This window comes from Notamacropus eugenii, chromosome 1 (genome assembly GCF_028372415.1).
Source record: "Notamacropus eugenii isolate mMacEug1 chromosome 1, mMacEug1.pri_v2, whole genome shotgun sequence".
Taxonomy (NCBI): domain Eukaryota; kingdom Metazoa; phylum Chordata; class Mammalia; order Diprotodontia; family Macropodidae; genus Notamacropus; species Notamacropus eugenii.
In genome coordinates this window covers 133,786,569-133,930,747 of record NC_092872.1, presented here as the reverse complement: position 1 = coordinate 133,930,747, position 144,179 = coordinate 133,786,569, and the positions used below count along the sequence as shown (strand labels likewise).

At 41.5% G+C, this 144,179-nt stretch overlaps 1 protein-coding gene across 7 annotated transcripts; it reads left to right on the top strand.

Moving 5' to 3' along the window:
- Positions 1-79,082: 79,082 nt before the first annotated feature.
- On the top strand, positions 79,083-138,691 carry TLE3 (TLE family member 3, transcriptional corepressor). Of its 7 annotated transcripts, none has more exons than XM_072615411.1 (20): positions 79,083-80,315; positions 80,961-81,061; positions 81,640-81,703; positions 83,064-83,108; positions 102,415-102,477; positions 104,749-104,823; positions 114,471-114,672; positions 117,981-117,997; positions 122,085-122,204; positions 123,853-123,903; positions 124,787-124,939; positions 125,166-125,298; positions 126,360-126,538; positions 128,030-128,106; positions 129,435-129,684; positions 130,310-130,557; positions 132,161-132,308; positions 133,995-134,145; positions 135,538-135,614; positions 136,740-138,691. In XM_072615411.1, exons 1-20 carry the CDS (start codon positions 80,292-80,294, stop codon positions 136,845-136,847), a joined length of 2,286 nt encoding a protein of 761 aa, XP_072471512.1. In that variant the 5' UTR covers positions 79,083-80,291; the 3' UTR covers positions 136,848-138,691. The 7 variants fall into 7 exon arrangements, with proteins under 7 accessions (XP_072471512.1, XP_072471501.1, XP_072471509.1 ...); XM_072615400.1 differs by having other exon boundaries at positions 126,360-126,553; XM_072615408.1 differs by having other exon boundaries at positions 114,468-114,672.
- Positions 138,692-144,179: the final 5,488 nt, after the last annotated feature.

Genomic DNA, 144,179 nt, shown 5'->3' with positions numbered 1-144,179 from the left:
TAACCCTCTAAAAGATGAAGTAGTATACAATGGAGTCAGTCCCTGGGGGATTCTCAAACCTTAGTGGTACTTTTGCTTCCAAGATGATAAAGTTGAGCCCATGGACAAGCTCCCATGTTTGGAAAATTGGTGACCTAAGGTGAAATCATCATGTTTCCCCATTAGGAAATAATCTAGAACTTCCGTAGGAAGTGAACATCATTGAAGAAATATGGAAAGAAATTATTTTGAAAATAACAGTAGTGAGATGGCATATAGGATAGAGTGCTGATGGCATGGGGCAGATAAGTGGTACAGTGGAGAGAGTGCCAGGCCTGGAGTCAGTGAGGCCTGAATTCAAATCTAGCCTCAGACACTTACCAGCTGTGTGACCCCTGGGCAAGTCACTTAAGCCTCTTTGCCTCAGTTTCCTCATCTGTAAAATGAGCTGGAGAAGGAAATGGCAAACCACTCCAGTATCTCTGCCAAGAAAACCCTAAATGGGAACTTGCCTCAGGCCATTCCCCTGGTAGCTTATGGTAGATCTTGGAATAAGATTCAACTGTTAACAATCATAGTAGAAGGAGGATATTCAACAAAATATGCTGACGAAAACTCCTCTCTCAGTTGATTCAGCTGAGTTAAAATCCCCTGCCCTTGAAACTTCTATGGTCGTCTGACAAAACTTTGTCCCTAGACAACTAAGAAGGGATCTTGTGAGCCAATGAAGTCTTGAAAAGAGTTTCAATACTGTTGTTGTTGTTTTAAAGAAAAATCAATCTAACTTGCATGGGTGTGAGGGTTAGGATACTGCTTTGGAGACAGGAGACACCCAGGTTCAAATTCTACCTCTGACACTTAGTTGTGTGCTGATAATTATCAATCGATCAATCAATAAATATTTAATAAATGCTTATTATGTTCCAGGCACCGTGCTAAGTGCTGAAATTACAAAAAGAGGTAAAAGACAATTCTTGCCCTCAAGGAGCTCACAATTTAAGGAGGTAGTAACATACAGATGCATATTCCAAGTGAGTAATATACAGAATAGGAAACAATTAACAAAGGGGAGTCACTGGAATTAAAAGGGGTTAGGGAGGCTTTGCAGAGAAGCAAACTATTTAAACTTTCTGTACTTCAGTGTCTTCATTTGTCAAAAGAGGCTAAGAATACCTCCAGGAATAATGATAGCAGAGAGGTATACAGCAACTTACAGTGTGAAAAGCACTTTAAAGGTATTATCCTCTATCATCCTTGCAACAAGTATGTGGAGCAGGTAATGCAGGCAATTATTCTCATTTTAGGGATGAGAAAATTGAGACTGAGAGAAGTCAAAGACTTCCTCATTATGACTCAATTGGTGACATGTCATAAGCTGTATCTGAACACACTCTTCCTCACCTCAGTCCTGGACTGTCTGTACCTCAAAGGGCTGTTGCGAGGAACAAATAAGAAAAGGTATAGAAAGCATTTTGCAAACCTGAAAGTACTACGTAATTTCAGTTATTATTAGGTCTGAGAACTATAGTGTAATGGAAAGTGCTCTGGGCTAAGAGTCAAGAAATCTGGGTCCTATAAGGGCAGCTAAGTGACACAGTGGTTAGAGTACCAGTCCTGCAGTTAGGAGGATCTGAGTTCAAATCTGGACTCAGACATTTATTGGATTTGTGATCCTGGGCAAGTCATTTAACTCTGATTGCCAAGGAAAGATAGATGGATGGAAGGAAGGAAGAAATATGGGTCCTGGTCATAACTCAGCTGCTGATGGTGTGACCTACTTTGGAATCAGAGTTTGTGTTCAAATCTAACCCCTGCCACTTACTGCTGGTGTAGTCGTAGACAAGTTTCTTGACCACCCTGAATTTCAGTTTCCTTATCTGTGATGTGAGGGGATTGGACTAGCTCACCTCTGAAGTCTCTTCCAGATCTATCTCTATGACTCAACGACCCCTCTTTGGGCTTCCGTTTCTTTGTTTGTCCAATGAAGGGCTTACCCTGGATGATCACTGAGGTTCATTGAAGCTCTAAAACTACGCATTCTGAGAAAATGAAGGCCAAGCCCCTTATCCAGTCTAGTTGAAGAGATAAATTCATACTCAGGAAGTTTTACAAATCGATTCAATTAAAATCAAGGCATTTATTTAGCATTTAATATATGCTGAGCATTGTGATAAGCACTGGGGATATAAAGACCCAAAATCTAACAAAAGGAAAAAAAGCCTATCCCTTTCCTCAAGGACCTTACACTCTACATGGGGAAGGGGAAGAAGCTATGCATGGATAAATGAATACAAAGTAGATATAACACATAACAATGTCTCTAAGATGCAATGCCTAGAACTAAATTCTTAATGGGAGAGGGAGTTGATTCATTATGGCTTTTTGGAGGTGAGCTTTGTGGATTCTAAAGAAGGCACAAAATAATGGAATACTAAGAGGGGAGGAGAGAAGAAAGGCAAGGGTTAATGGGGAAGGCTTTTTGGAGGAATCACCAGTTATAAAGAGAGAGGGAGAGAGAGAGAGAGAGAGAGAGAGAGAAAGAGAGAGAGAATTAGGCCTGTATTAAAGCCTCCTAGTTTCTCTGAACCATACTCTCAGCTGACTTCCAGCTTGTGGGTCAGGAGGTGAATTGGCCTGTCAGGTTCTGCCTAGAACAACCCGCCAGTGACAAGAGAACCTTGCTGAGAGCTTGGCTCGGGAGCTCAGTGGGCCAGCCAGGATGCCATTCACACTACCCAGAGCTGATGTGTCATCTGGCTCCAGCAGCAGGTTCACAGAGCCCTTCAAGGTCAGGGACAACCTTCTGCCCATGCTGTGCTCAGCTCAACTCAGCTAAGCAGCAAAGGACCTGACTTGAAGGCCCCAGGTGGTGGGGGTCAGCCAGAGTGGGGGTAGGGGAAGAAATAGCCTCCCCTTAGGAATACCCCATATTCAGAACACTAGGATAAAAAAAACTCCCAACTCTCTACAAAACTCTTTCAGCTCTGCTTGGATAGACTGGTGATGTGAAAGCTAGTTTCCTAGCTCTAGTTACATCAGCCCGATATGACTCATGCCATTTTGGAACCGGATGGAAGCTAAGACTTCCCCTAGCCCATTCCTCATCTTTAAGGTATGAAAATTAAGGCTGAAAAGACTGAAATGACTTTCCCAAAGTCATGTAAGTCAACTAGTGGTTGATCCAAAACTGGAACCCATGTCTCCTGACTTTCAGTCTGGAGCTCTTAACTGCTAGATAGCATTCCTATTTCCCTTCTGAGCTTTATAAGATCTTAGATAAGAGAATCATAGATTTAGAGCTTAAAGGGACCTCAGAAGCCTTCTAATTTAACCCCTCTCATTTTCCAAATGAGGAAATTGGGTCCTAGGAAAACTGAGTGAATTGCCATAGATCACAGAAAAGTTAAGTGTATCATAGATGGGATTTGAACCCAAGACCTTTGATCCTAGAACCAGTATAATTCCAGATATATAAACTATTTCTCTATTCCCATTCTAGACTGACTTAAAATAAAACAAAAACAGCATACTGTTCCACTCTCTAATCATCTCTAAATTAGATAGGTACTTTAAAAGCCTCACTTGGAGCAAAAATTATAAAGTCAGGAAAGTTCCCCACTGTCATCCCCTGTTTCTCCCATTTCTCCCATCCTTTTTTTTTTTTAACTTTTCAGAAGCTCCTATTTACCCAGATCCCTAATCTTCCATAAGCATCAATTCTCCAACTCCTTGGATCTACAGATCCATTCATACTTAGTTGTTAGGAACATACTATATTCCTTTCTCAGGAAAATTTATAAGGAATTCATAAGAGACGGGGCTTTAAAGGTAGAATTCCAGCTAGGACTAGGTTTTCATTCTGGGTTATTTTGCATGCTACTGCTTGGGCATAATTGGAAAGAATAATGACTAGATACTTCTTGATTGTGTGAGGGGTGGAAGTGGTGTAATAGCTTTGGAGAAGGTCTAGAAGGTCTCTAGACAGAGACACGTATCGCTCCAGATTATCTACTGATTCCAAAGAGCAAGAAGAGATAGAGTCTCTTGTAGACAAATAGGGGAAGTCAGTTCCTCAACATGTCTCTGATTTCCAGCTTACCTCCCTAGATATGTCAAGGAATTTCCTCTTGAGTGAGAACAGAGCATCTCTCTTGGTTGAGAAAGATTTCAGTTCACTCTCATCTAAAGAGTTTGTCCATTCTTTTGTATTCTTGTCTCTTAAACTTTTCAAATTTCTGCTTGCTAGCTGCTTGGATAAACAGATGCAATTGCTATTCACTATTTGTAATTGTCTTTTGTGTAACTACCATTTGGTGGGAAGGCAGCAAGCCTGTGGGTCTAAGTTTAGATTATCCTTTCCACTTTAAGTGACAGTGATCGAGGAAGATAATGGCTTTGTCACTTTAAACTTTCAAATGATTATGGTCCTAGACCATCAATATTTGGTCTATAGGTAGACAGATATAATATTAATCAAGTGTCCCCTCTCAGAGGAGACCAGAGGAGCCAGTCTTGTGGTCACTTTTCCTGCTCTCCTCCAAGTAAGAACTAAAATTTCTCTTGAAGAGAGCTGGACAAAATTCCCAAGGTGCTGATTTATCACAAGAGTGATATTTAAACATCCAAGTGGATATATATATCTTACATGGACAGCACACACTCTTACACAGAAAATCCAGGAAAAGATACTTGGGAGCAGGAGGTCTTTTCAGCAAAACTTGTTCTAAATTGTCATTTGTGACTCAGTCAGTATATCAGCAACTCTTTAATGCACCTACTATATGCAGAGCTCTATGCTAGGTGTTGGGAAGGATACAAGGAATTCTGAAGCATAGATTTTGCCCTTTAAGAACAGAGAGTAGTAGATGAAGTTCTGGATTTGAAGGCAGAAGTGGCTTGGGTTGGTATCCTACTTTGGGCATTCACTACTTTGTGATCAAATCAAGTCAACAAGTATTTATTAAGCAACTGATATGTGCCAGGCACTCTGCTCTCAGCATTGGTAATACAAATGGAAAGAGAGAAAGAAAGAAAGAAAGAAAGAAAGAAAGAAAGAAAGAAAGAAAGAAAGAAAGAAAGAAAGAAAGAAAGAAAGAAAGAAAGAAGAAGAAGAAAGAAGGAAGGAAGGAAGGAAGGAAGGAAGGAAGGAAGGAAGGAAGGAAGGAAGGAAGGAAGGAAGGGAGGAAGGAAAGAAGGAAGGAAGGAAGGAAAGAGGGAAGGAAGGCAGCTGCTACCTTCAAGGAGGTTACATCCTAATGGAGAAAGATAATACACAAAAGGAAGCCAAAAAGGTGGAGTGGAAAAAATGCCTGGAGTATGGTGAGAAAAGAAGTCTGGAAAGTCAGAGAGGAACCTGGAGAGGAATGAAGAAGAGGACATAGGTGTCCTGGGCATTTTCTTGTAATGGAGATACCAGGAAGAACTGACCAGTCAGAAGAAGGGGCTGCAGGGTTGGTGACATCTTCCAGAGTGGGAAGGTTGATGAGGAATGGTGAAGAAAAAAGTCTAGAAACTTAGGATGAGAACTTAGAGTAAAATGAAGGAATGGGAAGTCACTTAACCTCTTTGTAATTCAGTTTCAGACTCAATTTAATCACTAAGTAGTCAATGCTGGAAGCAGGATTCAAACCCAAGTCACTTCTGCCTTCAAATCCATAACTTTATCCACTGGTCTCCATTCTTGGAGGGCAAAATCTATGCTTCATAATTCCTTGTATCCTTCCCAACACCTAGCAAAGAGCCCTGCATGTAGTAGGTACATGAAATAATTGTCAATCTACCGACTGAGTCACAAATGACAATTCTATAAAATGGGGATAACATTGAAGCGTTGTCACATGAAAGAGGGATTCAATTTAACCTATTTGGTTCCAGGGAGCAGACTAGGAACAGAGAGGAAGCTGCTGACGGACAAATCCAGACCTGACAAAAGGAAAATCTTCCTAACAACTAGAACTAAAATGCAATTGGCTGACTTGGCAGCTAGTGGACTCCATGATTTGGAGTCTGAAAATTAAGACTAGATGACCAATTGTCAGATCAGCTGTACAAGAGATTCTTTTTTGGGAATGGATTAGGCTAAATGATTGGGTCTCTTGAAACTCTGAAATTCAGTGATTGTACGATTCAGGAATCTCAATTCTGCTGCTAACTATCTTTGGCACCTTGAGCAAATTCTCTTAATTTCTCTGGGTCCTTCTTTCCTTCTCTGTAAAATAAGGGGGTTGGATTGGATGGCCTCTAATGTCCCTTCCAATTCCAAATCTGTAAGTCCCTATATTATTTACCTCAATGTGTAGTTACAAGCCTCAAACAAGATAATGTATATAAAAAGCTTTGAAAACCTTAAGGCTCTCTATATATTTGGCAGCTGTGATTACTGCAATCTACTCAAGAAGACAAGACACATTCATGAAAACACAGCTAACAATTCAAGGCAGGATATGATGTCAGGTATGCCAGACACAGCATTTCCAACAACAGCCAGAAGAGCAGAAGGAAGCCTCTCTTCAAACTGGAGTGGTTGGTTAGTGAGGGTGGAGATTTGAACTGGGACTGGAAATGAAGATGACTGACTAATGTAAGGTAGAGGTGAAGACAGCATGACAAAGACAGTGTGGAAAATGACTGCACATTAGATGAACCAATCTGGGCAGAGGCGGTGGGGGAAGGGATGGTAGAACTAGGAAATCAGATTGGGGCCAGTAGATTGCAAACACCAGCTGAGAAGTTTGGGCCTTCTATATGTTAGTGTGTAGTTTAACAATAACAAACTGAGGAATTTGGGCTCTCTGTCATCAATCAGGAAACACTAAAGATTCCAGAACAGGCAAATGATGTAAGCAAAATGATATTTTCGTCAGAAAACCAGGGTAATATCGTGCAGGATAGAGAGGAGGAGGGAGGCACAGGAGGCAGGTAGATTGGTTAAGAGGTTATTGACTATGGTGTAAATGAGACATAACAGGGGACTGAAGCAGGGTAGAAGCAGTTGAACTGAGATGGTCCTCTATTCAAAGGATACGAGTCTCAGAATTCCACTTTTGACACTCTCTGTGTTTCCTTGGACAAGCTGCATCACCTCCTCGTACCTCAGTTTTCTCATCTGTAAAATGAGGGGGTTGGATTAAATGGCCTCTGAGATGTAGGATCTTATGATATGAGACACTGGGAAATATAAATGGGTAGCACTTGGGGAACTATAGGTTTTAGGGGGGTAAAGGAAAGGGGGTAAAGATATACATACATATATACATACACTCACATGCACACACAGACACAAATAAATAAATGAGTGAATGAATAGATAGATAAATTAATGAATGAACAAAACATCTGCCTTAAGTAAAATCAAGAGCAGACAGAGGCCAGACAATCATGGCGCACTATGTCTAGCAGGGTTCCTGGAAAATCGAGTCTGGGACATAAAACATAAAACATTGAAGCAACACCAATAGCTTCTTTTCTACTGAGCCCTTTGAACTCCCACCATCTAGATTCCTAATTAAGTCCAGCATTTTATGAGCAGCAAGAAATAAAAACAAGGGAGGGAAAGAGAGAGCCAGAGGTAGCAGAGTTTCCTATGTCTAAAGGAACAGCACCGTGCCTAAGTTAGAGTGAAGGATTTTCTCTTCCTAAGCCATTAACATGCTGCAGCCTTTTAGTGGTCTAATAAAATGGTTGTAGGAGTGGGTTCGGCCGGATGTCAGAAAACCAATCTGATAAATTTATTGGTCTGACAACCAGTCTTCTCTGATGTATCATCAGGGACTGATCTGTCACAGCAGCTGGGGGTGTTAGTAATAATGGAGTTGGACGAGCCATCAGACCGCCTCATTGTCAGCTGTGCCCCTCCTGGTGAAGAAATCAAGTCTGGCTCGGTGCTGATGGAGAATCTCACATGTGGCAGCCTGAGATCTCATCCAAAGCTGAGGCAAAGAGGTGAAGTCCCATGGGTTATGGACTAAGGAACACTAGTTGTAATATGTAATAATAATATTTGTAGAGCACTTTAAGGTTTACAAAGTGTTTTTTTTAACATATATCATCTCATTCATATATATGTGCATGCATATATATGAATATAAATCATAGAGCATAGAACCATAGCACATAGGCTCTGGAGCTTAATCTCCCAAATATCACCAATGGTTTAGGTCTCCAAAGCTTGGTAATTTCTTTCCTTAGGGCTCTAGGGATAACCCTGAGGGTTCAGGGTTGTTTTTGCCACACTGTTATTTCCAGTTCTCAAACTCAGTGTTTTCCACATATCCCCTGCCTTCACTGGTCAGCTCATTCTCTTTCCCCCTTACAAATTGAAAGGGGTCTAGAAATTACCTAGTCCTCACCCCAGTTGTGTCGCAAAGTGAATAAGGCACTGGGCTTGGAATCAGAATGACTCCTCTTCATGAGTTCAAGTACAGCCTCAAACACTCAGCTGTGTGACCCTGCACAAGTCACCTAACCCTGTTTCCTTCATCTGTAAAGTGAGCCACAGAAGGAAATGGCTACTCTTGTATCTTTGCCAAGAAGACAACAACACAGTTTTACAGTGGAGGGAGCCTGCTGCCCAAAGTCATTCAGTAAGTATTAGTGTCAGAATTGCAAACCAAGTATTCTGACTACAAATCCTGCAGTCTTGCCACCACAAAATGAATACCTAAATTCTAGTCCTGACTCTGAGTTTCCCATTTATTTGTCCCTGACAAGTCACTTCTCCCATACTGGACTCAGTATCATTATCTTTACCATGAGAAGCAATATTATACAATGAAATGAGCCAATCTGATCTGGAGTCAGAAGACCTGCTTCTTACTAACGGTATGACCTTGGGCCGAACCCAAAGCCTCACTTAGCCTCTCTGAGCCTCAGTTTCCTTCCTTATCATAAAATAAGGGACTTGGACTCGATGGCCTATGAGGCCCCCTCTGGCTCAAAATTTATGTGATTTGGGGGCACCTCCCATCACCTCTGTGATCCTCAGTCTCTTCTTCTATAAGATGAGGAGATTGGATTAAATGCTCTCTCTGATCCCACCTAATTCTAAAATCTTAGGTACCAATGTCTCTGAATGGGTTCTGCCCTGCCTTTGTCCTAAGGTGGGCTGTGCTGCTTTAATGAGCTTTCTTACTTAGAATCCTCTAACAGATCTGAAGTGTCAAATGCAAGGCAGGATTCTCATCTCTTGACTCCTCCCCTTTCTGTATCTGGCCTTGGTGATCTAGGGAATGCTCAGCAATTCTTCTGACCCTGAGCCTCAGAAAGGGGGAGAAAATGCTGCTTCAGCAAAGGCCCTGTCCTTCCTCCCTGTCTTGCTGGTGTCTTCTGAAAGGTGGAAGTTATTTATCCCCAGGATGCTGATGACCTTTCCCCAGACAACATGGAGGGTTTGCAGGATGCTGGGGCTGCATCGTTCTCTTTTAAAACAAGAAATAGAAGCATTAATCATCTAGACCAGCCATTTATCATGGTCTGGGGACATTAATTTGACAGGATGTCATTTTCTATTTGGTCTGTGTGTGGTGGAGGTTACTCTGGAAACACCTTCAATTAAATGTAACTAATAACATGGAACTATTTTGAGGAGGGATGGGCTCTTAGCAAATCAGAAGCAGTGGGGTGGCGGGGGCCATCCACCAACCTGCATTTAAGGTTTGGGCTGGATGATGTGATTGTTTTCCAGACATCTGTTTCCTGGGCTCACCAAGGGTGAATTGCCTGTGGGTAGCAGGATGGTATAAGGGCTTCTTCTTTTTCTGAAGGAAAAGATCTAGCAAAGTCATTCACTTTTGTAGAGAAAAGAAGCCTAAATTTATCTGGCACATATTCTTTTTGTGCACATTGTCTCCCCCATTAGACTGAGCTCCTTGACAACAAGGATTGTCTTTCGTCTCTCTTTGTATCCCTAATGCCTGGCACAGTGCATCACACAGAGTGTGTATTGGATAAATGCTTATTGATTTGGCTGGGCTTGAATTTTCGGTTAATAGATCTGCATCCAAATCCCCACTCCGCAGTTCACTAGCTTCATGACCTTGCTCATTTCATTCCCCTTTCCTGTACCTAAGTTTCTTCATGAACAAAATGAAAGTGTTGAACCAGACAGTCTCTAAGGTCGTCCCATTTTTTAGTCCTACAATCTTCTATATTTTGGATTGTCCTCTGCAACATTTTGCTACCACCTTTTTGGAAATTATGATGATGACTTTATGGGGATTTCCTATAAGAAATTCCCAATCAATGAGTCAATCAACAAACATTTATTATGAGTATAAAATGTACTAGGCACCAAAGCTAAATGCCCATAATTGACTTTTCTATCTCTGATCCCTCCTCATTCTAATCCACCATGCATTCCACAGCCAAATTAACCTTCCTGCCTCTGACAAACTACATAGGCACCTTGGGTAAGTTACTTTAATTTCTCTGGGCCTCAGTTTCCTTAACAATAAAAAAATGTGAAGGAGAAAGGGGGGTTGACCCAGGTGGCCCTTGAGATCCCTTACAGCTCTAGATCTATGGTCTTATGTGTGACCTTGAACAAGTCACCTATTGTGAGTCTCTGGACTAGATGAATCTCTAAATCTGAGGTTCTAAAGCACCTTGTTCCTGAGGCACCAATCCACTAGAGTCATTCTATTGCTCAAAATCCCCAATGGTTTCCTGCTTCCTTACAGGGCAGGATCACCAAACTTGGGGAAGGGAAAGACCTTAGAGTTCTCACTACATCATTTGTTAGATGACGAAACTGAGGCCCAGAGAGATAAAGCCCAAACTCCTTGGTCTTGTTTTCAAAACCCCCTTTAGCCTGGACCTCTCCTCTCTAGACCCCCTTGTTCCAGCCAGGCCAACCAGGCCTCTTGCTGTCCTCTTCAACTGCTCCCATCCTGCAAACAGACACACACACACACACACACACACACACACACACACATACACACACACACACACACACACACACACACACACATACACACACACTTTGTGCTTTCCTGCCTCTATAATTTTGCTCAAGCTGTTCCCTCCATGTAGAATATCCACTCCGCACTCTACTTGCCCATCTTTCAAGACCCTGAACAAATCCTACCTCCATCCAACTTTGTTGAATACTCTAGTTCACAGTGCTCTACCCTTCCCCTAATCTCCTTTAGTTTATTTTGTTCACTAAATATGATGGAAAGAGCAATGTTTGGAGGCATCATCATCACCACCATCATCATCGTCACAGTAGTTTAACATTGGCAAAGCACTCTATGCATGTATAATCTCATTTGATCTTCATATCAAGTCCTATAAGGCTATTATATATAATATGCACATATCATATGTAATATATAATGCACATATGATCTCATGTGATCTTCACACCAAGTCCTATAAGGCTTTCATATATGCATATTATATGTAATATATAAAACATATGTATATATATATAATTTCATTTTATCTTCATTAAGCCCTACACTGCTATTATTATCCTCGTTTTACAGATGAGGAAACAAAAGCTGCAAGCTTAAATGACTTACCTGAGGTCTCCTGGTTACTATAAGTGTCTGAGGCATCACTTGATCTCAGCTCTACCTGATTCCAGGTCTGGTACTTACTCCACTGCAATTTCTAGGTCCCTCCAAATACCCGGGTTCTAGTCTAGTCTAGTTGTTGTGTCTTTGGATAGATTATTTCACCTCTGTGAAACTGTTTCCTTATTCGTCAAGTGGAAATGACAACAAATCTCTTCTGCAATAGGAATGAGATAGTCAATGCAGCAAAAATATATATGAAAATGCCTTGAAAAGTAAAAAATACTAAATAGATGCAAGGGATTATTATTTTGATTATGATAAAAGAAAATTGTGATCTCTGGGCTTCAGTGGGGTCATCTGTGAAATGAGTGAGTTGGATCAGGAGCTTTTAACCTAGAGTCTGTGAAGTTGTTTGTTTTGATTGTTTTTTAAATATCTGGAAAACTCTCTTTCGATATAATTGGTTTCCTTTGTAATCCTATGTATTTTATTTCATGCACTTAAAAACATTATTCTCAGATGGCTTCCACAGGCTTTACCAGACTATTAAAGGGGTGCAGGACACACACAAAAAGTTAAGAAACCCTGGGATAGACAAGTCTTATGAATGTTATTTTCTTTACTCTGCTTTCCCAAAATTGATTGACTTATAGACTGGTTTCCAGCTGATCTGCAAAAGTTGACAAAGACATTCATTTGTGCTGAGATAAATTAGCCACGTATGAGAATTGCTTGTCTAGGAGAAAGGAAGAAAAATAATGCTGGGGAGAATGAAGAGAATGTTTTTCATTCATTTTCCTCTCAGTTTTAGTAGAAGTAAGACTTAGGGAAGGGCAGTTAATTTTTCTTTCCTTTTTTTTTTTAAAGGGATTTAAATACTTTGGGGTTTTCTTTATTCCCAATTATAGGTAAAAACAATTTTAGACATTCATTTTTAAAATTTTTGAGCTCCAAATTCTCTTTTTCTCTCTCTTCCTACCCCCTCCCTGAGATTGTAAGCAATTAGGTATAGGTTATATATCTGTAATCATGCAAAATCATATTTCCATGTCAGTCATGTGAAAGAAAACACAAACCAAGGGGGAAAAATGAAAAAAAAATTAAAGTAAAAAACAGTCTGCTTCAATCTGCATTCAGACTCCATCAGTTCTTTCTCTAGTGGTAAACAGCACTTTGCATCATGAGTCTTTCCGAATTGTCTTAGATCATTGCATAGCTGAAAACAGCTAAGTCATTCACAGTTCTTCATTGAACAAGGTTGCTGTTAACTGTGTGCAGTGTTCTCCTGGTTCTGTTCTCTTCACATCAATTCATGTAAGTCTTTCCAGGTTTTTCTTAAATCATCCTGATTGTTATTTCTTATAACACAATCATATTCCATCACAATCACATACCACAACTTATTCAGCCATTCCTCAATTGGTTGACATCCCTGTGATTTCCAGTTCTTTAAAGTAGTTCCTATTTGTGCTCATCTGAAGGATAATAGAGGTTGATACTAGAAATTATGATACTGGACCCCTCTAACTACGAGCAGGATTCTCATGGCTACACCTCAGCTCCACACAGACAGACATCAAAAGGCTGATGTTAGCTCAGTGAATTAAGTTTTTCATCTGATGCTTAATGACAAAATACCATAGATTGGTGGGGCTGGAAGAGTCCTTGAGAGAGAGTCCAACGCCTTCATTTCACAGATCAGGATACTAAGACCCCGGAAGCTAAAGCAATCTGTCCAGGATTACACAGGAAGCTTGGGTCGCAAAACCCACTCAATCTTAGAATCTACTTTGATTAGATGTCTTCTCATGCCCAACCCAGCATACTTCTCATTGCATTATCCTGTAGACTAGATGCAATAAGCTCATGGCTTTGTCTCTTGTTTCCTCAACTAGACTGAAAACTCTTTCATTCTTTTACCTCTTTGTATCTCCATACAGTGTGTCAGCTTCCATGTGCAATCAGACAAACATTTGGTAGCAGGATAAGTAAGACAAAGTCTATGGTAGCCATAGAAGGTATGGTTCCTGCTTTCAAGGAAGTACAACCCAGGAAGGATATTAAAACAAGTAACAGTGATGAGGTAGAATGTGGTAAGTTTTGGGTTTTTTTTTTCTTTAAGAGGTTTTAAAAATCTGAGAGATTTGAGGAGAAAGAATATTTGTAGTAGGGTTTCCTAGAAGAGGGGCACCAAAGCTGAGCTTTAAAGAAAAAAAAAACCAGAATGTGATAGAGTAAAATCAGAGGGCCTGGGTTCATATGCCACCTCTCATGCTTACTCCCTGTGTGACCTTGAGCAAGTAACAACCACCCTTGGCCTCAGTTTTCTCATCTGTAAATTGAAAGAATTGAACCCCATGGCTTCTGAGGTGATACAGAAAAACTGTCAGAAAGAGAGTAAGGTATAGACCTGTGCCTTGGGAATATTATATTGCTAGCTGTGTGAAAGATGGATAGATAGAAGTGAGGAGAAACTAGAAGGAGGGAAAGCAGTTAGGATATCAGGATATACTAGGCTAAAGATATTAGGATCCTGCTGGCAATGGGAGCAGGAAGGAAAAATTAGATAGTATATAGAGAGGATATTTGGAGTTGAATTTTACTTTTATTTTTTGCAAAATGTTGACCCAACATGACCAACATATGACCCAAATACATTATTTATGAAATCACTGGTACTTCAAATGGGACATACTCATAATTATTGCATGACTTAATATGTGTAAACACCAAGCTAGGAGTCTATACTACAAAGTTGCCCAAAGGTAACACTAACCCAGCTAACTGGACATCTAGCCCACTGATGAATCCTATCAGTGTCTTCTTTTGTTCCAGAGATCTTTTGGATGTTTCCACCTCCTCTGCTATTATGTTTTTATTCAATCATTTTCAGTCTGTCTGACTCTTCGTGATCCCATTTGGGGTTTTCTGGTAAAGACGCTGGAGTGGTTTGCCATTTCCTTCTCCAGCTTGTTTTACAGATGAGGAAACTGAGGCAAATGGGGTCACCCAGCTAGTAAGTGTCTGAGGCCGGATTTGAACTTATAAAGATGATTGTTGCTGTCTCCAAGCTTGGTGCTCTATACACTGTGCTACCTATCTACCCCAGGGACTGCTATTATGTAACAGTCTATATCTCCACTAGGAGATGAGCACAGAGGTACGATTCTAGGCACCATAGTGAAAGACTAATGAAAGAGAAAGTCCAAGTCCCTGCCCTCTGAGATGAAGGAAGAAGGGAAAAGAGAGAGTACAAAAATGTGGCCTTCTATGATCTGATCCTCTGAAACTTAAGGGGCAGTGTGGTGCAGTGGAAACGACTTGGGAGCCAGGAAGACCTAGGTTCAAATCCCAGACCTGTGAACTTGGGCAAGTCACTTAAGTAATCTGAGCCTCTGTTTCCCTATCTATACAATGAGGGGTTTGGATTAGATGACCTCTAACATCCTTTCCAGCTCCAAATCTATGATTCTATTACTTTAATAGGATTCCTTTCCATTGTGGTTTAGTGAAAAGAGAATTGGTGTTTTTTATTATTACCATATTTGAATTTATTTTAAACTTAAATAAAAAATAAGAAAAAAAATATCGCCATGTCCACAGCAGAACATAAAGCAATTTCAATATAAAGCAATAAATTTCCATTTCAAGTCAAGATACATAATAGATACTGTACATTATTTTCAAAGCTGTCTCTATTTTCTTTGCTTCCTTGTATAAACATGCTTTTGTATGCTTTTGTCCTCTGCTGTGTATTTTTTACTTTATTTTCCCTTCCCCCCAAGATGGTTACAATTAAAAACAGATATAAAAATGTATGTATGTATGTATATGAATATGTATAGATGTGTACACACACACATATACATGCACACATGTGTATATACACGTAGATATCCACAACACACATACATATACTCACACGCATGTGTGTAAGACTGTATTATGCCTATTTTTCTTGTCGTCTGTTTCTTTGTAGATGGATAACATCTTCCTTTATAACTCCTGATCTTCCCATATTTTTCTAAATCTATCAGCTCATCATTTCCTACATCACAGCCATATTCTGACCCAATCACATTCTGTCTGGGATTGTTTATGAGAGATGCCCTCCCCCCTGCAATTTTCTGCATTCTCTTTATTCTTGGCTATATAGGTTTTATTTACACAAGGAAATTTTAATTTAAAATAATCAAAATTATCCATTTTACATTTCAACACTGCTCTCCCCTTATAATATGGTTTAAAGTCTGATGCTACTGAGTCTAATTCCGTCACATCTTTTCCTCCTAATTTCCTTGAAATCCCTGATCCTTTGCTCTTCCAGATGAACTGTTATAATTTTTTCTGACTCAGTAAGATTCTTTTTAAGAAATTTAATTCAGATAGTATTACATAAATAGATTAGGTAAAATTGTCCTTTTTTTTGGTTATATTAACTTCACCTACCCATGCATAACAAATATGACTTGTATAAAAGGTGTTTTGTTTTTATATTTCTATAGCCCCGTGTCTGTTTTGGTAAGTATACTCTCATTTTTTTTATACTGTCTAATTATTTTATATGGTCTAAAATGAAAGAACATTGGTCTTGAAGTCAAAGGTCCTGAGTCCCAGATGTGAGGCCACAGACAACTCTCTCCCCCTCTCTAACAACCTTCACTTTTCTCTTTTGTAAGACAGGAATGGCAGTAATACACTACCTACCTCACAGGTTGTTGTGAGGAAAGTGCTCTGTAAACTTAAAAGTGTTATATTGTACTTATTGTCTCCCACTGCATCCCAGTGTAAATAAACCCTCCACTCCAGCCAGGTCAGTTTTCTCACTCTCCTGTGAAAATCCTATGTTAAAACCTCTTACCTCAAAACCCCATCCTTTAGCTCCTATCATTCCTCTGGCCTGAAGTAGCCACCCCCTCTCCCAGAATCACATGTTCCAGGTGGGAGAGACTCTAAAGGCTACCCAGTTGGCTCCCCTACTTGAGAAAGGATCTCCTCTGCAAGATGCCCCCTGTCTTCAAATCACAATTGTACTCTCCCTTTAAGGCTCAAGTCTGCCTCTTCTCCAAGAAGACTTTTCTGATCTTTCTGACTGAAAATGACTTACATGCCTCAACATCCCCTAATTTAACCCTTGATTAGGTCTTTCTTTCTTTCTTTCTTTCTTTCTTTCTTTCTTTCTTTCTTGCTTGCTTGCTTGCTTTCTTTCTTTCTTTCTCTCTTTCTTCTTTACTTCCTTCCTTTCCTTCTCTCTTTGTGAACATTACTATTCTCTTTGACTAGATAATCCAGCCTCAGACACCTAGTAGCTAGCTGTGTGACCCTAGGCAAGTCACTTCTGTAAAATAGGAATAAATAACTAAATAAAATAAAATTTAAAAACCTTCATCTGTAAAATAGGGATAACGTCATCACTGCCCTCCCAAGGTGCTGCAAAGATCACATGAAATAACTGTAAAGTGCTTAGCACAGAACCTGGCACATAAGCGCTATAAAAATGTCTGCTGTTATTGTTAATTATCTTCCCAAAATCAGCAACCATGACCCATAGGACCCAGCAGGACCTGTGACATATGCTTAATAATTTGAATCCGTTATACAAAAATGTTCATCACCTTCCTATTTGTAATGACAAGAATTTGAAAACTAAGCACTTGTCCAATGATTGGAGGATGACTGAACATAGTGTGGTATATGGATAAGTGGAATGACAAATATGAAGAATTTATAGAAGCATGGAAAATGTGTAGGAAGTAAGGAAATCAGAGCCAAAAAACCCCCAGCATACATGACTGAGAAAATATAAGTAATGATAACACCGAGAGCCAACAAAACTTCAGTCAAATACCGTGAACTGTATCATTACTAAGTTTTTAAAGTTAAAAAAGTACATCCATCTTTTACGTTCACAACAATCTGTTATGGTAGCAGAAAGTAACTTGTGTCTGGGTCAGACATCATGCTATAAGATGGCTTTGTGCAACTGTTTTTGTAATATCAGCTTTGTAAGCGAATTTTGGTTGTTTGTTGGATGGTGTTTGCTTCATCAGAACAAAAATGTGACCAAATAATCTTTTAAACTTTAAGCTAAATAAAATTCCATTGGTTTATTTATTGATTTGTGTCAAAGTGAACAGAACCTGGAGTCAGAAAGACCTGAGTTCAAATCCAGCCTCAGATTTTATTAGAGGTGTGACTCTGAGCAATTCTTTAGCTGTTTTCTGCCTTGGTTTCTTCATCTGTAAAATGGGAGTGATAATAGCACTTAGCTCTTAAGGTTGTTGTAATGACAAAATGAAATAACAATTACAAAGCACTCAGCACAGTGACCGGCACATAGTAGGCACTATATGAATGTTAGCTATTTATTATTATAATTGTCAACATCACCCAAGAAAAGTCTTCACCAAGGAACTATTACTATAGAGCTCTGGGCTGAGTACTCTGCAGAAAGAATTGCATAGACCCAGGCTACTGGGAACTGGTAGTCAAGGCCAGCACTGGCATAAATCAGCATAAGGGAGGCATTCCCTTTACCCAAATAAAAGTAAGAAGAGAGGACCATCACTAGTTAATATGGCAGCATCCTATGCACAGTGGGGTAGAATTTCTAAATGAAGCCAAGACTGTGAGGATTTGGGGAATGGAAGTGGATGTTGGTGAAAGCCATACCCAGAGTATCACAGATTGGGTGATAGTCTCATCCTTCCCCACTTCCACATCCCTTCTCCCTGCTCTACACTGCCAGTGGCTGGACAGTGATTGAGAAAGACAAGGAGTGGGGTGAATCAGCTTAGTGAGATGATAGCAATCAGAAAAAGAAAACAAAAACAGTATGACCTAAAATTTATATCCATAAAGTAATTATGACTGCTGTGTATATCACACTTTGCAAAATACTTTCCTCAGCACTGTATGTGGAAATAATATTAAGCCCATTTTACAGATGATGAAACCAAGGCTCCTAGAGGTAAAGAGACTTACCTCTTTGAGAATGGAGCTAAATTTTGGAGTCAGGATTCATCAGAACTAAATAGGTCTCCTAGGTCCAGGTCCAGCATTCTCTTGTCCCTCAGTCAAACTATAACTTCAGGACATCATGTCACAACAAAGCAAAGTGAGCAGGATCATCTCTCTGTTTTCACACATCCTCTTCAGGCCAAAGGTTGCCTTTTAGTGACTTCTTCTGGCCTGTCCCTCATGCTCATTTTAACCCAATTTCATTTGTACCCAAATATTGAGAGGGAGCAGGGTATAGTGGAAAAATTCTGGATTTGGAGCCAGAAGACATAGGTGGGCCCAGAGGCCCAGTGGCTCTGCCACTTCCTACCTATGTGATCTTGAGCAAGTCACTTAAATTCTTAGCATCTCAGTTTCCTCATCTGTAAAATGAAAATTCTGACTTAGATGATTTCTAAGGTCCCTTCATGTGAAAAATCTGTGATTCCTCAAGTCCCAGCCTGGGGGATGGCTCTGAACAGAGAATGCCCCCAAGTACAGCCCTGCATGCGGAGGTCCAGAGAAGCTGAACCAGAAGTTTTAAGCACACTGGTTTCCAAAAGAACCAATGGACCTATAAGTGAAATGAACCCTATGCAACACCCATTACAGCTCTATTTCTATAAAGTCTCTTTTAATATATCAAAGATAATCAGATCCCTATTTCCCATCCAGGAATAGCCAACAAAAATCTGTTAAAACCTTCCCTTTATCCAAGTAAGCCATATTATGGGAGGCAGCATGATTTAGCAGGAAAAAACAAAACCAAACCAAACACTGGACTTGAAGTTTTGCCACCAACTGCCTGTGTGACCCTAGGCAAGTCTTATAACTGCTTCAGGTCTCAGTATCCTCAACTGTCAAATGGGAGTAGGGAGTTAGATTAATGCTGTCCCTTTTAGCTCTAAGTCTATGATCTTGCAATTCAGGGGCATAAGCTTCTGTGTTGGTTTTTTCAGGCTTCCTATCTGTTTCTCTACACCTGAGTCCAAACTGGACTGCCTTGGGAGTTTCGGAGAAGGCCTGCCACACCTTCCCCAGTCTGTAGAAGCTGGACCTCATCAACAGGAGTGTAGATGGGCTTTTCAGAAAATGCTGAATAAAAATGATCCTGGGAGTTTTCTGCCTCTCCCCCTATCCCCATCCCCCATCCCCCATCCCTTAAAATCTAACTAAATAGCTGACAAGAGGAAATGTAGTTTACTAACGAGAGAGATTGAGAAAACTTGCACACCCTGTGTATTAATGGCATTTATGAGTCACGGCTATCATAAGAAAGTGTTTTTAGTTGACTTCATTCACCACTTCCTTTCTTCATATTAATTTCTCCCAACAGCCCACTTATCTTCCCTCTTGGAGACCTGCCCACCATTACTTTCCCTGATATGGCAGTATCTATAACAGGCTGATGTGCTCAACTGCTAGGACGGCAATGCAGCCCTGTTCCCTCACCCGTCTTACTCCAGCACTCACAAGGTACTGTCTGTGGCTAATCAAATGTCAAAACAACCTCCCCCTGTGACGTGGAGGGGCCAGAAGCAGACAGATCTTGGAGGCTAACAGAGCAGAGTAGGCCCTGCTTGTTTGGGTGAGAGGAGGCAATGAGATTCTCCCAGCCGTGGTAATATCAGTTACAATTGGCAAGGGTATTTACTGAGAAACAATTGGTCTCTGGTATCTTTTTCTTTGTTGTGTGTGTGTGTGTGTGTGTGTGTGTGTGTGTGTGTGTGTGCGTGTGTGTGTGCTTCCTTTCTGAAAGGAAGGTGCTGCCCGATGGTGGTCACATTGCTGGTTTCCTAACTCTTTTTAACTAAACTTCTCTCCATGTGTGGTACAGAAAGGGCACTAAATTTGGTGCCACAGATCTGAGTTCTCATCTGGAGTGGGGCACTTACTGGCTTAGTGACTCCCATACAAATGTGAATTATTATTTTTACTAATGCTCCAAGACTTTGAGTGTATTCAAAAGTTGAAATGGCAGATGCCATTTAAAAAAAAATTAACCCTTTTTTTCTCCAAACAGAAACATTTTCCATACCAGGAAATTATGTTTGACTGAAGTCCCAGTGATGAATTAACTTGGGAAATTAGGCCCCATAGGTTTTTTTCTTCTCAAATTGAATATTAAGTATTTTTGGAAATAGCACAAAGTGGTGGAGTTCGAGCAGCAGTGTCTCCAGGGACCCTACTATCTTCCCCTCACTCAGTTGTTTTGGTAACCATAGCCTCCAGTACAGTCATCTCAGATATGATGACTAAGGCGTTCAGTCACATGAATGCAAGCAAGTCATTCACACCAGAGAAGGTGAAAAAGAGTGAGAAGATCAGGCTATTCTATTTAGTGGTGCAAGCCCTTAGGGGCAGAACTGACCTGGCTGAAGATTGGCGGGTGAATACCTCAAAAGTTGTGGATAAAATGTGTGTTAAATGTCACACAGTGAGAACCAGCTAGGAGATCTGGGTTTGAAAATCAGTCAGGTCTCAAGATTCTACCAACTCCTGACTTGGACTGTTAGTTCTGCTACCATCCTCATACCCCAGTCCCTCAACTTTCCATCTCTGGCTCAAGGATTGTCAAATCAATACAACGGCAAAGGGTCTGACAATCTACTACCATCCAATGACTCCATTCAGAAGCTCCATGACCGTTAGTTGTAGGTTAGTCTACACCAAAATTCTCTGCCCAGACCACTACTCATATAGCTAGGATTTCTACAGTGCCTTCATTTGTAAAGAATGTTATATATGTTATCTCATTTGATCTTTATAACAACAAGTGCTACTATTATCCTTATTTTATAGGTGAGGAAACTGAGGCTAAGAGATGTTAGTTACTTGCCCAACATTACAGCACTACAAAGTAATGGAGGCAGGATTTAAACTCTGATCATTCTGACACTAAACCCAACATTCTATCCAATGGGCCACCCAGCTGCCTCCTGGTTTAATATTCTTCCTTCTATGTCCCTGTCCTTTGCTACCCTGTCATTACAATGTACCTTCTGGAAACCTGTTCCATTTGTAACAAATTGTCCTTCATAGTAGACCTGTACCTTCCTCCCAGAAATTACTTTGTATATATTTTATTTTTCATTTTTTCCATATGTGTTACTTTCTCCACCCTTCTAAGTGTCCTCTGGAGCCCTGGTTCTATTGTTAACAAATTATCCTTGATATTAGACCTGTGCTCTTCTTCCAGAAACTCATTCATTCATATGTAAATGATAATAAGTAATAAATAATTGTATATAATTATATATCTGTAGAAATTTTCTATGTACATGATATTGCTTTTCCCATTCTATAAAATGAGCCATATGCTTTTATTAACTTCCTCAAAAGGTGCTGCACTTTGGGAACTTTGAAGTGCCGTGTAAATAGGAAGCATTACTATTTTTATGGTTAAAAGTTCTGGTGGGATGTTTTTTAGTCCCCTGAGCCAAGCACAGGCTACTATGTGTGTGACATGCAGTAGATACTTAGTAAATGCTTAGGAGTTTAATTGAATCATATTGGAGTAAAGAATTGCTGCAGGTCATTCCATGCTGAGCAGCCTATGTACACCACCTTTGTCAGGATGCTGCCAGCCAGGATCTGCTGCTGCGTCTCCTATGACACCCCCTATGGACAAAAGACAGCACAGAAGAGGACCAAGCGCTCATCTTCTGGAGTCATAGAATGTGTGCCCAGCTTCTGGTACCTGTTACCTACTGACTTGAAGAACTCTTGCCCTTCTTTCCCCAAAGAGTTCAGAGCCTGGCTCTGAGCTTGGTCAGACATCAAAGATGCCAAGGTCATCCAATGCATCCTGGGCCATGGCCAGTCATCCTGACTTGTGTCTTGCCACTGGATTTCAATGGCTTTGGAAGAGAGAGTGAAGCTGAGAATTTTGTGCAACTCTGCCTCACTTAAATCTAATTCACACGTGAGTCAAGATATCGCGGCATGATGTCATTGATTCTCTGAAAATGAAGACCAAACAACAACCCATTATGTTACTGCTGCGCCGCTTGTCACGGTTAGAGCTCTTCAGTTTATTGAATGGGCTGTAAGCGAGTGAGTTTCAGTGGAAGTGCTCAAGCATGGGACTTCAAGGATGGGGGAGAGGAAGGGGGCAAAATGATGAATGCACCAACAACTCTCTTCCTTTCCCCATCTACTCAGTCCCTCTACCTATGTTGCCAATTTTTATTCAGGCAGTACTTTTCTTGTTGTTTGTTTAGTTCTGTGTATAAATGGAAAATTACGGAAATGATTCCTCTCCCTATCCCCTCCCTCTAGGTATGCATGTAGAATAGGATCAGTAAAAGGAAATGTTTTCTTTTTTCTTTAAATGGAGGGAAAAAAAATAAGAAAAATATCTTGCCAAACTGAGTGGGTATGTGTATAGGAGTGGTGGTGATGGTGAAATATGTCTTCAAAATGTAAACATCCTTTTTGTGTAGTTGTGTCCATTTGGGGGGTTTTCTTGGCAGAGATATTGGAGTTTTTTGCCCTTTTGTTCTCCAGCTCATTTTATGAGGCAAACAGGGTTAAGTGACTTGCCCAGGTCACACTGCTAATAAGTGTCTGAGGCTACATTTGAACTCATGAAGATGAGTCTTCCTGATTTTAAGTCCAACGTTCTATCCACTGTACCACCTAGTTGCTAAATCCCTTAGTTCTGCCACCATTCTCATACCCCAGTCCCCAACTTTGCATCTCTTGCTCAGGAATTATCAAATCAATGTCAACAATACAACAATGAAGGGTGTGACAATCTATCATCATCCAATGGGTCCTAGTTGGTTTTGGACCACACCCTAGCTGCATTTGATTGCACATAATGTCTAATATACCTTTCTGACTGTATCTCATACTGCTCCCATACATGAAATCTCTAGTTTACTCACTCTGATTTCTTCAGTGTCCCTGAAAACACTTTTTCATTCCCCTTTTGGGAGCTCTGCATATACCTTCCTCCCTTAAGGGTTCTCCTCATCTCTGTGATCAATATTAGTCACATTCACTCTTTCACCAGGGTGCCAGTTCAATGACCTCCTCCATGAAACCTTGCCTGATCATACCAACTCAGCCCAGTCTACTTTCTCAGGATACTTGCAGCACTCTTTGTATGAACCTTCCATTTGGGACTTACTAGATGTTATCTTGTATTAGCTATGTTTTCATGTGTCCATCATACCTATCACATGCTCTGAGGGCATATTGCCTTCTATTGTCCTTCTTTGTAGTCTCCAGAAAGAGTTATAGAATTTGGTAGTCCTTCCTGGAATAGTTATCCATTGAGTGATTGCATTAAGATAGGAATGCACAAATTATATAGTTAATGCTTGATTATCTGTATGAAATCAAAAGGGTATGTGGGGTGTTCAGGGAGGACTAGCATTTCTGGTGTAAGGGCTTGCTGAGTTCTTTTCAGGGCTGTTCATCCCACTCCGTATCTAGCTGTTGCTCAACTTTCACCTGTGGCTCCAAGAAGCTATGGCATGCACACTGGTTAAACCATCTCAGCAGATGGGCTAAACCAAGTTGAGGGTAACCTACAGGCCTCAAACTTGTTGGTAAGTTAAAGGAATGTCTGCCCAAAGCATGTGAAGTCTCTCCCTGGTAGAACGGGTGGATGAGGACAATTTGTTCCAACAGTCATGAAGGTGGCTGCGCCATGGGAGACTTTGAGCCTGGTCAGACATCAAAGATGCCAAGGTCCTCCACTACATCCCGGGCCATCACCAACAGACTTGACTTTTGTCTTGTCACTGGACTTCAATAGCACTGGGAGGAAAAGTGAGGCTGATGACTTGTGCAACTCTGCCTCACTAAAATCCATTTCACTAGAAAGTCAGAGCATGACCCAGTGATATCATTGGTCCTCTTGGAAAACAAAAGATGAATAACAACAACCAAATGAAGTTATTGACGCCATTCAAATATCAAAGAGAAAACCATCCAAAAGCAATTTCTTTAGGATTTTGGAAAGCATTTTTATTTTTGGAGTAGACAAATATTTTGTATGATGTTTGGCTCAAGTCAAAGGACTCGGTGATATGACCAAGAACTTCCACCCTGTTCTCCCTCTTCCCTAAAGTATCTACTTTCACCCTCATCACAACTCTGTGAGGAAGATACTACAAATATTATACCCATTTTAAAGATGAACAAACAGATTCCGGTTATGTGCCTCACCTGTAGTCATAAAGCTTATAATGTCAGTATTAGAATTTGAACTCTGAGATTCCTGCCTCTGACACTGGTATTTTGTTCACTACCCTCAGAGCTGCCTATGACCACAGTAATTGATAAGTAAAAGAATCAGGATTCAAACCCAGGTCTCCCTTGCAAGATCAGCAGCTCTTTCTACTATGTCACTATGGCCTCTAGTACAAAAGCAGCCAAATCAATGAAATCATCCTTTTGTGTTGCTGATTTGTCTTCCTAATTCACCCTATTCCTGTTCCTCCAAGAAGACAACTCAGCATGTGTAGAAAAGAGACTGCCAGATCCCTAGGGAGACTGTAGAAGGCAGTTCATAAGGAAGTCACAATACTCCCAATAGGAATTTATGACAAGATGCTGGCAGTTAGGCCTAAAATCCATTCCTAATTCCTCCTAGGTTGGGAAAACCCCCTTGTCAGGTCACTCCAGACTCTCTGAAGTTGTTTGCCTTTCTCTTGTTTATACAGTGAGGCTCTGTCTAGAAGCTGAGACTGGCCTCCCACTTCTAAGTGCAAATAGTCTGCTGTGTACATTGGGCCCCTCTGAAGGGTTGTTTTTGGTGAAATACTAGGTTTTGAAATACTTTACTCCATGTTTATGTTGGGAATCCTATAGATTCTCTTCCATACACTCCTTTCCATAGCTAGGGATTAATATGTGATCATAGACAGCCCAGCCCTCACTCTGTTCTTGATCTATAGTAGACACATTGAATAGTAGTCCAGACCTGGGCTAGAATCAGTCAGAAAACCAGTACCAGGCCCCTAGGGGCTTAGAGTCTACTTGGGGAGAACAGGCTACATACATAAAAAAACTGTTAGCAAATACAAAGCAATGTAGGTTGAATGCCAAAGGAATGGTCCCATAGCAAACAATGCCAGAGAGTGTATGTTGAATGGATGAAGGATGAGGAAATGGATTGGGGGGAAGGGAATAGAAAAAAAAACTATAAAAATTAGATCTCAGAATGACATCAGTCAGGGAACATTTAGAGGAGGGGCAAATAGCTCCTATTTATCTCAGCAAGCCCTGAATGCATGTTGTATTAGTAAATGGGACAAAAATTGATCTTCAGCAATGATCCTGAGTCTTTGGTGGCACATAGTAAGCAAACTCTTAATAAATGCTTTTCCTTCATCAAGAAAAGACAAATGCATATGAGGTATATTCTGTTTAAAAAAGCAGAAATTGTAGAATACATTAGAGGAAAATTTCCAACAACAAAATGAGATTATAATCTTTTTTTTTTTTTTTAGTCTTGGCACTTGAAGGAATAAGCTATGATCACAGAGAAAACTCACTTAAATAAAACACTTATTCCTGGATGGCTTGCGGACAAATGACTCTTTGCTTTATTCTAAATGAAGTCAGAGTCTTTGTTCTCGTTTAAATAGACAAGGTAAGAATCGGGTGGCGAGGGGTGGGAAGCAAGTGATCTGAGTATGAAATGCCCCTTCCTCTTCCTTCCCCTGCCCATTAGTCAGCTGACTTCTAGGTTAAAGTTGAGGCCTCGGGTGAGGGCCAAAAGTCGCTGTTAGTATATTTTGCTTGGAGTCAAGGCCACCCAAATGCTACAAGTCCATCCATCCCAGCTCTGTCTCATTTTATCAGATCCTGTTCAGCCCTTTTGTATATAAAACACAGGCAAATCCATCTCATGTGGTGGCAAATAACAGGATACCTGACAGGGCTAAGATAGTCCTGCACATCTTGAATATCACCCAGCTTCAAGTGAGCATATTAAACATGATTTATTTCGTGAAGGAACAAAATAAAGGATTTGTCATCATTTTAAAAGATTAGACTGTTTCACTTGGGGTGAAAGGGAAAAAACCAAAAGGCACTTTGGAGATCTAGATTTCCTTTGTTACAAGTTCCCTCTATTGTGTAAAATCCAGAATCTTAGTATTTCTCAATATTTTTCCATTGCAAAAAAGAAAGAAATAGAATAGGAGAAGCATAAAGATGAATTTCAGAATTTGCTCCTCAAGCTTTCAGTCAGATTCTCAGAATATACATGCAAGAATAATACTGAGCACAAGTTCTATCTGAAATCCCCCAGCAGATGAGCAGCTAGATGGTAACAATATGCAAATAAGCCTTGGCATGGCTCAGTAAGAATTCTAGAACACAAGAGACCAAGGAATAGTCATCAGGGCAGACCCTTGGTCCATCCAGCCCAGGAATAGGGTGCCAATAGCAGCTCCAAGAGATCATTTCCTTTATGACATCATATGTAACTCAAAGGCCATCCCTTACAAAATTGTGAAGTCACTGAGAAAAGTGTCTTTGGTGCTTTTAGCACTCTTTTCCTGTTTTTTGGCTGACTACTTAAGTCATTTAACCACTTAAAGCCTCAATTTCCTTACCTATAAAATGGAGTTAATAATACCTACCCATTTTACTTATTTCTCAAGATGGTTAGGATAAGTTTGGGGAAGGGGGGGGCAAAGGACAGGACTTGTGATTTTTTTGATACAGGGCAGTGATGCTCAAAGTGTGCACCAGAGACTCCTAGAATTTCCCAAGATCTTTGGGAAAAGTCCATGAAATTAAAACTGCTTTCATAATAATATTGACATTTTAATTTCTGATATAAAATATTAGAATTTTATTAGAATATTAATTAGAATATTAGAAATATTAATATTAGAATATTAATAGCATAACCCACATCAACAAAAGTTTTTTGGGGGGAATCTTTAATATTTTTTTAAAAGTATAAAGGGATCCTGAGATCAAAGTTTGTGAACCTCTGCTATACAAAACACCCAGGTGAGAAAACTTACTCTATTAATATTGGTAGGTACCCTCTCTGCAATTTATAATACTGCCTAGAGCACTGAGAGGTTAAGTATGTATCAAAGGCAGAACAAAATTGTTGTTAGCAATCTGTGTCACATGAAGAATAACAATCTGACTCCTCCCTCTTCTCTCTTGTCATTATTTGCCCTTTGTTTCAGAAGAGGACATCACTCTACAGGAACTCCTCCCTCTATAGATACAGAATACCGCCCCATCATGCCTTAGGATACATCTTCCTGGGTCCAGTGGGGACAAGGAAAATCATTGCCCTGTGACTAGCCTTCTCAGTGCTCTCCTAGGAGAGAAGGATCTGACAGGGTTATTTCAAAGGGGCAAGTCTCAAAGGATCATGAGTTATTGCTAATATGGCTCCTGACTCATACTACCTCTGAAAGGTTTCAAACATCTCAGACAAGCCTTTCTCTCAACGAGGCAGCCAGTGAAGAGCATGCTACATGGGGAGTCAGGAGACCTGGAGCCAACCATCTCTGCAACAAAGTTGATGTTTGGTTAGGGATTGGACTTAAGATATTTCATTACTATATGGAATTTCCAAGTGAGAAAACTCCCTCTATCAATACTTATCAGCACTTCCTCTTAGAAAGTTGTCTAGAAAATTGTGTTTTCGACTTACCCCAGCTTACACAGATAGTACACATCAGAGGCAGTACTCAAACTAATTTTATCACCTTAAGAAAATCATTTAAGGAGCAGTTAGGTGGTACAGTGGATAGAGGGCTAGCCCTAGAGTCAAGAGGATTTGAGTTCAAAGCCAGCCTTAGACACTTAGCATCTGTGTGATCCTGGGCAAGGCACTTAACCCTGACTGCATCCAAAAAGAAAAAGAAAAAAAAAGTAAAATCATTTAACCCATCTGGGTGTCAGTTTCTTCATATGTCAAAGGAGGGGATTGTACTAGGGACTTTGAGTTCCCCTTCTAGCTCTAAGAGTTTAGTTGGGGAAACAATACATGAACCTACAAAAACTTATACAAAAGTAAACCAGGGAAGATGGAAATCATCACTGATGAGTCTAATAGAAGTCCCAGAGAACATCCAGATTGATTGCCAGATGAGTTTTACGGATAGTACTAGACTTTTAGAATTTAGACCCTTTAAGTGTAATTGAAAGGAAAGGTATAGAAGAGGGAGAGGAGAGGAAAGGAGATAAGACAGGATTCTCCCCTTTCCCTCTCTCACTTTGCTCTCAATCTGACTCCTTTCCAATGAGTCTCCTCTGCCTGCTCTGCTTCTGACTCTCTGGACTTGGTTACCCTCTGCCCCTGGTCCACCCCCTCCATTGGTGAGTTCCTCTTGGAGTCTCCATTTTGAGGAAGTGTTCTGGCAAGCCAACCTTCACTCCTCTCCAGCTCTGCTCTTGACTCTGGATTTCATCACTGCACTTGCCCAAATGGGTACCCTGCACCTCCTCCACTTTTCAGCTCCCTTTCATGTGTTACCCCTGGAGCCCGCATTAGAAACTCCTTAAGGGCATGGACTATCTTTCTATTTGCTTGTATTTATATTATTAACCTTAGGACAGTCCCTGGTAAACAGTCGGCATTTAATAAACGTTTTCTATTAACTTGATAATGCGATGGGAATGGCTGAGAACAGCCTATTGTTATTATTATTATTATTAACTCACTTCTAAATGAGCTTTATACTTGGTTTGTAATCATCCTGTGAAGTAGGTAATAAAAGTATCATTATGATCATTTTATAGACAAGAAAACTTAGTCTCAGAAAGATTAGTTGACTTACCCTTAGTCATACAGTCTTTTCAGTAAATATACCTTTGTTAAAGCTTTAAAAAAAATCATAGTAATTACTTGGTCCAGGATTCTAACACAGGTCAAAAGTTCAAGATTCTAATACCCTGGGCAATTTTTATATTAAACAAGAAAAATGCCATTAAATTTAGAGAAAGAAATTCAAAGATCAGTCACCCACTGCTTAAGGTGAAGTCATCGAGTTCTAGTGGGAGGGGACCTCAGATGTAATGTAGTCCAACCTTTGCATATGACAGAAAAGGAAATGAAAGGCTATGGATACTAGTCCAGGGGTGGTCAACCTTAAGGCCAATGTGGCCCTAAGGCCTCACGTTCCTCACTCCTAGACTTGTCCATTATCACAGTAAGTGGTATCTAGGATTCAAATCTAGATCCTCTGTCAACAAGTCTAGAATCCTTTTGGGAGAACCTATGTGTATGTGTGTATGCCCACAGACTCCAGCACTACCCTTAAATCTTGTCCCAAGTGTTGCTGCCTATTAGCTGATTTAGGGTAAATATTCAATCTTTTAGAGGGCTTTGAAGAGCTACCATGGCACCTCTTCCATTCCCAAAGCCTCCTGAAGACTAGACTTTAAACCTCTGGACCTTTCAGGTTTTCCAGTTATGTCTCCTTTATTTGGATAATCGCAGGGGAAGACAAGAAGGTTACCTACCCAAAGACATTAAAGACCATTTAAAGATCCTGTCTTCTTGCTTCCCAGGAAATCCCAGATCACTGAACTTGCTTTTCCTCATCAACATCCCCCTCTCACATTGATAGAGAAGAGAACACTCACCTGTACAATCAGGTGAATGATGGTAGCCAGTGTTCTATAGGACAGGGATTCTTAACTCTATTTGTGTCATGGACCACTTTGACAAACTGGTAAAGATTATAGACCTGCTCTCAGAAAAATGTTTTTAAATAATTGAAGGAAATGCTAAATCTCTATTAGGAGAGAATGCAAATAAAGATGTAATTCCCCCTCCCCCCCCATTAAATTGAATCCCCTGGAAACCATCTCCAGGTTAAGAACAGTGGCCATAAAGGCTTAAGGTTTAAAGGGGCTTTACATAGTGTCCCATTTGCCCTTCACAACAACCCTAGGAAATAAGTGTTACTATCTCCATTTTACAGGCTAGAAAATGGACAGGAAGAAGGAATAAACTAGGCCTTTGTCTAATTTATTTTGTATGCTTAGTTTATTTGTCTAGTTTATTTACTTTGTCTAGTGTCAGGGGTTCCATCTGAAACTGAAGTCCTGTGCTCCAAGTCCAGTATGCTTTCAATTCCAGCTAGGTTGACTCTGGTTAGAGTGCTGGGCCTGGAAGTCAGAAAGAACTGAGTCCAGATCCAGCCTTAAATACTTACTAGCTGTGTGATTTGGGTGAACCACTTCACCTCTACCTGCCTCAGTTTCCTTAACTGTAAAATGTGGACAATAATAGCACCTACATCCCAAGGTTGTTGTGATGATCCATTGAGATGATATTTGTAAAGCACATAGGATAATGCCTAGCATATAGTGGGCACTTAATAAATCTTGGCCCTTTTCCTACCTTCATGCTACCTTCCTCAAAGAATGCTACCTGACAGATTTGAAAATGTCATGGACTATGAATCATTACAAAGCTTTTGTCGTTGGGTTTTTTCCCCCAATGAAAAAATAGGGGAAGGTGAGAAGTAAAGAAAAATCAATTTTTGTTAATTAAAAAAAATTAAATCATAAAATAAAAAATAAATGGGAAAGGTCAAGAATGTGCTATCCTCATAGGTCCTAGAAGACAGAACGATAAATTGAAAGAACTAAAAGAAACTTTAACAACCATCGAATCTGATCTCCTCATTTGATCAATTCATATCATTCACTCTTAGATCTCAAAAGGCCTTTAGAAATCATTTATTCCCAAGTCTCATTTTGCAGATGAGGGAACTGAGGATCAGAGAGGGAAAGTGCTTTGCCCAGTATCTTAAAATTTAGTGGTAGAGCCATGACTAGGACCCTCGTTGTCTGACTTCCAATATGATCCCCTCTCCAGTGAACCACACTGCATTTCTCTCAGTAAGGAAACTGAAGTCCAATGGAGGTGAAGGGTTAATATTTTTTCTTCTAAGGAAAATGAAAAAAAAGTCAAATGGATAGACTCCCTGCTTAAGCCACTAAACTAATTAATTGCTTATTTTTCAGTGGTTTTATTGGGTGATATAATGCATTATTTTTAGCAAATTCCAGTTTTAAGAAAATAATTACCTAACTCCTATTTTTCTCCCAAAGTTGAATAATTCCTTCTTCGGTCTTCAGAGACATTAAGCATTTTCATGAGGGCTGCTGCATCTCTGTAATATGCAAATAAAGTCACTATGTAATTACTAATAAAATGCTTACTGAAGTGACAAATTTTTACTCCCCAGCAAGCTAAAAAAAAAATAACCTCATTTCTTTTTTAAGGATCCTTTAACCTTGCTTAGTTGATGTTCATTGCTGGTTGTTTCATAGTCATTTAAGAAGACAACTCAGCCAATATGCATGCCCTGTTGGGGGATCAGGCCTCCTGGGAATCTGTCTTCTCCTCCTTGCCTACCTCATTCAATGGATTCTCCATCCCAACCCCCACCTCCATATCCTTGGCCTTCTATATAGCTTTATAGTATCAGCCTCCCCAAGGTCCCAGGGAATTGAGAGCACATGGACAGAATCACTCGTGAGATCTCAGGGTAAGAGTCTGCAAATTTGTTTAGTTTGGAGCTGAGTCCAGAAGCTATCTTTCATGACTAATATATACTCTAGCTATGAAGGCCACAAGAGAATGGAGGAAACCTATAGGCACTAACTCAGGTACTAGAGAGGCTAATAATGAGCCTTCAGTTTTGCAAACATAAGTACCTAGCATTGGCCTTCCTCAAGCCTTCATGAGGGTATCCTGTGTGTAAGGTACTGTGCTATATGCTTAGGATGCAAAGGTAAAAAATGATTCACCTCCTACCAGTCACTGAGGAATTAGTGACTTAGTTCAAAATATTGGTTTGAAAGAGGAGATAATGGAGAATTGGAAATGTTGTCTGCTTTCTGCTGTCTACCTGAAGTTGTCCACTCCCAGAAGATCAGGATAGGTTAATTAATTAATTAATCCAATAAACATTTATTAAGTATTTGCTATGTATATAGTAAACCCTGGGCTGGGTGTTATAGAGATTCAAAGATGAATAGACTTAGTACTTGCATTCAAGAAGCTCACAAAAATCTTCCAATTATATTATATAAAGATAATTCACTATATTCATTCAGTGAGTGTTTATTAAATGCTCTCTATTTCATTTTCCATTCATTCAACAAGTTGCATAGTCATCTTGTCTCCTTCCCACAGCTATTTCTTCAAACCAGTCCCCAACCCCTGAGGCAATCCCTAGGTCTAGGCACAAGTTTTATGGAATTCTGACATCCTGGAGGCTCCTCCAAGGAGCTCTAGCTACCTTACTTCAGCCATCATTGATACAGACAGCAGTCAGGATTACTACTACAGACAGAGTCAGAGCTGGGCAGCATACAAGGGAAGCATCTCCTCCTAATTCTTAAAAGCTATGCCTTGAATGTTTCTTCATCCCGGACCAGAGAGGTCAATGCTTTTTTGATGTTCTATTCTAGTATTGTTCTCTGTCTTCCTGTAAACTTCCACAAAGAAGGCATTGATTGTGATGAGAGTTAAGTTCTGAGCCCCAACTAGGTGCTTAAAATACTCTGCCATTACTTGAAAGAGAGGGAAGTTATTCCCAATCAACAATGAAAGTCCTTTACTCTATCTGGATATACCAAAACCATGGTGTACACCTTCTTACTGATACCTACAACTTACCTCAAAAACTCTAAATTTCACTAGGATATAATTCAAATGGGGATAATCCTATGCACTTCATCCACAGAAGCTTTAGGCACTGCACAGACTCTACAGGTATATGCTGAAAGTTTCTTTTATAAAATGAGTGGTATATAATAATCACTTGGGATCTTTTGTGGAGAACAAAAGAACATCTTTCATAATTGTCATTGTCAGAGTTGGGGTCTTAATAGCTCAAATAAAAATAATCAGGAAAGTTGGGGGGTTAGGGATCAGTTTCTTCAGGGCTTGAAGCAGTCCCCATCCCTGACTTTATCCCCATTTTCTGATGTTTGTTCAGTGAAATTTGGTTTCTGGAAAACAGCAGCTGAATTTTCCTCTCAAGTGCACCAGCATGGATATGTTCATCCTGTCCTCAATTAGAGCAAACTCTAGAACAGACTTATTTGCTGTGCTCTGTTGGTTCTATTTCTGAAGCAGACCATCTCTAACCCCAAATCTCTTAGTTTCTCCAGGAACAACCCTGCTCATGGAGCAATCTTCCAGGTAGATTGGCCCAATCTTCTTTAATGGGTATTTATTGACGGAAGCTGGCTTCACGTTTGGTCTAAATGGCCTATACATGAGGACACTTGTTAGAATCATGGCCTCTTGTCTACATTTTCTATCCATTTCAACCATCTCTCTTGTCTCTTCCTATTTACACATCATGGCCAGGAAATGGCATGGCAGCCAGGAAGAAAGGAAGAGAGGAAAAAGCACATCTATCATGGTCCCATCTCCTTCCCACCCCTCCCCACCCCAACTTTGGACTTTACTCTTGGAAAGCTGTTCCCCAAAAGACCTCCACATTTCCTGCTGACCATCTGGCCACCGTGCCATCTACACTCTGGCCATCATCCTTTCTACAATCCAACAACACTGGCCTTCTTGCTCTTCCTTGAACACAACTCACTAGCTTGTAATTCCATTCTTTTTAACTTGCTCTCCCCTATGCTTGGAATGTTCTCCCTTTTTATCTTCACATCCTGGATTCCTTGACTTCCTTTAACACTCAGATCAAATGATTTTCTTAAGGTGATAAAATCAGTTTGAGTACTTCCTCTGATGTGTACTATCTGTGTAAGCTTATATAAGTCAAAAACTCACAATTATCTAGACAACTCTCTAAAAGGAGGTGCTGATTGGTATTGGTAGAGGGAGTTTCGTCACTTGGAAATTCCATATAGGAATGAAATATCTTAACTCCAATCCCTAACCAAACATCAGCTTTGTTGCAGGGATGGTTGGCTCCAGATCTCCTGACTCCTCATGTAGCATGCTCTTCACTGGCTTCCTCGTTGAGAGGAAGGGCAATGTTTGAGATGTTTGGAACCTTCCAGAGGTAGTATGAGTCAGGGGCCATATTAGTAATAACTCATGATCCTTTGAGACTTGCCCCTTTGGAATAACCCTGTCAGGTCTTCCTCTCCTGGATGAGCACTGAGAAGGCTGGTCACAGGGCAAGGATTTTCCTTGTCCCCACTGGACTCAGGAAGATGTATCCTAAGGCATGATGGGGTGGTATTCTGTATCTATAGAGGGAGGAGTTCCTGTAGAGTAATGTCATTGGTCCCTTCAAGGATGTCACACTCAAATGCGGGGCACAACATGAAAAGAGCTATACAATAAAAATGAATGGTAACCTCAGAGGTAAGATACTAGTAAAGCAGGGAGCAGGGAGAAGAGGGAGGATGAGGTACTGCAGAAGACCTTGAAGGGTAAGTAACTTGTTTTGCCTTCTTTTGTAGCCAAAGCCCTTAGCAAAGTGCCTGGCATTTAGAAAGTGATTAATAAATGTTTATTGACGTTGACCCTGGATTCATCAAGTCCTGCTTTATCCTAGTCTCTCATCCAATAATTTGTAATGCATCCATGCCTGATGGTCATCCAACTTTGGTTCTAACAGTTGCAATGGTAAGGAACTCACTACCTACCAAGGCAATCTGTTCTGTTCTAGGATTATTGTAATGTTATCATTCATCTCATTTTCATCTTTCTCAATGGAGTTCAGATAGAAATGATCCTTGAACAAGTAGTGAACATGCTAATAGTCAGTTACACTTGATATTCCATAAACTTTTGTACAGCTGGATATGGCACAATTTATAATTGAATAAAAGTGTTGGGAAGAAGAGTGTTTCTCTTCTCTAGGTTCACTGAAGGCATCTCTGGGGCACCCCCACCAGAAGACAGGATTAGGGGGATGATATGAATCTCATACTGTTCCTACATGGTTTTGATTTTTTGCACTAGGTCTCTATATTTTTAAAGTTTTACATATTCTAATTAGTTTGGAGATTATGGGCATTTGGTATGGTGACATCTATTAAAAAACAGTGCTCTTAGATTTTTATGGATTAATGTAATGTCTAGGCAATTACAAGCCAGTTTCATCTGTGATAATGCTCCAGTTCCAGTACAATTTATGTGATGACTTCTAAAGGGTACATGAGTATTATTACAAACAATTTTTTGAAAACGAGGATCCCAAAAGGATTTTGGGGACACCCAGAGGTATATGGACCACTTTAAGAACTACTGAATTAGACTAAGATTTGCTCCAATACATTACTGATAAGCTCCAGTAATTATAAAATTTTCTTTATATTTACTTGAAATCTGCCTCTGTAATTTCGACCCTCTTTTTGCCCTCTGTAGGGACACCATTGTTTGAACCCAATTTCCACAGAGTTCCTTTCCAGGACCAAGAATAGTAATTCCATAAAAGTTTGTTGAATTGTAGGCAACTCTCTAAGACTCTAAATTGCTGATCAACTGTGCCAATCTGCCACAGAAGAAAGAGTTGGCTCACTGGGAGTCCCCCCACTGATGAAATCACAGACCTGGTACATAAACTAAATGTCAAAAGCACATTCCAGAGATCGTTGCAGGCTGCTGGTGATCAGGGAAGGCTTCCTGGAGGCCATCGAAATTAAGCTGGTGAAGTAGGATTGGGGGGATTTTGATAGGCAGACATGGAGCAGGATGGTTATTCTATTTGGAAAGAAAAACACGAGCAAAGGCTTAGAAGTGGAAAATTACAATTTACAATTGCAAATTACAATTCAGGAAACCATTTTACAGGTGAGGAAACTAAGGCAAAGAGAAAGATAAGAAGACTTGTCCAAGGTCACACTGATAGTGACTGTGGGAAATAAAACTGGGAAGACAGGGAAAGGATCTTGAACCAGGGAAGTGAGGTGTGCTCTAAGGCAGGGGATAGAAGTCATGGAATATAATAGGAGCATTGAATGTATAATCGGGGCTGGAATCCCAGCTCTACTCCTTACTAGTTTACTTCCTCTCTCCAGACCTCAGTTTCTCCAGTTGTAAAATGAGAGGATTGGACTAAATCAGAGATTCTTAACCGTGTGTCACGATTCCCTTTGGCAGTCTATGTACCATATGAATCCCTTCTTAGAGTAAGTTAAAGTACACGGGATTTTAAAGGAAACAAATCAGATTGAAATAAAGATGTATTTTTCCCCTTGCAAATCCATGGGCCTCTTAAAAAATCTATCCAAAGACCCTCTAGGCTAAGAACTCCCAGACTAGATGCCCTCTAAGTTTCCTTCCATTTCTCATGAAATCTGTTAGTGGAAGAGCCTAAAACCTGGGTCTTCTCACTCCATACCACCACAAAAATCAACATGAATACTTTGCTTTTTATTTTCTTTCTGTTTGCCAATGGCTCCATTTTGTGTGATCACATTTTTTCCCTGGGATAAGTCTTTTTCTTATTTTCATTGGTAGCTGCTCCAAGAACCAATGATGCCTTGGAGGTAGTCCAGCATCTTCCTCATACACTGGCCTAATTGTTTGCTGCAAACACCTCCCATTTAAACCCTGACTCTCCTGGGAAAAGGAGTTTTCATGAGAATAATACCACTTTCTCCAAGGGTCTCATAATATGGAAGTTTGGCACTGGACTTCTATGGCTTTGAGGAAAGTCAAATGGACCAGTGATTGTTGTCCACTGAGCGTATCCAAGAAATGGTTGTGTGAGTATTTTTTAAATAAACTTTTTGAAGTCCAAGAACTAGAGCATGTAAGCTTGTCACATTTCAGGAACATGGGGGAAACCAGTCATTCTGAATAGCAATGGAGATTATGACAGGTGGGAGGAAAGGGGTTGGATTATCAGGTTTTTCCCTTAAAACTCTTGGCATTTGGTTTGGAGTGCCTCCTTCAGTTTAATTACTTTTTCCACTGGACCAGCTAATAAAATGGAAAATAATAATAGTAATCCCTATTTGCAGAGGAAGAAAATGAAGGTGGGAAGATTAGTGGCTTGCCCTTTATAATTACAATCTATGTGAACGTGTACAATTTACTTAACCTCCGAGAGCACCAATCAGTCACTCAGTCAACAAGCACCTACTATATGCCAAGCACTGTGCTAAGTACTAAAGATACAAAGGAAGGCAAAAACAGTCTCTGCTCTCAAGAAGCTCAGTTTTCTCATTGATGATATCAGAGTATTCGAATAGATGAGCTCTAAAGTCTATTCTAGTTCTAAAATCCTAAAGTTTTACTTGTACTTATCATAGTTTAGCAATTTTTCAATCCTGTCTGACTCTCCATGACCCCTTTTGGAGTTTTCTTGGCAAAGATAATGGAATGGTTTGCCACTTCCTTCTTCAGTTCATTTTACAAATGAGGAAACTAAGGCTAACAACAGGGAGTGACTTGCCCAGGGTCACATGGCTAGTAAGTGTCTGAGGCCAAATGTGAACTCAGGTCTTCCTGACTTCAGACCCCAGAGTTGTATCCAGTGTGCCACCTACCTGCCCATTTGTACTACCCCCTACCTAAAATTACTGTGAGTGAACTTAAGCTAGGAGGGACTTGTTTTGTATTTTTCTTAATAGAAGAGAGAGACCAGAGGGGTATTCCTATCCAGGATTGTGCCTATACCTTTTCTTTAGGACACAGATGTAACTGAGTGATGAAGCAATATATAGGTATTTTGGCAACGGGCAGCTCCCCCAAACCAAGAAACTGCAAAGCCCTTCAAACCTGCTCTCTAGGGCTGAAGTGTTACTCCTTATGGCAGAGGACAACACAGGTCCCTGAGGAACTTCGCCTCTCTAAGGTTATAGATATTGCTAAAAGGCAATAAACTCAGCGATCTTTCTCCAGTCAGCTTCCTATAGCTACAGTACTCTCCTCCAGTCAAACAGCTCCTTGCATCAGCTGCAGAGCCTATCAGCTGGGTTCAACTCCTGTTGGCTTCTGTGTTCTATATTTCACATGCTCCCACGTTTTCCTCTCAAACTTCGGATCTTCTTGTCTCTTGTTTCTTCTAATACTTCAAATCAAGCCCTTCTTATCAGTAGTGAACCTAAAGGCCACAGTTCTATCATGGATAATACAAATAAATATGCAACTTTCTCTTATTTCTCAAAAGCCTGAAAAGTCATATGTAAATGAGCTGGTCGATCTCTAGGCGTCTGCTCAGTACATTTGTTGGCTGGGCAGTTTTCTCTCCAATTCTCAGAAGTGTCTTAAGTTGCTTTTCTCTCAGCCTTCCCAAGAAAGGACTGTTTGGTTGGGTTTTTTTTTACTTTTCTTTGTATCCCCAGCTCTTAGCACAAGGCCTGATGAGTAAAAAGTACTTAATAAATATTTATTAACCACCACACTGAAATGTTTTTTTTCCCCTTTTCCCCTTTCAGAAACCAAAATGTGGATAAAACAAGGGCTGAGTATCTTACATATGAATATACTGTAACTCTCCCTCCCACACATCCTCCCTTAAGAGGTAAACTCCTGAAAGGCAGAATATATTTTGCTTTTGTGTTTTTTGTTTTGTTTTTGAGTTGGTTTTTTTTTCGTCTTTGCATTTCCATCTTCACAGGAAACTTTGAAGTGTGGAAACTCCCTTCAACAATGCAAATCAGCAATTTATAGTTTCAGGGAGTTGTCAGAAGCACCGAGAGTACTTGAATACTACATTCAATGACTTACCTATTGTCTACAAGCTAATACGTGTGAGAGGCAAGGCTCCAACTTGATATTCCAGACTCCTAGGCCAGTACTATCTCCACTACATTTGGCTGCTTTGCACAGAGAAGAAGCTTAAAGTTAGATTAATTGAATAATAATAACTCACATTGACATAGTACTTAAGGTTTGCAAAGTTCTTTACATGCATTGTCCCATTTGATCCTAACAAGAATCCTATGAATAGATGCTGATGTAGCTCCTATTATAGGAGCTCCCTGACTCCACATCTATTCTCCTCTCCAATCCATCTTTCATATGGTAGTCAAAATAATTTTTCCGCCGCATAGATCTGACGATATCACTCCCCCACTCAAAACTTTCAGTGGCTCCCTGTAGCTTCTAGTTATAGAATATAAGGGCTAGTCTTGACCTTTAAAGCTGTCTACAATCTGGCATCCGCCCACCTTTCTAGACTTGGTTCACAAACAACTCTTGTCCTACTCTGCTTCCAAACAGTTGGCCTACTAGTTTTCTCCAGAACTCAGATTCTTTTGTTTTTGTCTCTGAGTTCCCACAGTATCTGGTATAAGGGACCAGCTTAAACAAATGTTTGGTGGATCCAGTTGAATTTCTGTCCCTCTATAATATTCTCCAGACCTAGAATTCATCCCCTTACCTCTGCCTCTCTGAATCCCTAACTTCCTCCTTGGTTTAAATCAGATGCCACCCACCTGGAGAAGAAGGACCCTGGGATCCTCCCAGTTTGAGATGCAAGTAGCCTCCTCAGTCTTCTCTTCATATTTAAGTGGGGTATTGGAGTATTCCCCTCTTCCCTACACACCCACAAAGGAATCTCCTCCAATACAGGTATATTCTTTAGCTCTGGACCTGCACTCGTAATAGTTGTTATTCAGTCATGTCCAACCCTTCTTGACCCCATTTGGGGTTTTCTTGGCAAAGACACTAAAGTGGCTTGCCATTTCCTTCTCCAAGGACTCATAATAAGCTTTTAATAAATGGGAATTGAGTTAAAAGAGAGGCAAAAACAAAGCCATTTATGAGGCAGAATGGAATTTGATTTCAAGGCAAAGAGAATTCCACAATCAGATAATTGTTCTTAGTTTGTCTTCAGCTCCCCTATTACAATGCAAATACCCCCCAAGAAGGGCAAATCTTTTAGCAAGTCTATGAATCTGTTTTCTTGAATGTAGGTTTTTATAATGGGAAGTGGGGGGGGGAGGGAAGCTCTGGGTATCCGAGAGGACCACATTTGACCAACAACCAGAAAAAGAGAAGGGGGAAATGGGCCCTGAATGGAAAGTCCCTGGAGACAAGAAGATAAATTTAAAGGACATTTTCCCTAAGGGGAATCCTAATTTCTAGGGAGCTCCTTCTTTACAAATGAATGTATGGGAGGAGGGGTTAACTCTTTATTCTTAGCTCCAGGAAAGTTAAAGCTTTAGTTGTTTTTAATGCCTGGTATCCAGACCATTCTGTCTCTGTTTCACTGTGTCTCAGCCTCTGTCTCCCAACTTATGTCTGCTGAGAGAATCACTAGAGAAAAACCTTTTGAAGTCATGAATATACACATATATGCATGTGATCCTTTCATATCATAGATATCATATCATATATAGCATAGTAAAGATAGCATATATAAAATACATGTCACATAGACTATCAAATATAAAAAAGAATGACTGCTATAAGAAAGGGAGAATTCCAAACAAATCAGTCCCCAGTCATTATCTCCCAAAGGAAGAAATTAATCAAATGAGAAGAAGGACCCTGTCAACAAACACTGATGTATATCAATTGGTCCTTATTCTCTCTGGGGTAAGAAGATCTGGGTTCTAGTCCTGACTCAGTTTCTTATCATCTTTGTGACCTCAAGCAGATCACTTCTGGTTTCATTAATGTCTTCATGCATAGAATGAAGAGGTTAGAATAAATAATCTTTAAGATCCTTTCCTGTTCTGAAACGAAGGTTCCTTTTCTTTCCCCTTCTGATTCTCTTTGCCAGTGGTAGTAACCTGTTTCTTCCTGGCTCATAAGCTCTGGAAGTTATTTTTAGGTAGAACTCTCACAGCAGAAGGAAAGTTGATGAGCCAGCTCAGGCCTCTGAGGAAGAACGGAGCATGCTCCCCCTCACCTCTAGGGCAAACATTTCCTAATGACTGGAGCCCTAGGGCAAGAGAGCCTTTCATTCCTATTCACTGAATAAATATTGACTGATCACCTGAAATTTGCTTAACACTAACTTAGGTTGGTTTCTTGCCCATCTGGAGTTCACAACCTAGTGGGAGAGAGAGGATATATGCATTTGAAATATTTAAGTAACAATACAAAGGTTAAATAATAATACTAGAATAGTTGCTTGGTTTAATGGTTTGAAGGCCTTCCTTTTAGCTGGGAAGACTTAGGTTCAAAGTTCTGTCTCCCACAGGTTTATCTTTGTATCTTTAAGGCCTAACCCCGAAAGCATTTAATAAGTGTGTGCTTGATTGATGTTTATGTAAGTTGGGAGAAGCAGGTTTCTTCTAAGTCTCTTCACATTGTGTATTTCAATACTAATTGCCACTGAATCAGCTATAATTGTGTTGTTATTGGTCATGCTATTCTACTGATAAATATAATTATTACTGCATTATAGTACAATGCAACTAAGATACATTTGCAATGTAGGGTCCTTGACTATTCAACAATAAAACTAGGGTCTTAAAAAGGAGCTTGTTTTACTTTTGAGGAGGGACAGGGTAAAAGGAAAGAGAGAGTAGAATAAGGGGGGGCAGGATAGGATGGAGGGAAATATAGTTAGTCTTTCACAACATGACTGCTATGGAAGTGTTTTGCATGACTACACATGTATAATCTATATTGAACTGCTTGATTTCTCAATGGGGGTGGATGGGGAGGGAGGAAGGGAGAGAACTTAGACCTCAAAGGTTTTAAAATGAATGTTAAAATTGTTTTTGAATGTAACTGGGGAAAAATACTAAATATTTTTAAAAGGAGTCTTTTTTCAACTTAAAATACTATAAAATATGGTTCATTATTATTATTATTTTACCAACACACGAGACCTTATACTAACAATTGAACATTATTATCTTCAAAATAGTCACCCTGGGAAGCCCTACATTTATTCCAATAAGAGACTGTTCTTTTTTGGAATTCCTTCAAAATCAGTTTGTAAGTCATATACACACATGAAAAAATAATGGATCTCAGTACCATACAGTAATACATCAGTACATGATAAGCAATGTAGGTATTCAAAGGAGGGTGAAATGGAGGAAGGCAGGCCAATATGGGTGGAAATGGTCCAGGAAGAAAGGCTTCATGGAAGATATAACACCTGAGTCCAAGACTGAAAAATGGTGAAGAGGGGGAGGGTGGCACTTGGGGGAGGTGGGAAAATGTTCCAGATGTAGGAAATGTCAGGAAGAAAGTCACAATAATTTTTAAAAAATGATATTTTGGAGGTATATTGAGGACATGAAACAGTACTGCTAGAAAAGATTCATGAAGGGACTAATGGAAAATAAAGTTGGAATGATAGCTTGGAGACATGTTGTAGAGTTTTCCATAAAGGGAACATGAAAGTAGAGTCATGGAATTCAATGAAATTAGTACATAGCCCTGAAACTGATGCTTAACTAATTAAACCAAGTGGACAAATCATTTCATTTCTCTGAGGCTGTTTCCTCCTCAGTAAAATGAGGATAACACCATTATCACTAACTTCCTCATAAAATAAGAACAAAATACTTGCAAACATGATCTCTTATTCTCACATGCTAGGCTACAGAATTTGGCCATTTTCAGGCATGCCATAGGAGATGAACAGGTCAATGAACATATGAATGAACAAATTTAAAGACAGCACAGTGATACATGTCCTGGATTTGGGGTTAAAAAAATATGTGTTCAAATCATAGCTTTGGCACCTGGGTGAAAAAACCTCACCTCTGGTCCTCAATCTCTCTCTAAAATGAAAGGATTAGACTAGATGGTTTCTAAGGTCTATTCAAACTCTAAATCTATGATCTCATAAATGTGAAGAGGTAGCATGGCCTATTGGATAGTGAACCAACCTTGGAGCCAGGAAGACCTGGATCCAAGTTCTAAGTCTGATGCATACAACTTGTGTGGTTCTAGATAACTCATTTAGCCTCTCAGTGCTATGGGCAGCTGGATGAAGAAATCAACTTACGCTGGTAGAAAGAATTTCCTCACTGGGAATTCCCTATCACAACTTGGGTTTATTCTCTCTTTATGAATGTTGGAGGACCTTGTCAGTCAGCCAACTGCATTGATTAAGCATCTACTATGTGTCTGGACCTCCTCTTCTTCCTCTACACTACTTTAATTCATGACATCATTATCTTCCATAGATTCAGTTATTGACCTTATGCTGATGATTATCCAGCCCTAATCTCCTTGCTGGCTTGTAGTCTCATATCTTCAACTGCCTATTATACATCTTGAATTAGATGACCCATGGATATCTGAGAATGCAAAGAAAGGCAAAAAGTCCCTGCCCTTAAGGAACTTGCAATATAATGAGAGAGTCAACATACAAGCAACTACATGGAAAACAATAAAGGATAAATCTGACATAATAAATCAAGGGAAGGTATTAGACTTTGGGTAGATCGGGCAAGGCTACCTATAGAAGGTGGGATTTTAGCTGGGACTTGAAGGAAACCAGGGAAGCCAGGAGGCAGAGATGAGGAGGGAGAACATTCAAGACATGATGGGCAGCCAGTAAAAGATGCCTGGAGCCTAGAAATGGAATACCTTGCTCAAGAAACAATGAGGAAGCCAACGTCACTGAATGATAGCACGTAGGGGTATAGTGTGTAAGGTGTTAGAAGGTTGAAAAGGTAAATTGAGGGCAGATTATGAAGTGCTTTCAATGCCAGATAATTTTATATTTGATTCTGAATGTGATAAGGAGCCACTAGAGTCCAGGAGTGACATGGAGATCACTTTGACAGCTTAATGGAGAATAGACTGAGTAAGGAGAACACTGTGTCAGGCTATCACAATAGTCCAGGCATGAGGTGACATGGGCCTACACCAGGGTTGTGGCAGTGTCAGAGAGAAGGAGGCATACGTGAGTGAAGTTATGTTGGTGAAGTCAACAGACCTTGCCAACAGATTGGATATAGATGGGGATGAGTATGATAGAAAGGAAGGCATCAAGGATGACAACTAAGTTGTAAGCCTGGGTAACTGGGAGGATGGTGGTACCATCAATAGTAATAGGAAGTTAGGAAGAAGGGAGGGAGAAGAACGAGTTCAGCTTTGGACATGTTGAATTGAACATGTCCATGAGACATTCAGTTCAAGATGTGTGACTGAAAGTTAGCAGAGAGGTTAGGGCTGGATAAGTCGATTTGAAAATCATCAGAATAAAGAAAATTGAGTCTATGGAAAGTGACGATGTCATTAAGTAAAACAGTACAGAGAAAAAAGAGAAGAAGGTCCAGGACTGAGTCCTGAGGAATACCCACAGTCAGCAGTCATGACCTGTAAGAAGGTCCAGCAAGGGAGAATAAGAAGAAATGTTCAGAGAGGTAGAATAAGAACCAGTAGGGAGTACTGTTGGGGAAACGTAGAGAGAAGAGAGAATTGAGGAGAAGAGAGTGATTGGCAAAGGCTGCAGAGATGTCCATAAAGATGAAGATTGAGAAAACGCCACTAGTTTTGGCAAATAAGAGATCATTGGTAACTGAGCAGGAGAGCAATATATAGAAAACTCTAGTCTACTCTAGTCACGCAGAATCAAGAGTGAAGGGCTCCCCCGAGTTTCCAAGATCAGAACAGCCAGGAAATCTAGTAAGAGAAGAACCAGTGGGAATGGTATATGAGAGTTATGTCTACATTTGTTTCTTTCTCCCATTTTTTTCCTTCTCAGTCATATTTCTCCACATCCTTCCTACAGACCAGAGTCATCAATAATTAGGATCAAGTGTAGAAAAATGTCCTATATTGGTTATAACACATCTCACAGGGTTTGCAATTCAAAGAGAGATTCTCTAATTCCAGTGACCTAATTTTACAGATGAAGAAATTGAGACCCACCCAGGTGGTCATTTACCCAAATTCACACAGTCAGTAAGAACTCTGGGATTTGAACCCAGATTCTTAGAATATTAGAGTTCAAAGGGACCTTACTGATCAACTATCCCTTGTCTTATTTTACAGATGAGGAAATAGAGGTTCAGAGAGGAAAGTGAGTTGCCCAAGACTGAACAAAGAGAGTTCTAGGATTAGAACCCAGGCTTCTTAATTATCAGTGTTCCCACTAAGTTATATTGGAGACCTATCGTAGCATAATGTTTTGACTTTCCCTAGTCATGATAGAAGGTGATTGGGCAGGTAGCCTAAGGGAAGCTAGATGCAGTGATTTCTACAGACTGAGTCAGGATTGCTTACTTGAACTGTCTGCTTCAAGGTAAGCCTTAAGACCAGTTACTTAACTTCCAAGCCTAGATTTCACCCGCTGTAAAACATGCCTCGCTCTTCTCTCCCCCCCCCCCCCCTAATATTTACCTTCTTCACATGGGTGTTAGAGAATTAATTAACAGTTTTCTGAGTGCTTTGAAGATGAAAAGCAGCATTCAAGTGGCAGGCTATTATCTATAGAATTAACACATAAAAACAACAGTACAGATTCCAAATGAAGAATGAAAAACACTTATCAAGGTGATAAAGAGAAACAGCCTAGGTGATTTGGCTTTTCCCTTTGGGGCTTTGCCTACTTAAGTTTCCCTAACAAATTCAATCCCAATCTTTAAGTAAATCTAAATTGATCTCCACACCAACAACTGCCTCTATTTACAACCTGTCACCCCCCTCACCCTTTCTCCCTCAAAAAAAAAAAAAAGTTAGCAAGAGGCATGGATTCATATTCATAGACTCTGAGAATTAAAAAGAATCTCAGGAATCATCCAGTCCAACCTGTACATGCCTGAAAAGTGCTCCTGTAGGCTCTGCTTAAGGACTTTCTACTGATGGCGGAGCACCTCTCCCCAGTCCATTCCACTTTTACATAGTTCCAATCAATCAGAATTTATTAAATGCCTACTATATGCTAGGAATTGTACTAGTACAGGGACTGCAGAGACAAAAGAAAAAAAGGCTCTCACATTCCTTTGGAAGGTGCTCGTGTGTGTGTGTGTGTGTGTGTGTGTGTGTGTGTGTGTATGTATACATATATAAGATGGTTAGTTGTTGTCCTTCATTCTTGAAAGGGAACAAAATGACATAACTATGTTGGAGTCAAGGTACAGTGTGTCCAACTGTGGCTGATCAGACCAATACAATCTTGGGAGGTTCTACCACAGGCTGGGTACAAATAGTCCACATGAATGTTTGGAGTGGAGATGTCTCTAAATTTGCGCATTTCACATTTCTTTCGAGCTACTACAATTCTGCAGTGCTTGTGGTACACAGTGCCTTCTTTGATGCAGGCTCACCATGCCGGGCAGTTCTGTGCCAGAGTCTCCTATGTGATGCAATTCATTCCAAAGTTCTTCAGAAAGACCTTGTAGAGTGTCCTTATATTACTTCTTCTCACCAACATGTGAGCACTTGCCTTGTGTGAGTTTTCCATAAAAGTCTTTTAGGTAAATGAACATTTGACATTCAAACAATTCAGCCAGTTCATTGGAGTTGCCCTCTCTTCAGTCAGGTTTGAATGTTTAGCAGTTCAGCTCATGAAAGGACAACCATGTTTAGTAACTTATCTCACCAGGTGAGCTTCAGAATCTTCCTAAGACAATTCAGATGGAAGCAATGCAGTTTCCTGGCATGGTATTAGTATCCTATCCAGGTTTCACAGGCATACAACAATGAGGTCAGCACAAAGATCTTCAGTTTGGTAATCAGTGTAATATCTCTTCTCCCCCACATTTTCCTTTGGAACCTACTAAACACTGAGCTAAGTCTGGCAATGCATGTGCCAACCTCATCATCCATGTATGCATCCTTGGAAAGTGTACTGCCAAGTTAAGTACATTTATCCATGGCATTCAGTATTTCTCCATCACTATAAGTGATGGTTCCATTTATGGATGGTATGGTGCTGGCTAGTGGAGAACCCATGTTTTCTTGGTATTGATTGTTAGGCAAAAATTAGCACAAGCAGCTGAGCCCTTTTCAAGGCTGCTTTCCACCTTTAGGATCCACCTGATTCATTCAACTCTGGCTTGTGGCTCCAAAAAGGTACGCCATGATAACAGTTTCAGCAGACTTGCTAAACCAGGTTAAGGGCCTCAAACCTTTCTGTGAGTTGAAGGAGTATCTACCCCAAGCATGCAATGACTTCCCCTGAAGAATGAGTGGATGAGAACAGTTTGTTCCACTGGCCATAAAAGCAGCTAAATAAGGCATTGTAGAGTGCTTAGGGCTTGGTCAGACATCAAAGACACCAAGGTCATCTACTGCATCCCAGGCCATCACCAGTTATCTTACACTGTCTAGTCATCGGACTTCGGAAGAGAGCATGAGACCAACAACTTAGTATAACTCTGCCTCACTTAAATTCAATTTTTGTGCAAATCAAAAGATATAGTCCTGGGGTGCCAGGCAAGGGACAAAGCAGCAGATATGGATACACTGGGAGCTGTTGTCACAAGCTTGCACATGGGCAGCCCAGGTCATAGTGCCATCTTTTCACTGGACTGAAGCAACAATGGGATTTGGCAGTCTCTGGGTGTCTGAGCAGAACTTTTTTAAGGACAATACCTATCACTTCCTGGAGTGAGGAAGGGGCTAGTAAAGGTGCTCTAAAAATTGTCTGCTTCACCCAACCCTGACCTGCTTACTACAGTAGATGAGGATCCTATCCTGTGGCTGAAACACAAAAAATGTACAAAAACTTTACAAAGACGATTTTACTCATCATTGGTACATGGAATCTGCATAAGCTTATGGACAACACAAAATCCAGTAGACTTGAAAAACAAGCAACTCCTGTTGTGAGAGAACTCAGCATGTTTCATATCCAAATAGCAGTCCTGAGTGAAACAAGGCTGGCCAATGAAGGCCAGCTTACCAAAGTGGGATCTGAATACACATTTTTCAGGAGTGGCCACAACGAAGGGGAGCACTGTGAAGCTGGCATAGATTTTACAATCCAAACCAATCTAGCCAATAAGCTTGTAAGACTACGAAAAGGAGTGAAGAACAGGTTCATGACAACGAGATGGCTATTTGCAGGAAAGTGCCCCACCATCATCATCAGTGCATATACTCTCACCAAGATGAACCCTGATGAGGTCAAAGAAAACTTTTATGAAGACCTGGAGACCCTCATCATCATTATGCCAAAGGAGGACAAGCTTATAATTCTGGGTGATTTTATTGCAAGAATAGGCATAGACATGGTAGGGTATCCTTGGAAGGAATGAAGTAAAAAAAAGCAAGAGCAAAAGTTACTTGCTACTGAAGATTTGTGTACCTCATGACCTCCTCATCAACATGGTCTTCCATTTATCTAAATGAAATAAAATTTCATGGATATATTCTCACAGCATTTAATAAACTATGTCATTGTAATGAGAAGAGACAGACAGGATGTGAGAGTGACAAAGGCTACTTACTACTACCTTCTGAATCTTTGGAAAATTCCTTCTCCTCTCTGGGCCTCAGTTTCTTCATCTGTAAAATTAAAAGGCCACGATTAGATCACTGGCCTCATGCTCAAATGTAAAGTGATCTTTGTAGATTGCATATTGATTTAGAAAGCTATGAATTAATATTTTCTATTTTTATTTATTTTGTTAAACATTTTCCAATTGCATTTTAATCAAGTTCAGCTGGAGTTTTGACTGCTCATGGCCAGTTGGCTGGACACCTCTGGATTAGATGATCTTTCCTTTTCTAGTTCTAACTTCTATGACTCTAAGATTAACCCACAAGGAGCCATTAGATAATTTTCAGGTGCTAAACTATGTGGCATTGATTCTGAGTGGACTAAGTATTAAGAGGAGGCTGGGGTGGCCAAGAAAAGTCCTCATCAAAGAGGCAGATATTTAATAAGTTCAGCCTCAAGGGACAGCCTTTCCACCAACTAGACCTTGGGCTGGTCACTTAAAGTCTCTTGACTTCCATGTGCAAGTTTATGATAGCATGTAGATAAGTGGGAAAAGGAAGGACGATATCTTGAATGAATTGCACGTTTCCATTAGGACAAATTTCTTTCAGTTTGAAATTTTAAATATCTGTATTTAAGAGTAGGAAGAGTATTGCTCTGAGTTATGATTATTTAAGTTCTCTAATTCAGTTGATTAAATTCTGAGTGTCAGAATTTAAATAGAAATTTGGGTATGAAATGGTCAAAGGATCTAGTAGGGTATTGACAGAAATGATGGACTTGTCTTAGTTCCTTTTCTATCCTTAGTCATTTATGTGGGCAAAGGGAAAGACTGAGTTTAAAAATGGAAGAACTGGCCCTGTCAAATCAGGTGAGATCCAGTTATAGAATAATTCAACTTGCGAGGATTTGTTTACAGCTCTTACAGAATACATCAAAGTTGAGAAGTAGATTTTTCTCTTCCTCTAACCCCATTTGGCAATAGCATGGAAACATATGACTGTAGGATACATGTAGTTGCATGCAACCTGATACGGGAATCAAGACAAGGTTTCCTGAATCTCAGCCTTCCCTGGAGAGATGCTTGGAAAATAGAGCTTCACATCTGGAACAAGGGATACAAGTGACCAGAAATGGTGAGGCTGGTTCTAGGGTAAGAATTTTTTGCAAGAACTTGGCCATGGATTTCACCTGAGTCAGAAGCATCTAGCAGGGAACATTCAGAATCCTTCATAATCTAGTTCCTGCCTACCTTTCAGGCCTTCTTACACCTTACTTGAAACATGTTCCCTTCAATCCAGTGGATCTTCTTATTATACTACATTTTTCTAAACTAATTGTGTCTTCTGCATGATTGTTGAAAGGACACCACATTGATGGGGACTTGTGAACCACAGTTTTACAAGTGTGGACTCAAAGTACCTTGAACTTGTGGTAGTCAATTTCTAGGAACCACAACCTGCAAATGTGTTAGGGAGAAGGATAACCCAGAGGGATGCTATATTTTAAAAAAATAGATAATGCCTTTCACTTGAAACCTGTACAGTTTTAATGGCTGCAAAAAATCAGCCAACATGTCTGGTGAGAAAATCTCTGGTGGCTACCTTCTCTCCCAGTTCTAAAATCCTTGGGTTCTTTGCTTCTGCCCTTGGTTTTTCCCTCTTTCATTGTACAAGAAAAACTGCTTTCAAACAAGAACACCATCAATGGCTGGGTAACAGATTGGAAGAAGGACTGCAAAGATTCTTTATGATTTATTCATTCTGCCAATGTATACCAGATAGCTCTAGAGGTATAGCAGGAAAAGGAGCCCACTTTTTGCTTTTCCCAAAAGAAACCTAGACAGAAATAGGTGAAATCTACATTCCATATAGGCCTTTATGGGTCAAAGATATTTTTATAGATTACTCCAGTAGGTCAAATGTACCTCTAGCCTGAACTATTGCAATACATTCCCAACTCGTCTTTCTGTCTCCAGACTCTTCCTTCTCTAATCCATCTTCCTCATTGTTGTGAAAGTAATTTTCCTAAAGCACAGACCTGACCATGTTACTTTCTCTACTCAGTAAACTCCAAAGGCCCCCATTACCTCTAGGGTTAACTACTTTGTCATTTAAGACCATTCATCACGTCTCCAATTTATCTTTCCAGCTTTGTTGTCGTTGTCTATTATTCTCTTTTACAAGCTCTATAATCCATCCAAATTAGCCTTCTCAATGCCACTCTCACATAATATGACATCTCCATGTGGGAGATATCTCACAGGCCTGGAATGTTCCCTCACCTCAACTCTACTTCTTTGATTCCCTGGGTTCTTCTAAAGCTCAGTCTCCTTCTACAGTCATACATTCAGTCCAAAAGCCTTTTTATTAAGTGTAAAGAAATGGGAAAACAAAAATTAAAAAAAGAAAGATAATCACTACCCTCAGGGAGCTTTTATTTTAATGGGGGAAGCCAACACATAAAAGGAAGCTGAAAAGTAGGGGGTGAGGGAGGAGAGTGGTACCCAGTGGGTTCAGGAGGGGATGATGGAAAAGTTAGATTATCAGTCAAGTCAGAAACGAAAACATGGTTGACCTGGACCTCCTCCTTAAATGTAAAATCTTTGAGAAGCCATGTGATCAGAGAGTAGGGTTGAAGGGGCAGAAGGTACTTCTGAGGTGTTAAATTTTGGTGATCTTTCAGATTAAAGCCATTGATTTCTGGGTCCTGATGGGGAATTCCAGAGTGTGTCTGGTGATAAATGAAGAACTTTACTACTTCATTCCACTGCCTTGCTCTCACTGATCTTGTTCTTACGTATTTATTTTGTGCATAATTACATATGTACATGTTATCTCTTAAAAAAAAAAAGTAAGCACTTTGAGAGTAAGAACTGTTCATTTTTTGTCTTTGTATTTCCATTAACATCAGAGTGCCTGGCACTAATAGGCATTTAATAAATACTTGCTGATATAGCTGTTCATCCTAGGGTTGTGTCCAGCTCTGATACCTACCAGCTCTGTGAACCTGGGACAAGTTGCTTAATATAAACTGCTTCAGCTGAAGATAGCCTGGTGGAGGCAGAGAAAACCAGATAAGGAGTTAGAAGACCTAGGTTTAAAACCCAGCTCTTCTACTTCCTGTCACGGGCAAATCACTTCATCTACTCTAATGAAAAAAAAAAATAGAAATTGAGTCTTTCTCTTACCAAAAATAAAAAGTCAAGCATAGTAATTTTTGTTGCTGTTACATCATAACATTGTTGTTACATGGGTAATTTTCTATTTACTCCTTGAAAAGGAAAACTATCATTAACATCCACATTTTCTTGCTATCCTAACCTTTTGTTTCTAGTATAGAGCATAATTTGGGACTCCCTTGAGAGGGGATCTCTTCCAGCTTTAGTATTCTATGATTCTCAAGTCCTGTGGGATGAATGAATACATCTGAAAGTCTGTGAAAATAGACACCTAAGTAAACAATGTTTCAGGGCATGAAAATAGCAATAATTTTGTCACACCTATTAAACAAACATTTATTTCTGAGCAAGACCCTATGCTAGGTGCTGAGGAAGCTACAGCACAAAATGACCCAGTGCTTGACTATGATAAATTTACAAAATAGTGGGAAAGATAAGATTTTTACACTTTTGTAAACAGAACAAGAACAATATATACAATGACTACATTAACATCAACGAAAATAAGTCTGAAAAGCAACTCTACGCTGATAAATTGCAATGACCAACTTCAGGTCAAGAAAGATGAAGAAACACACCTCTTTCTAAAGGGATGGGAGACTACAGGTACAAAATGTTGCATATGATACCTGAAAAAAAATATATTATCAGTTGCTTTCTCTTTTAAAAGAGGGTTCTATGATGTCAATGGTGAGAAAACATCAGGAAATAAGTGTTATAAAAGCAGAAAGTATCAATAAACCTTTTAAAGATAATTTTTAAAAAAGATATGCAATTCTTTAGTATTTCAATACTTCAAAAGAACTGTTGGTTCCTAGAAGGATCCATGGAACAGGCAGCATTCAAAAGGGTCTTTAAAGGATGGGCAATCAGGGAATGGCAGGAGCTAAGGTGAATTGGACTAAACAATGAGAACACAGATCATGCCACAGGTCTGGTGAAGTCCAATACTCTTTACAGGTCAACTTGACCCCTGTACCTCCTACCCTCTTTCACTAATCTTGGGTAAATCATTTTTCCTCTCTGGACTTCAGTTTTCTTCTCTATAAAAGTTGTTTGAATTCAATGATCCCTGAGGTCCCTCCCAGTTCCAACATTTTATGTTCTGTGATTTTCATTTAGGTTTGATTTTATGGTGTGTTATTTGGTTAGTTCGTTTTATTGATGGCTTTTGTTTTTATATAACAGTCATTTCTGGATATAGTCCTTTTTCCTTCCCCTCTACCCGCCCCTCTGTCTTCCACAATGAACCTTCACTTATAACAAAGCAAACCAGTTAATGAGAAAAAAAAAACCCACTTGAGTAATTATGTTTGCCAACCTGTGTGACACATCCTATCTTTTCTAAGGAGGGAGAAAAAGTTCATCATCTCTTCTCCAAGACCAAAACTGGTCATCACAATCACCATACACTATTTTATTGTGATGGTGTTTTTTTTTTCTTTTATATAACTGTGATTGTTGTACATGTTTATTTCCTGATCCTGCTTCCTTCATGCTGCATCTGTTCATGTATAAAGAGAGGCCTTTCCCTTCTTGGGTCTCTGTACAGTTTGATGAATCTCTTGATCAGTCCAAGAGATTGGGGCAGAGAGCTTTGTTTAGAGAGATCAATGACAGGAGTGGGGAACCTGCAGCCTCAAGACCACATGTGGCCCTCTGGATCCTCAAGTGTGACCCTTTGACTGAAAGACTTAAAGGGACACATGTGGTTTTGAGGCTGGACTCCCCAGTTCTGCCTTAGGATCAGTAACAATCCATATAATCCCAGAATCTTGGTGTTGCCTAGGTTATGGGTAACCTTACATAAATTTTCCCACATTTCTCTGAATTTCTTGGTCATTGTTCCTTATGGCATGGTAATAAGCAAATACCATTCAAATATAGATTATTAAGCTGTCAAAATCAATGATCCCTCACTTTGTTTCCAGTTCTTTTTTTTATAGAAAAATTGCTGCTGTGAATATTTTTGCATATGTGAGACCTTTCCCCCTCTTTGGCCTCCTTGGAATATGTGTTCTGAAGTAGTCAGTAACTTTCCTTGAATAATACCAAATTCATAGCTGGGGAAGCCAAGGCTTTGAGGCCACATGTGACATTCTAGGTCCTTGAGTGCAGCCTTTTGACTAAGTCCATGTTTTACAGAACAAATCCTTTTATTAAGGGGATTTGTTCTGTGAAGTTTGAATTCAGTCAAAGGGCCACACTTGAGGACCTAGAGGGCCACATGTGGCCTTGAGGTTGCAGGTTCCCCACCTTTGAAAATTGTGTTCCAAAATGGTTGTACCAATCTCCAGTTTCAACAACATTAGTGTGCATAGTGTATTAATGTATATTAGTATGTGTAGTGTGTTGTTTAAAAGAAAGATCTTTCACCTTTACTCAGACCTCCAGACCCCCCCATCACTTTTGAAGACTTCCTCTTTTTCTCTTCCACAAACCATTTTCATCTCCCCTGACGAAACATGACCCTCTCCATAACTTCCCTATTTTCTCTTAATGGCACCACTATCCACCCAGTCACCCACGTCCAAAACCTAGATGTCACCTTTGACTATTTCCTCTTCCTCACTTCCCACATCCAGATAGTTAGTAATTTCGGTGCTTTCTACCTCTGAAGTATCTCATGAATCCTGTCCAGAGATGAATCTAGAACACTGCCTTGGAGTGTCAGTATGCAGCAAGGGAAAGGAGTACTTGCAAATGGTACCGTAATCTTCTCACTATGAGGTGAAACTGCTTAAAGACCACCACCAAAGGGTTTTAAGAGTGTGATAACCTTCTCCATCACTTCTTCTCAACTCTTTTGGAAAAAAGGCTAAGACTGCCCTCTCCAACGGGATTGGTCCCATATTTGTAATGTCCCATTTACATTACCTAGCTGTCTTTGCTATTAAGTGTTTGAAGTAGGATTCAAACTCAGGTCTTCCTGACTCCAAGTTATTTCCTTTTCATTTTTCAGCAGGCTATATACCTTCAGACTTTTTCATCATAGCCCCAAAATCTGTCAGCCTGGGAACTCTCACCTCAAAGTACTTTCTGCCCTTGGGGCCCCTCCCTCTGATTGACTGCTCTTCCCAGAATCTCTATTTAAATTTCATTTCCTGCTAGGCTGTACTTTTCTGAACTTTTTCATCATGCCCCCTCACCAGGCACCTTTTCCTTACCCTCTTCTCCTTTCAGCTGCTTTTTATACGTCCTCTTTAAGTTCCTTGAGGGCCTACATTTTTATTTGTTTGCATTTGCATCCTCAGTACTTAGCACATGGCCTGGCAACTAGGAAGAACTTAATAAATGCTTATTGACTGACTGACTGACTGAGGTCAGACCCAACACTCTAACAATATATCAGGATGTTTCTCTCATACCTTATGTGACTGCTGTGAGCGCTAGAACTTTGTAAACTGTAAAGGCATATTATTTTATTATGGTCCTTATTACTATCTTTATTTCAGAGAGAAGGAAAGTCAGAGTTAGAGAGATGATGTTACTCACCCATGACTACACAGCAAGTTGAGAAAGTCTTGCCTAGAACGGAGATGTTGACTGGGTTCTCTCTCCAGGGCCCACATTTCAGCTTAGGCCAGCAGCCCTCTCTTCCTCCCCCTCAGAATCTGAGAGCTTCAATCATAGCAGAGCAGTCTGTGAATTCAGAGAGGCACTTGGATTATGCACACCCCAGAAACCCCGTCCCTGGTAGCTCCTGTAGTCAGGGAGGGTTGCATGTGTAGCCTTTCCCAGTGACCCAGCTCCCCCAAGCTGAGATCCCTGCCCTGTTTCTTTTCACAGGTCTCCAAATGCCCTATCGTTAGCTTTTTTGAAAGCTTTCAAGGATCTCTGATTCAGAAGGATTTGAACAAATAAGTTTTATATCTTCTTGGCCAGCCAGAAAGATATTAGACCAGATTATCTGATCTCACACCCTCTCATTCACCCCACACCCTCCAGAATTCCCCTTCAGGAACCAGCATTGCTTCCAGGGTGATTTGTTTAATCCATGACTTTATGTATCCCTACTTCCACCTGTTCTAACAGTCCTTCTCCCACACCCTCAGTCATGCTATTGACTCAGGGGAAGCAGCTGGTAGGATCCAATTCATTCATTAATTCATTCAAAAACCACTTGTTCATTGTCTACCATCTTTTGCTACATTTTTGGCTGAGGAAGATCCTAAGATAAATAAGACAGCTCAATTCAACAGTCATTTACTAAGTCCCTACACTGGGCAAGCCTCTGTGCTAGGCACTGTGAGCAATACCAAGATAGATAGGGCTGGGCTCCTCTTCTCCAGAAGTTTACAGTTTAATAGAGAGATGGATAAGACAAGTATGCAAATTACTGTAATAAGATATGTGATGTAGGTAATGCCCAAGAGAGGTACAAACTACTGAGTGTGGGGAAAGTGGAGGAAGGGAGAGATCAAATCTACCAGAGGATAAGAGAGGTCTTCATGAAGAAAAGTGCTCTTGAAGGAGGTTATAGAGTTTGGACAGGTAGAAATGGGAAGAAGAGGGAACCTCTCTCTACTTCCAGCTGATGTTGAAAGGGTTCAAGATGACTAGGCAGAAAGAGACACATTTTTGGACATAGTCAATATGCTTATTTATTGTAAGAATGTAGTTTTTATTCTTTTTTCCCTTCTTTTTTTTTTCTTTTTTCTTTGGCAGAGGCAAGGGAAAGAAAACAAATACTTGATGACAGAAAAAGATTTCTGAAGGAGCATAAAGATAATGAAGAAATCATATTGGAATGCCCCTCAAAATAGTCTGGATACCTAACATGTAATATCCTAGGAAGGAAAAAAAATATGCAGCTATAAAAAATTACACAAAATGATCTTATTAAAAATATTTGCTATTAAATGGTTTTTAAAAAACACCTTGGATCCAAGGAAAGTCATTCATTTTTGTCATTGCTTCTTTTCATCTTTATCTCTTTCATTTTCAGTCTCTTAATAAGAACACAATTATGATCCAAATGGTGTTTTTACATGTAAAATTTGATTTTAAAAATCTCCATTCATATATGGACCAATATGATATAATCAACCTGTAATAGACTCTCCCTGCTCTCAGCCATGATCACCAAGGTTAGGAGGCAGAAGTGTCATTCTCCATTTTTACATCTTCCTTAGGCTGCCCTTTTCTGACCTCTGTTTCCATTCAGAACTGTCCATTTTAACCTGATTTCACCTGTCTACAGGGTGTCTGAAAAGTCTTAGAGACTCAATATGCCTAAAGCTATACCAAGACTTTTGGGACAGACTAAATTAAAAAAAGGAGAGGAGTATTGGCCCTGGAGTCAGGAAATCTGATTCTGGCACATACCAGTTTTATGAGCAGGGACAAGCTCCTTAACCTCTCAGTGCCCCAGCCGGATCTAAGTTAGATTTTGAGTTACAGACAATTGCTGAGTTTCTACACTGGGGAGCTTAGAGTTCCCTATATCCATAAAATCATAACTCCAGGAGAAAGAAAAAATGGTGGCAACCTAGTAAATATAGAGGGGACACAGAGTAATTCTGTACCAGGGATGCTGCAAGAGACAGACTTGTCAGTGACCCATTGGAAGTAGTGGATGTCAGGACTCTTTGCCGGCTACTGTACCACCCTTCTGGTATTTTCTTCAGAACCTGAAAGAGTGTCCCTTTTCCCAGAAGGCTGAGCTCACAGTTCCACTTTATGTTACCGTTAATGGCATAATCAAATTTGCTTCCTATTACACTCACTCATTCACCAGAAACTGACCTCCCTGTTACCCTGTAGCATTCCAGTTAAAGAGGAAGAGAAGCTACTTGCAGAACTATTTACCTAAGCAACCCTAAGACTCTTGACCCAAAGAGATCAATTCAGAATTTTTAGAAGGGGAAAAAGGACAGGGGTCTGACTCTGTCAAGCTTTCTGAGAATTATCAGAGACCCCTGAAGATCCATATACTCCTCCATTTTACCCACAAATCTCACCCCAGCCAAACCTCCCAACTCAAAGAAGGTTGCCCACTTGCAGAAGATCAGTTGCTCAGCTGTTGCTGGGTAATGTCTTTTGTGGTTCAGTTTGGTTTGGGGAAAAAGCAGAAACCAATAGAAGAGTAAGTTAAAGTCAGAACCAATGAGATCAAGCCAGCTTCAGAGGCAAAGGGTCTAAGAAAGCTAACAGCAGCTTGTGTTCACATGCCATACCCCTCCTTCCTAGTCAAATGTAAAACCCTGGAGGGTAAGGGACTTATAATTTTTTTCTGATTTTTGTATCTCCAGTATATACTAGAGTACTTTGCACGTAGCAGGCATTTAATGAGTGTGGAATTGAGTAGAAAGTCAGAGAAAGGAAGTCAGAGACAAAGCACCTGAATCAGAATCAATCTGAAAAACTAGAGCTGGGACCACAGGGACCCAAAGGGAGAATTAGTCAGAAAACCTAAGCCACAGCAATCCAATTAGAGCTATAGAGAGGCTGGCAGAGTTAAAAAGAATAAGCCAGAATCAGAGTTAGGGAAATGACCCATTTCCAGTCTAACTTCTACCAAAGCTACATGCTCAACGTTAAAGAGCTGATCTTCCCAGGCCAAACCTAAACCTTTCATTTTACATAAAACTGAGGCTCAGGAAAAATATATACATGCAGCGATCATCAGAGGCAGGAGTTGAACCCAGATCCTTTGACTCCAAATCTGGTACTCTTTCTTCTATACCAAAGCTCTTTGCTTGGAAAAATGAAAAGAAAAAAGAAAAGAAAAAAAATGTTTACTCGAGGAGAGTCAAAATCTCCGGTGATGCTGTTTCTATTTCTAGTTGTTGCCACAGCACAAAACAATTAAACAGAGAAGCCAGAGTTAAGCGCAACATGGCAGATTTAAATATTCTTACTGACAAAGGATCATAGATTGAGAGCTGGGAGGGAACTTAGAAGTCATCAAGGTCAATGCCTTTGTATGTTTTTGACTCTTGTATGACTCTTTGTGACCCCATTTGGAGTTTTCTTGACAAAGATACCAGAGTGGTTTGCCATTTCTTTCTCCAGCTCAATTTCCAGATGAGGAAACTGAGGCAATCCGGGCTAAATAACTTGCCCAGGGTCACATGGCTAGGAAATGTCTGAGTCTGTATTTGAACTTGTACCTTGAGCTCTATTCACTGCACTACACAGCTACCCAAGGAAACTGAGGTATGCAGAGATTAGTGGATCTGCCTAGGATTACAGAGTGAGGAAATGTCTCCAGGAGGATTTAAGTCCAGGCACTCCTGAGTCTAAGTCCTGGCCATGTACTGCCGCTAGCTTTACGTCTGCCCTACATTAGGTAAGTTGATTAGAAAACCAGGGGTGGAGCATTCTATTTCTGGGCTACAGCCTCCTTCATTGGGCCATGTTTTGAAGGCTATTAATATCATGCAATTGGAGATCTAGAACTAGAAAAGCAAAGAGAAGTTAATGGTTTATTCAAAGTCACATAAATGGAAGATTTGAATCAAATCCAAGATCTGAACCAAGTAGATTACAGTCAGCTCACTTTCCACTCTGCCACATTGTATAGACTGTACCCTCTTCCACTGATCCTGAATGTCACCACCCAAACTCCCTAGAGCACCTCTTTCATCATGTCATCCCCACTGACTATAGGATAAAGCTCACGCTTGTCAGCCTGGGGTTCAGAATTCTCTTCAATCTAACTTTGATGAATCTTTCTAAGTTTATCTCTCAAAAGGAAGGTAGGAAATAAGAATTTATTAAGTGCCTACTATGTGCCAGAAACTGTCAGTCAATCAATATACAAGGGTATTCAAAGTGCTTCATGACCTAGCCCCGCCCCACACTTCCAATCTTCTTAAGCCTTACTGTCCTGCCCCTTATCTTCACTCCAATGCCACAGGCCTCTTGGCTCTTTGACAAACAGGACACTCTATCTGTCGGCTTAGGGCATTTTCTCTGAGCATCTCCCATACCAGGAGTGCTCTCTCTTCTCATCTCCTTTACTTCCTTCCCTGGCTTTCTTTAAGTCCCAACTAAAATCCTATCTTTCACAGGAAAACCTACCCAATACCTTTTAATACTAGTGCCTGCTCTCTGTTGTCTCCTTTATATCATCTATGTGTGTGTGTGTGTGTGTGTGTAGTTTGTACAACTTCATTTGCTTGTGGTTGTTGTCTCCCCAGTTATATTGAAAGCTGTTTTTTGCCTCTTCTGCTACGTAGCACAGTATCTGGTACATAGTAGAGACATAATAAATGTGTATTGATTGACTGTGCTCATTTCTTTTTTATTATCTCATTTGATCCTCACAACAACCCTTGGGACGAACGTGTTATTATCCCCATTTTACAGTTGAGGAAACTGAAGCAGATAGAAGTTAAGTGACTTACCCAGGGACACACAACTACTAAGTTTCTGAGAACACATTAGAACAGAAGAAGATGTGTCTTCCTGACGTCATGCTTGGCTGAGACTGGATTTGAACTCAGCTGTTTTTGACTCCAAGGCCCAGTGGTGTATTAATCAACCAATAACTAAGCATTTATTAAGCACCTACAACATGCCAGGCATTGTGCTAAGTGCTAGGAATACAAAAAGGGGCAAAAGAGAGCCCCTGCCCCCAAGGAACTCACCATCTGATGGGGGAGACAACATGTAAACAAATAAGCACTAACCAAATATAGAAGATAAAAGGAAATGGTTAACAGAGGGAAGGCACTAGAATAGGAGTGAGGAACATGGGGCCCTCTCGGTCCTCAGGTGTGGCCAAATTTCACAGAATGAATCCCCTTAATAAAAGGATTTGTTCTGTAAAACTTAGACTCAATCAAAAGGCCACACCCAAGGATCTAGAAGGCCATATGTGGCCTTGAGGCTGCAGGTTCCTCACCCCTGCACTGGAATTAAGAGGAATTGGAAAAGGCTTCCTGTAGAAGGTGGGATTTCAGTTGGAACTTAAAGGAAACCTGGGAGGGGAGTAGGCAGAGTTGAAGAGGGACAATATTCTTGGCATGAGGGACCACTAGAGAAAATGCCTGCAGCTGAGAGATGGAGTGTCCTGTTTGGGAAACAGCTAAGAGGAAGCCAGTGTCACTGGATTGAAGAGTGTAAGTCCGAGAGTAAGGTTTAATAAGGCTGGAAAGGTAGAAGGGGGCTAAGTTACAGAAGGCTTTGAATGCCAAGCAGCATTTTGTATTGGATTTGAATTTGATTCGAATGGCATGATGAAAGGGGTGCTTTAGGGAGTTAGGGTGGTGACATTCGATGGAATTTATTAAGTAGGGGAGTGACACGATCAGACTTATCATTTAAGAAAATTACTTTGGTGGTGGAATGGAGGGTAGATTGGAGTAGGGAAAGACTGGAGGCAGGCAGGCCCACCAACAGGCTCTTGCAATAATGAAGACCTACACTAGAGTGGTAGCAGTGTCAGAGGAGAGAAGAGGGCATATTGGAGAGATATTGCAGAGGTAAAATCAATAGACCTTAGTAACAGATTAGATATGAGTGAGAGATAGGGAGGAGTCCAGGATGACTCCCAGGTTTTGAGAATGAAGGACTAGGAAGATGGTATTGCCCTCTACAGCAATAGGGAAGGTGAGAGACAGTTTAGAGAAAAAGGTAATGGATTTTGTTTTGGACATGTTTGGTTTAAATTGTTTACTGGACATTCAGTTTGAGCTATCTGAAAAGTAATTAGAGATGCAAGATTGGAGATCAGCAGAGAGCCTGGTGCAGAATAGGAAGATTTGAGAATTATTAGCATAGGGATGGCAATTAAATCTATGGGTACTAATGAGATCACCAAGTGAAGTTATGTAGAGAGAAGAGAAGAAAGTCCAGGACAGAAATCCTCAGGAACATCTGGAGATAACGGGCATGCTCTTGATGAGGGTACAGCAAAGAACTCTGAGAAAGTGGTCAGATAGGGAGGAGGAGAACCAGGACAGAGCTGTATCCTGAAAACCTAGCAAGAAAAGAGTATCAAGGAGGAAAGGATAATCAGCACCATCAAAGGCTTGGAGAGGTCCAGGAGAAGGAGAATTGAGAAAAGACCAGTTTCAGTGGAATGATCAGTTTGGAAGCTGGATGTGAGAAAAGAATGAGAAGAGAGAAAGTGGATGCGTCTATTGTAAATGAACTTTTTAAGGAATTTAGCTACAAAGGGCAGAAGAGATACAGGACAACAGCAGAGAGGGCTTTTTCAGAATGGAGGAGACAGGAGCATATTTGCAGGCAGTAGGAAATGAATTAGGAGACAGGGAGAGATTGAATATAAATGAAAGAGTGGGTATGGCAGAGGGAGTAATCTGTTAGAGATGGCATAGAATAGGATCACTTGAACAAGGAGAGGGGTTTAGCCTTGGTAAGGAATAAGGACACTTCATCATGTGAGACAGCAGTGAAGGAGGAGGTAGTGACAGAAGGTGTCTGAGTGATAGGAGATGAGGAAGAGGGGAGAAGAGAAAGCTCACAGTAACTGGTCCCATTTTTTTTTCTGTAAAATATAAAGCAATGATCCTAGCCGAAGGTGGGGAGGAGGGGAGCCACAGGAAATTTGAGAAAGGATGAATAGGTTAGGAAGAGCTTGTATGGAGAATGGGATAGTGAGTTGACAAAAGAGGTATAGCAGAATTTCCAAGAACCAACAAGGACCCAGTTAAGGCTATATAATGCAAATTTACAGTGGACCAAGTCACAATACTTGCATGATTTCTCTATTTTCATTCTGTAGTATGGGTATAGGAGCGAGGGCGGTAAAGAGTGGGAGTTATCCAAGGCTGAGGCTTGGCAGGACATAATCAGTGATATGATAAGGGGGCTAATAATTTGAGAGAGGAAGACAGTGTAGAGTTGAATTGGTTTACCCTGGAGTCAAGATGAGGAAAAGAGGAGAGAGTGTCTAGCGCAAGGTAGATAGCCAGGGAGTGAAATTAAGAGTCAAAGGGATTGGAGGTAACAATGCAGATGAATAAGAAGGTATATTCACTGTCCAACTAGCTGCTGGACCACTCTGTAAGCTTTATAGAATGCGTTTTCTCTATCATTCATTTTCTCATAAAATCACATTCTAATTTGGATTGTTTCTCAACTGCTCAGGTAAGTTTTGTTCCTCCAAATAGATGGTAAGCTCTCAGAGGGTAGAAATGGGGTCATAAATCTCTTCTCTATTTCCCCTAACTTGTAGCATAGTGTTTTATGCACATAGTAAGCACTCAATATCACACTTTTGAATATGTGAATGAGGAAACATTGGATTCTTTTTAAAAAAATATATACAAGCTCTCTAGCTTTTCTGAAAACAAATGACACTTCTCTATATGATATGGCAGCCAAAAAAACTAATGCAATCTTGGGCTGCATTAAGAGAGGAATTGTGGCCAGGATTAAGCAAGTAACAGTCTTACTGTTTTGCTATCCTGGCTAGATCATATCTGGGAAATTCTGTTCAGTTCTGAGGATCGCATTCTAGAAAGGACATTGGTTAAGTTAGTGAGTATCATTGGCAGGGCAACCAGGGTGGGAAAAGGCCTGGAGATTTTGTCACACGAAGACGAATTGAAAGAAAAAGATGTTGACACTGAAGGAGAGTAGATGGAGGACAGACATCATAGCAGGCTTTGAATTTTTGAGAGACCGTCACTTGGAAGAGGGATCTGACTTTATCTTCCTGGCTCCTGAAGGAAGACCTAAGAGCAATACGTACAAGTTATAAAGAAGTACATGTCAGCTCATTGTAAGGGAAAACTTCCTAGGAGAGCTATCTCCAGGCTGCCCTGAGACGTAGTGGTCTCCCCCTCACTAAGCTGCCTTAGGACTAGGTGACCACTTGGTGGGCATGTTGTGGTGGAGTTCCTTGTTCACATACCATTGGATTTGATGACCCCTGATATCTCTTCCAATTCAAGATATTCTCCTTGAGCTCAGAGTTCTCTCTTCCCATAGCTGAACTTCCAACCAATGCATGTTATAGAGTAAAGAGATGCATATTATTAGAAAAGATAGAAATACTGATGGCTAGAAACCAATCTTAACCCAAATGTTTGTTTTGAAACAGAATAAAAATCTCAACATCTCAGACAAAGACACTAAATACTAAACATGTTCCCTGTCTGTTAGGTATATCACAGCAGATGTTAAAGACAAATGTGAGAAACCCCCAAAGTAAGGGAAACAAGAAAATGAATGATGTTGGAATGGAAATTGAAATCAAGGTAATGGTAATCATCATGGTAACTGACATGTCTATAAGATGGCTTATCCAAATGTAGCTGTTGCTGGGGTATTTTCCTCTACTACAGTTTCCTCATTTGTCAGACAGTCAACAGACATTTATTATAATGCACTTATGTTCCAGACACCATACTGAGTACAGAGATGCAAAGTGGCGAAAGCCCCCAAGAAGCTTCATAATAGAGGTGACAACATGTCATAGGCAGAGACAAGAAACTTAGAGAATAGATGGAAGGTGATGTTAGCAGAGAAGTCTTTAGCTCGAGTAATGGAAAATGCAATATGTAGAGGGTGACATTTGAGCCAGATCTTGAAGAAAGCCAGGTATATGTGAGTAAGGAGAGTACTCTAGGCATAATGGAAGAAAGTGCAAAATGGCGAGAAGAAAGAGAGGGGAAAAAACCCCAACCAGTTCCCCTTCCCTCCTCTACCCCTGCCCCTTGGGAAGATATCCCCTGGTTAAATCAAAATGCCTGGGGAGGAGACCTCTGCCAGAGTGGTTCTCATATCCAGGACTGCAAGTAGTTCTGGGGGGTGATATCCATCTCTGTGACTAATGTTTATTCATTTAGAGTGTCTCTGTTTTTCTTTCTTTAACTAAACTTTATACTGGAGTATCATGAAATATCCATTTGCTAGAAGGAAGTCAGTCTTAATATACTGGGGTTGGGAATACCATGCCATATGTCCTTTCATGTGTCCTAGGTAGGGCTATAAGTCAATGGCTTGGGGGAAATTGCCCAAAGTCTATAGGCACTTCCCATCACAAGAACAAAATTTACAAAAGGATACGAAAGCTTCTCTTGAGCATTAGCTGAGAGTCCCAGCAGTCTACTAAGAGGAAATAAAGTCCTACGGCTAGGAGAATAGAGCACTGTGAATTATCAATGGATAGTATATGATGTTGGCATATTAAGGTCATATAAATAGAACTGGAAGGGACCTCAGAGACCAGGAATGCTATCATGTTACAGATGAAGAAACTGAAGCATTAGAAGATTAAGTGAGTTGCCCAAGATGTCAGAGGTAGTAATTATCAGAGGCTAGATTCAAACCCAAGTCCTCTGACTCCAGGGCAATGTACTTTTCTCTGTATTACCCTGCTTCCCTCCTAAGGAGATATTCTGGCTTTGCAAACTGGGTCATTCGATGGGTCAGTCAAAAAGCATTTCTTGAGTATCTTCTATGTGTTAGGCACTGTGCTGAGTACACAAAGAAAGGCAAAAGAAAGTCTCTGTCCTTCAGGAGTTCACAATCTAATGCAGGTGGGGAAACAATATGCAAACAACTACATTCCAGCAAGCTATATACAGGATAAATGGAATACAATCAACAGAAGGAAAACATTAGAATAAGAGGGCCTGGAAAAAGCTTCTTATACAAGCTGGGGTTTTAGTTGGAACTTCCAAAGCAGTTATTGTCCTTCATTCTCAAGGAGGACCAAAATGATATCACCATGATAAAGTCAAGTTTCACTGTGTCTGACTGTGGCTGATCAGACCAATATGAGCTCGGAATGCTCTACCACAAATTGGGCATAGATAGTCCATGTGAACCTTTCAGGTGGATACTCCATATTTGCGCATCCTACATTTCCTTTGTGCTGTTTCAATTCTGCTTTGCTCGTAGAAAACAGTACCCTTTCCGATATGGGCACACCATGCAGAGAGGTTCTGTGTCAGTGTCTGCCATGTTGCACAGTCAAATCCAAAGTTCTTGAGAAAGAGCTTGAGAGTATCCTTGTATTGCTTCTTCTGACCACCATGCGAGCGCCTGCCCCATGTGAGTTCCCTACAAAATAATCTTTTTGGCAAGAGTACATTTTGCATTCAAACAAAGTGGCCAGCCCATTGGAGTTGCACTCTCTGAAGAATGCTTGGCAGTTTAGTTTGAGTAAGGGCCTCAGTGCCTGGTACCTTATCCTGACAGGTGATCTTCAGAATCTTCCTAAAACAGCTCAAATGGAAGTCATTCAGTTTTCTGGCATGGCAATGGCATGTTTCCCAGGCATACAATAATGAGGTCAGGACAACAGCTCTGTAGATCTTCAGTTTGGTAGTCAATCTAATACCTCTTTTCTCCCAAATTTTCCTTTGGAGCCTCCCAAACACTGAACTAGCTCTGGCAACACATGCATCAACCTCATTGTCAATGTGTACATCCCTGGAAAGTACACTACCAAGGTTAGTGAACTTATCGACAGCATTCAGAACTTCTCCATTTGTTCTAACCAATGGTTCCACGTATGGATGGTGTGCTGGTGGCTGATGGAGCACCTGTGTTTCCTTAGTGTTAATTATTAGGTCAAAATTAGCACAGGCAGCAGAGAATTGATCGATACTTTGTAGCATCTCAGCTTCAGAGGTTGCAATGAGTGCACAAACATCTGCAAACAGAAAATCATGCACCAACACTCCCTCCACTTTGGTCTTGGCTTGTAAACTTTTCAAATTGAAGAATTTACCATTAGTACAGTAGCTGATGTTGATGCCCTGTTTATTCTCATTGAAAGCTTTTGCTCATCTAGGTCAGAACGCTCACAGACACCAACACTGGTTTGATGAAAATGATGGGGAAATTCAGAAGCTGCTAAACAAAAAACGAGAACTCCACAGGATTTACCAGCAGAATAGTTCATCCATTTCTAAGAAGGCAGCATTTAATTCCATCAAAAGTAAAGTACAAACAAAGCTTAGAGAGATGCAGGATTCCTGGCTCAGTAAGAAGGCAGATGAAATTCAGTTTTATGCTGATAATAACAATTCAAAGAGCTTTTATGATCCCTGAAATCTATTTATGGACCAAAAACCTATGGTGCATTACAGCTACTTAGTGCTGATGGAGTCACATTGATTAGCAATAAGGACATGATCCTAGAGAGATGGGCTGAACACTTCCCTTGTGTTCTCAACAGACCATCATCAATCAATGATGAGGTCCTTGACTGTTTATCTCAGGCTGAAGTCAATCCCTCCTTAGCTGAATTTCCAAGTGAAGAAGAGGTTTTGAGGACCATTAGGCTCCTTTCATGTGGCAAAGCAACTGGTGCTGATTCTATTCCAGCTGAGATTTACAATGTAGGGGGACCACTGCTCAAACAAAAGCTGACTGAAATTTTCCAGGTTCTCCCCCAGGAGTTCAAGGATGCCTCCATTGTCCATCTCTATAAAGGTAAAGGAAACAGAATATCCTGTGACAATCATAGGGTTGGGGGGTGGGGGGGAGAGGGTAGGTAGGGGGTGTCTCTCTCTTAGTCATTGCTGACAAGATTCTTGCTAGAGTCCTCCTTAATAGGCTGATCCTTCACCTGGAAAATGGTCATCTACCTGAGAGCCAGTGTGGCTTCAGAACGGGCCAAGGAACAGTTGATATGGTGTTTGCTGCCTGACAACTAGAGGAGAAATGAGAGGAGCAGAACAGAGGTCTGTACACAACATTTGCAGTATTGACCAAGGTCTTTGACACTGTTAGTCACGAGGGTTTATGGAAAATTATGTCAAAATTTGGTTGCCCAGAGAAGTTCATCAGCATTGTACATCAATTTCATGATGGCATGTTTGCCCAGGTTCTGGATAGTGGACAAAGCTCTCATGTTTTCCCAGTTACCAATGGAGTGAAACAGGGCTGTGTGCTTGCTCCCATGCTTTTTAGCATGATGTTTTCAGTCATGTTGACAAATGCTTTCAATGAGGATGAACAAGGCATCAAGGTCAGTTGGGACTTAAAGGAAGCCAGAAAAGCCAGGAGGCAGAGCAAATGAGAAAGAAGAATATTCTAGGCATGGGGTACAGCCAGAGAAAATGCCTGGTAGATGGAGAGGGAGTTTCCTATTTGAGGAACAGCAAGCTCAGTGTAACTGGATTAAAGATTACTTGTGATTTAGTCCAATTTTTCTTCTCAGTCTCCTCTTCTACCTCACTGAATACCTATGTTGTCTACCAAATTATCCATGTTGCTCATTCATTTTTCAGTTGTGTTTGACTCTTCATAACCCCATTTGGGGTTTTCTTGGCAAAGATACTGGAGTGGTTTGCCATTTCTTTCTCCAGCTCATTTTATGGATGGGGAAACTGAGGCAAACCAGGGTGAGGTGATTTGCCCAAAGTCACACAGTTAGTCAGTATCTGAAGCCAAATTTGAACTCAGTAAGATGAGTCTTCCTGATTCCAAGCCGTGCTCTAGTCACTGCACCACCTAACTGCCTTAAATGAATCATATGATCATGAATTTAGATCTGGAAGATATTTAGGATTACTTAATCTAATCCACCCTTTTAACCTGGGAGGAAACAAAGGGGCAGTGAAGTCATAACCTGGCCAAGGTCATATAGGTGATATGTGGCCATTAGGATTTGAACTCATGTTTTTTGATTCCAAATTCATGGCTCTTTCTGAATATGAGGGCTTGTTTACTTAATACATACTATAGGTGCTTAATGCGTGCTTGTTGATTTGCACTGATCATTCCTTAAGCGGTAGAATGTGCATATTTTAACAATGGAGAATTAGAGACAATGACTGAATTCTAAAGGGTGGAATTTGTGGCTAAGGGGACGACTAGGATATTTTTCCCTAGGAGAACTATTCCACCAAACTTGCAATTCTCATGGAGCTAGATTTATTTGTGTTGTAATACAATCCCATTAGATTCAATGAATATTCTTAAAATACCTACTACATACAAAACATGGTGTTAGGTATTAGGGGTACAGAGACAAAAATGAAAAAGTTCCTCCCTTCAAGTTAAGTTCAAGTTAAGTTCAAGCTTATCATTGTACATCATTCTAAAAAACTAGGTTTCTATCATACTGCCTCCATGGATTTCTGATTTCTGGGAATCCTTTGGCAGTATAGACTAGTCCACACTTTTCTACCCTGACCCTAATAGAATAGAGAGTTTATATCAACCTAGGATTGTCTGCCTGCTGAAGAGTTCTCAGAAGCAGCTAGCGTTAGCAAACGTTTACAGGATTTAGGAGTCAGGTGATTTAGGATTTAGCCCTGGATTCATTTCTCCAGGCCTCAGTTTCTTTATCTGCAAATGAGGGAACTGACCTAGAAAATGTCCAAAGTCCCTTCTAGTTCTAAAATATTATGATTCTCTTCCTGTTAACATACCAAGGGTCATATGCCACAGATTTAGTGCCAGACAGAACAGTAGTGCTCATCTAGTCTACATGCTTTCTTTTATAAATGAGAGTAAACCCATTTCACAAGACTTCTCTAGCCCTTCTTTGTAGCAGGAATAAATCTTAGCCTGATACCACTGAAGGTTATCTTATTTTTCATGATGAAGCAAAAGAGCTTGGGCCTATGAGTTAGAACACATGGGTTCCAGACCTACTTTCACCACTAAATCATTACAACCTTAATTTCTTCTTTCAAAAGACAGAAAGGATCTTTGTGCAATCTACTTTAGAGGGGTATGTGAGCACGGGGTGATATTGAGAGGCGGTATAGCTTTTAACATATTTAAAAGCACTCTGTCCACATATAAGGTAACATATTAAAGTCAAGTTAGTGTTTTTATTTTTTTTAAATTATGAACTTAACAAACGTACATTTTAATATACAAAAACATTATAAAAAGACAAAATATAATAGACAAAAAAGTTATTGAAAGAATCATGTATGAAACTATGTACAGTCTGATCATTTAAAAAATATTCTATTTAATTTTATTTAAATATTTTAAATTTTAAATCATTATTTTTTTAAAGTGTACATAAAATTTAAGATGGTAGTAACAAAACTCCCCTGCTTGTTTGAGTGGGTTTTCCAAAGTGACTCTTCTTCAATAGTCTCTCTACTTGTGACCTGGCAATCACATTCCCAGTAACTTCCTGCCTTCTCCCTTTAACCCTTACCTCTAAAACCTTCCATCCTTTTTCACTTTTCCCCCTTTCTCAAGGGTTACTAACATACTCAGAGATTCTCCCTCTCTCCTTCAGACAATGAACTAGTAGGAAAAGGATGAACCATATACCTCCATTTCTTTAGGCCTTTGAAACCTTATTTGAATGAGGCATATCTAAATATCTTTCCTTCTTTGGGCCAGGAATATGTTTACTTCTCATTTAGATTGTAAACTCAGGGTAAGCTAACATGTTCTGATATTCTCCACAGAATCAAGTACTGGGGACAACGAAACAACCATTTTCAGTGTAACAATTAAAACTCCCTGATTGGTCCCCACCCCATTCCCCCCCCAAAACCAAACCTGACAGAGTACATTGGCATTCTCACCCAGGTTGTCCTGGATCAAGTTGAGTTGTTCCCTTGAATTCCTTGAAGAACACCACCTCCATATAAAACTGAGGTCAAATTCATAAACAAGGAAATACCTCTTAATCTCTTAAGGCTTCACTTTAAATTTTTAAAAAGGAAAGAAACCTCACAAATCTCTTAATTAGGAAACCCAATCACTATTTTAAGTGTTGGCCCCACTACATAAATCAAAGATGGGAAAATTAGAAAATTGTCCATAAAGGTCAGCAACAAATGCCTTCTGACACTTCCAGCTTCCTTTAATAGTGAGTCAGCTTTCCTATTTTTTTTCCTCTTTGTGGAAAATGAACAAACTAATGGACCTTCCTCCCAACTTTTATACACTACCTCCTCTCTGGCTGAAACCTTGAGGAATTATCAAAGGGTTACCAGGAGTCATGGAAGTAGGGAGAGCTAGCTAGTCCAGTAGGATGTTTCTTAGGGTTTAGGAGACATATTTCAACAAGCTTATTCTTACCTCCAACTACATTTGCAGGTAAACCTTTGACTCCAGTCAAATCAATTTTTCCTCCTTTAATTTTGTTACCTTTCCCCCATCTGCCCTATCCAAATCCTATCCCATCCTCCATGGTTTTACTTAACTCTCATCTCCACCTGAACCTTTCCTGAGCTCCCAAATTATTCACCTCTCTCTCTCTCTCTCTCTCTCTCTCTCTCTCTCTCTCTCTCTCTCTCTCTCTCTCTCTCTCTCTCTCTCTCTCTCTCTTTCTCCCTCCCCTTCTCTGTCTCTCACTAGCTCTGTCAGTCTGTCTCCTATGAACAATGATTGCACTTATTGTCTATACCTCTCATTTGCACTTATATGATATAATAGATTTAGTGCAAGAAAGGTACCTTGGAAGATTCCTAACTAGAGTACATGAACTGTTTTTTTTAATTGATATTTGAGGACATGTCTATTTCAGTATGTTTCCCTTTGCATCCCCTTCCCCCCTTTTTAATATATGCATTTAAAATAGCACTTTGTTGAGAGGTCTACGGTGGTTAATGGTTGTTGTCCTTTGTTCTCCAAGAGGGCTAAAATGACATCACCATGCTAGTGTCCAACTGTAGCTGATCAGACTAATACAAGCTCAGAAGGCTCTACCACAGATCAGGCACAAATGCTCTACCTGAACATTTGGGGTGGATACTCTAAATTTACACAGCTCACATTTCATCTGAGTTACTTCAATTCTGCTTTGCTCAGAGAGCACAGCACCTTCTCTGATGAGGGTATGCCATGCTGATGAGGGCATATCATGAGGGCATGCCATGCCTGTGCCAGTGTCTCCCATGTAACACAATCAATTCCAGAGTTCTTAAAAGAAACCTTGAGAGTGTCCTTGGATTGCTTCTTCTGACCACCAAGTGAGCACTTGCTGTGTGTGAGTTCTCCATAAAATAGTCTTTTTGGTAAGCCCATGTTTTACATTCGAACAATGTGGCCAGCCCACTCTGAAGATGGATAGCATCTTCTTTTGGAGGTCCTGTATAATTGATTTGCATATTGATATTATTCAGAGTAACTTGGTCGTTCACAATTATTTTTTGAACAATAGTGCTGCTACTGTATACAATGGTCCCTTGGTTCTGCTTACTTCACTTTCCATTATTTCATGCAAGTTATTTTGTTTTCCAAAATCAACCAGCTCATCATTTCTTTTTTTTTTAATTTTTTTTTATTTTTTAATGTTTAACAATCACTGCCATACAATTGCGATTTTATCCCCCCCACCTGCCCCCCACTACCCCCCTCCCTCCCCACGACTGCATACAATTCTGTATAGATTCTACATATACTTTCCCATTGAGTATATTTTCACTATAGTCATGCTATGTAGTCAGACTAAGATAAATGAAAGAAATCGTATAACAAATCAGAACATGATACACAAACACATACACATACACAAACATGATCTGCTACATTATGTGAGTGACTTCCATATTTCTCTCTCTGAGTGTGGAAGGCATTTTGCCTTGAGATCCTCCATTGGGATTTTTTTTTTTTGTAAGAAGTTCTTGTGTTATTACAAAAATCTAAGTCTACCAGAAAAAACTCTCATACACTGTGGTCGTTGCTGTGCATAAAGTTCTCCTGGTTCTGCTCCTTTCACTCAGCATCAGGTCATATAAGTCCTTCCAGGCCTCTCTGAAGTCTTCTTGTTCATCATTTCTTATGGCACAATAGTACTCCATTACATTCATATACCATAATTTATTCAGCCATTCCCCAATTGATGGACATCCCCTTGACTTCCAGTTTTTGGCAACTACATAGAGTGCTGCTATAAATATTTTTGTACATGTGGGACCCTTTCCCATTTTTATGATTTCTTGGGGATATAGTCCTAGTAGCGATATTGCTGGGTCAAAGGGTATGCACATTTTTGTAGCCCTTTGGGCATAGTTCCAAATTGCTCTCCAGAATGGTTGGATGTGCTCGCAGATCCACCAACAATGAATTAGTGTTCCAACTCTCCCACATCCTCTCCAGCATTTATCATTTTCTTGTTCTGTCATGTTTGCCAATCTTATAGGTGTGATGTGGTACCTCAGAGTTGTTTTGATTTGCATCTCTCTAACCAACAGTGATTTAGAGCATTTTTTCATATGATTATAGATAGCTTTAATTTCTTCCTCTGAAAATTGCCTGTTCATATCCTTTGACCATTTATCAATTGGGGAATGACTTGTATGATTATACATTTGGGTCAGTTCTCTATATATTCTAGAAATGAGGCCTTTATCCCCGCAGCTCATCATTTCTTACAGCACAGTTAGCATTCCATCACAAACATATACCACAACTTATTTAGTTATTCCCAATTGATGGATATCCTCTCAATTTCTATACATAGCTCTTTAAGTATATATTCTTTACCCACCTAAACTTGAGGTCCTTGAGGGCAAGAACATCACCTTATTTCTTTGTATCATCTGAAGCACCCAAAATTTGGTAGGTACTCAACAAATACTCCTTGAATTATTAAGTTGGATTGCTATTTCCATACATATTCTCCTCTCCTACAAATATCAGTTGTCAATACCAAGGATACTCAGCTTCCTCCTATGAATTAAAAAAAAGTTCTGGTATATTAATTTTTAAATTTTATGTTTCATCAGCTTTATAATAAGAAATGAAACATACATAGATACACTGTAGCTTCTTGATAACAAACATACCTTCTGATTCTAGAATGCTTTTTTCCTAACTGCCTTTGATTTGTATTGAGGGCTTCTAGCTCTACTTTTCTCACTTCATCTTGTTTTTGTATAGGCTGCTTCACATTTCCCCACATTTATGTTTACGTCATTCTTGATAGAAAGCACTTTTTCATAGCACTGATTCACCTTTGTATGGCACTGAAAGCCCCCAATCTGACACTGACCTACTTTTCCAGCCACTGTCAAGTTACTTTCCTCCATATACTGTACCCTCTAGCCAAACTAGGCCATTCAATTTGTGCCCCTTTCCCATTACTTGCTGAATTACTCATCCTTTAAAGGTCAAAATAAAGGCCACCTCTTCCAGTGTTCTATAGGATCTTCCCTCTGGGATCTCATAGGTCACTTTGTTTTTCACCTGTCTGATTCATGCATAATGCAATATTGTACATTATAGTTATCTCTGTTAGTGTTTTATTACCCTAATACACTACAGCTTCGGTGAGGGCACAGATCAGTTTACCTAAACTCTGTAAACACATCGTAATTTTTTTGTTGAATAAATGAATGAGTGAGTGAATGAGTCTCCCAACATTCTTCCAACCTTTGGCCATCCTGGTCCTGTTATTTATTTTCTGGACCTTGGATATCACCGTCCCTTCCTTAACCTTGGTTTTCTTCATGTGTCAAATAAAAGCGTTGGATTAAATCAAGGGGGTCCTTGAACTAGTTTAAATTTTTTTCATAATTATATTTCAGTATAACTGATTTCCTTTGTAATCTTACATATTTAATTATCTGCACTTAAAAACATTCTGAAGAGGCTGTGACACACACAAAGGTGAAGAATTCTGGATGAGATGATATTTATGGTTGTTTCCAGCTGTAAATCCTCTGGTACATTTAAATTCTTTCTGATATCACAAACAGGAAAGCTATAGATCTCCATATGGTTTTTCAAGAAAAGAGATGAACAAAGCAAATGATTTTAGAAAGCAAAAGTAGTGGAAAGTGGGTAAAGAGCCTCTGGAGCATCTTGGAAGGAGGTTTAGGCATCTCTTTTGCTGTCAAAAAAAGATGAAAAATCCTCAATCCTAGGTCACAGCCAGTAAGGTCCTTCAAATACACTAAAAATTAAGGTTGGGCTAGGGTGGTGGGTGGGTTGGAATCCCGATGCTTGCTTGTTCTGCATTATTCCCAGGGTAAATTGTTCCTTCCTCTGGATCTATTTTTGGGGTGTTAGTGTGTACTAAGAGGCTGATGGTGGTGATGAAAATGATAACAATCATAACAAGGGAAACTCTTTATTATTAATAACAATAACGAGACCAAGGGAGAGATTTCCTGGCATTTTTTTTTTCTAAAAGGAGATAATCTCTCCTCCTTGGGACATCTGAGCAGTGCTCTTTGAAAAATCAAAGTAACCAAGCAGTCTACAACCCCTGAACCTGCCAAGCCAGACAGCTCTATTTCGGGAAGGGACAGAAGGGAGAGGTTTAAAAAAAAAGAAAAAAAGAAAAGAAAACTCAAAATAAAAATGGATGTTGTGATCAGCTCTGAAAATAAAAGGCCAGAGCCTTATAGATCTGTTGACGCCAGTCACGAAAATCAGTAGCAGCAGGAGTTCAAGTCTGGGGCAAGCCCCCACCCACCCCCATGGAAGAAAAAAAAAAAAAAACCTTTTGCCTCTCCTTTAATCCAGGCCTGGATTTCCTTCTTGCCCTGGTGACTCCCGTGTGAGCCAGGAATTCCTCTCCCACGTGGGGTGGACTCCAAGGTACTCAATTAGGCAGCCAATGAAAAGTCAGTTCTCCAGTAGCAAATGACCCTGACACTTCTTGTAACATAAACAGTTGAAACGTTTCCAATTAGAACTGGAGACAGAGACGTTTGAACTTTTTTTTTTTTAAATAATTGTCAAGCGCCTTGGATTGTGTGTGTGTTTTCTTTTTCCTTTCTCAAACACCAAGGTTAAAAATGTATTTTTTTTTTTTGCTCAACTTGCCTTGTGGTATGGGGTAGAAGTGGGTTTGTGAAGTTTAAAAAGAGATCCTGACCTCTTCTCTCTGTACCCTTAGTTTTTCCCCAATCCCCTTTATGCATAGAAGATGACTTGTCCCTAAAGACAGGAATCCCAGGTTTGAAAGAGTTGTTTAGGGCAACGGATTGAGGTAGTAATCTGAAGTCAGAGCTTTGGAAACCTCCCTATCTAACACTTTTGACCCTTCTCAGGTGGTTTTACCCAACAATAACAAGATGAAGCTGGTTTCAGAAAAATGAGGGATAGCCCTGCATGGGCCTCATCAAGAACCAGGGACTAGAGCGCAAAGCCGGTTTTTCTTTAGGCCAGAATTCTCCTCCACCTACCTGTGCAGCCTAGACCAGCCCCAGCGCTGTTCCATGGTATTCCTTCAACACCAGTCTTTCTCCCCACCCCCATCCAGGGGAGGGCAAAAGTCAACCAGGGGACGCTGCATCTTGAAGGCATTATATTTAATAAACGTGAGACTTGCATTACTTCTTCCCGCTTCCCTTACACTCCCTGTCCCCCTTCTTTTCGTCCCAAATAGAAATCCAACGTGGGTTCCCCCCTTTTTTCAAGACCTTTAACTACTCACTTTGATAACCATCTTCAAAGGGTACCTTTTAATTTAACCCCTTTCCCAATGCTGTCTTTTTTGCCCTAGCTCCACTGTGAGCACACCAACTCATCCTACTCAAACCAACCCCTCCTTTTCCAGACTCAACGACAACAAAAACGAGAGTCAGGTTCTTTTTTCATGGGTTGAAGCAACTACCTGCTTCATGTGTGTTGAGATGAGGACAGCTGAGGTTTTTTTTTTTTGTATGTGTGTATTTTTTTTTTTACCTTTTATTATTTAAATTGATACGTTTCATTACTAGGGAGAAAAATAAAATATTCCTTTGATACACAAAATCAAATTGATATTTAGCCTCTGCTTACTTTTTTATGCATGGCTCCTTTATACCACATGGTAGTGACAGATTGTTTGAGCTGGAAGGAAAAGCCATTCAAAGCTAATTAAGCAGCCATTCCAAGCACTATTTGCAAGCGGGAGGCTCAGAAGCCCAGGCATTTGTCAGCGCTCCCCGCCCCGCGTGGTTTTGACTGACAAGCCCTGCTGGAGAAAGACAGTCCCCACCGACTGCACCAATTGGCGACTAGCAGCTACCTCACCTTTTCGTGATTGGTTATTGGAGCCTTGACGGGGGGCGGAGTCGGCGAATCCCACGTGGGGCACCTGGCGAGGGAAGGGAGGGGTGAAAAGGGGAGGGTGAGCCCACCCGTGACGTAAGGGGGAGGGAAGAAAGGGGGGGAGGAGAAGAAGATAGAGAGAGGAGCCATTTTGTGTCTAATAGATGCTGTAGCCAGATGTTTGCATCTGCCGAACCGGGTTCTCCCCTTCACTCTTTCAGCTCCATACACTATTTTCATATTGGTGTAAATAAATAAATAGATTTTAAAATGTGGTGTTGGCAGGGCCTTGTTGTAATCGAGAGACAAGTGTTAACTCTTTAAGAAACTGAGGCACTCACGTGTAACTCCTTTTTCACCCTCCCTCCCTGGACTCGCAGCGTTGGAAAAGAGATCGCATCCTCCTCATTAAAATGCAAGCGCCAATCTCCGCTCTTAATGAGAGGAAAATATAGATCCAGGCCGAGGAAATAACCTCGCGACTGCGCTCGCGCGTGTCCTCTCCGGTTCTTCTTTCTCTCCAATTGTACCACCTCGCCAACATGTTGGGGAAGATCCTTTTTGCTAGCTTGCCCGCCTGCCCGCCAGCTCTTTCCTCCACTAGCCCGGAGCTGACATGGTTTATTGATGATTTACAGAAATGATAAAAGAAGAGGTGGTACGGGTGGAGAGGAGAGGATTGGGGAAAAGACTGAGAGAATAGTTATTGGCTTTCACCTGGCCATAATTGGTTGCTCAACCCTGATGGTTCTATGTTTGAGAATCCAGGTTTTTGTTCCTTTGTACAAGGAGGAAGAAGAAGGGTTTGTGTGTGGGGGGAGGGAAGTGTGTGTGTGTGTGTGTGTGTGTGTGTGTGTGTGTGTGTGTGTGTGTGTGCGCGCGCGCGCGGGGGGGGGGAGGGTGAGGTGGGTGGGGGTAAGACAGTGTCTTTTCTTTTTTTTTTCTTTTTAATTACACACACACACTAAAGGCCTTCTCTTTTTCCTCTCCAGATCCGGCCTGGAGTAACCCCGAGATATAGTGATAAAAGACTATCGGTGATGGGTTTACTGTTTCCCGTTCCACCTCTCTCTCTCTCTCCCCTCACCCGCCCCGACTTATGGCAGCAACCAGCTAGCCCGGGAGATCGGTTGGTCTTTCCAACAACTCAGAATCCTCCTACTCTTAGGGTGTACCCAGAAAGCGCTCTAGGTTAGTTTAGCGGGAGCCTGTACTAGGAGGTGCATTATCAGACCCTCAATCTTGTTTTTGCCTCAGAGCATTCTAATCCTATGGTGTGGAGTAAATTTAGTCCTCCTCTCTAATAGGCTTAATAAAATGCTGTGAGAGTGGATAGCTTTTCTAACTGGGGGGAAAACCCTCTGCTACTATCCCAGAGAGGCTACTGTGAGCATTACTTTGTAGTGAGAATGCAGGGATATTCAAATGATGTTTGGCGAGTGTGTAACTTGAATGATGGTTACCCAAGTACTTGACCAAGACTGCTCAGACTGGAAAGGAGACCAGAGTTCAGGGATATGTGAGTGAAACAGGTAGTCCGGGTGGAACCGGGTTGTTTCCATTTTTTGTTAGCAGCCAACCAAGAGTTCTTCAGACCTTCTCACTACCCATCTCACATCAAAGCGGGTGTTTATTTTGCGAAAAGACTGGAGCATGAAAGAGAAAATGGGGCGGAGGTGGGGGTTAGTAGGTTGAGGAAAAGAAAGGGCCGCCTGGCTATTCTGAACACATCTTTAAATTGGGGGTGGAGGGAGAAGCAACTTTGGGAACAACCATTTTATCCGCACTAAATCTTGTGAACTGAAAACATAAAAGTGACAAAGCGATTCTGTTTGTTTTATAGTATCTAATTGGACTGCTTTGCAGACCTAATGAGATTAGAGGGAGGAATCGTTCGCCGCCGCTGCAGAATAAACTGATACATTATTACAAGCCACAGGTTTTTTTAGAATTGTAGAGAGGATGTCTTTTTTTCTTTTGTTATTTCTCTTCCTTCTCCCTCCCGCCAGATAATTATTTGCTAGTGGATCGTGGGAAAAAAAAGAGGAGGGAAAAAAACACCCTAGCAGCCCAGGACCATAATATATATCTATTTATTATATGTCTTTCGGTTAATTCTTGATCTGAGGAGCGCTGTTTTTCACTCCCATGCGAAAGTCACCAGCGGGTAGGGGCTGATTGCTACTTTTCATGCATAGTTTTAGACACAAGAGGGCATTGTGACGTCGCCCCTGCAAGCACCCATTCGCAGGCCGAGTTCGGCCGCCCCACGTGGGGGTTCGGCGCTCCCATTGGCCAGCGCCGGGCAAAGCTGCCACATTATTTTGTTACTTTTCAGTCCCTATTTGGAACTGCTCTCGCGGCAGTTCAGACCTCGTGCTTGTCCCTCTAGCCTCTGTCTGTGTGTGGTATCCGCAAGGTCCGGGGCACTTTTTTTTTTTTTGGTGTGAGTGTATGTACGTGTGTGTGAGTGTGTGTTTTGGGGGTTAGTAGAGGAAAGAGGAAAGGAGAGGGGCCGAGTGGAAAGCCACAGAGCTCTCTTGTCTTGCTGGGTCTTTCCTCTCGAGCGTCTCCCCTTTGCCCGTCCGCCGAGGCAGCAGCAAGAGGGCTTTCTTGTCTTCGGGATTTGCCATTCTCTGGCTTTGAGGAGAGCCAATTTCTCCCTGGAGTGGACCCTGGCTAGTTCCTTCCTGCGCCTGGTGGAGTTAGGATGCCAAGCAGTTGAATCGAATCTACTTAGAAGCGGCTTTTCTCCAGCTCCGGGAAGGGAATTGAAGCCACAGCCACCGCGGAGGAGCAGCTGGGTTCTCCGAGGGGGGTGGGGGGAGGGTGGTCAAACGGCCTGAGCTGAGCTCCTGTCCTCACTCCTCGGCACTCTCACCGCCTCAGCTCGCCACCTTGGTCCTTCCTAATTCATCCTTTCTCCTCCGGGAGGGCTTTCTTCGGAGCCAGCGCGGAGCCCGGCTACGTAGGGGAGCTTGTGAGCGCTCGGGTTGGTGGAGCTGTCTGGTCGTGGCCCCCTCCCAGCCCGGCGGCGGTGATTCGAAGGAGGGGGTAGAGGAGGTCAGTAGTAGCTGCATCCACTGGTCTCGGGACTCCAACGCCGGACACCGCACCCTCCCCCGGTGAATCCGCGGGGAGGACAAGGATGTCTACGAACCCCCCGAGTCTGACTCCCTCTTCGCACTCGAGGGAAACCGGCCGGCTGCTGGCGGCGGAGCCCTAGCTAGACAAAGACAAGGAGACCCCCCCATTCCCCACCCCCAGCAAGCTTGGCCCCGGCCTCCCCATTCGCTTTCTGGAAGGACTTTTTTTCCCCTTAATTTTTCCTTGGCTCTTTGTTTCTACTTGTGTCTGGTTCCTGAGCCTGGGATATTGTTCCGAGAGTGGGGTGGGGGGGCGCGGGGGAAACCGCTCAATTTCCCTGCCGCCCCCTGGTCCGGCTTTCCCCGCTCCCCCTCTCCCTCACCTCCGCGGGTTCAGGTCTCTGTGCTTCCACCTACTCTCGCAGAATCACGACCCCTCCCTGCGATGTATCCGCAAGGCAGACATCCGGTGAGTAATTGTAACTAGATTTATTTAATCATCTATCATTGGAGGGTAAATGAAGCTGTTTATCTTGCACCTCCATTTTGCTTGTTACCTTTATGGTGTGTGTGCGTGCGTGCGTGTGTGTTTGTGTGTGTTTGTGTGTGTGAGTGTGTGCGTGTGTGCGCACTCTAACACAAAGAGGGAGGAAAGGGGGGGGCGGGGGCGGGCTGGCGGACCGAGATGTTTAAAGCCTTCTGGTGCGCTTTGGTGCGGCTGGTGTAGGAAGATGAAGTGCTTTCACACATACACTCCTTCAGTCCCCCCACTCACCCCCACCTCTGCGTCTAAACAAACAGTGCTTTCCCCCTCCCATTCCTTCCATGGGATGCCGCTGGGATGGAAACCCTGTAATGGAGGGAAGTGCTTTGGGGTGCCTCTTCTCACGGTAGCTAAGAAACTTGGGTCTGAGGGGAGGATCTGGTTTGGAGGGTTGAATAGACTGGAGCAGCCGCGCGGATTGGAGGGGGGCGGGGGGGGGGGTGCTGCTCCAAGGCTAAGTAATCGAGAGAGGCAGGACTAGGGGGCAGATGGTCGCTGTTTTGCCTGTCCGGATCCCTTCACTGATCTCTTTACTCCTCTCTCCCTACGTCTGTCTTCCCCTGACTCTAGGCTCCCCATCAACCCGGGCAGCCAGGTTTTAAATTTACTGTGGCTGAGTCCTGTGATCGAATCAAAGACGAATTCCAGTTCTTACAAGCTCAGTATCACAGGTAAGGTGCGAGATGGAGGCTGGGAGCTAGGCAGATCCCCAGGGTCCCTCAGCACACTCTTCCCCTGTTTCCCTAGGGGTTCAGAAATCCCCGCGGAGGAGAAAAGACTTGGGGGTGCAATCCTTCATTTCCCCATTCGAAGCGGTCCCAGTTTAACTGTTTGTCACCCGGAGACTTCAGTCTATACTCTCAATACCATCCCTTCATTCCCAGAGAAGTTTGGGGTAATTTTGAAAGGGGTTCAAGGGTGAAGATTGCTCCCTGCTCCCGTGCCAGGTTTTGATTTTAGGGTCTTTCGCCACTTTCTTTACTGACCTCCCCCAACCTAGGTCTCAGAGAAAGTTGACCACCCTTCTTGAGGGTGGTGGGGCTGTAAATGTGGATAAGTTGATTTTCCTATGCCAACTGGAAATTGTATAGTGCTCTGGGCAGGTAGAACAGTGACTTTTAAAGTCCTCTTTCTTGCCTTGTATATATTACTAGGACCTTTTCTACCCTCCAGTCTCCAATCCCACCTCCCTAAAAGACTCTTTGCTTGTGAGTACGTTCTGAAAATTATCTGGTTTTGATCTTTATAGTCTCAAAGTGGAGTACGACAAGCTCGCCAACGAGAAGACAGAAATGCAGCGCCATTATGTTATGGTAAGAGCTGATCTACAGAATGGCCCAAGAGTTGGGAGTTAGGGAGTTTTGGAGGAGGGAGGACCAAGGGTGGTGAGTGGACAACAGAGGTAAAGTCAGACCGGAGCCCAAACTTGGAAAATACGATGTGTGTGGAGAGGGAGAGCAAGGAAGGTGGACATTTGGTGAAGAACTGAGAACAACGTTTCAGTCTCTGTTTTTCCCTCTTATCCTTCTAACTCCAGGGTTCCTAGGTTCTGTCTAGGATGCTCAGCAGGAAAATCCTTCTATCTACATTAAAGGGGGATGCTACTGTAATAAAAAGAGACACTTTAGCTCACAATTGTTGGGGCTGGAATCAAAAGGAGAACTGGTCCCATACACTGACCTCTCTCCAAGTGTCTATTACTTGTTTTTGTTTTTTATTTTTTATTTTTACTCTGACACTTCCCAAATGTTCTCCAGTGGTTGGTTGACCCAATCCTCTATTATATCCAGGGTCAATCTGCTTTTGTGTTGGGTAAACTCCTAACTTTGGAATCTGTTCAGTAACTTTACTGCTGTCTTAGCCTTTTGGTAAAAACAGGGTCTTTCACCACTTTAATGTTTAGGCCTTACTCCTGGCCTTCAGGATCTGGTCTGGCCTTAAAAGCCCTTATAAACCATTCTTCTCTGACCTCCTTCCCCCAGTCCCCTTTTAAGGAAGAATGAGCAGCTTTTGTAGATAGACATGGTAGTCTACCCCCTTCTCAGACCTTTCTCCCTACCACACCCCAACCCCAACCCAAGCCAAAACAAAACTTGAGAAATCTTTTTTTACCAAATCTCCATTCAGGGGCAGTAGGTGGAATGTCTCTTCTTTTTATATCCCTGAGATTAACACAGCAAGTCTAGTCTTCAGTTTGTAAGTGAGCATAGAAGATACTTAAGCTCTTCTCCCCCACACTGCTTTCCACATAAGAGGCCTTTGACACTGTGCTAAATAAATAATTCTTAGAGGAAAAGAGGTAGCAATGTCCCAGTGTACATAATATTCTCTGTTGAACTCGAATCTTGTATCAACAGGATATGTGGCACATGTACTGCTAGAAGGGAGGGGGATCGCTATTCTCACTATATATATATATATACGTATATATACATATATACGTATATATATATGTTCTATTTGGTGGTAGGAGAAACACTTGTTCATTGTTGACTTCTGGGGCCTCTGTAGGCTGGGCTATTGGTTTTGATTTAAAACTTCCTTGGCAAATCTATCATAAGTACAGTTTGGCCAGAAACCTTCCTTATCACAAGCAGCATTTGAAGAATGAATAGATTTCTGTGTGGTTTGTTCATCATTAATGGGAACACTCTTTGCCTTTTTTTTAAACAGTACTATGAAATGTCCTATGGTCTGAACATTGAAATGCACAAACAGGTAAGTGATTGTTCCCAATCTGTGAAAAGAATGCATTAAAAGAGAGAAACTTGGTTGAATTGCAGTGTCTGTGGAATTTCCTGAGTTAATCTCCAGTTTGGAAAGTGAGGCTAGCTACCCACCCCACCCCCTCCTTGTTGTCTAGGAGGACATGAAACTCAAACTACTGCTTGAAGTGGGTAACGGTAGGGCACCTAGTTTTCTTAAGCTGCTGAGTTCAGTTTTTCGAATTCATTACAGAGAATGCTACCTAATTGTCAGGGGCATCTGATTTAACGTTTAGGCTTTACTTAATTGAGAAGTTGTACACAAGATGGAGGCACCCCTTAGATCTATCTGCTTTATATCTTGAAAGTGAAGGGGTGGCTTGCAACTTTTTATCTGCTTTTATGTAAAATTCTCTAGAGGAAGTGCTGGAGGGTTTGTTGGGGGAAAAAAAATGATGTTCTACCTTGATAAGATAACTGGTAGGGGCCTTTAGGCCCTAGGCACAGGAGTGTAAAATTTACTGGAATGAAGCAACAGAGATTAAGCCTGCTTATTTACTCTTAACTGAGACTACTTTTTAAAGCACTCCTCATTAAGAATTAAAGCTGAGACCCGATTGGAGTGGAGCTCCACTTTGGAATTTTGAAGTTAAACCAGTTTCCCCAGTAGGGGCATGGTTTAATGGATAGGTAGACTGTCTTCTATTGAGGTTGTTCTAAGTACCATGGGCCTCAAACCGAACAAATATTAATTCTTTATCTCAATGCATATCTGTGATCTGTAACTACCCCTGGGAGGGGTAAAGGGTGAGGCTCTTGGTATATTTATATTTGTGGGAGAGAGGCTGACTGTAATTTGGCCTCCGGAATGATTTGCATTGACTGAGCCCATACTGATAATGAAGGCTGGTTGGTCTCTTTCACAATTGGTGTTCCAATGTTGTTGGCTAATGCTGACTTTTGGCAATCTGGCTATGAGGTAAACTTGGCTATGAGGTTTAAATTCTGTTTTAGTTATGCAAAGTGTCAACGTTAGGACGATCACCAGGAGTCTTGGGATGTTGGAATTGGGAGGGACCTTAGAGATCAACTAGTCTAACCCCTGTATTTTGGGAAGAAACTGGGGTTCCTGAAATTTTAAATGCTGTCTACCACATCTGGATACCTCTTTAATGAACCCCAAGTGGATGGCCTAGTTGTTGTTGAGTTGTTTCAGTCATGTCCAACTCTTCGAGACCTCATTTGGGGTTTTCTTGGTAAAGATACTGGAATGGTTTGCCATTTCTTTCTCCAGCTCATTTTATAGATGAGGAAAATGAGGCAAAGTGGGTGAAATGACTTGGCCAGAGTCATACAGCTAGTAAGTGTCTGAGGTCAGATTTGAACTTGGGAAGATGAGTCTTCCCAGACTCCAGGCCCCACACTCTAACCACTGCACCACCCAGCTGCCTCTGTTCTTTAGTAGAGGCACCTGTAATATCCCAAAAGATTTCTCAGTTGAGCAGTTTTGTAGAGAGTCCTTTGGTGAGCCTAACCAGGAGAAGGCTGAAGCAGTGAAATTAAGACTATAATGTGACATCTTAATGAACTCTTAGGATTCTTCTTCGAGGTGGGAAGGTTAAAACCAACTAGACAGCTTTGTAATGGGATTATTTGAAAAAGTTTAACATTTGTGGGAATAATGTGGGAAACATTTATGGGAGTGTGGCGTGGACTTGATTCAGTTCCAACCCTATTACTCCTTATGGGACTGGGCAAATTCACCTCTAGACCTCATCTGCAGAATGGCAAGGTTGGCCTAGATTTGGGTGCAATAAAAATTCCTGAGTGTGTTGAGTAGGTGTGTGTGTGTGTGTGTGTGTGTGTGTATGCGTGTGTGTGTGTATGCATGTGCATGTGTATGTGCTTGTGTGTGTTGGGGATGGGAGCAGGTAGAGGGCCCAAGCCTAAAGAAACTGAAGTCCTGTCATCCTGACTCCTTGTCTCCCTTTGTACCCTTTTCCCCAAGAGCTGAGTTTCTTGGGTGTGTTTAAAGAGGGTAATTGCACCCAAGTTTAAAATTTATAGCAGCAGTTATCCTCAGAGCCTTATAATTAAGGCGTTATATGTTGTTGCATGTTGAGTTTTGCTTGGTGTTGGACTCCTGTGGCCCCAGTGAGAATGGATAAGATAGCCCTTTGGCCTAAGGAATTCTGCTTTGATTGATATAATGTAATGTATACAGCGATGATTTTTGTAACAATCCCAGTTTAAGTCAGGAATCTTGGCATACTGAGTGTTCAGAAAAAAATGCTAGTACAAAATCTTAACACATTTGGCATGTAATAGTTTAAGAAATGAGCCTCTTGATTAAAAGAGCCTTCCCTAAATTCTTCTGGATGATTTGGGAATTAATCTACTGTACCTGTGAGTCATTGGCCCAGTGAGGTTCTCTCCCTCCTGCACTGGAATCTGGCTCCTGGGTTTGCTGTATCTGGGATGAGTGTTTTCCTTAGACTTCTTGTAGCTTTAACTTGCAAATCTCTAAGTTGGGTGAAATAGCCCTGTGGCAATGCAGGAACAAAGGCCGAAGGAGGTGAGGAAACCCTGTGATGATAAATGCAACCATAAGCTAATAGGGCTTGTCACTCCCCTGGCTTGGGAGAGCTCTGCAAAATAAATCCTACCACTAATTGTAGTGTGGGTACTGGGTGCATTCGGTGGATGGTGGTTAGGCCTGAGCAAACAAGTTTATCAGCTGACCTGTTTAGCGGTTGACTGGTGTTTTATCTGCACACACAATCAAGTGACTGGAGTGCCTGAATTATTCATGCAGTGTCCTGCCCTCTAGACTTGACTGTTCGTGTGATTACATCTGCCTGGAACTAACTGGATGGGTTCTTCTTTAAGTAGAGGGGTGGGAGGGGGATGGTCTTGTACATTTGTGTAATGCATTATCTACGTTGAACCTTCTAGAAGTGTCCAGGTCGTCAGTCCACAGAGCAGATGCCCTTCCCTTCCCACTACCACAGCTACATTTTTTTTTTCAAATTGGACATAAAAATGGATGCTCATTCATGTTTCTATGGGAAATTCCAATTAGGTAGGAACCACAGGTTTGGCTGGATGGGCCCTAAAGTATTGACAGAGGACAGCCAATGATGTGAGCTCAGTTCATTTTGGTTTTATAAACAAGCTTAAATGTGGATTTGCTTGTCTCTTCACTGTCTCCCTCTCTCTTGGCCTTCAGATCACTGAGAGGTTAATAAATGGTTTCCCCCTCCTACTCTTTTGCCTCCCTCCCTAATTATGACAGTTTAAATTACAAAATCTCTAGGGCTGGGTTGCCCTTGCAGGGATTTCAAGAGGTCATCTGGTCCAACCCCCAGCCTTCAGGCAGAAAGTCAAGGATGATTCAGGGGAGGCTGAGTGCTTACCAGCTCCCATCTTTCTTGTTCCCTGTTCTTTCCCAGTAGCATCCAGAAATAACAAAGTTAATTGAGGGACAAATCCTAGAAAGTTAATGAACTTTTCTGCCTTAAATGAACAGTGGTGATGATAATGATAATATATTGGGTCACCGGCAGGAGTGGGGAACCTGTGGCCTTGAGTCCAAGTCAGAAGGCTACACTTGAGGGCCTAGAAGGCCACATGTGGCCTTGAGACCAAAGGTTCCCCAGCCCCGCTTTAGGATTATCCAATTTAGTCTGTTGTTTAGTTTTGGATTTTTGGGGGAGTGGGAGTTTTCCATGAGATAACCCAGATACAACTGTCATACTCCATTGGTATTTTCACATCAGAAAAGTTGGAGTAAAACTTTAAGCACTTTGGATGAACCCCTTCCCCCCCTTGGAAAAACTTACTGCAAGATGTAGATAAGAGAGTCTTAACAGGACGGGTAGGCTTGGAAAGACTGTGATCTGCTTTTGTTGGAGGGTATCCTCACAAATTCATTTCATTATTTGAGTCAGTTTTAAAGAGTGAGATTTAAGGCATTTTGGTTTCAAAGCAACATTATGTGCTAAGAGGAAAATGTTCTTGTTCCATAAACCACCAGACTTCAGTAAAAGGGCTTTTTAGTGAGACAGAAGAAAAAGATCGAAGACTCACTCCTTGGCTGTTAGGAAGCCAAGTATTTAGACTGCCACAGGCTTTTATATTAATATCTAAAGGAGCTGAGGCTATAAACTTAGTGTACAGAAGTGCTGAGTACCTAATTTAAAGTTTTATAACTGTGTCAGCTTGCTCTCTTTGCACTCATCATGTTTTGAATTGCTAGTTAGATTCAAATATTTGTCCAACTAATGATTAAAAATGGATAGCAATCCCCATGTGTCTTAACTAGTTATTCTAGGTAGAAGATTTCCTACAGAGAGTGAAGATAGCTTGTAAACTTCCTTTGGGGTGGGGATGAAGTGTTAGCACATCAGGTTGTATAGGGCCTGGGAGTCAGGAGACTGGGGTTCTCGTTCTTCACCTTGCCATTGTCTAGCTGTGTGACAAGTCACTTAACTGGATCGGGATCTCATTTTTCTAATAAATGGAGTGTGCTCAGTTCAATCCACAATTAAGTGGATTGAAGCCGCTTCTACCTCCAGAATTCTGTTTCAGTATTTTGCCATTCAGATGGTGGAGGAGGGTCGTAGGGCTTCCCTAGTAGATATTCTACAAGAGCCCTATGACCCTGAATGTAGAGTATATATGTTGGGGGGTAGCTAGATGGCACAATGGATAGAGTGTCAGGCCTGAAGTCAGGAAGAACCATCTTCCTGAGTTCAAATCTAGCCTCAGACACTTTGTAAAGTTACTTAACCCTTTTTGCCTCAGTTTCTTCATCTGGAAAATGAACTGGAGAAGGAAATGGCAAATCATTCTGGTATCTTTACCAAGAAAAAACCAAAAATGGAGTCAGGAAAGGTCAGAACTGAACAACCACTAGAGTAACAACATCGCCAAACATTATTGTACTCTGAATGCCTGTAGGAATCTAGTGTTTTGCACAAAATAGGTGATCAATAAAGAGTTGTCATGTATAGCGTGAGCTAATTTTGGTTTTCAAATTCTGAGAAGGCTTTGTTGGTTGGTTGGTTTTTGAGGGGGTGAGTAGGAGAACCTGGGTAAGATGATTTCAGTCCATGGTAGTTTGAGAAAATACACTTCCAGATTATCTGGCTGAGAATAAGTACAAGTATTCAGTGATTCCGGCCAAACTCTGAAATCTTTGCCTTCCTTCGTAACAGGGGCTTTTTTGTTTGTTTTTTTATTTGGTCCTATTTTGTTTTTTTAATACACAGTTGGAGTTCTAGATTCTTTCATCAAACTTTGGTTTACGCATTTTAGTCCTGTCTTCCCAACTAGATTATAAACTTTTGCAGCAGGACATTTTTCTTTCTGGATTCATCATAGTGTCTAGTATACTGTTAGGTAGGGTGTGTGGTAGGTGGTTTGGTAATTGTATAGTTGTGTATGGTCCAGTGACATAGCTGGAGAGAGGGGTAGGTTCTAGTTCCAATCTGACCTCTTCTGCAAACAAGAGAATTGGGCCCCGGGTGATCTGACCTCTCGGATACTTTCTAGCTCTAAGATCCTGGGACTCTGTGTTCACCTTCCATAGGACCATCCAGGTCTGGCCTTGCGCCTATCCACTGAAGCCTTGTTGGGGTTGGCTCTCTCTTCTTTCCCTGTCATCTGAGTTGGCAGCTCCCTGGACTTCATCTCCTGGTTTGGACTTTATTCCCCAAAGTGGCATTGTGTCTCCTCTCTGATATTGGTAATTCTGTAATGACTGGTTGTGACCCACCCCCCTCCCTCATATTTAATTCTCATCAGTATAGCTCTCCACTTTGCTACTAATGATAGCAGCCAGCAGAATAGCTTTCAACATGCCATTGACAGTCTGGTTTAAGAGAGCACTTGAAAGAGTGCTAGACAGCTGAAAGCACCCATAATTGTGTACCGCGGTGAGAACTGCCAGCTCAAGGGCCTTGTTTTCATAGGCTTAAAGGGACAATATCTGGTTTTCAACAAATGCTTCCAGTGACTTACATCCAAGATGATTTCTTCTCTTGTGTCCTCCCCCTTTCCTCTTCCTCATCCATTTTCATTTCTTGGTGTTTTTTTTTAGTGGATATATTCATCTCTCTTAAGCTGTTCAGAGTAAGGATGTGCGTGTGTGTGTATGTTTGTGTGCCTATGTGTATATGTATATATACATTATATCTCATGTATTACACATAACATACATTATATATAAATATGTAATATAATACATAATATGTATAGATGCATACACACATACTTGTGGGGGGGAGGGGAAGGAAAGCATGCATTTGCATGGATAGCTCCTAAGGATAAACCTTGTCATTGATGGCAAGTGTACTCTGGACTAAATGCCTGAGGAAATGAAACTGAAGGGCAGATTCAGACTAGGTTAGGGGTGTTGGGTAGGAGTGGGGGTCTGAAAGGCTCTGTAATACTAATTCTCGTGGGAACTCCAGCTGAATTTTTAGAATTTGCTTGCTCACTGACTATACAAGCTTTAGGTTTGGACAGCAGATCTCCCCAAGTCATTGAGCACGTCTGTCTGTACAGCTCTCAGCTAAGGCAAAATTACATGATGAATATGGGATAAGTGCTTTCTGAAAAAGATGAATGATTTAGACTTGAGGATGTCTGAGGTCCCTTCCTGCTCAGAAAAATCCTATAACGTAGGACCTCTTTATTTGGTACAGTATTGACATAGGAGAAGTACGATATTGGCATCTATGAAGTGTCAGGGCCAGGATTAGAACACTGCCTAGCTCTGTGACCATGGGCAAGTTTCTGAGCCTGTTGCCTTTTCTGTAAAATGGGGATAAATGATGCTTGTAACCTCACAGGGTTGTGGGGGGAAGCATTTGGTAAACCTTAAAGCGTCATATAATTATTAGCTATTGTTGTTATCCTTAATTTAATTTCATTCCTTTTCCTAAATAATTTCCTTTGGAAGACCCTTCCACGTGGTTCTCACCCTGCAGCTCCATTCATATTTATTGGAGATGGCATAGTTCCAGATGTTCTGTGCTTCTTTGAGATCTTAGAATGTTTAGAGCAAGAAGGATTCTTAGCGGTCTAGTTCAGTAGCCTCCCTCATTTTACAGATAAAGAAAATGAATTCAGAGAGGTAAAGTGATTTACACATAGTAGCCAGGACTTCCGATCAAGTTCTCCTGAGGCAACTCTCCTCCACTCAGTATCCATTCATTCTAGCATAACGAGGACCCAATTTCTAGCTTTTAAAATGTTATCCTTTTGAGGTAGCCTTGACCCTGTAGCTTTTATAGCTCAGTTGTTCTGCGGTACTGGCTTATGGTACACTCAGTAGAAGGACAGTTGAAAATTGGGATTCTTGATCTTGTTAATTCCAGTTTGAGATTGTATGTCCTCACAAGAGCAGCCCAGATTCCGCTGCTCCCTTTGTGTCCAGAACCCAAAGTGTAAGAGATATTATTGTAGGTTCATTAGGAGTCAGAGTTTGAGGGAGGGGAGGAAGGAGGAGGGCAGCTCTTCAGTCGTTGTTGTGGCATTTTTTATACCTTTTATGTGCCCAGTCATGTGCAATATGACTACGTGGGGTATAAGGAAAATCAGTGGTCCCCTTGCAGTGAAAACAAGACTTAAATACGTCAAGTAGTTAACACTCTAGGACCACACATAAAGTACATGCCGAGTGATGTGATATAGACTCCAGCTTCAGGGCTCTGAACAAGGCAGAGATTTGTGAAAGGATCTCTCCGCCGAGGGGGACAGACTTTAGTCAGCCCTTCATAGACAGTTTTGAACTAGATTTTTAATAGATTCTTAACTGCCCTTCTTTCTGAAAGGGGAAAATGTGATTTTTTTTGGGGGGGGGGGGCGGAATAAGAAATTCTCCAGAGCTTGAGAAATGTAAGGTTGGGTTCCTATCCAATTCAGTAAACATTCATTAATTTCCTACTATGTGTTAGGCACAAAGAGAAAAATGGAAATAATTTCTGCACTCAAGGGTCCACATTTTATCGGGGGGAACTCTAGGACCAAGTCATATGATTGTCTTCCTGCCAAAAAGCACACACACAACAACCAAAGAAAAGTTGTTGCCGTACTAAGGACATTCCCTTGGTGCCCATATGCGGTTAAGGCATGTCTTCCCTCTTCCCTCATCCAAAAAAAATTTTTTTTTAAGTCCTTAGAAAAAACTGAGCCCTTCCTTTCCTCACTTCAAGTACAGAGTAAAACAGAGATAGTTTAGGGAGGGTGGGAGTAGGAAAGACCTGACTTTTGCTCTGATCTGAAAGAGAAGACTTATATTTAAGACTCTCAAAAGCAGCTTTGCTGCTCTTTCTGCAGCTCTTGGCTTTGAACTCTGTCAGCTCTCAGTGATACCTGGTACTTGTGTGTAGTGCCTTTATAGCATGTGTATTTTCTCAGGGAGCTGTGATCCAGCTAGGAATCTATCCAGATTATCCTGCACAGTGTTTTATAAACCTTTGCAGATTTGGAGCACTTCAAGACACCTGCTTTCTTAAGTCCAAGCCATTTGAGAACTTTGCTCAGCTCTCCCTCTCTAGCTTCTTCCATTAGGCTGTCTTCCTTCAACTGGGATGAAATAAGGATCTCTCCCAGGTCTGGAGGAGAACAGTTACAGTTTTGCTGCTGATAAAATCATAGCAGTAAATGTGACATTTATTCCAAGAGTCGCTGGGCAATGTTTTTCAAAAGTTATGTAAGTGGATGTTGAGAGAGGAACCCACTGGATGGGTCGCCTCTTTGGATATGGGAATTACGAAGCCTGGTAGAGGGAGGAGATGGTGTTTTAGGTAGTTTGGGGAGTTCCTCTGGACTGGGCACTTTTTGGACCAGGATTAAAGTGAACTGGGAGAAAGGTCTAGAGCACTAGGACTCAGATCTGAAGTAACAGCAGTCATTTAGAGAGGGCTTTATGTAGTGCTTCAGTGGTTTGCAGAGTGCTTTATATACATTTTTGGTTGTTCTTCAAAGTGACCCTGTGAAAGTAGGTGCTGTTATTATCCCCCTCTTACAGCTGAGGTAACTGAGGCTGAGAGAGGATACATGACTTGGCCCAGGGTCACCCAGCTAAGAAATGTCTGAGGCAGGATTCAAATTCTGTTCTTTCCAATACCAAATCCAGTACCACGTAGTTACCTAGAAGTAAAAAGTGCCTTGCCATATGCAGCATGCAAGAAGCTTGAGCATCTGGGCACTGTCTCCTTTGTGACCTTGGACTAAGTCATTGGGTGCTCTTCAGTTGTGTCCGACTCTTCATGACTCTATTATGGGGTTTTCATGACAGAGATACTAGAGTGGTTTTGCATTTCCTTCTTCAATTCATTTTACAGATGAGGCAACTGAGGCAAACAGGGTGAAGTGACTTGCCCAGGGTCACACAGCTAGTAAGTGTCTGAGGCCAGATTTCAACTCAGGAAGATAAGTCTTCCTGACTCCAGGTCTGTCAACGCTCTCCACTGAGCCACCTAGCTGCTCAGGTGACTTCCAAAGGTCCATTTAACTTTGTGATTTTAGAGCTTCTCATTCTGATAGATGCCTGCCTGATCATTGCTGATGGGCATGGGACAAGCCTTTAAGAGGAAAAAAGGCGTATTTTGATAAGTGAATACAAATAACTAAACTGAAGCACATGACTGGGGAGAGTTGGGGAGTCTTTTGCCCTTTTCATTTCACAATGATAATGGTTAATAATCATAGCTCACACTTATATAGCACTTGACAGGTTCCAAAGCCCTTTCCTCATAACAGTCCTTTTGAGGTAGCTTGTAATTTTTAAAAAAATGTGAAGGGCAGCTGGCCAAAGGGTATGCCGAATAAGGGTGTCTTGGTTTGCTTCTCATTTTCCTATGCTAATACACTTGCTTCTCCCTTTTTCCTTGCTCCTCCCATCACAATTGGAGCCCCCCTCCCCTAAATTCCTTCTCCCAGGAGATCTACTATAATTAAAAAAAACCCTCAGCATTAGTTCTGATGAGAGAGACCCCAAAATTCAATTTAATGACCTACCTCTGTGTAGTTTACTTTAAAAAAAAAGCAGCCTGTTGCTGGGAGAAAGAGATTTGCATAATGTTCTGAGGGGATTAGGTGGCTGGGGGTTGCCATGGCAACCCCATAGTGATGAATTGAGATTTTTTTTGTGGCAGGAGTTGGCTGATGGCGCTAAGCTAAGGGGGGAGGAGTGCTAAAGAGGGGGAATGTTGAAGGGGTGGGTAGCAGCAGGAGGCTCTGTAAGAGAGGGCCCTATTGGTTTTTAGGATTCAGGATGAATGGGCAGTGTTTGGGGGTATGTATGTGTGTGGGGGGGGAGTATATCCTATGAAAGCTTCCCCTGTTTCTGGTTATACAAGCGCTCTCTTTGAGAGCTTGATAGATCTCAAGCAGGAGCGGTGGGGGTATGGGAGGGGAGGATCATAGGGGGTGAGAGGCAAGCAGATTTAAATGTGTTTGGGAACTGAGAAATTGAAGTGAACAAATATTTAAAGATTATTGCATCTTGTTAACAGGAAGCCTGATGCCTGTAAACTTCGGAGAAGTAGAATCAAAGAGTCCTAAAGCTGGGGGACAAGTTATTTGATGCCTACTAGGTACAAAGCACTGTGCTAGGCACTTGTCCCGCCCATCAGGGAGTTCAAAGGGACAGATGATGTAGTAAGCACACTTAGTTATAATAGAAATAGCTCCTGCTGAATGGCTAAGGCCACTCAAAGTGCTAGGGACATTTGGAGGAGGAAAAGCTTATTTCCAGCCGAGGCCGTCAGGGAAGATTTCTTGGAAATGAGGTGGCATTAAAGCTAGGTGTGGGAAGGATGGGTAGGATTTCACGAGTAGTGAGGATGCAGGGCATTCTAGGAAAGAAAGCCAACAATGGATGAAGTAAGGAGGGGTCCAGCATGGCTAGAGACTTTACCCGGACCACCTGGGCCAGCCCTCTCCTTTGACAGAAAGTGTTCATTGAGGCCCAGATGGAGAACATGATTTGCCCAAGGTTATAGAATTCCCAAACCCTAGAGTAATTTTTCTGTCTTTCCCATTTTCACTTAACCTAAAGGTAAAAATGGGGTAGGACCCCGAAGAATGTGTGTGTTCAACTGGCATCTGCCTTCACTCACTAACCATAATCCTTAACCTGGGTGAATTTACTGGGGCCAAAATTTGAATTCTGCCTTAAGGGCATAATTTGCTGGGATTACTCCTGTCAGCAATTAGTAGATTGCCTCAAGGGCTGGTTTAAGGTTGAGTGTTGGGTTGCTGTGGTAGGGTGATGCCGGTGGTCACAAATCCCCAGGAAGGCTGTCCGGCCTAATACACTTAGTCCTCCTTGCATAAAGAATTCAATAGGTTCCCTTGGAAGACATAAATATTTAATGGAGTTGTAGTTATATAGAATTTGATCAATATGTCAATGCTAAAAGGGGTTTTAAGGAGGATCACCTATCATTTAGCACTCTGTGATGGAAGCCTTCACCAGCCCCTTGAGTAGCAGGGGTCATTATCTCCTGCTGCTGCTAAGTGGATCATTTATTTACCTTGAGCCTTCAACTTTCCAAGCTGTGTTTTTGTACCATAGCTCAGGCACACAGCCTAAATGACATGTATTCTTGGAAGACTGAACCAAAACCTAACCTATCTCAGTGCTACTCCTCAAAGATTCAGGTCCTCTTGGCTTTGTCTCTGCCCATCAGCCCAGGTCCTGCCAAAGCAGCAGAGCAAGTTTTATTCCCATCTTCCTTCCCCCCAGTATTGGGTTGAGGAGCGATTAAGTAGAAAGGAAAGTTGTTGTCAAGTCATTTTTCAGTTGTGACCAACTCTTTGTGACCCCATTTGGTGGTTTTTCTTGGCAGAGATACTGGAGTGGTTTGCCATTTATTATTTCCTTTTCCACCTCATTTTACAGATGATGAACTGAGGCAAACAGGGCGAAGTGACTTGCCTAGGGTAAAGTGTCTGAGGCCAGATTTGAACTCAGGAAGATGCGTCTTCCTGACTCCAGGCCCAGCACTCTACCCACTGGGCCACCTAGTTGCCCAAGAGTAAAAGGAAGAAATGTTATCATTACGTTAAATAATCAAGTTCTATCAAAGGCCTATCATTTTTTAAAAAATCATAGCATAGGTAATTGAATACTTTAAGGTAAAGCTGCCCGGGACATGCTATTCTGAAATCTTCAAATATTCAAGTGCTGCTAGCTACTCTCTGGCTGTTGGTAACATTGGGCTATGGAGGCCATGATTCTTCCTTCCATGTTTTCAATTTAAGATGAAGACAGCTCATCTGGAGCCTTCTAGAATCAGATGGAAGTCAATGACTGATCCTTCAAAGGGGAAATCATTTTTACAAACAGATCTAGGATGCTAGTGGGGTAACACTAAATAACAGCCAACCTTTTTAGAGCCCTTTAAGATTTACAAGGCACAGTACATACATTATCTCATTTGATAAGACCACATGAGATGGCGTAGTAGAAGGAGCACTGAATCTGAAACCTTGGTTCTGCATCTTAGGTGTAACTTTGAGGAAGTCATTTCATTTTTAGGTGCATAGATAAAGAACTTATTAAGTTCTTGCTGTGTGCCAGACACTGATAAGTACTGGGAATACAATGAAAACAAAAGGGAAAATAGTTCCTATCTTCTAGGAGCTTCTTTTCTTTGGAGAAACAATTAATTTATTTTCAGATCCACATTCTCTCCCTCTCACCCCCACACCTAATTTGAGGAAGTTAGGAAAACAAAACCCATTATAAACATGTATGATCAAATAAAGCAAATTCCTACATTGGCCATGACCAAAAAAATGTGTGTGTATACAAACGTGTGTGTATATACATACATACATACATACACACATGCATGCCTCATTCTGTACCCCAGGCCCATCACCTTTCTATCAGGAGGTGGATAGTAAGTTTCCTCTTGAGTCCTCTAGAATTGTGGCTGCTTATTGTATTGATCAGCATTCATAAATCTTTCAAAGTTTGTCTTTACAATGTAGCTGTTGTATAAATTGTTCTCATTTTTCTGTTTTTTTCACTCAGCATCAGTTCATACAAGTCCTCCCATGTTTCCCTGAAACCACCCCCTTCATCATTTCTTATAGCACAATGGCATTCCATCAACACATAAAAAATGTGTATGTATGTATACACATACTGTAATGTATTTAGTCATTCTCCAGTTGATGGGCATTTGCTCAGTTTCTAATTGTTTGCCACCACAAAAAATTGCTGTAAATGATTTTGTACACTTGGACCCTTTCCTTTTTCTTGGATCTTTTTGAAGTATGATCCTCGTATTGGTGTCAGTGGGTCAGAGGGTCTGCATGCACAGTTTAATCGCTTTTTGGGATCTAATAAAGAGCTTATATTCTAATGGGGAAGATAATGATCATCTCACATGGAACTTTCACTGGAAGGAGGGAGCTGCTGGGTAGAGACAGTTCTAGGGTATCTCTAAGACTTCTTGCTCATGTAAATACTAGGATTTGCTTGTTAAGTTGTGTGTCCCTGAGGAATTCTAACTTTCTGTACCACATCCCTCATCTGTAAAATGGAAAAATGATACTTGTATCACTGACTTCCTAGCGCTGCTGTAGAAGAGTGCTTTGTAATTGTTGAAGCAATGTAAATGCCAGTTGCCATTTTATTATGAAATGGCTTACATTCTTTTATAATACAGGTATTTTTGATGATAATTAAACTTCTTATAAAGAAAAAAATTCCTTTAAATCTTTGTATAGCTAAGTGAAAATGGAGCAACACATTTGACTCCCTTTTTTGGGAGGGGGAATGTGGGGAGGGTTTCCAAACCCAGTCAACTCTTGATTATTCATGGTAAGGCAAAGGACCTGTGGTATACACCACCCCAAGAAGACTAGATCCAAATATTGCTGTTTGACTTTGAAATGCAGCAAGTTTTTTTTTTCTTCCTAATTTATTTTCTTTTTAAGATCTTTTAAAATGCTTACTTTGCAAAACGTGAGATTTCTGTGCATTTATTAAATATAGAGGAGGGTGGGAACTGGGAGCAATAGTAACTAATTGAGCAAAGAAGGGGTAAGATTTTGGAGTCTTTGTGGATCGTTTTATTCTCCAGCCATCCAAACTTGCCCCCCTATTTTGTTTGTGTCGTTCACGAGCTTGCCAAAGTCCATTTCTCCATGGAAAATACAGGAGTCACTTCTTAGTGTCCATGTCTATAGGACAAATGCCAAATCCGTATGGGGAAGTAGGAAGTGCATTGGACTTCAGTCAAGAGACCCAAGCTGGGTCTTGCTACTTGTTGGTATGTGATCTTAGGCAAACCTCTTCTTTTCTGGCTGGGCCTTGGTTATTTCTTCTGTAAAATGAGGGAGTTGGATTGTATGACCTCCAAAAGTCTATTCCCTAAGTCTAGGGGGGGATACAAATTAAGGTTTACCTCCTTTGACTGAGGAGGGATCTTAGTTGTTCCAAAGGGAAGCACTGTGGTTTGTCCACCAGGAAAGCTGGGTCCTTGAGGCTATACGTGAAAAAAAATCCTAAGAGTTGGGGAAGGGAGAGGGGGCAGGTTATAGAATCCCCAAATGTTCTCTTCAAAAATGTTTAACCAAAGAAGTTGATCTTCAAACATACACGTTAACTCTTACCTGTCAGGTGAATTTCTGATTGGTTTTGCTGAATAGTCAAATCTTGTAAGACAAAGATGGCGGAGAGGATGTAGATGGACCTGATGAACACTCTTGAAAACAGATTGCTCTAAATTACCAAAAGGATTTTTTAAACCGTTTGATCTCCTTCCACTTTGTGCTTTTGACCAAGTCTCCATTGTCAGAGTAGCAGCTCTTAACTTTTTTCACCCAGCTGATGTTCAGAGCTTGTTGGAATTGGATCCAAAGCTATTTTAACAGATGTTTCAATCTGAGAGGCCACAGTTATTAACCCTTGTGGTAAATTTTCTTTCAAAAGCCACTCTCCCAAGGGATTCCAAGTTATTAAATGTTCTGTTATAAATTGAGCCTTAATACTATCGAGATTGGACAGCTAGGTGGAACAGTGGTAGAGTGCTAGGCCTGGAGTCAGGAAGACTCATCTTCATGAGTTCACATCTGGCCTCAGACACTTACTAGCTATGTGCCACTGGGCAAATCGCTTAACCCTGTTTGCCTCAGTTTCCTCATCTGTAAAATGAGCTGGAGAAGGAAATGGTAAACCACTCCAGTATCTTTACCAAGAAACCCCAAATTGGAGTCATGAAGATTTGTGAACAGCAATATCATGGAAGTTGGAAGATTCTTTAAAAAAAAAATCAAGAACTGCTTTCTAACTCCGGGATATTCTCCAACCCAAATCCTCAAACCACGCCCCCCTCCCCAAAAAAGAAGAACAACGAAGAAAGGATCCCTCAGCGATAAACATGGTGCAGTGGAAAAGCCCACTGGCTATGGAGTCTGAGATCCTGAGGTCAAATTTATACTCAGATTCATACCTTTGTATTTCTGTTGCCCCTGGGGGTAGACATTTAACCTCTCTAGACTTTCTTACAATTTCCTCATTTGTAAAACAAGGCTTACACCTATAACCCTGAGATAAAAACTTAAAGACTAGATAATTACAAGAGTCTCCTAAAGTGAACACCAGGTATAACTGTAGTGACTGATGCTGGCAGCAGAAAAGAAATGAGAAAAATGGTTCCTTTCACTGGACAATTGGAAAACTGCTGATGTGGACTCTTGTCTACTGTCAAGACCAGGACACTGTGTGTGTGTTCATTTGGGTTAGGTATATCAGGAAAGGAATTAGGTGTTTGGTTTTTTTAATCAAACATTTTTGTCTTTAAAATCTGCCTCAAAAAAACCCAGGGTTATAGAGCTCCAGAGCTACAAGGAACCTTTAGTATTGTCTAGTCCAACCCTTTCATTTTACAGACAATGAAATAAAGGTTCCTCAGTAGTTGGTAAATAACGTCATCAGGACACACAACCAAATATTCCTGATCCAAGTTATCTTTTAAAAGTAGAGAGAGAGAGAGACAAGAAAGGAATACAGGAAACCTGGAGAATTGGGAATTGTTTTATATTTGGCTTTGGCATATAGTTCGACAGAAACACTTTTACTTCAGTAAACGCATCAGAGGAAACCTATAACATGTAAGGCAAAGTTGACTATTCTTTTTCAGGAATAATTCCACTGGGAAGTCCTTTTCTTTCTTAATCCAGATCTTTTCTGATGTTGGCAAAGGGGTTGTTTCTTATGGTGGTGTTCCTAATAAAGGTTATTCTCCCTTTTCAGCATTATGAGCCCCAAGCCCTGAAGAGGTGCCATGATATTCAGGACATAAAGTATACAAATCATGCTAAGCACACAAAATTCTTTTTCCTGGAAGAATTGTGTTGGGATGATTGGGGGATAGGGAAGATCATGGAAGAAAGAAGGAAGAGGGTCAGGAGAGCTGCTTCCTTTATGGCTAGAAGACAGAGAATTCAATTGGTGTTGCTTATGAAGGGTGCCCAAACAACCCTAACTGATTTCTTAGCCATGGAGAGCAGAATTCAGCTGGGTGAAATATCATAAAATCTTGCTGAAGTCATTTTTACCCTTTGGGTAATCAGATGGTGTTGGGCACTCCACCAGGCACTGCAGGAGTTGAGGCACACAATTATATAGAGAAGATTGGATTCTTGCCTTCAGGGAGTGTACAGCCTTAAATCCTGTGGCCCTCCTTTGTTCATTCTCTGAAGGATGTGGGGAAGGGGAATACTTTTCATTTTTTATTAAACCATTAAGTCCCTGACACTGACCAGTTGTGTTCAAAGTCTACTTTGGCTTGCCAGAGGATGTTGGCAATGAGGAAGAACCTTTCATCCACAAGTGAGAGCTTTAATTGCAGGCTAGGTCATGGCCAGCTGGAAAACTTTGAAGCGCTCTTTCCTGTCTTCCCAAAGAGAAGGTAGTGTAGGCAGCAGCCAGCAGCAGCTGCTGCCAAGAGACCCCATTGAGGTTGGTCAGGGATGGCTGGTCCATTTCTCTGTTTAATGAAGGGCTTACTTAACCTTATGGTGGTGTGTCAACACTTAGTACCTCCTGTTTCTACTATCACCCCTTCTCACCCCGAGTTTGCCCACAAATAGACATTTATCCTCAAACCACGGGCCACTGGCATGTGTTGTTGGCAGGAGCTCTAGAGTTTGGATGACTGCACCTGCAATCCTTAGGAAGGTCTGTACCTTTTCCCCTTTACCTACGAAAGGATGAAGACCTAAATTAAGCATGAATTAGGTGGATTCATTGCTAAGAAGTTTTCTAGTTGTCTGTGCAGGGATGTCAGTACAGGTCAAATCTTAGTACTTGGAGAAGGCCTTCTTTCCTTCCTTCCTCTCTCCCTCCAAGATCTTTCTCATGCAGAAGCTTGACTTGTATAAGGAAAGAGATATGTCAGCTTTGAATAAAGTTCAAGGAATATTGTGTTTTGTCATTTTCCCCTTGGTGGAGAGTTAAGTGGAAATACGGGGAAAGCAATTCTCCTTCCCCAGCCTCCTGGAATCGGGAAAGGTTCCTGATCTGCTGAGAGGGTTCTACAACCAAGGGTTGTAGAATGGGCCAGCGAGCTTGATTCAGTGCGTCTGTGGGCAAATTTTAAATAATTTTGGACTATTCCAGTGCAGAAGATGTCATTCTTGCTAGTATTATTTCTAGGGTGTTAATTAATAGACTGCACAGATTCAGAAATAATAGCCAGGCTAAAATGATAAAAGGGCAGCTATGTGGTGCAGTGAATAGAATGCCAAGCCTCAAGTCATAAAGACTTGAGTTCAAATTCAGCCTCAGATGTGTGTGACTAGCTGTGTGTGACCCTGGGCATGTCACTTCACCCTGGTCCCCTTGGTTACCTCATCTGTAAAATGAGCTGGAGAAGAAAATGGCACACTACTCCAGTATCTTTGCCAAGAAAATCCCAGATGGTGTCATGAAGTGTCAGATACCACTGAGACGACTAAACTACAACAAAATGATAAAAAGTTTATTTAAAAGAAAGCCATGCATATTGGGCTGTACTAAGTATCTAGACTGGGCCTCTTCAGTACCTGAAATCCCTCTAGATCTAATTCCCCATCATTTTCTCTAGGACTGGAGGGTCTGTTTCTTTATGGTTCAAAAGCAATAACTAACATGAAATAGAAGAAAAAGAGGTGCTTGTGTGGGACTTGAAAACTTTGAAGTTATTCCCATTTAGTTTTATCCTGTAGTTGGATGTTATCTTGACACCCTGATAAGCAGAGATGATCAGACCAAAGGGGATGGGGATGGGGCTGAGGAGGAAACTTAATAGATGTTCATTGAATGGAATCTGTTTTGTTGAATTCTCTTTGATAAGTACTTTTTAAAGTTAATTCTTGGCCCAGTTCCCTGAAGCAGGCACCAAATCAGAACTGAAGTCAGAAAGGCCTAGGAGTTGTCCATCAACAGGAGCCAAAACCTTCCCGCTAACTTGATTAAACGAGTACAGAGATAGTGTGAAGGACTTGAAATAAGAGGAATCAAAGTTCAAATATGGTTTGGGACACTTACTGTCCTGGGCAAGTTATTTAACCTCTGTCTGCCTCCATTTTCTACCATTCCAGGGCTATAGGGATGGTTTTTAAAAATGTTAAGTATTTTTAATTTAAAGGGAAAAAAAAATCTCTCCTGGTATAATTTAAGGTTAGGTTTTTTTGAGGAGATAATTGTGTGTGCGTGTGTGTGTGTGTGTGTGTGTGTGTGTGTGTGTGTGAAGGGGGATTGGGGAGTTCTTACCTTCAAATCATGTCATATTGATGGTCATGTGTTCTGCCCACTTAGAAAGGTCACCCCTGGCAATCCTCATAATTGCCAGGCTCTTCAGCAATAGTACCAAGAAATTTCACTATATTATCTTCTAGTTTATTTGAGACCTTGAATAGACAGACCTAAGAAGAATCACTATGTGTTCTTGTAATACAATAGAGTATCTTTGATAAGAAATCAGAGCCTCTAAGGAAATGTAGGTTGGAGAGTCCTGGTGGTTGGACCCAGCCTATTGACCTTCTGAATACAAGTCCAAGGGGTGGAACAAATCATCTCTTAAGCCCTGTCCAGCCCAAGCTGCTATTATAGGTATCCTCCCTCTAACCAACCTTGGCTGGGCTCATGAGGAGGGAAGGGCTGCTATTGCTTGTTAAAAGAGAAAGCAGTTTTACGTTGTTGGTTGAGAGTCTGGAATTAGTCTCAACTGTGCCATCTTAGTGACTGATATATGTTCCCAAGATGTGTGAAACTTAATGTGATCTCCTTTTCTTTTTAGACAGAGATTGCTAAGAGACTGAACACAATTTTAGCTCAGATCATGCCTTTTCTGTCGCAAGAGGTAAGAAATGTTTTCTTCCCTTTGCTCTCCTGCCTTTAAAAATATCTAATGAATTTCCAAGTCATTGTTCTTGAATGGCGGTAGAAGCCACTGTCTTGAGTTTGATGTTGATCTGAAGAGACTTGAGCATTTTCAAGGCATAGGCAAATCCAAAAGTAATATTTTTTATATCACTGGATCCAATAGGCCCCTTTCTGCCATCCCATAGAGACAGTTCTGTGGTTTGGTGTAGTGCTTGGTTAATTGACTGTACTTAGTGTACAATTAACTGGGGCACTTGGCTGCCTTGGTTTACACCCTGCCAATTCAGGGCAACCCTGCCCACAGGTACGAAGATTCTCATCAATAAAAATAAGGGAGTTAGATTAAATGACCTTTACAGTCTCTCCCAGTTGTAAATCCATGTCATCCCTATGAGAAACAAATTATATTGAACAAAAATGGTCAGTCAAGGTGAACTTGTTGGTCCCACTTATCTAGACATTGTCTTTATAAGAAGGCCTTCCACTTGGATAGGACCACAAGATCCTGGCTTTTTGGTGGGAAGGCACCTTAGCGGTGATTTCCTTTAATCCAATCATATTACAGATGAGGAAACCAAGGCACAAAGAGCTCATGTAGCTTTTTTTTTCTTAAAGCCAAAGAAAAACAAAGCTTATTAAAGACTCACCATACTGGGTTGACTCTTAAGGAGCCTAACCATTAGTAATGCTTGTATTGACAAATGGGCCAGATAGAATCTCAGCTAGACAGAGTCTGAGGTGGATTGAATCTGACTCGCTCACGTAACTTTTTAAGGTCTCATAGGTAGTAAGTGGAAGAGCTAGGGTTTGAGCCTAAGTCTTTCTGACTTCCAGCTATCACATTGCCTCCTACTTTAGGGTCGCTGATTTGTTAGGTGGGATAAGCAATTACTGTTCTCATTCCATCCTGGTTCTTTTTTGGGGTCTTACATTATACTTTGTTATCTACTATTAGGCATATTTGTGTGCCTCAAACTTTGGCTAGTTCCCATTTCAGTCTCAAGCTACCTGCTGGGATACTGTGCTTTGGGGGAGAGTCTTCCTTAGACATTCCATACTACATGTGATTGGGGCTTAAAAGCAGAACACTTCCTCCCCTCCCAACTCTCAGAAGTTAGCACACGTGAAAGGATAGTTGCTAACATTCTTTTTTAAGTCTCAGCCCTTGAGGTAACTGAGTAATCACTCTCTGTTGAAGTTGGATATCCCATCCCAGCTTGGCATAGTCGATAAAACACTAGAGTCAGAATGACATGACCTTTCAAATCTTGCTTCAGATGGCCCTGGACAAATCACCTTACCAGCTTTTCAGCTTCTTCACCTGTAAAATTATCTCCTCAATGGTAGTACCTGTGCTTTACAGAGTTGTTGTGAATAGTGGTATCAGACTCAAATAGAAATGGATCCCTGTGGGCCACATACTAACTTAGAAAGCCACAAATGAATATTATCTATGCTGTATTGTGTTTTTATTTGCTTTGTTAAACATTTCCCAATTCTGGGCTTGGCTGGGAGTCTGAAACCCCTGGTCTTGAAGATCAAATGGGGTAACATACTTAACAATGCTTTTCAAACTGCTTTGTGGTGGTGCTTGTTTATGTATAATGAAGATATGGGATAAATAATCAGTTGAGTCCCCTTCTAGTTTTTGGTCCCTTTGGACTTGCCTCGGGACCCATTCATAGATGAATTTCTTTTGTCTTGTCTGTATATAACGTACTGTTTTGTATGGTGAATCACTTTTCATTTTCATACATGTGGTTGGTGGGCAGAGAAGAGAATGCTTTGGGTGAAGGCTTGGGAGGTGGCTGAATTATACATTAGGGATTCTCTGAACTTTAAAAAATGCATACATATATAACATATATATATATATATATACACACATATATCTCTTTTGGCCATTTCAGTATTATTGGATTCCTGCATCTTTAATTTCTGCTATAAACATTATTATGGAAATTCCATAGGCTTCACCAGACTGAAAAGGAGTCCATGACACATATAAGGAAAGTTACAAACCCTTGCTTTTTGGGTTTGAAAAGAGAGAAATATGTGAACAGAATGAGAACATCTTAGCAATGTGTTTCTAAGCTTTTTTTTTAAAGGTAAGAAAATGTTGAGGGAACAATGGTGGTCTTTGTAACTTTGGTTTCCAAATCCTGATTTAGAATTCTTCCTGTCATTGTAGGGACCGTCTCGTATTCTAAGGCTTGTTTTAATGTTCATACGCTCTTGTTCCCTTTAGCACCAACAGCAAGTTGCACAGGCTGTGGAACGAGCCAAGCAGGTGACCATGACGGAGTTGAATGCCATCATCGGGGTACGTGGACTCCCCAATCTGCCTCTCACCGTGTGTATATCCCTTTTATTCCTCTCATTTACCATAACCAGAGATCAACCCTGAACTCAGTAGGTCTCAAAGAATGGTGGCTTTAACCCTCCTCCTGGACCCTACTTTGAATTTCCTAATTGGTTTGCCAAAGTGTTTCCCTGCTCCCAGTCTGGGGGTAGCTGAAAACATCCGGATCCCCACCCCTGCCTCTAAATTTCTTATTTGGTGTGGCTGTTAGCCTGCAAAGGGAGATAATTGGTTCCTCAGGATCCCCCTTCTTCTACCTCAAAGTGGCCATGACCCAAGGTGGAAGGAAGGGAGCCTGTCAAGACAGATAACATGGCAAAAGCCATTGTATAGTGGGGCTTAAAGGAGCAGTCGTTAGACACGCTCTGGCTTTGGAGATGATGCATCTTCCTGCCTTTGGGGGTCAGGCAGTGTTCAGTGCTATTGCTTTAGGCAAGGGTCACCCTTCTTTTAGCCACCTGGGATCAGAACTGTCTCTGTTGTACTGTTAATGTGAACTGTGCTGTGAATCATTGGTTTTTGCTTCGATGTCCCATGCATCAAGTGGCCTGCATTGATGTTGATTATGTCACAGTGGACTCAGCTGGCACAAAAGGTCCTTTAGGTCTTAAAATTGGAATCTGGGCCATACATGTAAATGTTTCTGTGCTGCATGTGCTGCCCAGTGGGGTGGATGGATAGCTGGATTGCCAGTCTTCTCCTGTTGGATCCATTAGATTTTTTGTGTTGTATTTCCTGTTTCCTTTCTTAAGTACCAAAATTTGGTGTGAACCTAAAATTCTTTAGCTTGCTCACTCAAGAAAAAAAAATATTTTTCCCCCTCCCTTCTGCAGATTTTTTGGGATAGGGAATCGATTTTTTGGTATAGGGAGCTCCTGAATGAGGGAACTGCTTCTACCAAGAAGAGGTTGGCACCTTCTCTGCAAATTAGAATCTACCTGAAGCACCAAGAAATTAAGTGATTTGTCCAGAGTCCCACAGCTAGGATATTGTAGTGATGGAACTTGAACTCAGGTTTCCTGGTTTTAAAGCTAGGTCTCTATCCACTGTACTTTGCTGCCTTTCTGATTTATATTGGTCTTTATTTCAAGGAGGAAAAAAGACAGAAGATTTTCCTTGTCTAGCAAAGATCTCTTTGTGACTCTCTTATTTTTAGCATGGTTTAATTAGAAAGCACTAGACCTGATGTAGGACACTTGGAATTTTCATTCTGTTTCTGCCACTGAGTTAAATATGTAATCTTTGAATAAGTCATCTGACTTGACCAAGCACCATTGTCCTGATCTATATGATAAGAAGTTTGGACCTAGTGGTTTTCCAAGGCCCTTTCTAGCTCTCAGAGGCTGCATTTCAATTGTAACTACTGTAATCATGCAGGTAATATTTTTGAAGTTTGCAAAGTGCTTTGGAACTACCCTGTGAGAGAGGCACTGTGGGTATCATTATTGCCGTCTGATGGATGAGGAAACCAGTGGTCTGATTCAGTATCTTGTCCATGATCATAGAGCTAGCAGGTATCTGAGAGGGATTCAGACTCAGGTCTCCCAAGTGTACTGTTCTTTTTCTGATACCACACTGCCTCTTCTTAGCTGTTTTATGTTGGCTTTCTATCTACTTAGGATAGAAAAACTGAGTCACCACTCATACTGGGAATAATTGTTTGCATGACCAACTCAACGAGTTTGTACTTCTGGACGCATTCACCAAAAGGAAATTTCTACATGCCATCAATGAGTGGTGGTTAGCCAAGCTTGGAGTCTACTAATGCTATGGCTAGGGTAACTTTTCACTGTAATTACATGGAGAGAAGGGCAAAGAGGAGGATGGATAGATATTTGGGTCAACAAACAGAAAGCCCAAGAACCCAGGAAACCCAAAAATGTGAGAGAATACTTAAAAGACTTTCCTAGGTCTTACCTCTCAGAGAAATAAAGAGGGAACATCAAAGGAATGAGGCATAGGCTGTTAAACCCAGAAGGGATCTAGAAAATGGCCTGGCCATCACCTGTATTTTACAGATGACAGTGCTGAGCTCTAGAGAAGGGAAATGGCTCGCCTAGTTCCACCCAGTGTGTTAGTGGCAGGGTTAGAATTAGAACATTAAGTCTTGGGACATCCAGCTGACCCCAGAATGATGTGTTTGCATAATATACTCTCTCTGTATTTAGAGTCAGGCACTGAAATGTTTGGGGATGTAAGGAGAGGGGGTGTTTTGGGAATTGATCTGATGGGGATTCTGGTATGGTACGTTTCTGTCTTAGAGCTGAACAACTCTCCCTGATTCTCTAAAACCAGACCTGCTTCATGTTTCACAGTGCAGTCACACCTCTTGTGGTAGATCTTTCCCTCTCTCTCTCCATCCATTCTTTCCTTCCCAAAACTGCCTCAATTCCTGCCCCTTCTTTCCCTCCCCTCTTTCCTCTTTGGAATAAGGACAGCCTGGTGAATATTACTTAATTAAAAAAAAAAGAACAGTAAAATTGAGGGAAGACTGTATGCTTTGATTAGCTGAGCTTTCTTTAAGTAGTATTTAGGAAGCTACACGTTAGGTCAAGGCAGCTAGAGGCAGATATTGGAATTCAATTAAGCCAACGAGTGGGGCCTGTGACCCCCATTTTCAAGGTAATTGCTTCTCCGGCTCTGTCTGAATGCAGCCATAGTCCTGTCATTAAGCAGGCAGCCATTTAATCGCTTCTGCTGACAGAGTCTCACAAGGCAGGAATTACGGGCAGAGGAGGCTGTGCTTGACTGCACTCCAGCAAAGGAGAGCTAATCCAGTCAAGCCGTCCTTTATCTCTTCTAGAAGAAGCCCGGGACCCAGCAGCTACTACAGTGAAGATGTTTGAAGCTCATCAGCTACTGGGGCCAGAGATAGAAAGTGGGGAGTGGGGGAGGTGGATAGGAAAGGTCTTGGCCTTAATAGTGGAAGGCCAAGTGGTCCCAGTAGGTAAAACCCTCCCTAGGCAGAGTAGTGGCAACCTTGCCAGCACCCATATAGGGGCTGGCCAGTCTAGAGGGCAAGTTCCTTTCAGTGTTGCTCTGGCTTTTGAGGGAGGGGCCTGTACTGGGAAGAAGAAGTGGGAGGAAGGGCAAAGGGCTGTCAGCCCCACCCACTTCTCCCAGTTCACGTGTGACTCAAGTGTCCTAAGAATAAATCTGGAGCCAGGAGATTGCATCTGTTCTAGTTAACTGGGAGGAGGGGGGACAGGCTAGGCTGGTGGCAGTAAGCAGTAGCTCCACCCTTCTTGAGCCCTAGCTCCTAACACTGTCTTAGAGAAAGTCTGAGCCTGGGGATGGTGGGGAGAGTTTGAAGAGACAATCTATCCTCGGTTAGTGACTTACAGACCATGCTTGTATTTCCAGAAGTGGGGTAGAGACTCTGCCAAGTTATTTGTAACCCAGTCTCTGAGTTTACTTTTAACTTGCTGGTTACAGTTCCTGGGATGCTCATAACTGAAACTTCTTTTATCCCCCCAGTTCCTAGCTCAGAGACTCTGTTCTCTTTTAATACACCCCCTGGATGAAGACTCTTAGTAGTACCATTTACTATTAGATCAGGAGTTCTTAACCTGGGGTTTGTGAACTTTTTTTTAATATTTTGGTGACAGTTTTCATATAACTGACTTCCTTTGTTATGTCACATTTTATCTTATGTAGTTACAGTCATTATTCTGAGGAGTCCATAGGCTCCCAGCTATGCACAATGGGTTAAAAATCCCCACTGTAAAGTATCAGAGAATTTTTAAAGGGGGGGGGAGAGGACAGATTCCCAATGTAGCTTATTGGCCCTCTTGTTGTATTGAGGGCAGGGAGAAGGATAATACAAATCATTATTAGAGATGGCAGTGAGGCGCATCCGATTGATGAAGTTTTTTTGTAAAAGCACAAACAACCAAGTTGGAAATGAGACTTGTTTGCTCAGAAATGTTGGATAGGAAAGAAGGGCCCCTGTCACCCAGACCAGGAGTCGGTAATCTTTCTTCCTTTCCTTTGAGGTCAAGAACTGTTAATTTTATGCATCTAGGACATTGTCTTTGGCTCTCCTGTGAAATGGAGCCCTTGATTTGGTCAGAGCTCTGGAAATGATTAGACTACTTTACTAAATTTAACCCAAGTGGTGAACTTAAAGTGGTGAAGCATTAAATCTGTTAACAAAGGCATGAAGCGTGATGTACATAATCCCATTAAACACTCTACACGCAAGATCTTCCCGCCAGACCTTTCTTGTCCTTTGCAGTGTCTTCTCCTCTTGATCCATATTTCTTTGGCACCTTCACAGAAGGTCTCAGAGGGAAATGTGTCTGCCTTGGAGGGCAGCACTTCCTGAGATCTCTTTTGTTTGGAGTGCAACAGGGAAGGAGGGGGGAACCTGACTGCTTAGACCAGCAGTGCCTGATCTCTAGCCCACATTTCCCCTTGTTTGGGGCCAAAACGCCTGGGTGGTTTCGATTTTCTTCTGCAGTATCTTTATTGTTTTGTAGGAAAATCCTGGTGTTCTGAGGATTAGGGGAAACAGGAGCCTGGAAGCTGCAAAATGGCTAAGGGTAGAGCCTTCGGCAGTTACTGAAGTGATTTATACTAGTGTGCTGCAAAGGCTTCCCAGGTCTTGAAAACATGACTGCATCATGCTTCCCTTCTTAACCAGCTCTGCAGCACAATGTTCTGGCTTCTTTATCAAGTCAGGGCTGCCTTTCAGACATGGCTAGAGTTTGTGAGAGACCTGGCTTCACTTGAAATGGAGAAGGCCAGATGAAGATGGACACTGACTGTTTTGGAAGCAAACTGCTTTACAGCTCTTACTACATGGCATGTAAGGTGGTCCAGCTTACCATTTACTTAGCACCTGGTCTAGGTTGAGGCTATTGGGTGACCAAAAACAGAAGATTACACTCTCAGGGAATACAGATTCTTGGGAGAGAAGAGGTCTTCTCACATGCTCCAGGCGAGAGAGAACTTTGGTTCAGTTTCTTACCTACATTAAGTGCTATCAACTCATTGTTGGGAGTGGGGGAGGGATGGGGGCCTAGAAGATCTGAATGGTCAGCTAGGTGGCACAGTGGATAGAGTAATGACCCTGGAGTCAAGAGGTCCTGAGTTCAAATCCACCCTCAGATACTAACTTTGTGACCCTGGGCAAGTTGCTTAACCCTATTTGCCTCAGTGTCCTCATCTGTAAAATGTGAAAGGAATGGCAAACCACTCCAGTATCTTTGCCAAGAATGTGGTCATGAAAGAGCCAGACACGGCTGAATAACAACAGGATCTGAAATCAGAGAGTGTAACAACAAGGCTTTTCCATCCACTGAGAGATAAGGCAGAATTGCCTCTCCCACCCAGCCATCTGCCCAACTTCTGACTTTTATGTGGTCCTGCTTCAATGAGAAGTTCTCAGTTTTTGAATTTTTGTATTCATTGACTGAATTCTTTGCCTGACCCTACCATCTCTTAGTCATATTTGGATACTGCTTAGCCAAATTCTGATTCAGCTGTCTGGACACACATAGGATGGACATGATAACTTCTAAGGTCTCTTCCAGCTCTAAATCTGTATTCCTCTCATGTGGGTCTCTGCTATGCATGAACAATGAAGCCAATCCACTTTGTGTCTGGTGCCTTTAATTATACTGTGACTCCTTAGACATTAAAATATTTAGTAACATGAAGGGATCACATGTCCTTTGTTTCAGAAATGAGCTGGTTTTAAAAACTTTCTTCTCCCTAAACAGCTACTACCCTTGTGAAAGAGTATGCCTGTCTATGATCTTCTCTGACTGAAGAATCATGACTGCAGTTAGTGATGGGGAAAATTTCCTGTACATTCAAAAACTACAGTATTCATCCTAGTCATTCCTTAAGTGTGCTGCTAATTCCATTTCACATGTCAAAATGGCTTAGGATCCAAATTCTCAATTTTATCTTCCTATGGTCAGAACAGGGAGAGAGTGGATGGTCAGGGGTACAAAGGAGAAATGGGAAGGTTGAAGGTGCAGTTCAACCAAACATCTGGTTCCCATTAGAGGGAGTTGAATTCCTGACTTGAAGGATGGCATGTGTGTGTATGTGTGTGGCTTTGTTGGGGGGAGAGGAGGATTATCAGAGTGCTTCAGTATGGGGAAGATCCACAGTTTAGAACAACTGCCCTGTTTTTGTTATTAATTGTAATTGATTCATGCTTTTCAACCAACTTGGGCCAGGCAATGGGCATATCAGTCTTAATCTTCTAAGGCTTTCTCTAAATTAAAACCAGTGTCCCCTCTACCCCTCCCCCGCCCAAAAAGAAAAGGTGGTTACTGACCTTTACCTTCTGTCCTTCTTGAATAAATGAAGTTTGATTATCCCTCTAAAGGCAGCCGGGTGTAGTGAAAAAGTTTATTAGGCTCCAAGTTGAAAGTAAGGGGTCATATCCTGCCTCCAGTACTTAATAGTTGTGGGACATAGCCGTAGACAAATCATTTAACTTTCTGTGCCTCAGTTTCCTCATTTGTCAAGTGAGGAAAATACTTGTAAGATTTACTTTGTGAGACTGATGTGAAGAAAATCAAGTAAGATGATGCTTGTAAAAATACAATGGTAATTTTGAAAGTACCATGTAAATATCAGTTATTATTGTGTTGGATTAAGGAAAGAATTATGCAGGTATGAAATGCTGTTCCTATTCTACCCTCATCTTCATTAAACATATTCCATATGAAAAGTGAATTAAAAAGCCAGAGTCCTGCCCGTTCTCCATCGAAAGGGAAGGGATGTGCTAATAACACCTGTGACAAAATGGAATCAATTCTGGAATTAATTCTAAACCAATTAAGAAAAACATTGTAATTACATGTAAATAGTGAAGGAAGTTCTTGTCATGGAATGACTGGAGTTAAATTTCAGCACTAGCTGTGAACCAAAGGTGGTATCCTTTAACTGTCTTCTAATTAATTAGTCAAGGAAAGCTTCCTGAAAGAGGTGGGCTTTGCATGCTAATAATGTCAGATTATACAGCTTTAGACATCTTCATTTCAATCTTTCAGATTATCTGGGAGTTGGAATAAGCTTTCTTCACTGAAACCAGCAGCCAGGATAGCTTATATTTCAATAGAACTTTTTAGTTTACTGAGCAGTTACCTCACCACAACCTTAGGATATAGTTCTTATTATCACTCCCCTCCCCCCATTTTAGCCGATGAGGACATGGAGGTTCAAAGTCATAGGCCACTTGTAGTCAAGTGGCCAAACTGAGGTTTGAACAGAGGGTTTCCCACCATAAAGTCTGGTGCTATTTCTACTACAAACTCGTCACCTGCTTTGCTACCTTAATAATGGTAGCAGCCCTTCCATTGTAGGTTTTGTGCAGGTCTGCTCTATGCTCTTTCTCCCTCATTCCAAGTGTTACTCTGCACAGTTTGTGAATGTCTTTCCCTTTAGTTCGTGAAAGCTACTTGTAATCTGAATTGCTTCATTCATTGTATTTGCAACGCTTACGGAGGTATCCTGGCCCATGATATACAAATAATACTTATTGATTAAATGGTAATTAATGTCCTAGACTCTGGAGGAAGACGAGTTCCAATCTGACTTCAGATACTTGTGGTGTGACCTTGGAGAAGTCACTTAACCCGTTTGCCTCATTTCTTCATCTGTAAAATGAGCTGGAGAAGGAAATGGTAAACCACTCCAGTATCTTAGCCAAGAAAACCCCAAATGGAGTCATGTAGAGCTGGACATGACTGAAACAATTCAAAACCAACATAAAAAGAGAAATAAGGAAATGTTTGAGAATATGTGGCATATGGGTGTGTCCAGCTATGAATTTTTTAAGGGTCTGCCTTTATTAAAGTCCTATGCCTAGATGCTGGAGACAGACAAAAAAACAGAGGTCGTAGTCTTCAGGGGATTTTATGTTTTAAGGGGAGGGTTCAGCATATAGAACAGTTACAAAAGAGAAATTATATATTAAGGTCTGGAAATACCAAGAAAGGCTTTTTGCAGTAGGATGTACTTGAGCTATGCTGTGAGAGCTAAAGACCCTAAAAGATGGAAGAGAGGGAGGGAGTCCTTCCAGACAGGGTGGCAGGCTGTCTTATGGCACGAAGTTGGGAGTCAGAATATAGAGTTCTAGAAATGGCTAATACACTAGTTCTGTCAGGAAGTAGACTGTCAGAATATATGAAGGGCAGTGATAGGAAATAAGTCTGGAAAGGTAGGTTGGGGCCAACTTGAAGAGGGCATTAATTAAATGCCAGCTCAAGGTGTTCCTAATTCTAGTGGCAGTGGGGAGCCACTGAGGTTTTTTGGAATAGGGAAAGTGACATGATCAGACCCATGCTTAAGGAAATAGAAGCTTGAGGCCTGTGATAAGGAGGAAATGAAAATCTCCAGCTCTTGACCCTAGAAATCATCATCGCCAGATATCTGGACCACTGGAGTCTTAAACCTTTGTCGTTTCTTGCCTGTGCTATGGAAATTTTTCATGGAGTTGGGGGGAGGGGGCAGTGTGTCAGTGGCCCATCAGGATACCATCTCAGTTAAAAATGAATCCCCATCCAACAGGAATTCAATGCTATTGATTGCATGACCACCTGAACTCTGTATTCTCCTCCTCTCTCACTCCCTCCTTTCCCTCCGACATTAAAAATCTCTTGAAAGGGAAGAGCTCTGGGCAGATTGTCAATACCACCATCTCTCCCCAGGCCCAGGCTGATTTTTCGGTCCTTATTCAAAAGGAAGTGCTGTGCTGCCTGGTCCACAAAGCTGATGGGCTGTGGTGTGGTGATGATGAATAGCTGAGCATGCTGTGATGACTTAGAGCCTTCGTTGCAGTGGTAGCTGTCCAAGGGGTTTATTCACCATGGGCATGGGGTTAGAAAGCTTGCATTTCCAATGAATGTCTTTCCTAGAAGTTTCGGGGTGAGTGGGAACTGGTAGAATGTAACCCAGATGGGGATGCGGTGGGCTGCTTCCTTCAGGATGTTAGTCAATGTGAATCTAGGTTGCCCCCTAGCTCCAACCTGCCATTCTCTCCCCCCTCCCCCTTCTCCTTGCACAGGAGACAACCTTTCCTTAGTCTCCTAATAACCAATTTCTCATTCTAACCCTGCAGCTGGCAAACTTTGCAGACCACAAGAACTCTAGGGTCACAGGGCCGGGGGCTTTCCTAGGGATGTTGCCATAAGAACTGGGCTGCCAACATTGTTTGTTAAAGACCTAAAAACTGGGATACATTGAAGAGTTAAAAATGAATTTCCTTGCAGTAAGAGGGAGTCCTTGATGAACTCGGGTTGTTCTTTTTAAAAAGCATGCATTATTTATTGCTGTCTTGGAAACTGGCATTGAAAATACCATCCTGAGTCTATGTGGTGGAGTGTTTGTAGAAATCTCGTATCTAAATTGAAGTCCATTAATTCAGGCTGTTCTTTCAGAGAGAAGAAGATGTTGTCTGAGCCTTGGTCAAAGGTTTTGGGTTGTTCTACCGTAACCCCTCCCACCCCACCCCCATTATGAGTGCATGAAATGGGATTTGCCCCTTCTCCACTCACCTGTATTATCACATTGCCATTCTAATATCTTCCTGATGCATTATTTCCTCATCAATTTACTTATTCAAGCTGGCTTTATTACAGCAGCAGCAGCTCCAGGCCCAGCACCTCTCTCACGCCACTCATGGCCCCCCTGTCCAGTTGCCGCCTCACCCTTCCGGCCTCCAGCCACCAGGCATTCCTCCAGTCACAGGAAGCAGCTCAGGGCTACTAGCGCTTGGTGCCCTTGGCAGTCAGGCCCACTTGACTGTGAAAGATGAGAAAAACCATCACGAGCTGGATCATCGAGGTAAGGCCATGGAAGGAAAAGGGGGAGAAAGTGGAAGGAGGATTCCATTAGGATACATGTCCTGTTACAGGTCTGGGAAGAGACAGAGGAGCTGCTGTTAAGAACTATATATTTGTCTCCTGCTCTTTTTAAGACCAGCAGGACAGTAAAGAAATTAGAATCGTATATGAGCTTGACTTTCCTTATTCTAAAAAATATACCCTCTACTATACCCAGAAGCAGCTCCTCAGCCAGCATACAATGAACACTCCATGACCATCGCCACGTACCTTGCTGTTCTGTTGTGGAGTAATAATCCCCCCTCTTACCTTTGCCTATCTAAAACTCATCCATCCATCAAATTCCAGTGAATGAAGCTTAGCATATGGGCATTGGATTTGGGGGGGGAGGGAGGAGCCAGGGAGACTTGAGTTCAAAGCCTGACTCAGACTCTTAACTAGCTGGACAAATTCTTCACCTCCCAGTGCCTCAGTTTGCTCATCTATAAAATGAGGGGGTTGGGACTTAGCCTTCTAAGGTCCCTTTTCACTCTAAATTTATGTTCCATGTTTCTATAAACCTACCCTCTTCTGGGAAATTTCTTGTCACACTTTCAACCCTTAAAAGTCTTGTCTTTTCTGAACCATGGCTATACTTAGTCATGGAATATAATGTAGTTGAAAAAGGGAGCTTGGTTCGTCAAAGCACAAGAACCCCCTGTTATTTCTAAATTCTTCACAGCATCTGGCATGATGTTAGGGATGCAGAGTAGGTGCTCAATAGATGCTTGAATGGATGATTGATTTATTAATTAATCAACTTTAAAATGGGGAGAGTAGGGTAGACCCAAGATAGAATGAGATAGGGGCATCTTTCTTCCTGGAGAGTGACTCTCCAAGTCTTTCTCTTTGGAGATTTGGAGATGTGATTGATCCTTAGGTGTGTTCATAGCTGGGCTCCCTGCCCAGCCTTCCCCACTATTCCCATAACCACATCCTCCATTCTCTTCCTCTGTACCTTTCACCCCAAAGACGCACACACCCATCCTCTTCAGCTTGTATGAAGTATTCTTCTTTGCATTCTGGCTTAAACCCTGCAAGGAATTTGGAGGCATGACCAGTTGAGCCTTTTTTTTTTCTCCTTCTCTTTCCCTCCTGGGTTTTGGAATCATATGGATTAGAGAGTTAGTCCTGGAACCACAGGGTTTCACAATCCTTTGTTGAGAGGAGACCAAGCCCTTGGCTTCTCAGTGAACCAGACAGGCTCACAGAGTTCAATTAGGAGCTTTCAGGTAGATTAGGGAGGGAGAGATGCTTTTTTTTTAAAGTTCCATTCTTCCCACACCCCCAATCCCAGCACAAATGAAGCACAAATAATTCCCTTATGGTGGCTGATGCCTCATTCCCACTGTCTCCTCCCCCGTCCCATCAGAGCCCTGTGGTCTCTATTTTAGCTACCTGGTTGGCAAGAGCCAATTGAAGCAATTGGTTTCAAAAAGGATAATTTTTAAACAGACAAACTTCATAGAAAAACTATTACTATGTTATTCCCAGAGGTACCCAAAGGACATAGTAAGTTGAACCTGCTACCCTGCTAAAACCAGCTGTTTGCTTGCCCTCACCCTTTCTCAGTGGGTTCAGAATTGGGATAGTCTTGACGCTCAGGAGTCCTGGCTACCTTGTGGTTCACAGTCTTAGGGGTGGCCCTGGAATACTCTTTAGCTTATTACTTTCTTTGAATGACATCGTAATAAGTTGTGCTGTAATGACTGTGACTCTTGGCTCCTGGTTTGTTTTGAATATACTTGATGCTAGGTAAAATATTGCCTGTCTTGCCTACTTTTCCTTCCTTTAAGGGGTTGGTCATTTATATATGGATTTGTTCAAGCTTCCTGGAGTGCATTCTCCTTATTTCTTCCCAGCTTCCCCTTCTGTGTTAGAGTCATTTATTCTTCAAGGCCCAGATCAAATGCCCCCTCCTATGAAGCTTTCCTCCATTTTAATAAGATGTGATCTGTCTAACCTCTGAACTCCTAGGGTGTTTTACTTGCCCGCTCCTGTCCTTGAACTTACCATGTCTCCTTGTTCTTTTGTGTTTCTGCTTTCTGGGCTTCCTAGTAGGTAAGAGGGACTATGTCTTAATTCATCTTTGCACCTCCCATGGTTGGTTCCAAGCAGAGGCTTGCACATTGTAGGTGTTCAACAAATATTTGAGTCAGTGCGTGACGCTGCTATCCTTGGCAGCAGACACCTCTGTCTACCTTGTTGAGTGGAGGACTTGTATACTCTCTTCAGAAATGTGCTTGTAGATAGCACCAACTTTCTTCTCCCTACCTACCCCTTTGAGTCAGGAAATGTCTATAATCAGTGCTCTCTCTCTCTCTCTCTCTCTCTCTCTCTCTCTCTCTCTCTCTCTCTCTCTCTCTCTCATCTCTCTCAGTACCCTCCACTCTCCCCCAGCCCCAAAGATGATGGTGGCCTCTTCGAGCATTCCTTTGAAAAGGCTGTTGATTTCTGCTCCATATCATCTAGGGACTATGATGAAGGGAATGCAAATTCTGCCCCAGAATTGGCTTTGAAAATGGCATTCTTTGTTTCAGCCCTCAGATTAACCCTTTGGCCACTGGCTTAACAGCAGGAAGGCTGCAGTCTACGTTGCATGTCTGGATTCTCTCTGGCTGTGGGTTTTCCTGCTTTTTGGTGCTCTGCCCAGTTCCCTGGGAGCTACAGTTCTCAAGCTTTTCTCTGGCCTGGTGGGAAGCATGTGCAAAACCCTTTTCCATCCCCAAACCCCCTTCTGCTGCTTACAGTTCTTTTGCTAGCCTGTTACTCTTCCAGGTAGCTGTCTTTTGAGTAACTCACTCTCAGGTCAGAGAATCAGACCTTTAGATCTGGAAGAGACTCTAGAGGCGTGTGCCCCGCTGTCTTATCCCCCCATCCCCATTTTACAAAGGAGCAAAATGAGACAGACATCGAGTGACTTGCCCAAGTCTAGAACTTAATTCTTAAGAGTATAAAACAGTCGTTCTGTTCTCTGTGTCTTCCTGGTGTGTTGATCAGGGCCAGTGTAAGCACTCAAGCCCAGAAAGATTAATTTTTAAACAGACCATCAGAAAGGCCATTAGTATGTCAACCCCCAAGGAACTCAGTGAACTGGGACTGGCACCTATTAATAAGGAGACAAAACAGAGCAAAGTAAAAGGCCAGCTCACATTATGTTGGGCTCAGTCTGAACTTGTTTTCTTTTTTTTTAATCCTTCCTCCCCCCTCCCCCCACTTTTTATCTTGGACGAACAACCCTGCCTCTGATTCGGGCTTCATTTTGGAAAGAGAGAGAATCCAGCGCGGTAAGTGACCTGCTTTTGACTGTGTTACAGGGTTTGGTTTGGGGATGGGCTGGTGTGTGTCTGTGTGTGCGCGCGTGTGTGCATGTGTGTGCATGCATGTGCATGTGCGTTTAGGGTTTGCCTGCCTGCTGTTTTCTAGCTCTGAAATCTTCAAAGGCCATCTTCTGCATTCTTATCCTGTTGTTTCTTGAAGGGAGAAAGCAGCCCGTGATTATCAAGGAAAAGAATGCCTTACTTTCTCCCCCCCTCCCATTCTGTTCAGTTTGGTGAAGGGAACCTTAGCAAACTCTCATTGTCCTTCCAGGCTGCCTTTTGCTGGGTGCCAGCTCTCCTAGCTCTGAGGTTCCTTTTAAATCGTTTTGATTACACTGGGGCCCTGAGATTCCATTTCAAGTGAATAAGCCTCCAGAGTGAGTGTACTAGAGTCTGTGGATGAGGAAAAAAACTCCTCCAGTGATTAGCCAAGCTATTTAATTTCTGATCACTGTTCTTTTATCTTGGGCCATCTAATCTGTTGGGATGGCTTTGGTTATTACTTTGTGTTAAGTGGGACTTGGAAGGTCAAGCATTTCACTAACCATCTAAATAGCACGGGTTGCTGGCAGTCGTTGCCTCGGGCAGGTTCCCCATCGCCCCCATCCTTTTAAAAGAAAAAAAAAAGAATCCTTCATCTCTCTATTAGCCATTTTCTTTTCATGTTGTCTTTTCCTTTGGTTACATTTGAAAGAATTCATTTTAGTAACCTGGCTAGAGAACAGTGTTTGGATTAATCAACCCTCTACAAACTGAACCCCTCTTCCCTTCCTCTCCCCACCCCTGCCCCCATTCCACCTCCCTAAGGAGGAAGCAGTGTGGTACATTGGAAGAGTCACTGGCAGCCAGGGAATCAGTTATCCTTCTATGCCACCATTTTGGGTGACATTGAAGGGGGAGTAATTTTACTCATCTGGGCCTCTGGTTCTTCATCTGTAAAAGGGAGATAATAATACATGACCCTGACTGCTTCCTTCCCGGGTATTTGTGAAGAGCATAGGATCTTGTCCTCCTTAGAGGTGGTTTAGGCCAGGCTCTTCATTTTATGAATGAGAAAACTGAGGTTTAGAGGAGTGAGCTGATTTGTGCAGTCACAAAGGCAGAACTGGGATTTGAACCCAGGTTCATGCACACCAAGTCCATGACGCTTTGTTTTATGTCAGTGCTGGCTCTCAGATGAAATGTTGTATATGACAGTGCTGTGCAAGTATCTGAGACTCTCAGGAAGTCCAGCTTCATGGCTTTCCCCAAACCTGCTCTCCCATAGCCCCCTTCTTGCCCGTTTTTGTTTATGTTGCTGCCATTTTATTTTACCTATTTATTTTTGCTTTGGGCTTTATGCCCAGTTCAATGAAAGCTTTCTGTTAGAAACCCCAAAGGGACCCCCCAAAAAAACCCCTACCCCACTAAAAATCCTCCCTTTGCATGGATCTCCTGTCATCCATGCACTTCAGGCATTCAGAGCACAGAGGCCACAAATGAGCCTTTGGAGGATCAGATAAAGATGAATCAAAGTACCATCTGAGCTGGAGGGCAGAAGGGGGGAGGGAAGAAAGACAAGAGGGGGTTGGTGTGTATTGGGGTGGGGTTAGGGAGGTCATTAATCTGTCCCTTGGCAGCCAGGTCATCGAGAAAGGGCAAGTCCTCCAAGGAGGGAGGGGAAAGGAGAATAGAAATATTTCAGATGAGGGGGAGGCTGGGTAGTGGTGGTGAAAGAGGGGGTGTGGAGGGGATGGCCCCTGAAAGTTTTCCCAATGGGGGTTAATATGGAGTATAATCACAGATAGATTCATTCATATTTCCTTGCCTAGTCTAAGCAATAAAAAATACTTAGTTTTTTGGCCACCTGCCGACAAAAGGCGGACTGGATCGATGCCTCTAAATGCCTGACATGACTCTTTGGTAGTTGCAAGGTTTTTCAGCCTGACTGCATGAGAAGAAAGGACTCCGTGTTATCCAAAGCTACTTACTGGGTACTGAGGAGAAACATGAGCTGCTTTCGTTCTCCCTTTCTTTCCCATCTGAAAAGGGAAGCAGAAGAGCTGAAAAACATTTCTACTTAGCATGGGGTGGCAGCCACTGTTAGAAGAGCTGAAATGATGGTAATTTCTGCCGGCGCTTGGAGGAACTAATTGAATTGCATCTGTGTTAGAGCATTGCCCGTTTGCGCTGCTGTAGTTAAGGTTGAGTTGCACTTTCCATTATAACCTCCACTCTCTGTTCAAGGCTTTATAACTCTGCCATTTTAATTTGCTCCAGGCAGAAACTTGGCAGGGACGGGCTTTGCACAGAAACAGGCTTAGGAAATGAATTTGTTGTGCTGCTGCTTCTCTTATCACAGCATCGTTTGTGCTGCCCCCAACACACACACATACACACACACACACACACACACACACACATCCCTCCCTTTCTCACTGTCCCCTTGCTCTGTACATAGGCTACAGGGTGTGGGTCCTTAAGCACAAGGTAAAGTCAGAGGAAGCTTTGGAGTCAGGAAGGCTTAAGTCCTGCTAGATCTGTGACCATGGACAAAGTCACTTAACCTTTCAGTGCCCCTAGACAGCTCTCTCAAATTACAAATTGCAGATGAGTTTCTGACTTCTTTCCATGCTAGAAAGTTTTCCCCATACAAATGAAAACAGAGGTCTGGGACATCACCATAGAATTTTGGGGGCAAATGGGAATTCCCCTCAAGTGACCATTTCTGTCTTCTCTTGCTTTGTCTATTTTAAAACGCTGTAGAAATATGATAGGCTATGAATGATTATTATTTCTCCCTCCTCAATCCAGGGTAATTTTTGGCCTATTTTTCAGGGTCTGAAGAAGTGTCACAGGGTCTAGATCTAGGAGGAGCATGAAATACAAACACCAGAATTACCCCCAGGATGAGACTGGGTTTGATGGTATTACACAGGCAAAATGATCCATTGGCTAATGTCACCTCCATTGATTTCTCCTTGCTTAGCTTCCAGAGTTCTTCTTATCATCATGGAGAGGTCTTCTGTACTGGTTTAGTGAGACGTCCCTGTATATTTTCTCTTAAAAGACTTTCCCACATGGCACCTCTTTGTTTTGTAGCAAAAGAGTAGACTTTCCAGGAACAGTACGTTCATTTTTAGTCGTTACATCTTGCTCTTTCTCCATCCTCTGACCCCACAATTCCGAGTGCTGCTCTTAGAAGCCTGGATTCCTTCAATGGCAAGAGCATGACGTGTTTTTGGACCCAGTGCTCTGTTTGCTGTCTCTTTCTGTTGCTCCCTGGCTTTGGACAGATTGCTTGACCTTTTGGGACCCTAGTTTTCCATCTTGAAAACATGAATGATTGTCTGCCAATTTGGATTTCTTTTTGTTTCTTCATTGTAATTTTAAATTTATTTAATTTTAATTTTCAACATTCACTTTTGAGTTTTAAATTTTTAAATAAAACTTTTAAATTTTAAATTTTCTCTGCCTTCCTCCCCTCCCCCTGCCCAAGACAGTGTGCAATCTGATAAAGGCTCTACATATACATTCTTATTGAACATTTTCACATTAGTCATGTTGTGAAGAATTAGAAAGAATGGGAGAAACCACAAGAAAGAAAAAACAGAAAAAAAGAGCAAATAGTGTTCTTTGATCTGCATTCAGGCTCCATAGTTCTTTCTCTGAATGTGGATAGCATTTTCCGTCATGAGTCTTTTGGAGTTCCAACAAGTATTTCTGAGAGAGAGAGAGAGAGAGAGAGAGAGAGAGAGAGAGAGTGTTCTCACTAGTATTTCTGTATGAATGGTTGACACAGTTAGCAGTATTCGTCTCAGATATTTAGACTAAAATGTTAGAAAGCTGGTATGGGGAGAATATTTGTAGCCTGAGGCTTCTACTGCCAACTTGTCTGCAAGAAGACTTGGGTAGACAAAAAGTTTACATGTGTGTTTGTAAACTCATGGGCATGGGCACCAGTGCATTGTGTAAATGGATTTGCACACTCAGTGCTAATAACAGGAGTCTTCTTCACTTGCCTCATGCACACAAAAACATGTCTCTAATAGCAGGACCAATCTCTTTGTTTCAGAATAACTCTGTGTCTCCTTCTGAAAGCTTGAGGGCTAGTGAGAAGCATCGAAGTTCCACTGACTACGGCATTGACTCCAAGAAGAGAAAAGCGGAAGAGAAAGACAGCATGAGTCGATATGTAGGTCTGATTGGGTGGGACTGTCATTTTTTGGGGGAAATGGGAGGGCTGATAAGGGGAAAGGCCTAGGACCCTCTCCCAGGGGCATTGGACCCTCTCCCTGCTTCCAGGACCAGGTAACTAGGTAGGATCCACAGAGCCTCCTGGGAAAGAGCAGGCAGGAGATAAAACCAGCCCTCTCCACTAGTGATCAAAAGTTCGTATGCTAAAGTTTTCATGCATCTCCTCCCCAAACCCTCCTCTCCCATTGCCCATCAGTGCAGAGGAGATGACCGCATACTTTTTACCAGCATTGCTCTTGTTTCCACACACCAGCCCTCAAACTGCATGTTGCCCTCATGGGCCATCTTGTCTTTCAGGGTTTCCCCCACACATACCCTTTCTTCCTTTTAATTTTTAATTATGGAAATTGTGGTGAGGCAAAGAAGGGGTGACAACAATGATAGTTAAAAGTAAGTCATTGTAACTTTTTTTTTCAAAACAATTCACAGAGGAGAACATTAGGAAGTTCAGAAAGCAGCAAAGAGGAGGAGGGCAATTGTGAAAGTAATGTGTAGAATTTATTAGGTGCTGTTTAAAAACAGCACAAAACAAATGGAATGAAATGGACATTTGTGGCTTGTGTCGAATGTTCTTTTTGTGTTTTTCTTCATTTATAGAGGTGCCCTTTCCCCCTTTTCAGGGGTTTTTAAGAATTTTTTAAGAATCTCCCCACCAAAGACTAACCTTGATAGTTTTAACCTGTACCCAAAAGTGTCTAGAGGCCACCTACACAATCCAAGACCAGTGCTTATAGACATCCTTTGTAATAGAACCTTACTGACTCAAAACAGAGCACAGACTGTGGTTATGAGATGGAATCCTTCTCAAAGGGCAAGAAATACTGAAGGACCTTGCTCCTAGACACAGTGACATGCCAGGACTCCATTCTGTTCTAGCAGAGGAAGTGAGGGGGCGAAGGAAACTATCTTAATCATCTGGAGTTCTTAAAAATTTATTTTAGTGGCCTTGAAGTTCTCTGTTCAGAGAGAGCAAAAGGTCTTTTGGATACTAATGAAATAGGCTTCTTCTCCTTGCTGGAAAGAGATGACTCCAAGAACTGTCCATCCCTCATTTTCAACTTTGCTCATTTACTCAGGTGTTCTTTTCCCATCCTTTAGGACCCAGAGCAAATCCCCCTAGTTTGTGGAGCCTTCTGTCATCACTCAGCTCATAGACTGCTCTCTTGCCTTCCTGAGCTCCAGTGGCATTGATTATCTGGCCTTCTTATTTTGAATGTACCTCTTGTTGCTTATAGGTTGGCTTTTCTATTATAGTGTGTCTATCTAATGCTTTGTGACTCCAACCCCGTATTGTAAGAGATGAGTAAAAGTGACATTTTTGAGTGATTACACAGGGCTTATAGTCTGCGGTAGGGGAGACTGAAGGACATGTTAACTGTAACTGAGTCAGGAAAAGAGTTAACACTAGTGCACATCAGTGTTTGGCTAACTGAATTCAAAAGGGAGACTGCAGGGTAAGAGTAATCAGATTGATGGGTGGTTAATCAGGGAAGGTGTTCTGTGGAAGTGAAGGGGTGAGGTAGAGACTATTAGAGGTAAGCATGGAGGGTATTCTCATTTGTTACCTACCTCCCCTTATGTTGCAGGATAGCGATGGTGACAAGAGCGATGACCTTGTGGTAGACGTGTCCAATGAGGTGAGTGAGGGACTGTGTTGTCAATAGAATATTTAGAAGAAAAATGAAGTTTTTGTTTTTGTTTTGCTTTTTTTTTTTTTTTTTTACAAAGGACCAAGATTCGAAATCCATTCTGAGAATCCTTAGGTGATATGAGGCTGTAGCAGAGACAAGTGATCACATATGAACAGTATTGAAAAGGGCCTTAAATCCCGTGGCTCCTGAGCTGAGGGAAAGATGACAGCTGTAGATCTGTATCTCCTGTTAACTCTCTGGTTAAGCAGAGTTTTATCCCCACCAAGCTGCTTTTTACTTGCGTTCTAAGGAAGAATGTGATTCTTAAAACATTAAATGGGAGTTTTTGAGGGTTCTGGGATAAGTAACTTTGCCTTCTCTTCTGAAATAGATCACCACAAGCATGCTAAAATATACACTAAAGGAAAAACTTGTCCCTGATCAATTCTTTGGCCCATCCAACCAGACCCGTGTCCATAATTACAGGAAGGTGTGGTCATTCCTCTATAAAATCAATCCCAGCAGGTTAGAGATGGTATATCATGGCAAGAACGCTGGCCACTGGAGTTGTGAGACCTGGATTCTAATCCCAAATCTACTACTAGTTAATTCTATGACCCTGGACAAATAATTTCACTTATCCATTCTCATCTGTAAACTGATGGGTTTGGATGCTTAGCTTTCTTCCAACTCTAATTCTAAGATCTCTCTGTTATACCTCCAAAATGTCTGTAGGAATGTAGAGATCCCTGAAGCTGGTCTATTCTCAGGGTCTAGACTCTTCACCAAGTCCAAATCAATTTGTTCTCCTTCTTTCTCCCATCTAGCAACCATAAATTTGAATATTTGACCTTAGCAGTTGCCATAAATGCATTTCTTGTGTTTTTAGGATCCAGCCACACCCCGGGTCAGTCCAGCCCACTCCCCTCCTGAAAATGGGATAGATAAAACCCGAGGACTGAAAAAGGATGCTCCTAATAGCCCTGCCTCGGTCGCCTCCTCCAGTAGTACTCCTTCTTCTAAGACAAAAGACCTTGGTCACGTAGGTGGTGTTTGCTGCTCCTTGTGTGCTAATGATTGGCAGCGGGAGGAGGGGTGTAGATGCAGATTTCTCAAGTAACCCAGAAAGAGCTTCTTGGGTGTATTTCTTGTTGGGTGGAAAGGGAGGGTGAGCATAATGCACTGCCTGAAAAAGCTGCCTCTTGTAGACTGTGGTCCAAGGAGCGGGCCTCTTCATGTTTTCCTTTTTCTCTCCCCTTTGATTCCAGAATGATAAATCCTCTACCCCTGGTCTCAAGTCAAACACACCAACTCCAAGAAATGATGCCCCAACTCCTGGAACAAGCTCAACTCCGGGGCTCCGATCGATGCCAGGCAAACCATCTGGCATGGATCCGCTAGGTAGAGATGTGGGCCCTTGGGGTTTGCGGTGTGTGTATGTATGTGTGTGTATGTGGGGGTAGTCACTGGCAATTAAGAGACTTCTTTCTTGGGTGTTCTCCCTTTGGCTTGTGTTCCTGACAGAGACATGGGTGAGGATTTTTCAAGGCATGGGTCAACTAACATCTGATTTGGTTTACAGTGACTCATATATTAAGTACCTTTGAAACAAATCCAAGGAAGGTAGTCATAGCTTCTGTTCCTGGGGCAACCTGAACCCTAGTTGGAGATCCAAAATGGACACATTGAAATAATTCAGAATGCTTAGTTTAGGAATATGCCAACAAGTGCAAAGGATTGTAATTCAGGGGGTTGTAGGAAGAAAAAGCACAAGAATGGGAATTGGAAATGCTAGATTCTGACTCCAGTAGGCAGTTAAAACTCCCTGTGTAGTTGTAGGTCTCATATTTCTGTACCTTAATTTTCTTATTGATAAAATGAACCAGCTGACCTCCAAAGTCTCTCACAGATTGAAGTTGAATGGATTCTACCAGATAATCCAAGATACCTTACTTTCAAAGGGAGATCATAGATTCTTAGACTCAAAGAAACCACAGAGGCCATCTAGCCAGGGAAAGGAACTGGACCTGTGATTTCATTGGTTTAGGGAACTCCCAAGTGAGGAAACCATCTATGCAGGCCCAGCACCTTTTCTGCAACTGGGTTCTAATCCCAACTCTGCCATTATTTAATGCTGACGTTGGATAAGTAATTAAACTTCTCTGGGCCTCAGTTTCCTTATCTATAAAATGAGAGGATTGGAGGAAGTGAAAGAGAGTGGGGAAAGAGGTCTGTGATCTGGGTTTTCCAATAGCTCTCCTGTTCATATCCTTATTGCATGGTAACATGGCCTGCGTACGTGAGAGGATGAGCTTGAATCCAAGTGTTCCTGATTTCAGGTTTCTTTCTCTAGCCAGTTTGCCTCTCAGGGACAAGATTATCAAAATGGTTATAAAAAGGTGGGAGATGTAGACTTTCTTGGAACTGTAGCCTTCTAATATATACTTTCTGTTTCTGTTTAGCATCTACTCTCCGGACTCCCATCTCTATCGGCTCCTATGCAACCCCATTTGCTATGATGGGCCATCATGAGATGAATGGCTCGCTCACCAGCCCAGGGGCCTACGCAAGCCTACACAACATCCCGCCTCAAATGAGCGCTGCGGCTGCCGCTGCAGCTGCCTATGGTCGATCACCAATGGTGAGCTTTGGAGCTGTACGTAGAACTTTTGGCTCCTTTCGATGGGGATGGGGTGTTATTGGGCTAACATTGATTGAGGTAGAGCACTATTTAGCCTTGGGCTATTCTCAAGTCCTTATGGTGTTTGGGCTTAGAATTGTATTGAGCATGTCCATATGGAGAACTTCTGAAACAGTAGATAGATAAGGTGACTTCTTAAGATTCCCTCTTGTTCCAAGGTTTATATGATGAAATAAAGTGGGAACCCTAGATTGTAGAAGATGTCTAATAGGAGAGTTAGGAGACATTGGAAGTTGTGTTGGAGGTATTGATCTATATGTTTGTAATGGGTTATATCTTATGGGGTATATTTAAATATGATATCTCCAACTCTTAAAAATATACCTGATCTCAGTCTAGGGTGTTTAAAATAATGCTGCTTTGGACAAAGCATAATCTTTCAATTTCTTCATCTGTAAATTGTGCATAGCCATATATCACAAGGTTATTGAAATGTGATAATGAATTTGAAAATGTTTTGTAAGCTGTAAGTACATTGTGATTATAAGCAGTGTATATATTTATCATATTAATGTTGTTTGCCATTAGACAAATAGGCTTTTGGGAGATCTTAACATTTCTCGTTTAAACAGGAGTCAGTTGTCAAATGTGCCTAGCCCTTATGCTAATGCAACAAGAAGTTTCTTGTCCCTTTTGGGGGAGACAAAATACAATATTTATTGACATGAAAAATAATTGGGAAGAATAATAATAAGGATTAGAGTGTGTATTGGAACTGTAAGTACTATAGGAATTTGGAGAAAGGACAGTAGGGAGTGGTCCTGAAAGACTTCCTGCAAGAGCCAGACCTGAGCACGACCTTGAGGGATGGGGTGGATGTGGGTAGGCAGAAGGGAAGAAGAAGACGCTTGGGCTCTTAGAAAGTAGACTTCATTCTTTGTATCTTTAGTGTCCAGCAGAAGGCCAGACATATGGAGTAGGTGCCTAATAAATGCTTATCGATTGAATGAAAGGGAAATTTCTCTAGAGAACAGAAGTTCTCTTGTCTCCCTTTTGCATTTTACATGGAGTGAGTATACACGCAGTGATATGCACCAGGCTCTGCCATGTTGAAGGAAAGGTGAAAGGGGGCGGCAAGGGCTTTGTGAGCTTGGTTTCCCAACAGCTCATCTGTTAACATCCCTTGTACATGCTATCATTTTTCTTCTATGGGTGTTTTTTAGTTTAGCAAGTTGGTATTAACTAGAAAAGTCATTGGGCTAAAGTTGTGGCCTTACTTTTATTACTAATTTCCTGTATGACCTTGGGCAGTTCACCAACTTTCTGGGCCTCAGTTTCCCCATTTACAAAATAGGGACGTTAACATCTGTGCCATCCAGCCTCCAGAGTGATTTTGAGGCTCCATCAGGTAACAAATGTGAAAAGAACTTGAAATGTTTAAATGTGAAGTATAATTTTCCACTGAAGGCTAATATCATGTTGGTTTCACAGGTTGGTTTTGACCCCCATCCTCCGATGAGGGCTACTGGACTGCCCTCAAGCCTTGCTTCCATTCCTGGAGGAAAACCGTAAGCTTCTGGCTCTTACTCAAATCCCATTGGGCATTGGGTGGGATTCGATCGCTGTTCAGGGTACCATGAGTCAGTGTTAGGAAAAACTAGGCCACCCTATTACAAACTGATTTAATGATGTAGGGAGGGACCTTAAAGGTCTTCTGATAATTTTAAAATAGAGGAAGCTAAGCACTTGAAAGAGGAAGTAAGTGATTTGCATGCACGCGCATGCACAGACACACACACATATACACACACACACAGAGCTAGGACTAGAATTTGGGGGACACACACACACACACACAGAGCTAGGACTAGAATTTGGGATACACACACACACACACACACACACACACACACACACACACACAGGTAGGACTAGAACTTGGGTTCTCTCCTGCTGTTCGTCCATCATGTCTTTGCAATTTTAAAAAATGTGGCCCCAAATACTGCTAATGGCCCCTATTCCAAATCCCAGCTGTGGACAAGAAAAGGAGAAGGGATATGACTAGGTGTTGACTTTCCTTTTTGTTCCTAGAAGACCAGATGGCAGAGGTAGGATATTTAGGAGCCTGTTAGTCTCGTTTCCTGAGTTTTACTTTCTCTGGACATCAAAGGACCATGGGGTTTGGCTTGTCTCTTTAGCTCCAGAAAAATTCACAGAATAAAACCAGACTCCAAAAGTGCTGAGAGGTCAGCTCCCCTCCAGGTGCCCCGGAGCTTGGGAACCTCTGATCTATCCACAGAGCTTTGGTGTTTTGTTTTGTTTGTAAAAGCTAGAATGAGAATAAGATAAAAGCACCAATAACTATAATGTTTGATATTTTATGATAAGTGCATTAGAACAGTACAAAAGCATAAAATCTAAAAGGATGGTGAAAAGGTCATTACCAGCCCTCTTATGGGGGTTTGTGGGAGGTTGGAACGAAAGCTTATTATATGGATGAGTTGGCATTTGTGTTGGCCTTTAAAGAATGGGTAAACATGGGGAACAAGTATACAGGGAGAGGGGGAGCATAAAAATTCTGTAATAGACAATTCCCAAAGTGAATAAATAGCTTACACTGAGCTAATTGAGAATGGGTGTTTAAAATCACTTTCTTACCATACTGGTTGAAAAGTTTTCTGAACCTTAGCTGAAAAACATCCAGCACGTTGTATTTATGTATGTATCTGTATAAAAATACCTAGAAGAGAAATAATCTCCCCCCCCCCCCCACCAAAAAAAAGGAAAACATCTGCAGCTTTCCACTGTTGGCTTTTAGATTCAAGAATGGGAATAAGGCGTTGTCAATTTCTTATCTTGAACTGACCCCTATATCCCTGGTGTCCCCTTCTTTTAGGGCTTATTCCTTCCATGTGAGTGCTGATGGCCAGATGCAGCCAGTCCCCTTTCCCCATGATGCACTGGCAGGGCCTGGGATTCCTCGGCATGCAAGACAGATCAACACGCTAAGCCATGGGGAAGTGGTATGTGCTGTGACCATCAGCAACCCTACCCGGCATGTCTACACTGGAGGCAAAGGATGTGTGAAAATCTGGGACATCAGCCAACCAGGAAGCAAGAGCCCCATTTCTCAGCTTGACTGCTTGGTAAGGAAATCTTTAGATTATAAGCCTAGTGTGGCCAGCGGGGTATTTTTTTTTCTCTTCTGTTTGCTAGGAATGTACAACTTCTTTCCATATCCAATCCCCTCTACTCTGATCATCTCCACCTGCTTATCATACTTAGTCCTGTCTCTGTACTTCTGTTCATGACTCTCTAGCTTGGAATGTACTCTTCCTGTACAAATCCTATTCATCCTTCAAAAATTGAGCATATCTCCTCAGTAAGCTCCTTGAGGTCAGAGACTGTGCTTCTCCCCCTTTTTTATTTTTAAATCTCTAGCACATAGGCAGGTCCTTAATGTGGAAAGAAGGGAGGGAGGAAGGAGAAGAAATATCAATTTAAGGAACTCCTAATTTGATTCTGGAAAAAAGCTGCCTGTTATTTGGCCCTTCCAATCTGCAGAGGGGAAGTGAAGGAGAGAGGACAAACATGTGCCTTTTACAATATGATTATTAAATGGTAAACAGCAAAGGTAGAGGGTTAGGTGGGAAAGCATATACAAGCAGCAAAGAATTCTCGGAGGGAATGGGAATTCTATTCCATATTTACAGATTGTGATTCTGGAGTAGGGGAGCCCAAACTGCTAATATTCTACCCTCCTTTCTCCAGAACCGAGATAACTACATCCGCTCCTGTAAGCTCCTTCCTGATGGTCGCACGCTCATTGTGGGTGGTGAAGCCAGCACGCTGACCATCTGGGACCTGGCATCACCAACACCTAGAATTAAAGCCGAGCTGACATCCTCTGCCCCAGCCTGCTATGCCCTGGCCATCAGCCCTGATGCCAAAGTTTGTTTTTCCTGCTGCAGTGATGGCAATATTGCTGTTTGGGACCTTCACAACCAAACCCTGGTCAGGTAAGGACAGGAACTAGAAGGTGGTGGCATAGAGAGATGGGCTCTATCACCCACATCATTAGCCTCAATAAAAAAAAAAAAACTTTATTAAAACTACATGGTTCTTAGTTTTTAGATACTATACAGTCTTTTTTTTTGGTGAGGGGGAAGGAGTACCTAATTTATAAGGAATTATAGTAGGGAACTCTAAAAGCATGAAGGAATTTAGTGTTATGGAAACAAAGTCCATGTGCAAGAAAACTGAAAGGAGATACCATAAAATCTGCATGTAGAGGAGATTGAAAGTACTCTGGCAGTTTGGGGTGGTCAGGGAAGGTTTCACTGGAGAAGGTGAAATTTCTCTAAGCCAGCGCTTGAGGATTTAGCTCAGCAAGATGGGGGTCAGGTGGTGGATTGGGTAAAGGGCATTGTAGGTGGCAGGAATAATATGTGATATCACTTAGGTGTATACCAAGGTGCAAAAGCTGGGATGCATATGGAGCAGACAGGCCTGGCCGAAGCAGAGAGTTTTTAACCTTTTTTTGTGTCCTGGACAACTTTGACAGTCTGCTGAAGCCTGTGGCTCCTTTCTCATAATAATATTTAAAATGCATAGAATAAATTGTGTAGGATCATAAAGGAAAGCAATTATATTGAAATATAATTATCAATTTTTAAAAAAAGTTCAGAGGTCCCAAATTTAAGAACCCCTGGTATAGGGGAATAGTATGTAATAAATAAGGTTGGAATGATAAGCTGGCCTCCATATTGAGTCATGGGGAGACTTGAATACTGTGTTGAGAAGTTCAGGCTTTTATTCTTTATTTTTTGTTGCGGAACCACCTTTCCCTTACTCTGGCTGTCTGGCCTGTACACGTTCAGGCTCTTCTAGTCCTCCTCCTTATCAAGTGTGTATTCTGTGAAGCCTGGACCAGACAGCATCCCATTCCTTTCCTTTCCTCTCCTCTCCTCCCCTCCCCTCCTCTCTCCTGTCCTCCCCTCCTTTCCTCTGTTCCCCTCCCCTCCTCTCCTCCCCTTCCCTTGCCTTCCCTTCCTTTCCTGAGGCTATTTAGATTTCACGTGGAGAGATTCTTCTTGAAGAAAAATATACTTTACTTACCACCTGTGAACTCACTTAAACTTTCTGGGCTTCCATAATCCTGTTCTATAAAGTGAGGGAGTTTGTATTACATGGCCTCAGAGCCCTTCACTTTCTAAATCTATGATGCTAATCTGCAGAGATTATTCAAACGTAAGGAAAAGCTTTCTAAAAATTAGAACTATTCAGAAGTGAAATGGACAGTCTTTGGGGCTGGCTTTCTGTGTGCAGTGGATGCTTGCTGATGCACTGCCTCGAGTGGATATCATGTCCTGGAGTCCCAAAAGCTAACTTAGTCAGGTGGTAAAGTAGAATGAAATACTAAACTCAGAATCAGGAAACCTGGGTTTGGTGAGTTCTAGCTCTCTTATCTGGACCAGTCCCTTCCATTCTGGGCCTTAGGTTCTTCATTTGTGAAGTGAAGAAGTTGAATTCCATGATCACCCCTAAACTTCCTTCAAAGTGTTAACATTATGTGATCCCTGAGGCTGATTTCTTTCCTCTTCCTCTCTTCATGCACTTCAGGCAATTTCAGGGCCACACAGATGGCGCCAGCTGTATAGATATTTCCCATGATGGCACCAAGTTGTGGACAGGTGGTTTAGATAACACAGTCCGATCCTGGGACCTGAGGGAAGGCAGACAGCTACAGCAACATGATTTCACTTCCCAGGTGAGTGTCCAAAGCCATCAAGCAGTTTTTACAAGGTTCTCAACTTGTGTGGACAAAGAGTTCTGTCTTTGGAGCCTTCTTCTGTTAAAAGTTGTCTCTTATGTATGTTTGTGTGTTTATCATACATATTTGTGTCCATTTTCTTCAGACTGATGATGTTACATTCAGATTGAATCTAGTACTGGTGACAAGTTGAATAGATAGTGATTTGTGATCTCTGATGAGGTGGCTATTTCCTCTGTTGGTGGACTGGCCATTTGGTACAAATGTTAGCTAACAGATAGACCAGTCAGTTGGTCCACTGGTAGCTGGGAAAGGTAGATCGACCTGGTGGTCATAGATTCATTGTCACACACATACACACACGCATTAAACTTCATGCATGTGACAGCACCATTACTGGGAAATTGGAAATGTGTATATAGAGAACCTGTATAAATATGTATATATCAAACTATTGAGTACCAGTGAAACACTTGACCTGGACCTATCCTTGTGTTAATATCTCCCTCTCACCATTTGACCATTTTGTCTCCCATCACACATTTTCTTGATGATAGCTTTCTCTTTGATCACTCCTTGAATATAGGTCATCATTGGAAGTACACTACAGCATACTTCTGCCCAATATTCATCTCTTCTTTGTCCTTTAAGATGCTTATAATTTGACCCAGATATTATGGTGTTCCCCATGTATATGAAATTGTAACTAGAACTTATCCGCATTCCTTAAAGGTCAGGGCCAGTAACTTATAATCTTTTGTTTTCTCTAGGCATATTACAGTGGGAAACTTTTGGAATTTAGGTTCAAATCTTGTTTCTGATTCTAACAGGCTTAGGACTAGTTCTGAGTTTTGCAGTTTGGGCTTCAGTGAGTCACCTTGATGGATGGGGAAGAGTCTTAAACTTGCCCTGCCTCCATTCTTGCCATACATTGGCCTGTCTGCCTTTTGCAGTAGAAATAAAGCCAGATTCACATTATGCTCCAAATTTAAGAAAACACGACTAAGCAATAGCTTCCTTTTCCTCTTGAATATGATGTGGCTCTAAATCTGTCAGAGCATAACCTCAACCAGTTGTCATGATAGGGATCATCTTGGAAGCAGGAACTTAACCTAAAGATCTCATCTCTATCAACTGGGGGCAGCTAGGTAGTGCAGTGGATAGAGCACCAGTGCAGGAGTCAGGAGGACCTGAGTTCAAATTTCACCCCAGACACTTGACACTCACTAGCTGTGTGACCTTGGGCAAGTCACTTAACCCCAATTGCCTTATCCTGGGCCATCTCCAGTCACCCTGATGAATCTGGTCACTGGATTCAGAGGTTCTGGAGAAGAAGTGGAGCTGGTGACCTTCACAGCCTTCCCTCACTCAAAACAAAGTCAAGTGCAAGTCATGTCATCATTTCTCTGATGGCATAGTCTTCTTTGGCAATGAAGGATAAACACACACATCTCATCAACTAGAAAACTTACCTTGGCTGTGCAAGACGTAAGAAGGGTGTCTGTTGAGCAAATGATGGCTGTTTAGGGGTGGAGGACGGGGGTTCCAAATATAAAGTGTTATTTGAAAATAAGATTGGAAGTATTTGTGGGACTTGTGGTGAAAGGGGACTCCTTTTGACCTAGTTGGAGGCTGACAGACTCATTCATATTCAATGCTGAAACCTTTTCTTTTCTTTTAAAGATTTTCTCCTTAGGCTACTGCCCCACTGGTGAGTGGTTGGCTGTGGGCATGGAGAGCAGCAACGTGGAAGTGTTGCATCACACCAAACCAGATAAATATCAGCTGCACCTGCATGAGAGCTGTGTGCTCTCCTTAAAATTTGCCTACTGCGGTAAGACATGGGGAGGAGGGGTGTCACATAGTCATGGCTTCTCCACCCCTCCAAGTGCTCTTTGAGGTTCTTTGAGGGGCAGTTCTTTCTTCTGACCCACCAGACTTACCCTCACAGTGTTGGCTCAGCTAAGAGACTTTGAATGACATTAACCAAACCATTGGCTTGATTTGACCTGTGTGACTAAATAGTCTTGATTCGGTTAAGAGAGTACTAACTAGAATTAGAGTCCGAAGACTTGAGTTCAAATCCCAGCTCTGAGACTTATTGTTTGTATGACTTTGGGTGCCCAGTTTCTTAATCTGGTAAATGAAAAGGTTGGACTCTGACCTTTGAGGTTCCTTCTTGCTCTTAACACTTGCTACCTCCTGTTTGGAAAGTGTGCATGCATGTGTTTGTTTACACATGTTCATGGGTATGTATAATCATAACACACCCTTAAAAAGTCAGGGAAATGCAAACTTAAAAAGGAAAAAGCACAAATAAAAACAAACATACAGAAGAAAAGGAAACAAAACATTCAGAGGGAGACACAAATAGTAATTTGTTGCTACCTTGTATTTAATTTATACTTTTTGCAAACTATGCAAAAGAAGTGCAGAGTTTCTTGTATAATCCTTTTTTGTTCTTTATCTATTTGGAATGTTTCTGTTTAAGTTCATAATAAAAAATTTAACAAAAAAACTTGCGTCACCTTTCATAGAGGAATCCTTCATCCTTCGTTCTCTAAGAGGACCCATGACATTACAAGGGTGACGACATAAGGAAATCGTAGCATTTTACAGTCAGGTTCTTAGCGATTCTATCATTTAATGGATATGGAAACTCAGGCCTAGAAAGGGAGTGTCCTTTGGGGCAAGGGGGTCGCAGATAGCTCAGCTGCAGACCTGCCTAAGACTAGAAAGATCGCTGTCAATGATCTCTTCACGATACACATTCTTTCCTATAAATAGGAAGTAAATTTGGTGGATGCTGTGGGCCAGGATGCCGATGGAAATTCTTTTTTAGCATCAGACCCAGCTGACTTTGTGGGAGGAGGAGGGGTAACTCATACCTTTTCAGTTTCCACAATTACCTGGTCCAGCTGATCTTATTGATATTTATAAACAAACAAAATTCATGGATATATTTGCCAAAAATCACTGCCAAGTCTCAACATTGTCTTTTCTACAGCCATCCCTAGTCAGCCTTCTCTTTTGGAAGAGCGGAATATATCTTCATATCTCGTTTTGTCATTTATATACCCTTGTGAAGTACTTTGCCTGGGAAGTTTCCTCCACATTGGGGATTTGATCCCTCTGGAGCTGGCATTGGGGAGGAGCTAGGTGTGTGAGTTTGCCTGTAAGGACAGTAGATCACAAACTGACCCTTCTCTCATTTTTTGTTACTTAGGCAAATGGTTCGTGAGCACTGGGAAAGACAATCTTCTCAATGCCTGGAGAACGCCGTATGGTGCTAGCATATTCCAGGTATGGTGGCCCTCCTGCTTCCTCATCCTACCTGTCAGTATGATGACAGCAGGAGCAAAAAAGGGATCCAGGCTTAAGAGACATAGTGCCATTGTGGGTGACTTGATGGACATAGATATTTTGGAAGAGAGAAGTTCTTTGAATGTACCTTCCCTCTTTCCCCCTCCCCCAATTTTCTGCCTCTGGCATACCCTAAACGAGTGTCCCTTTGGAGTTTGTACTGACTTAGGGAACCTCAGATTAGACTTCCCTATAAACAGCGAAAATTGCATTTCTCTTGGCCAAAGGCCACGGAAAGATTTTGAGAGCAGAGAGGCAGCAGCCCAGTGTGCCCTTTAACTGCCCCATTTATCTGGAGCTGTCCCCGAAATTCTCTTGGACAGGGGATCTTAATTTTTGATGTGTCATGGACCTCTTTTGTCAATCTGGTTAAATCTGTGGACTTTTTCTTAGAATGTATTTTAAAAAATATTCATAATTGAAGGAAATAATTTCAGTTAGAGGCTAATTTTATACACACACACACACACACACACACACACACACACACACACACACACAATTTTTTTTTCCCTAACCAATTTCTTGGACCCCCTGCTCTAGAACAATACTAGGAAAGGTTCAAGTAGTGACCATCTGTCATGGGCACTTAAGATTCTTGGATATGCCTTGGCCCTTTAAAAATCAAAGCAAAACTGTTTTAGACAAGTTTGGTTCAGATGAAGGCAGTCTTCTTATGTCTAACTTTGTTTTTGCTTTAAATGAAACTACTTGTTAGAGAGAACCTCTCTTTGTTCTTGCCTTAATTGTAAAGATCATATTTTTCCTAATTAATGAGCTCCCCATTTCCTTATGAAAGGAGGTAGAAGCTGTGTTTATGGGGAAAGCATGAAGTGAACCTGGCTCTCCAGAGCATTATGTCTATTTCTGGGTAGATTTTAAAAAACTCATGAGTTTCCTTCCAGTGGTGGAGACTGGAGCTCCAGAGCAGCTTTTATCTTAATTGATACAACATTGAAACTGAGCAACTGAGAAAATACACTGTAGTCTTCTGATTCCTCCCCCTCCCCCCCTTCTTTATTTTTCCTCTCCTCCTTGCTAATGTTCTCCTTCTCCTCTCTCCAGTCTAAAGAATCCTCATCTGTCTTGAGTTGTGACATTTCAGCGGATGACAAATACATTGTAACAGGCTCTGGTGACAAGAAGGCCACAGTTTATGAGGTCATCTACTAAACAAGGATTCTAACAGGGCTGTCAAACTCTGGGAAAAACAGACCCCAGCTCTGACGATGCAGTGGGTAAGGGCCCACTGAAGGATGTCGACAGAAGAAAGCGTAGGCAGTCATGCATTCAGAGCCTTTTTCTCTGGCAAACGGAGAGGGGATATGCCACGTCACGGTCTGGGACTAATGTGCATGGATTGATACGTTTCAGCAACTTGGATAGATTTTTTTTTCCCCTCCTCCCCTCTTAAAAATCCTGGCAGATGATGCAAATGGTTTTATTTGGATGTTTTCAGCTCTGGCACCCAAGGAAACCCTCACAAATCATGCCTTCTTTCACTTGGTTTTTATTCAGTTCTCATTTGTCTACGCTTCAGTGGCACTGTAGTGGATGGCCTTTTTTTTTTCTTCGAGGGGATTGCTTTCCTCCCCTTCCCCCAATTGTGCAGTGCACAAGACTTGTGAAAAATGTAAATAATGGACAAATAAATAAGACTGGACAAGAGGGAAAAGGAAGAGACTCCTTCCTACCGGGTACACTAGCTGTGTATTTTGTCTGCTGTAACTGTAATCCACTGTTGGTGGTGGTTTTTTTTTTTTTAAAGAAGTTCCTATCTGGGAGGGGGGGAGGGGTCGTGGGAGCAAGGGGGTTGGGGGTGGGGAACTGGACCAGTTGGGGAGGAAAAAAAAGCCTTTTTGGACCCACAGCTGGTAACCAGATTGAACAAAAGGCATCCACTGGTCAACATTGTTCCTCCTGTTGTACATGTGAATTGTTCAGTGTGTGAGTCAAATGTTTGAACACTGTATGGGCTGACAGGATGTGGGTCGGGATGCCAGCTACCAGTAGAGCATCAGCAGAAACAATCCGATTTTCTATGGATTTGGTCTTTTGCTTTTTTTTCTTTCTTTTTGGATGTTTTGGAGATACTAGGAAGTCCCAGCAAACGCCTGCTCCAGCCCCTTTTAATCTTTGGACACAGCCTATCAAAAGAATAATCTCAAAGGAAGCATAGCAAACTCAGCTCAGGGAGCTACCAGAGAAAATCGCAACTAATGTATGGTTTGGGTTTTTTTCCCTTTAATTTTTTTTTTTTTTTGTATTTGAATAAAAATCAAGAAATAGAATGGATGGTCTTTTTAACGGCATCTTCTTACCCTCTCCCATCCACTGTTCTTTCCTCCACTTCTCAAAAGGGGGGCGGGATTTATTGGCCTCTGGGGGGACATATGGAAGGGTCACTTTCCTTTTGGTCACAATCGTCCCCTCGTAGTTGGTCACTTTTGTTACTGGCTCCTACAGATTGAAATTGGAAACTTGGGCCTGCTATTGCCACTTTTTGTACCAAAAGGAGCTTCGGTTGTTTTTCATTTTTATTTTTATTTTTGTTTTGTTTTGTTTTGTTTTTAAAGAAGATGAAGCTAATGGCCATTGTGAGTCCTTGTGTAGAGGAGGGGCTCACCCAGTGATGTAGCATATGGAAGAGAATTTTTATACTACATTTTTATGGATTATTTTTTAATTTTTGATTCAATCTGGTCAAAAGGAATTAGGGGGTGGGGTATGATGAAAACTACCTGTCTTAAAAGTTCTTTCTAGGGCAAAACATTCTATATATAATAAAAAGAATGAAGAGGTGGGTGTTACGGACCTTTCTCTGTTGAGGTATGGGGGAGCTGTTCTTTCTGCGCCTCTCTGTATCCCAAATATTTAGCCATTTTTCTCTCTCCATGGTGTTTGCCATGAGGGAGGGAAGAAGATGGAAGGGACTTGACTCTTACAAAAAAAAAAAGAAAAAATGAGAAGTAATTGTAATGAGCTGTTTTTATATTTTTAAAAGTCTAATATTTAAAGGTTTGTTTGATGTGTTTTAATTGCATTCCTTGTGTGCCAGTTAGTACTTGAAATCAGAACATTGCGGGTCGGGGAGGGGTGTCTCAAACTGCCTTCACACTGAATTATATTTTCTACACACATCGTCCACTCTAAGAAATAATCTTTGTCGTAAAGAGATGTCTGAATTTGGGTCCCATACACTAATTCCTATGACCCTTTGGATGGAGGGTGAGAAGGCTGGCTGCTACTTGAAGTGGATCTGATTGTTTTCTTAGGGCAAAGAGTGTGGTTTTAAGTTCATATTATTAAACTACCCATGTCTACTTAAACCCACACTTTGGAGTTACAGACAGTTAAGAAAGGTCTCATTTCCTTTGGAAAGACTGTCCATAAAAATTGGTGGTAGGTGGATGTGGGTATGTAGCAGATTGTGTGGAGCTGTTTATAACTCATCTGCATTGGGGGAATTGGGTCTGCATAGGTTAGAGAAAAGAAAAGCTAAATGTAAATACAAAACGAAACCCGAGCCTTAGCTCTTCAAAACCTCCAAGTTGTTTAAAAAGGAATTCTCAGGTTTGGGAGAAGTGGGCCACCAATTTCAGCTTTCCTCTCTGCCAAGCAATTTAATAAACTTGTAAAATTAAAAAAAAAAATCAAGTCCTTCAAAGGGCAACTTCCTTCATTGATACAACGGGCAATAGCTTAAGAAGGAGCATTCTGGGAGAGTTGCTTTATGAGAGACCAAAAGTACTAGAAGGAGGATGTGTTAATAGCCATGGTAACCAGTACTGTACAAGGCCAAGCTATGAGTGCCAGGGGGGCCTTCAGGAAGAGGATCTAGGGCCAAAAAAGGAAAAGACATCCCAGGGAACAGAAATGTGGGGAACAGGTGGCTTACCCGACTCAGGCAACCAGGCAGGATGCATTAATCCCTACTCGCTACCAATTTGCTTTATGATTTTGAGGTGATCATGTCCTTAGGTTTAATTTCCTTATCCATCGATAATCATAGAATCAAATTTAGGACTAGAAGACAACCTTAGGGACTATCATGTGCAACCACCTCATTTTACAAGTGGAGAAACTAAGGCATAGAGCACTTAAGTGACTTGCTCAGAATCCCACAGCTATTAAGTGCCTAAGGCAATATTCTGAATCTCACACCAGTGCTCTGGATAATGTGTCACCTAGCTAACTCAGTTCCTGCCTGTCTGCCTACCTCAGAAATATTCAGAAGCTTGAATAGGAGACTGAAGTGCTACATGTATGTAAAGACTTGTTAGAGGTTGCCTGTCATTGTGCTATCTGTCTGTGTTGAAGCTAGAGTTAGAAACCCAAATTGACTGGAAGAGGCCCTTTTACCTCTCAGAGAGAGGATTATGTCACTTCTAATTCTATTTAGTATCTTACTGGGTCAGGCAAAGATCACCCTAACCATTAGTTGAAATACTTAGTGATAGGAGGAAGAACTCTGCTCTCTCACTCTCATCTATGCACACTATGCACACGCATACATGGATGTCATATCTTCTGTATATGATGGCTTACCTATGGTGCTTCTCTCCATCACTACATCTGTCTCTATATTATGATATTAATGTCTATCTGATATCCTAATATGTCTCTATAATATTAATGTAATATAATGTCTAAAATTATATAGTCTCTTACCTAGATGTCCTCTCCTCTCTCCTCCCCTCTCCTCTCCAGTAAAAACTAGAGCCATTTTATGGGGTAGCACCTGCCACCCAACGCAACTCTATATGGCTGTCAAGATCAGTCTTCAGGGGCTAAAACTTGACCCTACCATCCATCCTTCCCCACTTCCCTCATCAAGTTGGATTGGAGTTGTCTGAGGTGTTTTTGCCTTTGGGGGTCTCAAAGGGGAAAAGAAGCCATATCTACAAAAGAAATGTGCAATTTGGATGGCCTGTAGGAGGAAGGAAAGGTGGGGAGGCATTGTCCATGTTTTCTCCAAGCATAAGTAATATCTTGGGTCTCCTTTAGGACTAGTTCCCGCAGTTACTCTTGCCTCCCCCATGACATCTTGAGCCACTGGCTTGCTTCCTAACCCCTTGACCCCTGACATGGGGCTCCCCAAATCATGAGCTTCAGGTTAATTGCCCTATTTGCCACATCCTAGGGGCTGACTGCATGACTCACCAACTGAGGAACAGGCCACCAAAATGAGCTCTGAAGAGACTGATCTCATAGCTCTCTGGGATTTGGAGTACGAGTCATTCACATTGGGTTCTGTTGTCTTGTCTAGACTTTTCAATTTATATTTGAGGAAACTGTGGCCTGGAAAACTAAGATTGTAGAACTAGAGCTTTGATCCAGGTCCCTTGGCCTCAACTGACTTTTGGTTCAGTATTTAAGTGCAGCTAATAGGGTTTTCTGTGTGCACATGTACAAAAGAGAAAGAAAATAAATGTCTGACCTCTAAGGGAATATTGGTAACATCTGAAATTGAAAATTCACAAGTGTAGTCCTTTGCTCATGCATATGATATATAAATGCAGCTAAAGCTCTTCTGTGCAATGATTAAATTAAAATTAGGTTTCTTTTTAAATTAATTTTCATTTAGTGTCACCCTCAGATTTTGGAGAGAACTGTACTCAGGAGTTCACAAAACTTTGCAGAAAGGGCCTAGATGTACCAGCCCACTGATGGGCAACTCTTGGTCTTATTTCACAACTTTTCCTCCCAGCCTATTTCTCTCAAAACGGGGGAAAAGTATTGCTAATTCTTACTTATGTGGTCATTCATTAATAGATCTCTTTTTATGAGTGGCAATTGGCTCATCCAAGTTGGGAGGCATCATCATCCCAAATGCCATGGTGGGGGAGGTGGGCAGACATGGGGCAGGAGCCAGTTATTCTATCCTCTTTTGCCTGACTCTGGGGTCTTAGTGTCATAATGACATCTATACATCTGGGACTGCTGGAACATACCTGATAGAGGCAAATGCAGAAACTGGCCCTGTCTCAGGTTTCTCTTTATTCTCTCCCTTTTGCCCCCTCTTCTTTCTAGTTTCTTCTATTCTCTCTGACCTGGAATTAGATGTTGAAGAAAGACTGCTAACCTTTTTACTGTTCCTGTGACAGATGTTTGTAAACTGTTTCTGATTCTAAACATAGGCTTGGTGCGAACACATAGTCGGAGCCTGTGGACTGTCTGGGGCTGGCCTAGTTCTCACACACACACTTCTGCAAAGTGACTTGAGTAGAACCTTGTTGTGTATCCTGTTCAGATACTACCAGTTTGGAAAGAACATTTGAGATGGTGATACCTCTATCTTGCCTTGGCCCTCCCCCATCCAGGCTCCCTGTTCATTCCCCCCCTTTCCCTCCAGAGCAAACCAATCAGTCTACAAACATATGGAGCATCTACTTTGTACTCAACCCTATCCTAGGAGGTTTGAGGGTGGTGTGAATAAAGTCAGAGATGTGGGTTCATATCTCAAAAGGATCAAGTAACCTTAACTGTATTTTCTGGATATTTTTTGTCAAAGTTGATCACCCAGCAAGGATTGGATGGCCCAGCCCAATTAACGACTACCATCTGGGTTGGTAATTAGGATGAAGGGAAGGGAGAAACTTGAAAAGTTCTTGGTTGAAGGGCATCATCCCTTGGCAATACTGTGGAAGAGACCTTTGAACTACTCTATTCTAGATGCTAGGTCCCTTCTAACTCTAAAGCTATGTGCTATAATCTAGTTCAACTTTCTCATGTATCAGAAAGCTGAGGTTGAGAGAAATAAAAAGTGACTTCTCTCTGTCCCAAAGGAAAGAGAGCAGGGGTGAGGCTTGGGCACATACAGCCTTACTTTTCTGTGCTCCTCCTCTCCCTTCACCCAGTACGCTCAGATCAATCAATCAAACATTTATTAAGTGCTTACTATGTAACAGACATTGTACTAGTTAACAGCACTACTGTATTTGTTATACAAGAAATGAACAGATGCCTACTGATTTTTCCCTCCTTTCCCTGCTTTTGGATCTTCCTTTCCTACTTAAAGTATGAAAGCATCAAGTACTACACTTTACATTTATCTCAAAGCCCTTCAGTTATTTAAAGGAGTCTGGAGAGTGATTGAGCAACCCTCCAGCACTTTTACCTTTCAGGAAGGAGATCAGCCTTTAGTTTAAACATTGGGGAAAGTGGCAGAAAGTCTTACACCTTGGTCTTTCTGCAGGTTACTGCAGAACTCTGCTCTCTAGTGTAGACTCTAGTCTAGCCTGTCCTTTCTGTGTCCTTTGTTTTTGGATAGAAAATATGCTTACAGAAAGATCTTTGTGTTCTGTTTTGTTTTATTAGAAAACAGTAGGTTTCTAATAATTGCAGGTTGGTTAGAAAAGATCTGAGGGTTTCGAGAGACAGCAAGCTCTGGACAGTAGGGAAAAAAACCCTCTGGGCTTAGGTAGCATTAAAAGTGACAGAGCATCCCAAAGGAAGGAAAACTATCATCTGCCCTGCTGGCCTCCGTTCAGCTCTGGGCACGTTGGAAGTTTTCTGCTCAGTCCTGGGGACCACATCGAAGAAGGTCTTTGGTAAGCTTGAGAGCCCTGAGAAGTAGGTAACTAGGATGATGAGTGGTTTGGAAATCAGGCCACCTGTGGATTGGCTGAAGGAACTGGAGACATTTAATCTGGAGCAGATAAGATTGAGGTGGGGAACATGATCACTTTCTTCAAGTGTTTGAAGAACTGACATGTAGGAGAGGAATCTGATATGGTCTGTTTATTCCCAGAGGGCAGAATCTGGAGTCAGGTAGCATGGGTTCTAATTCTGGCTCTGTCATTTAAAACCAGTGTGACTTTGGGCATTGCATCCCACCTCCTAGGGCCTCAGCTTCTCCATCCATAAAATGGGGGAATTACATGTGAGAGACATCTCATCTACGTTTTTCATTTTACAAATGAGGAAACAGACCTGGAAAAGTCCCTTCCAGCTCTAAATCTATGAACCTAAGTTGCAGATATAAGGAAAATTGAAGACATAAAACAGGTTTAAGGGAAAATTTTTCTAGCAATTACAGTTATTCTTTCTATATCATGGTGATTAGGGTGTCAGTGCCCCTGAGATCTGAAAAATCCACTTAAAAATTTTTGATCTTCCCTTTGTACCAGAGAAGAAGTTTGAATTATTATAGTAATTAAAAGATAAGATATATTGATATTATACAATACTATATACATATTTTATGCATTTCTGAGTTTTTAAACTTTTTCTGTGTTGTCTGCTAACCATCATATATTGTCTGCGGCTTCCACAAAACCCCCCAAATCCCCATGTAATGTCTTATGCTGACCCACAATGTATCAAAAAGTTGAAGGGGAGAGTTGTAATGTGGAAGGGATAACTGTAGAGAATCTTCTAGGTGGCTCAGTAAATAGAGCAGATAGAGCACTGGGCCTTGAGTCAAAAAGACCTGAGTTCAAATCCCTCTTCAGGCACTTACTAGTTGTGTGACTTTGGGCAAGTCACTTAACCTCAGTTTCC

What these genes read in the sequence shown, in the direction of transcription:
- TLE3 (XM_072615364.1), top strand. Translation starts at nt 80,292, where the DNA reads ATGTATCCGCAAGGCAGACATCCG. An exon ending in TGCAGCGCCATTATGTTATG is followed by an intron (nt 81,704 to 83,063) that starts GTAAGAGCTGAT and finishes TTTTTTAAACAG; the next exon opens with TACTATGAAATGTCCTATGG. An exon ending in TTTCTCAGCTTGACTGCTTG is followed by an intron (nt 129,685 to 130,309) that starts GTAAGGAAATCT and finishes TCCTTTCTCCAG; the next exon opens with AACCGAGATAACTACATCCG.